General features: G+C 48.5%; 2 protein-coding genes across 2 annotated transcripts; both read left to right on the top strand.

The window, feature by feature from the left end:
• The first annotated feature begins 44768 nt into the window (after positions 1-44768).
• On the top strand, positions 44769-119455 carry LOC149364340 (uncharacterized). The gene is made up of 6 exons (XM_089574280.1): positions 44769-45171; positions 75992-76076; positions 86232-86282; positions 110899-111075; positions 112183-112374; positions 113641-119455. The coding sequence occupies exons 1-6, from the start codon at positions 45169-45171 to the stop codon at positions 118113-118115; spliced, it is 4983 nt and encodes a 1660-aa protein (XP_089430406.1). The 5' UTR covers positions 44769-45168; the 3' UTR covers positions 118116-119455.
• A 10633-nt stretch (positions 119456-130088) lies between these two features.
• LOC149364339 (acetylcholinesterase-like) lies at positions 130089-142433 on the top strand. The gene is made up of 4 exons (XM_089568670.1): positions 130089-130364; positions 133506-133675; positions 138591-140045; positions 142280-142433. The coding sequence occupies exons 1-4, from the start codon at positions 130089-130091 to the stop codon at positions 142431-142433; spliced, it is 2055 nt and encodes a 684-aa protein (XP_089424796.1).
• Positions 142434-144179: the final 1746 nt, after the last annotated feature.

Here is a 144179-nt window from a genome sequence, read left to right as displayed (position 1 = left end):
TTATTGCCGGAGACCTCCACTACAGCACCTATTTCTTCCTTTCTTCTTTCACTCCCTCTTTTATCCCTTCCCTTACGGCGTGGCTCAAGTGTACCGAGATATGTGAGACAGTTACTGCGTCATTTCTCGTCCTCAAAACCAATTTCAGTTTCATTTCTACGAGGGCCGTCGTAGTAAAGCCTCCGGAAATTTCGAATAGGCGGTCTAGGTTACTCCTCCTGTAGAAGCCGAGGTACATCGGCCAGCAGCACGTGCTGGTAAATTACTCGTGCCGGGATATGTACGCGACGCCGCAACATGCCTATAGTTCCGAGGCTCCAGCAGGATCAGCTCTAAACAAAGAAAATTGAAATAAGTGACCATTTTTTTTTTGCGAAAGCAATACTGCGCTCATGAACGGCCTTTCGCGTAGCGGCGGCCGGTAGCTACGTTTGACCTTTAGAATGACCTCTGACGTCATACCAGGGTGAGAGATGGGCTACCAAGTCGAGTCGTCGCGCAGCGGCGGCCGGTAGCCACGCGTGACCTGCAGACGCGGCGCAGCCTTTGCCTCGAGTGTAATCCGGAGAAGGAGGTTATCGCTGCCTAGAGAATCTCCCAGGCAGCCGCTCTAGCATTTTTAACGAGAGAAAGGTCTGACACGTGTCACTTGTGACGTTTTTCCCTAAAACAGGTAAGGCCGTGAATACGGACAACCTGAGGCCCATATCACTGACCTCATGTGTGGGCAAGCTTATGGAGACGATGGTACGGGATCGCCTCTCTCCATACCTGGAGAGTAAGGGCTTCGTTGCAGTCACCATGTTCGGGTTTCGCACTCACATGTCTGCACAGGATGTCCTTCTACAGCTGCACAGGGATGTAATACGACCCAAAACTATGCAACACAATGACAAAGCCATCCTCGCCCTTGATCTGAAAGGGGCTTTCGACAATGTGAAACACGGAAGCATCCTGGCCAACTTGAGTTCTACCGATTGTGGGGCTAGGACCTATGCGTATGTAAGAGATTTCTTGTCTAATCGCCAGGCCTTTCTTCGGATTGAGGGCGAGGAATACGGCCCTTACATGATGGGAACACGGGGTACCCCTCAGGGAGCAGTGTTATCACCGCTCCTGTTCAACATTGCTATGATGCGCCTCCCAAGCCAATTGGCCCGGGTGGAAGGCATTCAACACGCGTTATATGCAGATGATATTACAATTTGGACCACTCAGGGGAGCTTTGGGGACATGGAGGACCGCCTTCAGCAGGCTGCTTCCATAGTCGATGCGTATGCTAATGACTGTGGGCTCCAATGTGCTCCAGCGAAATCAGAGCTTCTGCATGTCAGAGCGAACCCAAAGGATAGGACAGCAATACACATCTCTCTGTCAGGAGGTCCTATTAGAGAGGTGGAGGAGCTCCGTATTCTGGGCCTTTTCATTCACCAGAGACTCAGACCGGACTCCACTATTGCGAAACTCAAGAGAGTAGGCGAACAGGTAGGGCGCATGATCCGCCGCGTTTCCAACAAGCGGGGTGGTCTGCGGGGCAGGGACGCGCTTCGGCTCGTCTATGCCTTCGTGACTAGCCGGATCCTCTACGCCGTGCCATATCTCCGCACTACTAAGCAAGACGAGGCGCGAATAGACGCCATCATCCGCAAGGCAACTAAGCGAGCCCTGGATCTCCCGGTGGCTACCTCTAATGCCAAACTCAAGGCATTTGGGGTGCTAAACTCCTACCAGGAGCTGCGGGAGGCCCACCTCGTGAACCAATACACGCGGCTCACGCAGACGGCTCCTGGGCGCCGCCTGCTAAACCGCTTACACATCCAACACGACTGCACTCCAGAGGAGACGGAGCGTATCCCAGTACTATGGCGCCATATGCTCTGGGTCTCCCCGCTCCCCCGTAACATGGACACCGACATGCATGAAAACAGACGACAAGCGCGGGCTCGGGCTCTTGAGAGACAACACGGCTCCCGACCCGGTGTATATTATGTAGACGTAGCAGGGCCATCGCCCACGGGATTTTACTCGGCCGCTGTCGTTCACCAGGAAATGCAAGTTGATGGACTCTGCTTTCGTGCCCCGAATTCAATGCGGGCCGAGGAAGTAGCGATAGCGCTTGCTGCCGCCCACGCCAATTCGAGAATAATCATCACGGACTCCCGAAACGCATGTGAACATTACTTGGCAGGGGAGATCTCCCCCTTAGCTGCTTGTATTCTACGACGGACTGCCACTGATCCAACACCCAAACGAATCATTTGGGCTCCTGGCTACCAGGGCTTACGAGGTAATGAGGCCGCTGACGCGGCTGCCCGAGCGCTTACTCACCGGGCTCCTCATCCCAGCTCTTCTGGCTCGGAGACTAACCAGCCGCTTCTGCGATTCAGGGAAATATTAACACATTATAGCGACAACCACCGCCTTTTCCCGGCCCCTGCAAAAGGGCTGAGTAAGACGGAGGAGCGAACTTTAAGGCGCCTGCAGACAGGTACTCTACTCTGTCCTGCAATCATAAAACATTACGATCCTAACACGGATGGGCGATGCCCGCACTGTGGGGAGACCTGTGATATATTCCACATGGTGTGGGCATGTACTCAAAATCCCCACCTCCCCCCTTCCCCTACCCCTTCCAGAGAGGCATGGGAGACTGCCGTCCTCAACTGCTCCTCGCTTGAGTCCCAAAGGGCTCTGGTGAGACGGGCGAGAGACGGGGCCTCGTCATGCGGTGTCCCGGACTAGGGACGCCGACCATGTAGCGGGGCCACTCTGTGGCTCCCAAACTCTTTTTCACAAAATAAAAGTTTTCACCACCACCACGCGGCGCACTGCGTTCCTTCTGCTGGAGGCGCTGCGCTCTTGCTCTCGCAACCTACCAGGCTTAACCAAAGCTAAGCCCCCGCCAAATTGTTTTCAAAAGCTCACATTAGTGCTGTTGCAAACGTGTCAACTGAAGGAGGATAGCACGAAATACTGTTTATTCTTGCATGTTTGCTGTCATTCTGAAAATTAGAATAAAACTATTGCAGAGCCAATGGAATGTGATCACATTGTTTTTTGATAACTGCACCTTCAATAAAATTACAGTACAGTTCGGCTAAACTTGCACACACAGCGCTAGTGCATCCACGTCTGTTTTGTATTACGGCACTGAGGTGTGCTGTACGGTTAGAGTGACGGTTCCCACAGCGGTTCACAGCTTTTCTTGCATTTGTTCGAGGGGGAGAGCACAAAGAAGGGTCGAGGACTGAAAAACGCGAAGCCTTTTTCTCCGCGATAGCCGACCATCAGGCCGGAGGGATGCTTGGACACGGTCGGGCAGCCCGCGTTAGGCTAGAAGAGCCGTTTCTATGTTAAATGTTCAATCCACAAGGGACGTCACGTATGAAGTGTGTTGTATATATCTGTCCGTCTGTCTGTTCAAATAATTTCATTGAATTTTAAAACATTTATTGCGTCGAGAGCAGGTTGCAGGAGACACTTACTAGATGGCCGCTGGCCCATGGCTGGCGGCGACATCATTGGCCCGCTCGATTGCCCGTACTTGAATCTTTGGGTTCGAGCTGAGAGAGAGAGAGAACTTTATTTCAACAGGAATTCGGGGCACGCCCCAGGGGGGTCCCCGCACGACCCCACTGCACACAAGTGTTTATGTTCCTGAGGTCCATAACACTGGCAGCACGGCCGGTGGCGATGGTCTGCACGGCCGGGTCCTCCGAGCGCAGCAGGGTCTCCCAGTCATCCCAGGTCTTGAGGTTCTCTAGGTCCCGCGGGGGAGGGTCCGCCGGGCAGAGGGAAAGGATGTGGAGGGAAGAAGCGAAGGGTTCTGGGCATAGGGCACATGCGGGAGTGGGAAAGGATGGATGATAGTGGGCTAGGTTAAGGGGTGAGGGGAGAGTGTGTGTCTGTAGTCTGCGCCAGAGTGTTGCGTGTTTGTTATCTAGGGGGGGGGGGGGGGGGGGCGGGGGTAGAGCTGGCGTGAGGCTCTATATGCCTGGGTCAGCTCACTGAATGTGTGCATGCGCTCCTTCGTGAATCCCCGATCCGAGGCCACCTCAGCCCGGTTTAAAGAACCTCGGGCTAAAAGGTTGGCAGCCTCGATTCCGGGGTTCCCGGAGTGCGCAGGCACCCATATCAGCTCCACATGGCGAGGCGGGGGTGCATCGGGCGAGTCCAGTATGCCAAAAGCAGGGACATGAACTCGGCCTCGAGCAAAATTTAAAATCGCAGTTTTAGAGTCACTTAAAATATACCGGGCTTCCGTGCGAGTGATAGCAAATGCAATGGCGGCTTCCTCTGCAGCCTCTGGGGACGTGTCTGGAGGGAGAGGTAGTGTGAGGTGGGTGGATGAAGAGTCCACCACAGCTGCTATCGCTTCATCACCCGTGCAGGCATCGTCCACCCATACGGCGTCCGGCTCGGGGCCGTACGCTCGATGGAGTGCCTTCGCACGGGCTCTGCGGCGCTGCTCATGGTGGGACGGGTGCATATTCCTAGCGAGCGGCCTAATGAGAAGCTCCCGGTGAAGGGGTCGTGGGATGGCGAGGAGGGTTGGGTCGTTGGCCGGTATTCTGATGCCGAGGGAGTCCAGGATATACCGACCTGTGGAAGTTTGTGTGAGCCTGATGTATTGGGGATGTATTGCGCGGGACACCAAGCCCCTTGGTTAAGAAGCCCTGCAAGAAGCACCTTCGCATCAGTTGGCAGCAGCGGTTGCGGCCGGGAGCACGCATTCTGAACTGTTTCTTTCCGCCTGTACAGGTTGGTGATTTCTATGCCCTCTTAAATAGTCGGATAAACACTCGGCCGTAGCTTCTGCTGCCATATTCCTGTTCATGCACATACATTGTTTTTGTGTGTTCCCGTGCGGACTGTTTCACTCGCGATCTTGTTTTCGCTTATCTCCGTGTTGCACCACGCTCTGGTGGTAGCAATGACAGGAAAGCAAGAGCTCTCTAAACTTTTCGAAGACCTTAAACGTGAGTTCAAGAATGAATTTAGAGAACTGCGCGAATGCCTGGAAAGAGACTTAAGGAAAGAAATCAGAGAAATGAAGGGATTTTTGGAATTTGCGAACAAGAGCTATGAGGAAATGAAAACATCTGTTAGTGAGCTGAAAAACGAAAACTCTGATCTAAGAAACGCATTGCAGGGTCTGGAAAAGGACCGAGATGCCCTGCTCGCAAAACTAAAGGATCAAGAAGTAAGGCTGATGCAAAATGAACAGCATGCCAGGTGTTTCGACATAGAAATCAAAGGTGTACCAACGGAGCCAGCAGAAAACACCCTGGATATAACCAGAAAACTTGCAGATGCACTTGATGTACCTTGCGAGGATTCTGATGTTGAAATTTGCCACCGGGTTAGGACAAGTGGAAACACTGATAGTCCTAATATTGTGGTGCAGTTCACACACAGAGCCAAGCGCGACTGTTTCCTAGAGAAAGCAAGAAAAAAACGGCTGACAACAGAAGATATACAGTTAGAGTTGCAGCCCAGTACTCCGATTTACATCAATGAACACTTATCTCCTCCCATGAAACGCTTGTTTGGAGCGGTCAACAGCAAAAAGAAAGAACTCGGCTGGAAGTATGCCTGGTATCGAAACGGCAAGATTTTCGGCCGGAAATCAGAAGGCAGTCTCATTGTCCCCATTTGCCATCTTGATGATTTGCAGAAAATGACTTAGGAACAACAAATGTGTTTATCTTTTCTGGTGGCTCCTTATTTAAAATATGGGTTATCTGCCGTCCGAGGTAAAATATTTTATATCAGATAAAAAACCAGCAATGACATTTTTTCATCAAAATGTTCGATCGCTTGCGCATAAGACAGATGAACTGACCATGTTAATACATAGCTTTGGGATACCGATTACAGTCATAATGTTAACCGAAACTTGGTTAACGCCTACATCACAATTGTTCCGGCTTTCTGGTTATCAGTCGTTCTTCTGTAGTCGACATGATAAGCGAGGGGGCGGTGTAGCGCTTTTGCTCAAAGATGATATTGTTGCTGAACCAGTCGACGATTTCGCTGCTATAACTTCTGATTATGAGGTATTAACACTACAAAACCGTACAAACTTGTTCTCTGTTGTTTACAGACCACCATCAGGTGATGTCACCCGTTTTCTTGCTTTCGTTGAAAAGCTTTTTAGTTATGCAACAGAAGAAAAAATGAATCTAGTTTTAGGAGGTGACGTCAATATAAACATGCTGTCATCTTCTCCGCTGCAAAAGGATTTCCAAACTCTAATTACAGCTTGCGGTTTTTCGAATACAATTTCTACAGCAACACGCGTGACTGTTGACAGTGCCTCCTTATTGGATGTATTCATATCAAATATAAATATTCATTCGTTAAAGGCCGACGTTCTGTACACTGATATCAGTGACCATCTAGGCATCATTCTACTAGTAAGTAAGATCAATCATTTGATTCAGAAAACTAAGGAACCAGTTTATGTTCAGTCAATCACGCCATCAAATCTGGAGGCTTTTCGCCACGCCATTGCTCAGCAAACTTGGGATAGCCTTTATTGCGCACAAGACAGTGACTCTGCATATTCCGCCTTTATTAATATTTTTAAACCATTATATGATACACACTTTCCACGCAAAAAAATTACAAGGCCATCGAAAGCGCGGAAACCTTGGCTGACCCCTGAGCTTCTTGACATGATCAAACAAAAACATTTTTTATATGCCACATTTGTAAAATCTAGGGATGAAGCCTTACTTAAGAAGTTTAAGAAATACAGAAACAGTTTAACAAAAAAACTTAGAGCTGCCAAAGATGCTTATTTTTTAGCAATATTTAGTGACCCTGCTAACCAGCGAAGTGATGTACTTTGGCGCAAATTGAATGCTTTGTTACAGCCTAGCTCCTACTCAGCTATTCCTGATATATTGAAATATGATGGGCTGCAAATTTCTGGAGATGCAGTACCAGACGCATTTAATGAAGTTTTTACTCAAGCACCGCAACAGGACATAGAAAACAGCCTCACTAGCTACGCTCAGTTTCTTCCAGTAAACAGGAATGGAGCATCGCTTTTCCTTGCTCCCACTACCTCTCTTGAAGTTTTTTATGTATCAGAGCTACAAGCAATAGCAAGTCACTAGATGCCGATGGTATCCAGATTCGCCCTGTAAAGTTTGTGCTCGATATTATAAGCCCTATTCTTGCCCATGTTTATAACATAATATTATCAACAGGTACCTTTCCTAAGAGGATGCAAATCACCCGCGTTGTTCCCGTCTTCAAGCGCGGTGATAAAACTGCACTGAATAATTATCGGCCTATATCAATACTTCCAGTATTTTCTAAGGGCATTGAGAAGATAATGCATGAGCGATTACTCTCATTCTTCAACCGCCACCATTTGATTGCAGACTTTCAACATGGTTTTAGAAAGCATCGCTCTACGGAAACAGCCCTTTTGAGCCAAAAAGATATAATTTTAGACGCGTTCAGGTGTAAGCATATGGCATTAGGCATATATATAGACTTCTCTAAGGCTTTTGATTTAATTAATCATTCCATCCTTCTTAATAAATTAGAAATGTATGGTGTGCGTGGAATTGCCCACTCGCTTTTGTCATCTTATCTGTCCCACAGGTCACAGTTTGTAGATGCCAATAACGCAATATCTTCACGGAAGGCAGTTACCACTGGTGTGCCGCAAGGAAGCATTTTGGGCCCACTTTTATTCTTAATTTACATAAATGACATTGCAAGCTGCACAGATAATGCTACATTCGTTTCGTATGCCGATGACACAACCATTTTTATTACAGGCAACGTGGAAACAGATTTAGAAAAAAAGGCTAATAAGACACTGTCTGACTTAGAACGCTGGTCCGCGATAAACTGCTTAAAAATCAACCCGATGAAAACAAAAGTAATCTTGTACACGCCTAGAGGTAAGATGTTGACAACTAATATGAATTTGTGTCTGGGCAGTGAGCAGTTAGAGATAGTGGACTCCGTTAACATCCTTGGGGTGCATTTTTCAAAGCACCTTACCTGGAATGAGCATGTTGATCACCTACAATCAAAATTGTCATCTGCCATTGGTGTCATTGCTCGTCTGCGTCGCATTCTCCCGACCAAGGTAAAATTAATGTTGTACAATGCACTGGTGGTATCTGTCATGAAGTATTGTATCATGGTGTGGGGCACAACTGGCGTGACAAACTTGCAGAAACTACATTTGCTACAAAAAAGAGCTGTACGTTACATAGCTGATGTCCATTATACATACTCCACAAAACCACTTTTTCCAAAATATGAAATTCTTCCTGTGTTTTGTCTTTATAATTACAGGTTGATGTTGTGCTATAAAGGTTTTGTAAAGTTTGGCATTGATTACATAATTAATCTGGCAAAACTCCAAAAAAACACAAATATTCGTCAGACCCGACATAAAGAAATGTGGTTTGTACACACCCCGAGAACCTCATATGATGAACAATCTCTGTCTTATACATTACCTTCGCTGTTAAACTTACTAGACCGACAAAATTTTGATCCCTCCAGAAACCGAAACTGTCGCATTAAACGTTTTTGTCAACTTATTCATTTGCAAGACTAAACCATGCCTTCCTATTCGCCAAATTTTGTTCACCACTGTTGCTTATGTGTGTTGATTTATCTGTATTACCTTTTGTTGCTTCTCCGATTGATTGCCGTCTTGTTTCATTCTGTATTACCCGTTGCTTTGTGATATTTTTTCATTTTTTTTGTGTGTAAGACTGGACGTCATCCTGCTGTCATGCCAACTAACAAGGGGTCGGGACCTCGTCAAGCTGTTCGAGCTTTTAGTCCCGTACTCCTCCTTTTTTAAGGAAATAAAATGAATGATTGATTGATTGATTGGACCTATCGGTGGGCCTCCACCAGTTCCCCGATCGTGTTGTGTAGGCTTAGGCCTAGTAATCTTTCTGTGGGTGTGTTGCGGGGAAGATGAAGTACTACTTTGAATGCCTTGCGAATCAAAGCATCCAAAGCGTTTATGTCATGTTTGGATAGTTGTAAGTATGGGGTAGTGTATAGCACACGGCTGAGGACAAAGGCATGAATGAGGCGACAGAGGTCGCCCTCCTTCATGCCTCTATGACGTCCCGAAACCCTGCAGATGAGGTGCGATATCGCGCCTACAACCTGCTTGAGTTTCTTGAGGGTAGTGGTGTTTTTGACATCGTTCTGGAGGTGCAGGCCCAATACACGGAGGGTGCCAACCTCAGGTACCGGGTCACCATTCAGTTCAATGGCAATGGGGGAGTGGGGACAGCGGTGGTTCTTAGGACGGATGAGGAGCTGACCAGCACGGCCTCCCACCGCTCGGGAGAAGGGAGGTGTATCAACTCCGCCGGAGGCTGATCATCTGGGCAGTTCCACAGAATGTGGTCTTATGTGGCCCTTTCACCACATTTATGGCTGTTTGGGTCGTACTGGCCAGGGTACATGAGCGCAAACACTGCCGGATTCAGAAGGGAGCGTGTCTGCAGTCGGCGCCAGGTAACTTCCTGCGCTTTTGTTAGCGATTTCTGGGGAGAGGAATATGCGTGCCTCTCCAGCCTAAAGTGAGGGGGAATGTCATGAAATAAGGTCAACCCGTCCCTCGTGAAATTTGGGTCGGAGGGCGCACTCACTGCCCGGTCGACGAAACCTCAGGCTTGCGCGTGAGCCGCCTCGTTCCCCGGATTAGACGAGTGGGCCGGGACCCAGATCAATTAAACTTCTCTAATCGAAAGGGCGGTGTTTTGAAGGATGCGGAGTGAGGTAGATGCGATACGGCCGCTCGCGAAATTACGAATGGCTGTTTTGGGGTCGCTGAATATAATATCAGCACATGCCTCTTTTTGTGCACTTCCGCCTTGCCACGTTCTCCCGAGTTTTCTACCGCAAGTGATTCTTTCATTGAGACGGGCAGGCAGGGAGCGTAGCAAGGGTTTTTGTTCGCTTGCAATTAAACGGGTGGTTTCAGTATTCCAGACCTCTAAGTTATGTGTCGTGTATTGGCCTTAAGGTTTGGTTTATGGTTTATGGGTGGGGGTGAAAAACATTTATCAGCCATTAAATATTTACAGAGAGGTGATTGAGGTAGGGCCCTATTGGCCCCTTGCCCCCAGAATACTAGGTGGAGCCCCTATTCCGGGGCCCCATAGGCAAGAAGCGCCACCCGCGTCCGTTAAACCAAGGCTTTTTGAGCCTTGAGGTATTGACAGCCGAGCAGGGCCGTCTCCCAGTCCTCTCTTTTGGGGTGGGGTTAGGGGGATAGATGGGTTTCATTGGCATGCCCAAACCATGTGGAACGTGTCAGCCACCTCCCCACAGAACTGGCACGCGCCATCAAAAGATGTGTTGAAATGCTTAAGCACAGCCGGGCACAGCACAGTGTTGGTGAGAATTTTGATGAGGAGGCACTCGTCTGCGCGAGCCAGTTCCTTAGGGGCCGGGTAGCGCCAGTGCTCCTCCTTATAGTAATTGGTGATGTCTTTGAATGTAAGGGCCGGATTGTCTGATTGGAAGTGCTTCCAAGGACAGGTAAATAGCTCGGGGAGAGAGTGTGCAGGTGGCCTGATCGGCCTGTTCGTTTCCCTAGAATCCCTGCTGGTTTAACATTTGTTGTGTCCCCTTATTGCTTTTGTGTGTGTGCGCCCCCTCCTAACGACCACTCGCATTCCCCTCCTAACGACAGTTCTCATCCTCCTCCTAACGACCACTCAATCCTCCTCCTAACGACCGCTTGCCCTTCGTCGCACGCTGTCGCCAGAGGCCCCCCCACGGTGCGCCCCCGCACCCTCCTCCTGTTCTGGGAAGCCACTCCCTCCCGTGGACGCTTCTCGGCTCCCTCCTTTCTTCGGGCGGCCAGTTCGGCCCCTGCCTCGGTCGACGCTGGTCGCACCCTCTTCAGCTTTAAATAAACGAAGTCTAAAAGTACCGTGTGCGTCTTTCGCTGCATTCAACACAGCGACCGGACACGACAGTGGCGACGAGGATGGGATTCGACCCGCGCTACGCAACGCTATTGACAAGCCATGGCTACGCGAGGGTTTCCCAATCAGATACCAGAATTCAACGGCTCATCGTGGTCATCGTGGGTTGGACGCCTTCAGTTCTACTTTGAAGCTAACAACATCACAGACCCAGCCTTGAAGAGGGCCAACCTGCTGACGCTGTGCGGGGAGCAGACGTACGATACTGTCTGCGCCCTTATTCAGCCAAGCACACCAGCGGCAGTGTCTTACGACGACATCGTAAAAGCGCTGCAAAAGCACTACGACCCAAGGCCATCCGAGGTCTACAGCCGGGCTCACTTCCAACGACGAGATCAACTGGGAGGAAAAACTGTGAGCGCCTACGTAGCCGCGCTCAAGAAGCTCGCTGCCGACTGCAATTTTGGAACGCTGTCGACAACAGCTACCGGGCAGGAGGGAGACGCAGCTTCTTCTGCTAATACCACCATGCTTCCCTTGGACGTGATGTTACGCGACAGATTTGTGTGCGGACTGAGTGACGAGTCACTGCAGCAGCGCCTGTTCGCTGAGAAGGACCTCACATTCAGCAAAGCTTACGACATCGCCGTTCGAGCGGAGAGCGCCGGTCACCAGCAGAGAGGGATTCGCCGGAACACCGAGCCGGTACACCAGACAAGCAACCAGGTGCGCAAGCCTTCTGTTGTTGTAAAATCGGTCAAAAAGGCACAACGCTGCTGGCGGTGTGACGACCAACACAACCCCCAGGGATGTCGATTCCAGTCAGCCACGTGTAATTTTTGCCACAAGCGAGGGCATATCGAAAGAGCATGCATTACGAAACGGAGACTTGCCAAGATAAAGTCACCTTCCCAGCCTAATCACAGCGTCAACGCCTCAGAGAATACGCCGCTATCTGATCTCCATGGAACAACATCAGCAACACCATCTGTGTTGTACGACCTGAACACCATGAATCTCGGCACGCGACCGAAGATTTTTACAGAAGTAAGCGTACATCACCAGCTGATTAAGTTCGAGGTGGACTCCGGCGCAGCCTGTACTCTGATCAGTGAGGACACGTTCCGAACTTCATGGCCATCTGACGCACCAGCCCTGCAACAAGACGACACGCACCTGCGAACGTGGTCAGGACAGAATCTGCCACTATTGGGCTCTGCCAACGTGCAGGTTAACTACAACGGCCAGACCCATACGCTACCTCTGCTTGTTGTGAAGGGCACAGGATCAAGCCTTCTAGGGAGAAACTGGTTTTCTCCACTAGGCGTGATGATATGCGGCATACACCAGACGCCGAGCCAGAACATGGTTGAGCAACTGCAAGAGAAATACGAAAGAGTATTCTCGGAAGAGATTCCAGGAAACGAAGGGCCCCCGGTCACACTGGAGTTGTTGGACAACGCGCAACCCAAATTTCTGAAGGCCAGGCCGGTGCCGTTTGCTCTCCGAGATTCAGTTGAAAAAGAGTTGGACAAACTGGAGCAGCAAGGTGTCATCGAGCCGACGCAGCATTCCATCAAACTCTCAGCGTACGACTACGCTCTGGTCTACCGCAATGGGAGTAAACATCAAAACGCCGATGCGCTAAGCCGTCTGCCACTAGACGCAACTGTTGACGAACCATTTCCACCAGGAGACGTTCTGATGTTCGAAGCACTGCCAGAACCTCCGCTTACAGCAGGCACAGTTGCAGCATCTACGCAGAAGTGCGCAGCTCTCCGGCTAGTTTACACAGCTGTTCAACAAGGCAACGTGCATAAACTCAAAGGGGACAACTTCGACGCTTACCGCAGGCGAGCTACAGAGTTGAGCACCCATCGCGGCTGCATCATATTTGGGTCCCGAGTTGTGATGCCGAGAGAACTACGCGCACAAGCTATGTCTCTCATCCACGCCGGACATCGGGGCATCGTTGCAATGAAAAAGTGTGCCAGAAGCTACATGTGGTGGCCTGGCATTGACAACGACATCGAAACAGTGGTGCGAGAATGCAAGCCTTGCCAGAGCAGCCGGAGCGCCCCGCCGAAAGCTCCTGTCCCAGAATGGGAAAAGCCAGACACACCATGGCACACACTGCACATTGATTTTGCAGGACCAATTGAGGGCTGCACTTTCCTTGTGGTCGTAGACGCCTACACAAAGTGGCTTGAGATAAGGCAAATGGGACAGACGACTTCGGCAGCAGTCATTGACAACCTCCGATCACTATTTGCAACGTTCGGCCTGCCGCGCAAGGTAGTGTCGGACAACGGAACACCGTTTGTGTCTGCGGAGATCCTCAAGTTTTATCGCGACAACGGGATCTCATCAGTTACATCTGCCCCCTACCACCCAGCGACAAACGGACAAGCCGAGCGCTACGTAGCCGAGCTAAAACGCGCCCTTGAAAGAGATCAGACAGGCTCGCTGCAGCGCCGCCTTGCGCGCTTTCTCTTCAAGCAGCACACGACGGTTCAGAGCACAACAGGCGAGACCCCCTCGAAAATGATGTTCGAGCGTGAAATGCGAACCCAGCTCACAGCCATCCTCCCCGAGCCAAAGGCAGAGACGTTCCGGGAAGAAAAAGCAATTCCGCGCTGCGGCACGCTTAATGAGGGGCAGCGCGTCCTCGCCCGACAGTTTCTGAAAAAGCCACGCTGGGAGGAAGCTACAATTGTCAGACGCATAGGCCTGCGCTCTTGGCTCGTCAACATACATGGCACAGTAGCACGCCGACATCTCAACCAGCTGCGTAGATTTACGACGCCGTCTGAGAGCTGTCCGCCAGCGGAGAGAACACGTGCACCATCTTCCCACATAGCCTGGCACCTCTTCCCGGAAGAAGAGACTTCGCCCAGGACAGACCTAGGAGACACAGCGAACAACAGCCAGCCTACAAGTGTTTCTCCCCCGAGCGCACAAAGCCAGCGCGCCTCCACGCGTGAGCGCCGACCCCCTGCACGATACCAGGCAACTTTCTAAGGGGGAAGGAAGTGTTGTGTCCCCTTATTGCTTTTGTGTGTGTGCGCCCCCTCCTAACGACCACTCGCATTCCCCTCCTAACGACAGTTATCCTCCTCCTAACGACCACTCAATCCTCCTCCTAACGACCGCTTGCCCTTCGTCGCACGCTGTCGCCAGAGGCCCCCCCACGGTGCGCCCCCGCACCCTCCTCCTGTTCTGGGAAGCCACTCCCTCCCGTGGACGCTTCTCGGCTCCCTCCTTTCTTCGGGCGGCCAGTTCGGCCCCTGCCTCGGTCGACGCTGGTCGCACCCTCTTCAGCTTTAAATAAACGAAGTCTAAAAGTACCGTGTGCGTCTTTCGCTGCATTCAACACAGCGACCGGACACGACAACATTCAAAAGCGACTCAGGCTATGAGAGACGCCGCAGTGGAGGGCTCCGGAAATTTCGACCACCTGCGGTTCTTTAACGTGCACTGACATCGCACAGCACTCGGGCCTTGGGAATTTCACTTCCTTAAGAGCCATGTGGGATCTCATCTCGTACACAATGTACCAAGGCAGAGAACTTACTCCATACATAGTGGGAACGTTGTACCGTTTCTTTGAAGGGCCCTGCGGCCGAGAAACCATCAGCGTTTTACACGTGTGTGGTGAGATCATTGTATTTCCTAGAGACCACTCTGCCTGAATGTGAACCAAGAGAATTATTCGCGAGTGAAACTTTTCAATATGTAGCATTTCGCACCCTAGATGAAGACCAGCACAGGAAAGCGAGCGAAAGAATGCGGAAACATAGAGTTGCTCCCTCCATCTCCGAAGATGTCTGCAACTTCCCTTGGCTTCGAGAATAGGAAGCGCTGCCCTCAGCCGAAAGTCTTGCGGCGTTGGGCGTGGCGCCCTCCGCCTCATGCCTGCAATGCGGTCGAACTGAAACATTAAATAATGCTGTTTATGAATTCCTGGCCACATGCCACTTTTGGCGTTTGGTAATGCACATGTTTCAAGTACGTATGCAATGGCAGAGTCGGTTTATAGTTTACGGGTGTTTAACGTCCCAAACCGACTGAGGCTATGCAGGACGCTGTAGTGAAGGGCTCCGGAAATTTCGACCACCTGGGGTTCTTTAACTCGCACTGACATCGCACAATACACGACCCTCCAGAATTTCGCCTCCGTCGAAATTCGACCACCGCGGCCGGGATCGAACCCGCGTCTTTTGGGTCAGCAGCCAAGCGCCATAACCACTGAGTCACTGCTTTGGCTCAGAACATTATTACTTAAACATTTTAACAAGAAACTGGCGGTACTATACAGGAAAGGAAGCCTTCCTCCTGCGCTGGCCGACGAGATTGATAGTCGAAAATATGAGTGACCGTGCCCATCCTTCCCTATTAAGAAGGTTTACGAGTGTTTGTACTTCTACCTGCATTGTATATAAGCACGTGATGCGGCTGCATAAAGCCAGCTCGTACAAATGTAAGCCATGGGATTGACAATATGTTAATGTTATTACATGTATAACTGGCCATAGTGGACACTGGTACGAATATTGTGAATGTTACACTGTGATACGCATTGAAACCTGTCCAATCTTGAGAACCAGATGAGCATGTCTTTCGCGCTGCAGACTTTTTTAGAGACAGTAAATTCTTTAAAAAGTACCGAGGTTCGATAGAGTCGAAGCGCTTAAGGCGCCCGTGTGCTGCAATAGTTTTGTAGAATCAATTGAAGGGTTACCACTCCAGCCATGTAGCGCGTAAAGGACGGGATACATGGAACGTTTTACGGCGGCAGGTGGGCGAATTTCGCCTTACTGCATGCTCGCACTCGACGCCAGGCGTCGAAAAAATTGGCACACATAAGACGTGTGATAATGTGAAATCATTAAAGTGCTGAGTCATGGTATACGTCGCATAATAACTACGAGTCGTGACCATGCATGCTTTGTACAAACTCTATGCACCGTACATTACGTTACTTAAAATGTCGAGCCATGCTAAGTTGCAGAATGACTGAGTCATGACTGTGACTACGCCTCTATACATCTTACACTACATTGCCTGTACGGTGCTGATTCATGACAGGTTTGCATAATGACTATGAGTCATGTCTATGACTACGAGTCATCACTTTCAGAGGTGATAGCACGTTACTCTTCTTCAATCATGACTAGATGATCGCTTATATGCGTTATGACATCGTACACCACGTACTGCATCATCCGAATTTCGTGCCATAGACTGCAGAGGACGGATTTTGTGCTAAAGGGACATGTAATAGGAAGTTTTAGTATAACGTACGCAGACATAGGCAAAGGAATAGCACACACTAAAAACAGCATGGTGCGCAGTGCGCATGCGCTAAACGCTAACCAATACCAAGCTTTCCTTTCCATGCACATGTGACCTGTGCAGCGCGGCTTTTATGCATGCTTTTGCTAACCAGCGCTCAACTATCTACACATGGGCCGACTTAAAGGGTAGAAGGCTGTTCCAGGACTACGGCTAGTACACCCAACACACATGGTCGTTAAAAATTACAAGTCTTGGATCTAAAGACGTGAGTCCATTGCTGACGGGAAGCTCCATAGTCAGTTGTAAATCATTAGGTGCAGTACGTCAAAAACCGCACTGATTACGCTCAGCAAACTGCTGCCAAGATTTTTGACGTTTCGTACTTTTTGATGCGTTCTGACGACTTTTGATGTGATATGTAGTTACTGCGTCTTTCATTTATTCATACCAATTTTCCCCACGCGCGGTTGGCGTGTCCACTGAGAAGTGAGAAAGTTATTGTGCCATTTACTTTCTTCAAAAACGAATTTTTTTTTTCGAAATCCAGCATTTGCGAATTCGGTACCCGGCTTACATGTCGGTACCAATTTTTGAACCAGTGAACTCGGTTTACGCTTTCTGTTCTGAAAGACTCGGTCACCACATCGCCGTTATTCTAAGGTGCACATCTCTCCAACATGAAAGGGATCTAAGTTTAGAGACCCATTTAATGAATACTGAATACCTGTGCGACAAGCAAACTTCTTCCGGTTTTCTAGCTAGTTTTCCTCTTGGCGTATAGCATCCCAAAGTCATGTTCACCTTCAGCAGAGAATAACAAAAAAATTGTCATTTTCGGCAAGGCTTCTTGCTTGATTCCATTTTGGAGGACCTTAAGTCGCACGTTGCAGAGAGATCCGCGGGCAAACCTAAAAATACGGTGCAAGTGCGAGCAATGCATAAAATTCTGTCTGGTTTTGGGATAAAACAAAGGCACCAACTGCCCAGGCACGAGGTCCTGCCAGTTTCGGAGAAACTCACCTTGCCATCATTGATTGCGTGCACCCAAGAAGATTACTAGCAGTGAAGCACTTTTTATGTGGTATACATAAGAGATCTGTGATGATTTTGCTTTTAAACCACCTTCATGCGGCTGCCATGTTTTCGACCTTTTAATCTAGTGTTTGTTTCTTGTGCGTCACAGGGGCGAAGATCTTTCAGATAGAGCATCATTGCGTAGTCCAGGTCGTAACCACAGGCTATCTTAACGAATCAGTGGGAATGTGGCCACTGGCGCTAATTATCGTCCATCTTCCTTCTTGTGCACCGCGCAGATACATCGCACCTGTCCATTCAGAGAATATTAACTAACTCCCCGACGTGATTAACTGCGAGACCCGAAGAGCTTACTCCGATTAACTTTGGCCAGAGTACACGGAAACCCCGTGCGAGTTTTTGCGAACTGATTTTTAATCTTGTGCGCATTAAAAGCGGTTGTTGCGTCGCTTTAACAACGATAAGCTGTATACGAAATTTCGATCACAAAATAGCATCGATGGTCGTTGAACTTGCGGCGAGCCGGCAGGCTGTTCTGTATGGGTATGAAATCCTCCACAAGAGTAATGTCAGCGGTATTTGTTCTGCCTCTGCAAACGGGCTCTGCAAGTACCATAAAGCGTAGTTAGACGAGACTTCATAATCGTGTGGTTTCAATAATGCGGAGTTTCACTCGCTTGCGCAAGAATGCCACCACGTTGTGTAGCAGTACATCCCTACTATACAACATGGCAAGCGAGTTCTTCACGTACGCTAAGTTCGGGCGTGGCTTTCTCACAGTCGTACGTGTGTGCATACACGTACGTAGGACAGGGCAAACGATGAAAAATGTAAGGAAAAGTACTGCCATTAACGTCTGGTACCTACACACGTTCGTATAGAAGTCCTTTCCGTGCTTCTAACGCTTGTACCTTTCTCTGTTGCGATATTTTCCTGAGTTCTGCACACGTATCACTCCAACAAAGGATGATGCATTACTTGTTGTAGTACATCAGCCCCTTCTTTTTGTTTGTTTGTTTTTTACTTAATCATACTATCAGGCCTACTGAAAGGTCAATTCCCGGAGCGGTAACAAAAAAAGAAAACAAGCAATGCAAACAAATGCGATAACATTAATCACGCAATGCACATAACTCCTTACAACGAATGCTAAAGAATCTATCCATTCCAAGCACTGCGTTGAAGAACAGGAAAAAAAAAGTGTCATAATCACGCGCATGAAGAAAAACTCTATGTACACGCTCACTATTTACGCGCCCCCAGAGCCTACATAGTATGTGAAAACGACATGGCTTTTGTTTCAGCAAAACATCAAGCACCCGGCACGCAGACAGTGTCTGAAACAAAAGATGAGCGCCTGAAAGCGTCAATAAACTAGAGCAACTGCCCCTAACCGTCTCGCTGTCGATTCCGCAGAAAAGCCAAAGCCCTGCCTGTCATTGCCCCTCACTCACAAACGGACCACTGACACTCACAGCAAGCGCAACCCTTCGACACAAAAACACCTTCTTGAGTGTGCACTCTCGATCCTGGAGTCCAGATACACACCTCTGCCACCTCCCTCAGCACATCCGGCGACGAACGACTACACAGGGTTAGTATAATGACAGCCTTTTCTTCCCGCAGGCAATAGCATCTGCACATAATTGTTCTTCCCGCCGGTCTCCGCAGAAAGTCCAGTCGAATGTCTCTGACCGAAAGCACCGCGCGCGAACTGCAGAGCGAAGCACCGATTCCCGGACAAACAACTCGCCGGAGGACAACAAACTGCATTAGCTGAGGAAGAGGACAACAAACTTCGCGCGGCCAAGGTCAAGGTTTGTTCCTAGTTCCCCCACAGCCGGCAAGCAGACCGGCAAGCCACTCGCTGGCGTCCTACTATTCACACAGGAGAGAAAGCCAACGACCACCTCAAACGGAACGTCAATAAACGCTCCACTCGGAAACATGGTTGTGGCCGCAGAAACGCAATTCCCCGGAACACTCCGGCGGTAGAATGCATAAAAGCTCCAGAAAGGGGCGGTGGGGGGGGGGGGGGGGGGGGGGGGGGGGGAAGCTAATTTTAGGTCGGGGATGCCCCCAGAAAACACTCTCGGTGGCGCCGTGACGTAGCCCCTCTGTCTATCCGTCCGTCTGCACGCACAGTGGGACGGGAAAACCCAATCTGGAGGAGGGACTGGTCGTGAAAGGGGTGCTCCTCACAAATGGCCGTTGCGCGTGAGAATGACCGCTGTCGTGGCGACGGCCGCATCTGGCTGCTCCGAGATGAGGGCGAGCGGAAGTTCCCCAGGACGTGATCTTATATATACCTCGTAATGCGTGGTACACGGTCCGCTGCTCAGCTTAACTTGCCAGCCGCCCTCCTCGGCTGGGCTCCTGGTGATGTGCAGTAAACTGGACGTACTTAACTAACCGACGTAACGCGGCTCGCGATATAATCGAGCTCCTCTGCCGAGGACATCCCGCAGGGGTTGGTTGAGGCATGGCGCTCTAGGCTTGTCCGTCCCTGGGAACCCACCGGGGGGGGGGGGGGGGGGGGGCTTTTTGATGAGTTAAGCAATAAACGAGTATTGTGGGTCGCTGACGCCATCCCAGCCCCATAGATGGGTCATGTACTCTGGGAGAAAGCAAAAACGCCGCGGAAAAGTTTTCGGCGGAGGTTGACCGAACTAGGTAGTAATTCAGACTGGCTTGTTTTGGTCTACGTTATACGTGAGCAAGTACTCCAGATGACGACTGTTCCGTCAGTCCAAACGCCTACGTGCCCTTAAGTACCGTGGGAGGAAAAAGTTTGCTTCTGAGTTTCCCGCGCTTTTCGGTTGCAAGACGTCTGGAATGTGATTGTTTGCAGGGGGAGGGGGGGGGGGGGGCAGTAAAGCGCTTTTATCGTGTGCCGTCCCTTCCTTGTAACTGTAAGGAGAGAAAGTTAGTGAATGGTTCCTGTGTAGGCTTTGCTGGAAAGTCTAGGTCATTGCCGCGTTGTCTTATTCGCCTTTTATTACAAAAAAAAAACAAAACAAAACGAATGCGCGTCTGATAAAATCAGAAACACAGTGACTGAAATATTTTTTTTTCAGTAACTGCATCGATGGAAAGCATAATTGGAATCCTATAAACATAACACATATTCTGTACAGCCAGGCCAGTTAAACAAATTTTACTTTTGGAATGAACACATTGCTTCTTATAAGCGCGGGGTCTGAAAAGTGGCCTCTATTAGACCATCGTCATAATTATCATAAGCATAATCATAATATCACAATGAAGGACAACGACCTCCCATACACGTCTCCAATTAACTCTGTCCTGTGCCTGCTGCAGCACCCCTATCTCAGAAAACTTCCTAATTTCTTCATTCCATCTGACTTTCCGTCGCCTCATGCTAAGTTTGGCTTCTCTTGGAACCCAGTCCGCAGACCAACAGATAGCGGAGAACAGAGCAGGGTATTTAACACTTTTACTAACTTTTTCGTATTCATCAAGCTAACTTCCAAGTAACCCACATATACACGAAAAAACTTACTAGGCCCCAACCAATCTAACCATAGCTATATAGATGGTGGCGAAAACAAGAGTGAACGCGACCTCATTACGTAAGCCTCTTTTTTTTTCTCTCTCGCAATTTACCGGCACAACACAAGCGTTAAAGAACCCCGAGCGGTCGAAATTAATTCTTAACCTTCCACTACAGCGCCTCTTTCTCTCTTTCTTCCTTCTCTGTCTCCTTCCTCCATTCCCTCACGGCACGGTTGAGATATCCGCCGAGAAGTGAGACAGTTGCTGCCTCTTTCGTTTCCTCATATGAGAAGCAGGACGCGGGAAAATCTAGCCCCATTTCATGGACAGACCACAACAAGCGTAAGTTCTCAGCCGGCGGAAGTTGGGTGCATTGGTTAGAAAATACAAACACGGCAGAGGCCAATGTGTACTCAAAGCGATTGACGGTGACGATGGTGGCGGCCCGGAGCCAATGTCTCAGCGTCTGCTGCGCTCATCAGGTTCGATGGAGTCTTGATGGGGCTGGTCAGTGATGACGACAGCAGCTGGTGTCGCGTCGCCATTGCTATTGTTGGTGCTGGATTTCCTCTTATACTGTCAAGTACAGAAAGAACGTTAAGTAAAGCTCGACAGTAAATGTCAACAAGCGGGTATCTAGAATGCATAAAACTGTGAAGAAAAGGCTTGCGAGGTGAAGTTATTCCTACTGAGCAGGATCGGTCAAATAAACAACGCTAGTAAAGAGAAGTCTGGCGATCTTCTAGCAAATGAAAGAGACCTTCTTCCTATCCTTTATTTTTTTATTTCGCGCACATGAAAATCAGAACACCGAGGACAACGGCATGCAAAGTACTTGTGCAAGTAGTATGACAGGCAGCATTTTATTACCATGATGGCAGCGTGGTTTGCGGTACCTGAGGTTGGCATTTATGTGAGGTTTAACGTCCGAAGCTGCACGTGACCTACGATTTGAGGTACGCCGTGGTGAAGGGCTTCGAATTTCGAACTCCAGGAGTTCGTAAGCGTGTACTGATATCGCACAGCACAAGGTGCCTTTAGCCTTTCACCCCCCTATTAAGACTGCCTCTGCTGCTTGAGTTCGATCCAGTGAATTCATCCTTAGTGCACCACTGCGACGGGTCAGCATGCGATCGACGGTTACTCCATATGTGCTCACTTGCCGTTTCAGTGGCGTGACGGATGCCGGGCCGCCTGGAACTGCAGCCTGGAACCAGACACTTGTCGCTAATATTTTGCACAGTCTCCTGAAGTGCGACCTTTCGAATACAGAGCTGTCTGAATACTCGATTACCATCCGCGAATGCAAAACATGTCCTTAACTACTGCGTCCGAAGCCTTTTAGACGAGGAGGTGATAGCTTCCGTGGAAAAAGTGATCGCCTGAATTGAACTGTCAACATGGAGACCTGCGTCATCGTAGGATGGAAAAACTTTACGGCTGGCTTCCGTCAATATTACTGCCTCCCTTGCAGCTGAAAGCTCAGCAAACCTCCCCCACCCAATCTCTTTATAGCTCCCAGGTAGTACTTCGACGGCCACCCAAGCCCAAGAAATCAAGGACACACTTGTACATAAGTGTGAAAGGAAGGCCGGATTTGTGCACTGTCACCTCTTCTCTGCTCGTCTCAAACTGGGTGGCGACAGCTGAAGCACCCCCCCCCCCCCTCCCCATTAACACCTAGAGAGCCGAGAAACAAATAATGACGCATGACGTTATTGATGACGTCGCCCATATGACGTTCCGCTTCCGCGGCAAAACCTTCGGCAGGCACAGAGTTGAGGGGCAGGAGCCGTATTGCCGCCATGGTTCGTTACGACTGTCACATTGTCGCTGGCAGAGATATGAGCGCTATTTAACATAATCTGTTGAGTGAGGTCCAAAGATTGCGCTCAAGTTGATGGAGGGGCTGCTCTCATGTCACGTGAACGAACGATGGTGTCCTTATAAGCGGCCACAGAGCCACTTCCTCGTTTTGCCTCTGTAGATGAAATTATAACCTAGAGGAATTCAGAGACTACACCAGAGGCGAAGACAACGTACAACTGACGAATAGCAGTCGCCTAATGAACACGACGCAAATTTCTGCTTAATAATGACCTCATCTTGACCAACACTTGGGCAGCTCACTGTACTACGACGCCCTCACCTCCCACCCTTACTGTCCCACCCTTCATATCTCCCTTAACCTCCCTCAGTGAGGAGTAGCGGATACAGCTACGACCATAAGTACACGGAGCAGTCCGTGGCCTTCTAACACGACTCACACATTTACTGATTAATAATTTGGAGATATGGAATACGCGGACTGGTACCGATCGTTAGTGCAGTCTCGTATGATCACAATATTTCATGGCTTCGGCTAAGACAGGCAGGACAGCAGCTCTCCGTTTATTCACGTGCGCACCTTTACGCTCCTCCAGCGCACCTCTCCACCATTACAGGCATTAAACCTTCATCTTTCTCTCCTCTTTTCACCTCGTTTGTCTGCCTAAATGTAGAAGCAAACGCACGCCGGGGCATGTTTACGGGCGAGTGGCCCCAGACACTATGTATCCAACACGACACGCATCCGAGGCTCCCAAGCGACGTCGTGGAAAGGCCGAGTTACACGCGCACACACGTGCTTCTGCTCCCCCCCGCATTACACACACACCCTCGCCGGTCCTGACCGCAGCGCGCCGCACATGCGGCCGTCCCCGTCTGGCGCACCGCGCTCGTCGATCTAGCGACACGTTAACCTCCAAGGCGCGGCCGGGCGCCGGCTCCCCTTCCCCGCCGCGACGTCCCGCGATGTCCTCCCGCGCAATTCGCGCCGTTCGCGAGACTAAACTTTTTTTTTCTTTCTTCTTTCCCGCGCGCAAACAGCCGCTTCTCTAGACCAGTCATGCAAATGATCGCGCTGGGCCTCCCACCGTAAAGGGCCTTCTACTGCTACCACTTCTTGGCGCTAAGCCGTCTTCGGTCGCGACGTTTAGGAGCCAAAAGAGAAACAAGGTGCCGTCCTCTCCGTTACTCCTGACCGTTCCGCCTGCTTTTATCATTCGTTCTCTCCTTTTTTTTCTTTTTGTCTTCTTTCCTTCCACTGCGTCGGCGCCTGGTGCTGCAGTAAAAGCTTTTCAAGAGCGGTAAGAAAGACGATAAAATAAGTGTCGGAGCGATAGAAGAAAGAAGGTCCGCGCCGGAGACGAACTTTCCTTCGCGGAACTGCTACCGGCGACGCCGGCCCAAGAAGAAAGAAAGAAATGCCGAAAAGCGGGGAAGAAAAAGAAGAAAAGAAGTGCGGAAAAGAAAACGAGGTGTGCTGCACAGACGTGCCTGGGACCGTTTCCGCTACACTCCGGTGGCGCGCTGCCGCTTCCAAGGCGTGATGATCGCGCCGCGCCTCGTCTCGCCCTATAACCGCGGTCATCAAATGGCCACCGCCGCTGCTGCCGATACGTCTCGATATTTCCGCCGACGCACAGCTCTTGTGGTGCAGCAAGCAGCAGCAATAACAAACAGTGCAAAAAGAAGAAAGCCGGTACACTTGTGTGCAGTCAGACCGTACAGCGATGGAAAGATACGAGATCGAAAATTATACTCGCATCGCTGCGCGCGTTAGTGTCCATTAAAATGTAAATTTCGCGCGTCCGGTAGTGGGTGTCGTGGCTTCGGGAGGTAGACATCGTAGGCTGGAGCTGTTTTTATTTTTACATATAAATTTGTCGATATTAAATAAGATGGTAGCGGGGATGACGCGAAGGCAGAGAAGAAAAAGAAATGGTACTTCTTGAATTGAAGCCACTCAAGTGTAACTCACCTATTTGCGCTTATTTTGTTTGTAGCTGCTGAAAATAAGGCGTAGCGTGTGCACACATTGCGACGAGTAAGGTACTTCGCTGCTGTTGGCGAACGTAGAAGGGTTGAAGACGCTTCGAAGCATGTTTCTCTAGTAAGCGTCCTCCCTTTCTACGTATTTATCTGTAATGGATATATGCGCCAATGTTATATAGTAAGAATAACATTGACACCTCTTTCATTCTCCAATGTAGAGCTGTACATAACGTGTTACAAGTAACTAATTGCTCGTAAGCAATTAAATTTTCTTTTTGTAATTAATCAATTCCCTTTTCAAACAGTAACGTTCTAGGTAAATCAGTTATTTTATTCTGCAATTTATTACTGATGCTTAGGTACTTTTTTTTCCAAAAACAAGTCATAACCATCGGTACAGCTTTGAGAACCTCAACCTGCCGGCCAATACTGGTGCTAGCTGGGATGGGGCCATCGTGACAGAGCTACAGCTGAGGAGAAGCATAGCGCGTGATCACGGCCGAACCGCAGCCGGGTCCCCGCCGTCTTCTATGGGGCAGCTCTTGTCCCGAGGAATATCACGTGACCATTCTGTGGGGTCTCCCCTCTTTTCAGATGGCGCCACAACATCCCGCCCACTAAAGCCCCTCCCACTACACCCAACTCGGAGGCTTCCTCAGAAAGCAGGGAACAAAAACGAAGCGCGTCGCCGGTTTGAAGATTTAGACACAAGCATCGAAGCACTGCGCAACTACAAGCTGGTGAGCTGGGTGTTCGTACGTTATAATACAACCCTATGCTCCGGAGCGTACATTGAAAGAATTTTTCGGTGTAGCTGCTGATCTGTTCAAGAGGAAACGAGGAAAAATGAGCGGTGACAACTTCCATAAACAACCCTTTTTGAAAAGTAACATCGTGTAATAAAATGGCTGTGGCTTAGCTTGGTTAAGCCCGGTAATTGCGAAAGCAATATCCGTACCTACGCCATGGTTCAGCTGGTAGTGTAGCTGGTGGTGGAGCTTGTGGTTAGACTTGTGGTGATGCATCGGTTATACAATCCAATCCAATGTAATCCAAAGTAATCCAATCCAATACAATGTAATACAATCCAATGTAATCCAATCCAATGCAATTCAATCCAATCCAATTCAATGCAGTTCAATCCAATCCAATTTAGTCCAGTCTAATCCAATCTAATGCAGTCTAATCTAAGGCCGCCGGTGGTGGCACCGCCACTACTCGCAGACGGCGCGAGATGGTCGCCCAGCTCTTCGGCGACGTCACACAGAGGTCATGCAAAAGGTCATTTCATGTGCACCGCCGTCGCACGCAAAGGCTTGAAAGTGCAAGTAGTAAATCTTTCGCTTTAAAAATATCAAGAAAGCCAAAGTAGTTTATTGTAGTCGTAGTAAATATATGTATTATGGCAAAATAAGCTGGAAGGAAAATAACTTAATAGTAATCGATTACTGTTTATAATCAATCAGTTACTCTTCTGGGGCTGTAATTGACCACTGTAATCAATTACATTTCAGATTGAGTGATTGTAATATTAATCGGTTACTTATTTTCTGCAACGTGTGCTCCAGTACGGGACGCACGTGAAAAATGACACGAAATTGGCGTTCACTTATCGATTTTTCATTACGTTGAAGTTTTCTCATATCTTCTAAGAATTCCGTTCTCCAGCAGCAGAATCAGTCCCATGCCCTAATATAAGCGAATTCAACTCTTAAATTTCATTTCAGTGTTCCCCTGCTTTTTGTGGATGACGGTGTTACGGTTAACCTAGCTGAGACTTAAATAATTGCCCTTTCTCTGTTCCATCTTTCCCTCTACAACAAATTATATAGATTTTTTGCTAGTAAAGGTACATGCAATAACCAATAACTGGGATAATCTTTGAAGCGTTCGTATCTATGAGCCTTTCTTATGGCATTTAAACTTATTCTCTTTCCAATCAAAAGTGGTGATAGTTGAACCCCAGGCAGAACAGTATATGTATACTTCTCTGGCCCAAGACCGTATATCCATATACTTGCTTCTTTAGCGCCTATATCACCACTGTCATCCCTACCCCCCGGCGTGGCTGAGGTGTCCACCCAGAACGCGAAATTTATCGCACCTTTGCTGTCTTCAGAACGACCGGGCATCGTTTGGTCGTCTGGAGTAGCAGTACTGATGTGAAGAGAGCACTGTGGAACGCCCATAACAGGTATAATACTCATTACTTCTAGCATTACCGCAGTTGCACAGCGAGTATGTTAATTTACGCCACGACGAATCGTTTGCGTTCTCCACTGATAAAAGTCCGTCTTTATGGAATGCCACGAACGGCATCGTAAATAGGGCACCGGCCTTGGACGACACTTTGACTTTGCGATATTTCTTTTCAACCTCAAAGCCTACCCCTGGACAGTCCTGAACTAAGGACCCAGAAATAAAATGTTCTTCCTCCTCCTCCAGCTGTAATGTCCTACTTGATTGTTAGTTATACTCGTTTTAGGAGCATCATCAAATATGTACGTGCGGCAGCCCTCCGCACTGATTGCAACACATATACCAGTTCGGATAACAGGAGTTGTTAGCCTGGTAATCTGCCTGAGTGATTACTTCAGACGACGGCGAAAAAGTGGCGCGAAAAACATGTACACCACACTCTCGTACATACACGTGCACACTCAAGTTTCTCATGGGGTGCGTTAAGACCCGTGTCGTTAAGAAAACATAACAGGACATTTGTTCCACGCAATGCCAAAGGTGCGTTACGCCAGGGTCCAAGTACATTCTCGAGGCAGAAGAGAAGCGAGGGCCGGACAATGTCTGGTACAGCGAACTCAACGGGCGGCAGCGGCCAGCGGAGCCCTGGACTGAGGGCAACCGACCGTTGATTAGAGGCGGACGACTTCGACAGAGAAGGCTCCTGGGGATAGAACCAAGACGTCTCTGAAGATGCCCCCAAACCGCAGGAAAAAGCATTAGGGAAAATAAAGTTTTCCCTTCCAGGCAAAAGGTGCAGACTTGTCGGAGAGCTAATGCAGCTTTCAGTGCGTTGCTGGATGCTGCGCGATTACTGCAACTGCAGATTAAACATTGAAGGTTCTCGAGCTCATCCCCGTTCGGGACGCTCAACGTGAGTGGCAACAAGAACACCGGATTAGCAACGAAGAGGATAACCGATGGTACTTAATCTGGAGGGCACTTTAGCCAAGAAGATTAGATTCAGCTTAGCGTGGAAGTGCGAATTATCTGGCTTCTTCCTGTGCGCCTTGCGCTGAAAAGAAAACTCAGCGAGTTCCTGATGCCGCCAGTAAAAGAAAGAAGAAAAAGGATGGGGAATGTGTAAAAAATACCAGAAAATCAATTAAATTCCTGTTTCCTCGTCTCGTCTAAAAAACTTTCTTCAGGAATTAATTCCCTCGACTCGCTTGTTGTCGACGGAGAAGCACTGCTGTGGCCCTTAATGTCGTTTCCTACCACCGCCCAGAGCAATTACTTAATCGCTACTTTTCTATCACATTTCCAGCCCAATCACGACTTAACCCACCACGGTAATAAAATAAAAAAAAGTGAATAAGAGGTGAGCAACTGGAAGCCGCTGCTCACGTTAAAGTGCTCTTCACGCGAGCAGAATATTCATCCGGGCAGGGAGCTATCCGCGATTTCCGGCCGTGCAGAACTTCTTCCCGAACGGTGACTCGTACGTGATCAGTAATACGACAAGAATGGCTATCGGAAACTAGAGCAACATTAAGTCGGCAGCTCGGCGCCATCCGTCTGAAAGGGGGCAATTTAGATCGCGTCTTGATACAATAGTGTGCTGAGAGTTCTTGCCGGAACGCTTAATGTATTATTCTGTCGGCAGACGACGGTCTATACTACTCAGAGCAGTCTTGCTCCGAGAATGGGCGAGGTATTAATCGAGTGCTTCTTGGCGCAGCTGTAAATGATGCATTCAATTGCGGATGCGGACGCGAATGGGTTGAAAGGAAAAGTATCAATTCCCCGGGGTACAGATCATGAAAACTGTGCAGTCCTTTGTTTTTTTTCGGCAATGAAATTTCACACTAAATAACACGCGAGCCTCATTAATGATGCCGCCTGAAACGGACACGGCGCTCACTGTTTCTTTTGTAATGCAGAGCGCGTATATTGCCGAAAAGGTTTGTCTTCTGATTCGACTTGCGTATTAACTGAAGAAATTCCTCTCTACTTCCTTGCGCAGAAACGAGCCTATATCACTGCACTTCGCATACTGATGTTCTTCGCCATCCTGCGCCCACTGAACTGCGGCCACGCTATGTCTACCGTCTGCGTCGCAAGAAATAAAGAAAAAGAAAGACATTAAAAAAAAAGAAGTGGTAAAAAAAACCGGTCCCGCAGAATGAAAGCTCACACGGGGACAACCACGGCTACTGTTAATACGTTATGTGTGCCCTTCGCGCTCAAAGTGTCTCTGAAAAAGTTACGTGCGGTCGGCAAACAGGAAAAAAAAAAATAGAAACGAAAGATATAAAGAGAAGAAGATCTGTTGGTAACGCCCAAAGGGAGGTCGTTTTAATTTTTCCCCGGATCGGTAGTCGAAGTGTGTACAGAAAGGAAATCGATGAAATTCTTGCGTTATCGCTCTTTCGCCTTTATTTTTTTTTCGTCCAATTTTTTTTTTTTCTGTTCCCACCTCTCTCGCTCTGCCAAGAGACTGACACGTGGTGCGATAGGAGGAGAAAAATCGAAATTCTCATTTTTCGCGCAAAACTTCATTCTTTCGTAGCGGCCTTTAGAACGGCCTTTTCTCGTGTGGTAACGGGTGCTGCTTCGATGCTGCGAGCAGAAAAGGGCATTAATATTCGCCTCTTTCAACAGAAACCTCCCCAAAACTACGTCAAAGAGAAACTTAAAAGTGGCACCATCTTTTTTTTATATCCTACGAGGTATTTATTTTACGGTCGCTGCCGAGATGTTAAGGCAGCGGTCTTTCGAGACGAAACCAAATTATGAAATCTTTGACTGCTTCTGGAAAAATTTAGAGACACAACCCTTCCAAGGACAAACGCAACGACGAAATGTCTTCTTCATGTTGTTGCAGAAACGCTGAGGCACTGAGCTTACGAGGACAAACGCGCTGATTTCATTATGTGACTTTTTAATTCATATCTTGTTCTCGTGGGGCCGACACAATATTAAACTCTGTTGGTGTTGTATAAGTTGACATCAGCGGCCTCACGCTATAAAAGCACTCAGACGTGATCGGCTGGTGCCTTGGACCAACTCCCCCAACACCGTCTACTTTAAGTGTAAAAATTTAATGAGTTGTGCACATTATGCTCAGTGACAAATATTGGTATCAGAGCAGTCTGACGGGTATCAGTTCGCAGTAGGTCTTGCAAATGCGAAGTTGCGAAATCAACACTGCGTTAGAACGGAAAGCGCATTTGTCGTTCTGGTGATGTACTGAAAACGCACGAATAAAACAAAAAAGTGGACACGAAACGACGCATATTTGTATACATGCAGCCTAACTGACGCGTAGGTCTTAAGTACTTTAACCTAACGTAGGTTTGTTACCGAGGCGGTTGCCGAAAAGGGTTATTCATTTGCTGGAAGAAAAAAGCATTGTAAGCTTACGAATACAGGAATCAATGCAATGCGATGTAGTTCGGGCTCGTTTAGATCCACTTTGTACGTGCACACACGTAGGCACTCGCGGAGTAATTACCGCCGAACTACGCGGAGGAAAGGATGGAGACGGTCCGTTCCCACCTGGAGCATTGTTCGCGCAGCTTCGCGCTCTGTGAGGCCCTGATTACGGCGTGAATGATGCGCGAATTTTTTCGGAGGGATTAGAAGGTGCGGACTGCGTCTGCATTCGCTCTGGAGACGCGGGCTGGATTAGGCCGCAACGTAGTTATAGAATATCAAGACTGCCAGCCACCGATACGTAGTAAAAAGGGCGGAATGAACGGGCAAAGAATGTTGAGCACTTAGAAGGATCTCCCTTCAAGAAGAGATCAACGTTCCTATAGACACGGAAAGCGTGAATTCGTATCACAGGCTCTGTCTTCTCCGAAATGGCCTCATATGCGACGTATATCCGTAAGTGGCTGCATTGTGAAGGAATAAAGCCAATTAGATAACGAGCGAGCTAGCTTGGGCAAATAATTAAATACTTTAACGCTTACACTTGCGACGCGTCCCCGAGTAGTCGCAATCTTCAGCGTCCACACGATCGCCGCTTCCAGCTCGGCAATCATTGTTTCGCGGTCTATCGGCTCAGCCTAATCCAACGCCCGTATCGCTTGACGCCTGCAGACGACTGAAATGAAAACACCCCGCAGGCACGTTCTCCGGTCTTCCTGCGTACAAAATATTCACCAACACCACCACGTTATGTCCCTCGAAGCACTGCAGTCTGTCCGCGATAAGTCCGCGGGCAATGAGCGCATCGTTGATTTAGCTGCGGGCTGATCTGCTACATATATATGTGCCCTACAACACCTCTCTAAATTGGTTCCGAATACTTTTTATTTTTTTTTCCAGTTTCCTGCATGCGACCAGTCTATCCTCTAAAAAACTTTAAACGCATTCTAATCCCGTAAAATTTTGACTAGGTAGAAAGCTGGGGTTAGCCCCGAGAGACGACATCCAACTTTTACTCCCGCAGTCTTGCTTCGATAAAAACCAAGCACACGCAGAGAGACGCAATACCTGCATAATATTCCGCCCAGCTTGCTCTTTATCTGTGAAATACTGTTCGCTATTCCGGCTTTGAACGTTTTTCGTCTCGAAGCGCCTCTTCTATTTCACTACTATCCCCGCTCTCGTTTTTTATTCCGGTTATCCGTGCGAAGAATTGCTCATCACTGCCCTCCTCTGTTCAAACTTCAAAGCGCGAGCCACGTGTATACTTCATTTCAAATCGTCCCCTCATCCTCGACTCCCATGTTACCTGCAGTGCACGCTCAGACACATAATCGCGACTCGCACCGCCGTTCGAAATGCTTTCTTTGTGAATGCGTCGCATTTCGCCCAGGACTGTGAACGCAGAGCAATAACGCATGGCCCGCCGTCTCTATTTTCTACTTATGCACTGAGCATTCATATTGTTCTCGAAGATTGGAGCAGACTTCCTGGCGGACGAACCGTTCATAAAGCTGAGCTCAAAGCGCTTGCTATACACAATGAGATTCACTGCTTTGTGACATGAAAGGGCATGAAAGAAAAGACGGTGCGAAATTCGAGAATTATGTTCAGTTGGAGTAGATTTCCGGGTGGAAGAGAATCACGCATACAGCTCTTCTACAGATAACGAGATTCATTTCTTTTTGACTCTGAGCATAAAAATGGAGGTGCTGAGATATTGCGTGCAGCCGGAAATCCCTGATTCGAAAGGAAAAATGAAATAAGGAAGAAAAGCAGAAGTGAGCAGAGAACTGACTCAGAGTGCGATCTTATAACGTATGCGGATCAAGCGTGCTGAGCACTCCGGGAGATGAGCTACTGAAGTTACACATCGGCGCTTACTTTTCCCTTTTTTTTTTTGCATCGCAAAGTAAAGCAAGCACGTATACAACTTCGAGCTCTGAAGAACCGGTGAGGCAAAAGCAAGGTATATTTATACAGCATATGTGCGCTTCAAAGTTGCCTTCAAAGGAGGACTAGAGGCTTCAAAGCGCCGATATCGTAGTGTTGTTTGCTTCGCTATGTCAAACAAGGTGAGCTCTATTTGATGGCCACCTTTGAGATTCGCACTTCGAATTTCAGCTCTCGAAAACTCACTTTATTTCCCGGCTATTTTTTTTTTCTTCCCTTAGGTTGAGATTCTGGAGAAGTGTTCCAATCGTGAGTCGATTTTTCGGTGCGTAGACAAATAGACTAGTCAAGAAAGCGATTTAAAATTAGTTGTGCCAGATTTATATACATTGGCATGTCTGCAGTAGAATTTTTCGTACTTTACAGCCTTCTGCTTGCGATTTAAAAGGCATTGCGCTGCAGTATGGCGTTCCCGCCCAAAAACAAACTTTCCTCTAATCCCTACTGAAACGTTTCATATGAGCCGCTTGTAAGGAACTATGGAAATATGGAGCCCAATAGATATGGAAAGACATATGAAAAACCATATATTTTCTGCATAGAGTCTATAAGCAATCTGCATAATTCATGTGGGATTATTATACAGTGTACATGACTTCGTATGGAGTCCGTAATTCCATACGTGCTCCCATAGAGTCCATACCGACTCCGTATGCGCCATACTGACTCCATAAAATTTCTTACGGAAACGTACGGAATTATGCAACTCGTCATATAGAAACTTTCAGTCCGCATGGACTGATTAAAATCACGGATGGTACAGCATCGCCTCCTCTGCTCAAATGACAACACCAGTTGACAAATGGTTTTCATTAGCAAACTTTTGTAGTGTCGACACATAGACCTTTAAGTCGGAATCCTTCAGGCTGTGTGCCTTATAAAATACAGTTGCATATATGCAAATGCAAAAATGCCCCTCTTGCAGATCGCTGTTAGAGTCAAGTGGTCGATACAAAATCGTGGACATGTTTTCTCTTGAGGCTGCTTCGGAATTCAATGTGTTCCAGTAGGTACCTCTTTGTCCGGCGACTCCGCATGTTTCTCTGGTGCATGAGTACTCCAGCGGAATCCGCAACCCATGCTATATAGTACGTTCATCCATACTATTCCACTAAGGACCCTTTTCTTGTCGGTCAATATTTTTTCTTACACTGCAGCTTCAATGCGTCCGAATCAATGCTGGCGTTCACGCCGGTTTTGTGTTTTTATTATTGCCCTGAATCCGATTACACAGGGGGTGTGATTCGGTAAACAATAAATGGTAGCTTACCACAAAAAGGAAAAAAATGCGCTTACGGCTAAATTTGTCAATCGTTGGTCCAAAACAAACTCGGGAGGCTGAAGCCTCGGTTTCCGGTTTGATTTGCCAATCATTAATATTTTCAGCATTATTACCTAAAGAGCGGTGACGAGCCGTTTTTGTATACGGCACAGCGGCAACCACTGAGCTTTCCTTGGCTTGAGGTGTGCTTGGATAGTATTATGGCCCACAACGACCACAACCACTTCTTGAGCAGCGCAAGGGTTAATGAGAAGATGAGCTCCTTTTCTTTCTTTTCGCCCCTGAATCACCAGGTCGCTCAAGCAGTTCTGTGAGTACACTAAGCAAGCCATGGCAGCGGGCAAGGCAGCCCTGAGTGTTTAATGCTGAAGAAAACAATATGCAATGAATTCTAGACTACGTCATATCCGTAGCTCAAGCGGCAGAATATCTGGGGAGCCAGAAGATTTCCCTGAGCCTGACACGCGCGCAACCGGCCTTTATGTTCGCCAGAAAGCTAACAAGAACGTGGTCTGTCATCGAGTAAAGGTTCTAAGAAGCCAACGGAAGCAGCAGCAATAGCTTCCCGCGAGCGAAGTAAGCAAACGCGTGTACAGATAGCGAGCACAGGGATGTAAAAGAAAGAAAACATTCGAATTGGACATTGGACAGAAACACTAGGCCAACGCGCCCGTAGCCGTAGGCTTCGTAGAAGGTGCACAAGGAAACGAATGAAGTTGATGTGCATAACAGACGCCGCAGCAACCACCTGGCTTTTGCGAAACAGACCGCAAACGCAGGTAATTGAATAAGCGCAGCAGGCTACTAGGTGGTCTCTATACGCTGACAGACTGCAGGGCACGAAGTCCGAAGCTCACATTTTTTGTTTATTTCCATTTTTACCATCTTTAAAAACCTGCTTTCTTAACACATCTTTTTTATGTTCTTTTATTTTCTCTCACGCCACTGCAGCCACGCACTTTCTCATACTTGCATTATACCACCGTCTAATGCCGCACATATAGATGCGCATTCCTCTTATCTAGGCCCCGGTTTCTCCTGCGTAAGGCTATTCGTCTTGCGTCTTCTATCTAGCTGAGCCACGACGCGATCAGATCCGAAGCTGTTGCCTCAGGTGCAATTCGCTTCTCCCGCAGGCAATTTTTTTTTCCATAGAGAACCGCACTGTGGCCGAAAGTGGTTCTAAAATCTAATCGAATTAAAACAACAGTAACATTCTTGCTCCGTTATCTCTCTAGCGACGAGCAAAGATATTTTACTTGCTATTATTTCTGAGTGCCTTGTTGTGTTCGAGGTATGAAATATGAGAAACGGTGCTGTTACAGGATTGAACTGACTCCCTCGTGGAAGAAGGCGGTGACTTTGTGTACGATATTCTATGTTCTGCGAAAAGTGTACTCTAAAAGTTCTTCCAAGTGAGAGTGTAAGAGGAAAAAAGCACGTCTCTTTTGGTGCGAAAGCACTACTCCACACGTACCAAAACCCGGACAAGAACCTCGTTGTCTTGTCTTGGGCTCCGAACTTACCCGAGCTTACCCGAGTGACTAACCCGAGCTCACCCGAGTTACTCGGATAAGCTCGGGCTAGTTCGGAGGAGCATCGCGCAAGCTGCAGCCAATGGGATGAAGCGTAATCACAGCCTCCCCTGGCAGGTGTGGCTGTGATTAATAAATGACTGGTCGCGAGAGGTTGCTCGGGAAGAGCAACATGGGTCGCACAGTCTCTACGGTTGACCGCGAGAGAAACAGCCACCTGCCAGTGAAGTGGCGCTTCGCTTAACCGCTACGCCACTGCGTTGGTAGTGGTATGAGCAGTAGCCACGATCTATGAATGTTAAGTAGAGAACGAGCAATTCTGCATATATGGGCACTGACCAACTAAAGCTGTCCAACTAAAGCTTAACCTCAGCTTAAGGCTGGGCTTAAGTGTCCCCCCCCCCCCCTTAATTGAAGAATGAACATATGCTTCCGCAAGTCGGCTCGGTTTAACAACGTTCTATCCCTAACCCTTTACCCTAGAAAAGCACGCATCTTTTCTTGAGCCGGAAGCACCTTATCCCCAGGAGCTGAAATGCCAAGCCAGCCGCAAGAAGATGTACATACTCTTCCACTCTGGGTTTTTTTTTTGCGCAAAAGACACGACACAAAAGAAACGAGGTAGACAGGACAAGCGCTTACTAACAAATCAGGTAAAAAAAAAACCAGAATGCTTAGGCACCAACTAGCCTGCAAAAGCATGCATACTCGCAAGTTATACTCTTCCACATCTTAGCCTGAGAGTGTGGTGTGGTATCGGTTCTCAGCCTTCTTAGTCAGGAAACCCTGCGCCCGAGCTTATATTACACCACGGTTAAGAACCACCTATACAAACACTTTTACCTGGTGGTGTTGTAATACATTAAAGTCGCAAAAACAAAACATAATGAGGAAGTAGGAACCTGGATTATTTTTTTTTTTTGCTTGAAGGTGGTGTGGTGATTTTTTCACAGCTTCTAGAACAAGCGATTTCTTTGGCATGATTATAAAAAATGCCCACATTACAACAGCCATATAGCAGATTTTAAAGGTGTAATAATCATTTCGTTTTAAAAATCGTTGGCACCAAAATGACAGCCTCAAGCTTTTCTCGAGATGATGAGACCTTGAACAGCAGATATGCATCATATGCATCGCAAGGTCTTGGCTGCAAATCCTTCTTTGTTAGTTTTCTGTAACTCCTCCCAATGTTTACTTCCGCGGGTTTCGACAGCGGTTGTCTCATCAAGGTCACAGTAAGGTTTCACAGGTTCTTTTCTTCTTCGCACGGAGGTGCCCCCGCCAGAGACGGTTGGTTTAACTCTCAAGACTGAAGCTTGATCTTTGCACCAGGGGTGCCCCGTCAGAGACGGTCTTGTGTTCAGTTGAGACGCAGGGGTAAGGCGAACACTTCAAATTTTATGTACAGTATTTACAATAGATACAAGTTAAGGCACTAGAGACAAATTAAAACAGCAAAGGACAAACAACAAAAAGGTGGAACTGGCTAACACAAGGGGAGGCCCCTACTCGGCGTGGCCGAAGATGCGTAGCATCTCACCTTAGCGCAGAACCCCGCTTCCAGCTCCGGGGCCCGGTTTTAAAGCCCTAAAGGCCCAGCCCACATTCGGTAACTTCTAATCATGTTGCACTATTAACATGATTGGCTCTTCAAGGGCATGGCCAGCCCTCCCGCTTTTACAAGGTAGACGACCCTCTCTACCACAAAATAAAATAAAAACGAACACAAATAGACATTCGTGCCAGCACGTGCGCGAGTCGGTACCGCGGGGCGGGGTGGACACCCGTACTTCCCGGCGCGTTCGCGAGCGGCCGCGTTCCAAATAGGAGACGCTTCGCTTTGAGCGCCCCCAGCCGCGTTCCGATGACCCCGCGTACACTACCGATCCCTTACAGTCACCATGCGCGAAATGAGCGGTGCATGTTTGCCGCGAAAATCTACCCAATTAAGTCATTGCGACACGAATTAAAAAAGTTTGCATTAAAGCCTTTTTAACATTTCACTAAAATTAGGGTCAGAGTGCTTAGAACGTCGCTAGGAGGGTTCGTTTGCTTCACGCTGTGTTTCACGGTGCTACCGTTGTTTCCTGTACGGGTACACACACAGTATGGGCATTTAATGATCGGTGGTATTCACTTTTACTCGACTGGCAATAAAAACTACCTACGGAAGCAATGTTGAAAGCTTTTTCTTAAGATCGCAGAGTAGAAATCAGATGCCCTAGTCGTTATAAAAATAACTTATTTGTTTTACGCGTTGGTAACAAGCAGTAGAAGCTAAACCTATGACTTCTTCAGAATAAGAATATTACACTCTAAACATAAAGGAGTAAAAAGAGAGTAAGCTGTCCATTAGCACACTCGCTTAGACGGCAGCTTAAACTCCTTTTACTGCCATATAGTCGCATTCGTGTTTCGAGTCTAGACAGACACAAATAAGCAAATTACTCATAAGTATTATGAGTAAATATGAGTAATTCTTACTCATAATACTTATGAGTAATTATTATAAGTTATTATTAATTATTGGTTTGGTTTGGTTTATGGGGTTTAACGTCCCAAAGCGACTAAGGCTATGAGAGACGCCGTAGTGGAGGGCTCCGGAAATTTCGACCACCTGGGGTTCTTTAACGTGCACTATTATTAAGTATTATGAAGCCGCCGCGGTGGCTCAATGGTTGTGGTGCTCGGCTGCTGACCCGAAGACGCGGGTTCGATCCCGGCCGCGGCGGTTGAATTTCTTTGGAGGAGAAATTCTAGAGGCCCGTCTACTGTGCGATGTCAGTGCACGTCAAAGAACCCCAGGTGGTCGAAATTTCCGGAGCCCTCCACTACGGCGTCTCTCATAGCCTTAGTCGCTTTGGGACGTTAAACCCCATAAACCAACCATAAACCAATCATAAGTATTATGTCCGGTTTTCATGTACACGTACTCAATGCCTTTATTCTGTTTTGCCGAAGGCTGAGTGCAAGTAGCAGCGCTGTGAAGAGCGGCGCACTGCATTGGCTCGATTAGTTTGCGTCGGACTCAAATTGTTCGCAAATTCGACTGCGATGGTATTATGAACCTGACATTCACCGCTGCCCTCACCGCCTCTTTACTGAACCGACTCAGTACGGCGTGGCTAATACTGGAAAAACAGTGGTAATCCCGGCAATTGATAACAACGTTTTAAAGTGGCATGGCCAATATTTGAACTACGTTGGCAAATATGGGGCTTGATATCTGGTCAGTGCTCGTGAACATGCTTCCAATATTGGCCGGATGCCATGTTTTGCATGGCCTCAAGTGAATCAGTCGGAGATATCTCTTCGCTCTAGTTGGAGCGGCATTCTCTCCTTTCCAATTGAACAGAAACAAGAGAAAATTTGTTTCCGGCAAACGCGGAGCTAAGCGTCTACATACCACAACACCCGTCTCCTAAACGATGTGCCTGCGAGAACTCGGCGACCCATGCATAAGCACAACCAGATCCGTTCTCAAATTTCCTACTTGCGTGAGTATAGCTACATACGATCGACCGCCGTTCTCTCTACACGCGGAACATTCAAGACAGTTTCGTCGGACTTGTTTTCTTTCCCCGAAGTTGTCTCTATCTAGATGTCGGTCCTAATTCGGGTGTACGGCCGTTATCCGAAACGGCGGGAACAAATCGAATATTTAGATACTAAACCAGAGCTCTTGTCCTGTCTCCGCCGCCGTTCCGAGAGCGGCAGCGACCTTTGTCCGACTTAGAGCGTCTCATTCACCCTTGCCGCCTGTCTCGAACCGTCGACCTGCTGGCACTGATCTCTTAATCCTCCTGGAAGTCCCGACTCGCCGGCGGGTTCTCAAGGAGACTTCCTTAATTGCGACGGGCTCCCGGTTCTTCCAGTGTGACTACACACAGACAATCCGGAATCGCTGTCTTTCGTGGTACAGACATCTCACCTTTCAACAGCCCAAAGCAGAGCATCCACGATTTCCCTTCTGACTAGCTCCGTATCTATCAGCACCCATTGTGTCTTTCGTGCTTAGAATTGAAAAATATACGATGTGTTGAACCTTTTCTGATGAGCGCACGTTCCGCCAGTCCTCCCCGTTTCATCTTGCCTTGCTATCCACACCGTAATTTATGCGACGCACTGCGGACACTGAAGGCCGTGCTTTCTCGCTAATTGGGTTCGCGCCAGTCCGGACTCGCCCTGTGAGTGACTCAGACTGGGCGAGGAAAACCACAACGCCGGCGTTTTTTCCCAGATTTTCTTTTTTCTGCGGAGGAAATTTAAATGATACGGCTGTCAAAGAGAGCTCGCCGCCCGTACCTCGGTGCAGCCAAAACAAGCTCGTCGACCCCTGGAAAGATCATATTGTGTTATGGCTGGTAGCGGTGTGATAGATGTTACATAATGACGCGACAATTGTCGTTGATGCCACTGGCTTGAAATGCTAAGCCGTTAGAAATACCACAGCGCCTGAAATAGTTCTTCGGCGGATCGAATGCCCTACACTGCCGTGCAGTTGCGCGCCGAAGTGTGTAGTCCACTAAAATTTTTACAGGCTTTTCCGTGCTACGCCTAGATTACTTCAGTGCATGACATGCATTGCGGCAATCTTTTATGTCGTGAGTACCTTGTCGTTTCGTTTCACCCATAGAGGTCCATGCATTCCTCTAGGCTATCAATTCATCTGCTATTCCTTACTCTTTTTTCATTATCTTCTCCCAAGCTGACCTGGTAACGTGCATACCGTATCCTACATACGCAGCCAGGTAAGCAGTGTACGCTTTATATGACTATGCATACAACGCTACAAGAGATGGCGCTGTAGTCATAACAGCGTCATATAGTTGTACTATGCACACCCCAGTCGACAAACACAACAGAATGTTTCTGTCCTCATGCTGAATTTTTATAGCGTTTGTGGCCATGAACTTATAGTAACAACAAAAACTTTTGTAGTAACAGCAGAATGTTCTGTAGTATCGTGCTGTCGTTTGTTGCAGCGACAGAGCAACTGAAAAATGCTGCAATACTGCAGAAAAATTTTGTTGTTACTTTCGGTCGTAATTTGGGCACAATTATTCGTAAATCCAGTTTTCTTGGGTAACACTTTTAAATGTGAAGCAGCAGAGAAATGTTGTGAGACACTGTTGTGAACGTACTGATGGGAATACCCTAATCTTCCGATGTATAGCGAAATCTTCCTTTTAAAGTTTATCATACGCTTGCATCGAGTAGCTAAGTCTGTCATAGAAAACCAATGAGGTGCGTTTTTGACAATAAATAGCGGAAAACTAGAAGCGTTCCGAGCAGGGTTCTGCGCATTTATTGTTTGCCATAGTACAGCCTTAAGATATGTAAAAAAAATATGTAATCATGAACTATTTACTACTGAATAATGCCCTTGTCCTGAACTTCTTGGTACGGTTTTTTTTTTTTTCGAATGGAAATGTTGTAATACCAAAGCAATAAGAGCCCCCTGGGCGTCGCCCTTCTGTTCGTTGTACTGTCGTGAGCACTTCGCACTAGCACGGTGGAAGCGGCATCGAAAGCGGTTTGTGACAGTCTGCAGTGGAGGCGTCTCGACATCTCCCTCGCCCGATACAAAGGTCTACACGAGCTGACATTGTAAATAAAAATACTCAGACTGTTCCCTCTTTCGAGGAGGAAAGTGTGACCACAGCTGCATCCCATCCCCGTGTCCTGGAAAGGATCCTTCCTAAGGCTCACCAGTACCAAGCACACCAAGGTCACATCACTACAAGGACCTATCATCAAGAGTGCCTGCTTCTCAACCTATTCAATGCCTGTGCGGTGACCACAGGAGATCACGGCTGCGGCAGATTACGACGCAGCTTACAGATATTGTTGAGGTTGGAAATCCCAAACTATTCGCTGTACCCAAAGGAATGATGTACAGTCTGTCAAAAGTGCACAGCCCAAAGGGTTTACTTCGAAGCTGTGTATCGGTGCTCTTTAACACATTTGACAGCCCTAAGCTTAGGAGGGTTGAGGGTTCCTCCCGCTTTCGTGAGGTTAGGGGTCCCTATGTATGCAAGAGAAGCCGAGCTGCAGGGCTCAGAAGCAGACGCCTTGGGCTGTATACTTTTGACAAAGACTGTACTCAAAATTCCTGCGATGTTACCTATAGATATAAAGATGGGCCCGCTGAAGAAGAAATATGATTAAGTAGAACGTGTTGTCGGGCTAGTTCAATACTTCAGACATGGCAGTTGCGCGAAACACACACACACAAGACAGGATACGGGACTTGCGCTCGTCCCGTAACCTGTCTTGTGTGGGTGTGTTTCGCGCAACTGCCGTGTCTGAAGTATTGAACCAACTAGCCCGACAACACGTTCTACTTAATCATATTTCTTCTTCAGCGGGCCCATCTTTATATGTTACCTATAGAGTTGGGGAAAGTTAGTGCAAGGTAATCTGAGAATTAGGAAAGTGGCCACTCCTATGAACTGGCAGCGCCAAAGTGCCCTATTAACCATGACGCTTCTGTCCACGCCACGGACCCGTGGCGCGCTAATCTAGATTTACGGAGTCTCTGCCGATACACTGCCCCGGCAGCACAGCTAGTCGGCCCAATATTGTAAATGTGTTGGGAAAGGCCGGCCTTACACAGGACGATAGTGGCGCCACTCATTCCCAATAGTGGGCTGATTGCTGCTTGGGTGGCCATCATGCACTGATTACGAAACAGAATCCCTTCGAGATACTCGAATATCGATCTCAATGTGCGTCCGCCACATGTCTTCATAAGCTGCTTTGCTAGCCGTATCCTCCGCGACATACGGCCCTCTTGCGTAACACGTAGCGTGCGGTTGCTGAACGAACGCACAGATAAAAATTGTCGAAACTTCTTTAATGCCTCGCGACGTACCGGACACAGTGTCAGACAAATAAAATATTCTTCGCATTCTTCCCTCCCCCTTTCTTTCTTCCCGTCTTTTTATTTCTTCTCGCTGTTTCGATTTGCACGCTGACAGCGAACCGGCTGTACACGGCCACTTCGTTGAAGTTACTGTCAGGACGCAACCATCGGCGCCAAGTTCGCATTAGAGCCAGGAGAGACGCGTTCTTCTGCGTCTATTTTTTTTAATACTTCTTTCTAAATGCTCTTTTCCTTTTCACATACATCTTCCACTTGACTTCCGCAACGTCTTTTTTCTTTTCTTCTCTCATCTCGCGGGAGCCGGCCCGAGAGAATAACCAGCGTGCGGACGTTACAAGACGGTTACGGTAACACGGGGGAGCTCATTAATAAACATGTCTCTCGCCGCCAGGAATTCCTCGCCCTGCCAGAGCAGGAAGACAGCGCGCGCGAGAAGGGCGCTGTGGGAGCCCCCCCCCCCCCCCCTTCCCCCTCTCCTGAAAGCGCCCCGAACCATGAACGAGATTACACCGCAGGTAAATAGAGAAAACAGAAGAAGAACACCCAGCCACACAAACAAGGAGGCAGCCAGCAAGGCGCAAAGAAGGAAAAATTGAGTTGTAAGGTACAAGAAGGAGCAAGACGACACGCGACGCTTGGAAAGAGAAAGAGGGAGAATGAGGGGAAGGGCACTACCCAGGAATGCGCAGAGTTTTTTCTCAAAGCTGCAGAGTTGAGGCGAGGTGGAAGACGACGCGACGACGACGCTTGATTCGAATTCTGATTTAAGAATTCCACGCTTCTGAATCTGCCTTTCTTTCCGACTCCCGCCTCCTCGCCTTCCAACCCCAGTACCAGCCTTTTCTCATTTGACGCAGCCTCAAATGAAATCTGGCACAAATGTGCTCGACGAAGTGCAGGTAAAGAAGTAAAGAAACAAACAAAAAAGTAAGACTGGTGTCTGAGGTGCAGACCTCAGATTCGCGTAACTTTGCCACTGCTGGCTTTCCCTTGAGGATGCCGGATGGAACACTACAGACGGCCAGAGAGTATGGCGACGGTTTCATTACGTTCTCTCTCCCCTTTGCCTCCTCATTTTGATTCCTTTTTGGTCCATTGGAACTTGCTCTCTTGTTTGTTTGTTGGCTTGTTTGCTTTCTTGCTTGCTGTTCATTTTTTCGTGTTTTGCTTTTCACCGACGAAATAGCCTTGTATACAATGATCGCCGGGGCACAACGCACAATAGAGCACGTACGCAGCGCACTTCCCGACACTGCGCGCTTCTCTTCCATTTTCCGTCTTTCCAGATGAATTCTTCTTCATTGTTACTACCCTTTCTTTTTTCTTCTTTCCACGCGTCTACCTCAGATTTCAATTCCGTCTCAGGCTCCGATCTTTCGCTGCCGTACCTTTATCCCCGAACCGCCAGTTTTTCCCCTTCTCTCTTATTCTTTGCCTCCCGTTTCGCTGTTTTGTTGTTGTTTTCCTTTTTTCTATGTTTAACCTTTCAGAGGCTGAAAACGTTTCGCTCTTCGGGACGATAACTCAAGCCCTCGGAAACGGTGCCATTACTGCGGGCAGAGCGCATCGCCTCAAACTGCTCCCAGCGTCAAACCCTAAACAATACAAGAACAGCCCACGAGAGAGTGCCCGTCCCAAAACAATACAACCACTCTACATCGCCGCTTCTTTCTTTCGCCCTTCTCGGTTTATTTATTTGCTGTTTCGCTTTTAAAGCCACCCCAGCTCGCTTCATTCTTTCACGCACAACACGGCCAGCCAGCAAACCGCCACCACCGCCGTCTCGGCGCGGCACATCGACTCTTCGCTGTTGTGCGCCGTCGTTGCTGCTGTTGCTGCCACTGCTGTACGCTTTGGCCGTCGTTGCTTCTTCGGCCCGGAGACGATAAGTCAACCAGTCTCTACAATGTTCGCCGTGAATCGAACTGGGCCGGCGAAAAAGCGAAGCGAGCGCCTGAGAAGACAACACGGCGCCCCTCCAAGTGCGCGCTCGTCTGGGTGAGGGGAGCGGCTGCGAGGGTGAGAGAGCGAACGCGTGGAAGTGCGCGTTCAGAAGGCCGAAGATACCTGAGCGCGGTGCGATGAAAAGAAAACAGAAGGAAGGACAGAAAAAAGGAGTGAACGATGAAGAAAAAAGAAGAAAGCTCATCGGGGAGGGGAAGGGCATCAGACAACAAAACGCAACAGTGATCCGATCGCGGCAGGCGCGTGCGAAACGCGTAGAGTTTTGCTCTGCTTTCTCTGGCCAGCCGCAATTGCTGCCTTTGGTCCCCTCTCCTGCTTCTGCTGCCGCTGCTACAGTGCGTACGCGCCGTTTTCCGTAAGCTGTGTTTCTTTGTTTCAGGGTTCATTTCGTGCTGTGGAGGATGTGCGTGCGTGTGTGCGTCAAGGCGAGATGAGGGGGACACGGGAAGAGAAGGGGGAGGGGCGTTCGAAGGTAATATCGGACTTTTTCATCGCACTTTTTTCTTCCTTCGAGATCGCTAGTGGTGGTGGCGGGGGGAAGCATTTTCTGCGCCCCTCCGTTGCGGGATGAAACGAGACAGGCCAGGGTGCGCTTCCTCGGCAAGAAGTGTCGGCGTCTCCGTCGCTGTCTTCTGCCCCCATACGGGCTCAGCTTCGATTGGGCCGTGCAGCGGCGGCCGCCTGAGAAAGGGAAAGCGAGATCGCCGCGTGAAGAGAGGGTAAAAGAGCGAGGGGCAGGAGGCGAGGAAGGCGAAGGGGTGAGGTGGGGAGCGAGTGAAAGAGCGAAACCGGAGGAGGTAGAGAGAGAGGGGGGCGCAAAAGAGGAGGAGGAGAAAGAGTCTGCGCAGGCGCAGTGGGCGGCGTGCCGGCGCGGAAGCGGGCAGAGGACACCTCTTAAAAACAGGTGGACCCCAGCGGATGCTGGTCAATCGACGCTCGCCCAGAGCGCAGCGTAGTACGTCGCGTGCCAGCCGCCCATCGGCCTGTCTTGCTCTTCTTCCTCGGAGGACTTGGGATAACCGGCGGATCGCCGAGATCGCGCCACAGCCGAGAAGAAGAGAGAGAGGCGCGCGCGCGCGGGGGTGGAAAAAAGGACAGTTTATCCTAACCTCTATGGCTGAGCCGGTGGCCGACGAAGCGCACTGTTGACGTCGCTGAGAGTTCATCGTTTTCTTTTTTGTTTTTGTTTTGTTTTGCCGTTCTGTCTCCGGCCGCTCCGACGTTCTCTGCAACCTCGGCGTGCTTGACTGAAAACGACGCTCGCCCTCCGCTGACGACAACAACGCCTCGTGCTCTTGCCAGTATCGCAAGAAAAGCATGGTAAGTGGTCGTTCATTCTTGCTAAACGCTGACAACAATTTTCGCTTATGCACGGCAACGTTACACAGGATGAGAACGCGCGCTGCCGTCCGCGTGTTCAGCTTTTGAATAGTATCAGTCCTTGTTAGCACGAACTGGCAGCCAATAGACTAAAATATTCGCAATGAAGCACGGACACTTTCAAAAGCACGTGTAAAGGCTTTGAAGGGTGGAGTTAAAGTGATGACGTCACATTTGCACCTATAAAGATGGCAATACTCGAGGGACTGTTTTTTGTATCACGAGCTGGCTGATCATAAATCCTGCATTAGGTGACAATGGACGGGCCGATAGCGCATATCTAGGTCGATGCCGCTCTCTCCCACGTGACATCAGGTATGCGTAGTGCTGAACTCTCCTGTCAAAAAATACATTTCACGTTCATTCCATAAACTTTTATCGCAAAATTCTAGCGCCTCTCACTGTTTTCGTGTATACCATTATATTTACACTGCCTCGCTAAAACAAATTTTTGTGGCTTATCTAAATATCCACATCATGGTTGCTAACAATGAATGGAATAAGGATGATCTGAAGCGTACGCTCCCACAGCTTTCGTGAGTGTTGGGCGAGGGTACCAGAACATGAAGTGCGATTTCCGGTCAAACAAAAACACGGAAGAAATAACTCGCAGCGAGTAGCAAGCTCGAACAATAAATATCTACCAGCTAATTTAGGCGGTGGAGGAAGGATAAAGAAGATTAAAGATTTAGTTAGAAAGCTAAAGGTCTAAGATTCGATGGCGCCCCATAGTCCCCGACACCACGCGGCGTTCAGTGTAGGCGAAGCGGCTACTTTTAGGAGAAAACTGAAGCCTAGAAACAAAGTAGAAAAAGTGAACAGCAACCCGCGAGTGTGACGTGGCAAAGTTTGATCGATGACGGTAATAAACGCGCATACACTGTACTCCGACTTTGTGACGCGTTGTTTGATGTGCCTCGAAATAAAACACATAAAAGGAAGCTAATACAAGCACACGACACTGAGCCCGAATTCGAGACGCTCGCCCGCTCACTAAGCACTCGAGAGACTAACTGGTAAAGAAAAAGAAAAAAAAATCGACGCGTTTTTAATCCTTCATCTTGTTCGGGCGCAAACTAAACAAAACAATTTTCTTTCGAAGAGTAAACGTTGTAGCTGCAGTGAGGTGCGCGGATCGGCAGCGCGTTCGGGATTGGGAAATGACTTTTTCCACGGGGCATGCTCGACGGCGGGTGACAATTCGGCGAGCATCCTCACCAAACACAAAAAGAGCTTTCACGCGTCCCGTTCCAAGCATTGTTTCTTTTTTATTTTCACTTCAAACGCGCCAAGCACAAAAAAACGGACAGCTGCTTGAGCACGCCGTCAAGCGCTCTGCATGGCCCGACGCACTTTCTTGAGGTTATTACGCTTCCTTTATAAAGCTTATAAAGCTTTCTAAAGCTTGCGTGGCTGCACGCCTGGCACTTTTTCCCACGGGTTCAGCACCGGAAATTGCGGGTCGCAGAGTGTTTTCTTTAAAAAAAAAAATAAATATCCCCTTTTTCCTAGTAAACCCGGGCTTCCTGGGCACAAACCTCCTTGTTACTTTTAGAATATATAAAGGAAGCAAGGTTGATTGCTTTACATCGCGTTGATTTTAAAGCAAGAATAAATTCCGGGAAAGAGATCTCCAGTGTTCCTAAATGAGCCCGCATGTTGTTGCCGAGGGATGCGCAAACGCCCGCATAATGGTCTTCAGCCAAGACTCGCTGGTGGATTAATCGCGTTATTTGCTTGTAGAACGTTCTTAAAGAGAGTTAAAATGAACTGCGTGCATGCTTGAGATGCGAACAACGGCAGAAAGAGTCTTCTCTTCACTCCTTGTCTCATTTGTTTTACACGTGCGATAATTTCGCTTCGGTGCGGAGTAATCTTACAGTTGCTTGAAGAATATACGCTGTTAAACTTGTGCTCTTACCTTAACCTAACATGAGCCTTAACTTGGTATATTTGCTAAGTTAGTTGTCTTCGTTCGGCTTCGTATCGTAAAGCTTGCTTCACCCCGTAGAAGCTTTGTTGCGTTGTGCCGCAAACGTCAAAGATGATAAAGCAATGTGACCATGTTCGGCTTACTCCAACACTTACCAACAGCCCGAATCCTTTGATCCCTGTCTGGCAGGTCCGTACTTCTACAGAAAGTTCCAGAACCGTCGGGACCGTCAGTACGGCTTGGGCTATGTTTCATAAAAACCCCGCAACATTTCGAGCAGCCCGCTCACTAATGAAGGCAGAGTGTTTGAAATATACGAACTTTGGGGGCTGCGCAGAAGTATGGTTCTAGCTCGAACAATGAATATTTTAACAGGTTCCCCGTAATGTCACCTTAGCTGTTCCTTTTTTTTCCCCCTTTTGGGAAAATGCTGCCTCGGCTTGGAGCAGCTGGCCATTGAACGGTAGACACAAAAGACGCACTGCTTGCTTCACCACGTAACTGCCCTGTAAGCGGCAAAGCCCACTTTCGCGTTTCATACCAAGCTTTCAATGCAACTGCTCGATGGTCTCGAAAGAATGACTTAGTTGCAGTAGTTTTCGAAATGTGCTCTGGTCCGTTGTAAAATTTCGAAGAACTGTAAAGCGTATAATGGTTCTCGCCTGGCTTGTACTCTAAGAAATCGCGCCGGGTTCCAACCCTCGACGCTTTTCAGTCTATATTTGATCGTATGTATTGTGTGCTCCTTTGAGATTGTCCTGCCGTGGGCTGTACGCCACATTGTCGTATCGTTATTCACCGTTTTGCGCAAGTAACTGAAGTCATTTCAAGATGTTTACCTCTTGGAAGCAAATTTCACTGAATAGCAGAAACACAGGAGCTAAAAAAAAAGTCCCTCAAACATTATCATGATAAATAAATGGGTTCACATTTGAAGAAGTCATTCGCTGACATTTATTCGTAAATGCTTCGTGTGCAGAGTACGAACATGGCAACAACATACAAGACTAATCGGTCAGAAAATATAAGGATGCTATAAACATTAAATGTGCCTCATGATTCCCTTAGCATAATTAGCAGGGGCCATGTTTAGAATACCAACAAATATGAATGGGCTAGGCTGAAGATGATGTGAAGCGTGCATTTACGAAGTGCAACATTCAAAATCATCAAAATTCTTGCGGTAAGAAAAGCAAAATTTATGTATAATTATTGCAGTGCAAAATAGTTGACGGAGTATCAAAGCTTTAAAAGTTATCAAGAGAGGTTTGTCATGCTGGCTATAGCCTGTGTCATCGGCTCACACTGGCCACGCTAGACATGTCACGGAAGTTATAAAATTACGCTTTTGTTTAATCAGTTGCAAACGTTGTGCGGATAATTTCGGTCGCTTTCTAATAAAGCGCAATTAGGCTAGCAGGTGGAGATGCCGGTGCGGCGGCGAATCGCCCAGATAGGTGCAGCACTAGGGTAATCAAGATAAGCTACCTAAACGATTTCACTTGCTTGGTTTTCAAGAAAACTATATATGTCATCTCACTACTTCTTGCAGTACCGAGAAAGCTAAGAGCGCAAAGCGAATGCTTCCAGAGATTGGCTCATAAACTCGACGCAATGTACAGTCAGGCCGGAATGAAACGCGAACACGCATATGTCATACATTTCTGCTTTACAGCGAGATATTCCTTTACAACCTATTTTCGATTATGCATTTCAGTAGGCCCTTTACCCAGACACATGAATCAGGCTAGTTGTACACTTCAGCTGAAAGTAGGCTGGTAAAATATTTTGTTTTCTTGACATGCTCTGTTCGCGTTTCATTCCGGCCTGACTGTACATTAATAGAATGCGTCACTTTCAGCTCGTAGCTTCCAATCTACGGCAAGTAATATAGTGAGATAAAATAGAGTTTACGAGCTCCCCACTGAAGACTATTTTTCGTCTCCGCGCCAAATTCTGAAAAATCTAACCTAACCACCTTATTCTAATACTCAAAAGCCGCGGATGATTCTGCACCGCCTTGCACGAGGGTTCCATGTCTCTGAAATCCAAGCCAGGGCCGTAACGAAAGAAGCAGGCAACTGGCAAACCCATCGACCTGTCAGCACAGGTCGATGTGTTCGGCGGCGGAGTGCTCGTATCAGACTGCGAATACCCTTCGGGGCGGTTCCCATGGAATGCGTCTTCCGCTACAATATAAGCACCGCAGCTCAAGCCAATGCTCCCACGCTTGCCTGCGGCGAATACTGCTTTCTTGGCCTCTCTCTCTCTTTATTTTTTTTTTCGGGGACGTGTGTGTCAGTCAGCATGTGCTCATAATGTCTCACGCAATCCTCCGTAGTCTACATCTGCTACCGTAGGTCTTATGGACGTATTTTTCAGGATCAGGACCGACAAGAGCGTGTGTTTGTGGGAAGGAGGGGGATAGGGGAGGAAGGAGCAGAGCAAAGCATTTCAAGCTATAAACGGGAGGTCTTAGAAAGCTTACGCAACCTCGGAACGTAGGCGGCGTCGCGCTTTGTCGCGATAGTTTTCGGCGAGTTCTTGTCGTCGTTTTTCGTTGCGGGCGTTTATTAAACAAACTCGCACGCAGCCGGTATCGTACGCGGTCCAGACGGCTGCTGCCTGAATTCGGGACAGAAAAGGAAATAAGGAAATGGCAAGCGAGTATAGTAAGAGCGCTTTTCTCCTATTGCACGGTTTATATGTGTCGCCATAAAGCACCACGAAGTGCACAATACATGCCATTCCGCCCTGAGTGCCTTTGTCGCGCAGGAAAAACGACACGGCTTTGCACAATCGAATGGCACTTTTTGTTGCCGCTCTTACGCCATAAAGAGAAAAGCATTAGACGGTGCCGGAGGGGCGTTTTGCCGAGGTCGGCGCTTTGAGAGCATTGCGAGTGGATATGCGTTATTACTTCTTTGCCTCTTGGAATTTTGTTTTATGCGACTAGAAAGCAAGGTCTAGACCTAGGCCTGGACCATGCCCTAGGTCTAGACGAGGCAAGGTTTAGACTTACGTATAGGAGAGTCGGCACATTACGTTCGCCATTCTAAGAGTAGCGAATACACTGGAAGACCCGATGGTTGTTCGCATCCAGCTTAAATGCGCTGTGAATGGTAGTCTCTTGTAGTTAGGGACTACTCTAATTATTGCCTCGCAATAATGCATTGGCGATCCGCTTTGATGACGTTTAAACAGCTGAAAGTTGTGAATAAATATTTCTAGGAGCCAATGTACCAAGTGAAACACCTTTCTATACACTTTCACGTAAATATAGTGCTGTAGAAGCGCAATCGATAGCAAGAAGGTTTGCACTTGTTTGGTTATATATGCCGCACGAAGTTTTTATTTTATGATATTTTTACCTTTTGACGAGACCTTTCTAAATTAGCTCGTAGCAAAACATTCTTTTTTGCGGTCACCAATGCCGAAAAAGAAGGAAAAAGAACACGAGAAATATGCACACCTAAAAAAAAAGCAGTCTTTCACTTCCATAAGCGACATCCGAAGCTGCTTACGGGAACTTCGTTTCGCGCTCTACGCATTAATTTGGTCAAGGCCTCTAACTAGATACGTTTAGCTCGCTTCAGAGCAGAGAACTGGAAGCCGACTCTGAAAGGCATCCAGAAAGCGACAAAAAAACTTTGTTGCTTTTTAATGTCACGTCCGTCTGGTGCACCTAAAGAACATGACTTGTGCATTAAGTATACATGAACACGGAGCCCCTAAAGAACAAGCAGGACAGGCACTAGGCGTGTAAGGTGGTCAGTCCTGTGCTTCCAGAAGCGACCCTGCGAGTTCAGTTCCGCTTTGGTGCGTCCGGTGCTCTTCTGCAGCTGTTCAAACACAAGCCTATAGTACGTGGCCGGCCCGCCCTGTTCAAATGCACCCCCGTGCTTGATGCCTTTCTAACGCTATAGCACTTACTTCGTGAGGTCGAAGGTTAGGCGGAAGCGGACGTTCAAAAGCAGCAGTAAGCCTACGTACAACGTCGGTTCGCTCTTACGCTCTTTAGGATCCCATACATTCCCTTAAGTGCAGACGCGCCAGACACCGTGCTTAAAAACATTCCCTCCCCTCTGCGCTCGCCAGTGTATCGCCCTCGCCTGAAGCTAAGCAAACTGAGCACGACCCCGAGCGAAAGTTATTTCGAAGAAACCTAACGGGAGCCTAGAGGCGCTGTCTTCCTCAGTCGTGACGGTGGGTAGAAAAATACTGTGACGTAAAGCTTGAAAGCCTGTGCGGAGCACCAGTAATGTGCCTGGTCGGAATGGCTGCTGATTTTATGAAGACATCTGTAACGACAAATTTTGTGGTTTTCGAGGACTCTAGAAGAAAGGTTGACATTACGATGATCCTGGGAGCATGTGAGGCTGAACTCTCTTGATAAGGATCGGTTCCTGTTGGCTTCATGGCCTGTACTGACATCACCCACCAGTCTTAGAGGTATTTCCATCAGGACGAGGAGGTGCGGCCTCAGCTTTAAGATGTACTTTTGGAAGCGCGAAAATTTTGCCATTGATTTTTCGTATCACGTAGCTAGCGTCTAAAAAAGATCATATTTAGTACTAAAATTTCCACTATACCGCGGCGCCTATGCTTTTTAATGATTTACCGGCTTCCAACTCAGAGCCTTTCATATCTGCCCTCGACTTCCCTCGTGCCATGGTAATCTGAAAATTCTCCTAATGGGCGGACTAGTTAAGGAATACATTAGCTAAAGAATGCGGGGTGTTGACTGAAAAAAAAAAAGGAACGAGTGCCGAAAGGCTTTCATTGAGAACGCAAACAGAATCCGGTCTCGAATCACCAACGTCGTACCCAGCGTCGGCGACGACGATATCGCGGATCACGAGAGATAAATAGCTCCCCCACCTGGCACTAGATGATGAAGGGAAGAGAAAAGAAAGAAAGAAAAAACAAACTCTATTACGCGAGCCGGCGAAGCGTGCACACATCGCCTTACATTCCGTATCGGTAAATCCCTGCAACGCTGTCAAAGCAGCGGCCGTGTGTATCTGGTCCAATCAGAAGAGCGAGAGACGGCTCTCAAGAACCAGTCAGTCGTTGCGCCGCTTATCCGGACATTTATTTCAGCTGTCTGCATGTTTGTCTTTTTTCTATTCATCTCTCTATTTATTTCTCGCGCAGAGTCAGTTCGCGTTACCAGTTCTCAAATTCCAGGTACCCCGATTTGTTCGCAAAGCGGGCGAGGAGCTCCATTTGTATCGCTGCGCGCATTTGGGACTACTTTCTTACGCCGATCCGACCACGTGGCAGAGTCCGCGCTCTCCCAGATTTCAAGGTGGTGCACCGAATTCGTGGCTCGACGTGTATATCTCGACAGACAGTTATGTCATGCGTTAACGAGAGCCGTTTTGACAGTCACATCGACGTCAGAAAGTCTTTTTTTTTATTTTCCGCCGTATATTTCTTCTTTATTTCTCTCTCTCTCTCCTTCCATTTAGCTTAGATGTATAAGAACGTGCGCTGTGTACGAGAACGATGAAGCCTGCGGACACGTATGCGGCCGACTCGAACGATTTTCTTTGGATCCGCCGGCACGGAATAGACGGCGCTCCGTGCGCGCGCCGAGGCGGTGTGCTCGTCTCACAGGGCAGTCCGCATAAAGAACGTGGAAAAAGAAAAACAAAAGGAAATGTGAAAAGAAGGCTGGGTATAAGGCCGACGGAATCAAACATATAAATTAGGGAGAAACCAGTTTCGTGACCGCGCCGTGCTCCGGTGTCTTATAACCTTGACGCGACTGATGAATCTAACAGGAGTCGGAAAGAAGGAATTAAAAATAAAAAAAGACGAACGTGCTCCGATGATAATAAAAAGACCCGGATGACGAAACAAAGCAGCAAAAAAAAAAAGTCGTAAGATCCGATCTCCGCCAGGCTCTTCTCAATCCGCAACCTACATTCGAGACTGAGCGGATTGTACATTCATTCTCGAAGTTCTTTTTTGTTTTAGTTTTGTTTTGACTTAGCTTGTACGCCCCGATACTGGCGGTTCTCTCTTCTCGCGTAAAGCCCGATGAGACAGTGTCAAGAAATCAAAGCACGCACCGCGGAGCGCTCTTGTGCCGCCTCCTCAGCTCGCCTAGGCGACGTCTTTTCGGCCGAATTCCGCTGTTTTTTCCAGAACCATAGAACGTAAGCGCTTTTTCTTTTCATTTTCCCTTTTTTTTTCTCATTTTTCTGCCCAGCGGGTGAGGCAGCGACGAAATGATGTTATGTATTCAGGGCACTGTACGTGACCCCAGCAGCGCCACCTTGAAGATTTTCTTCTTTCTTTTTTCTGTGACGCAGACAGAGCTCAAGTTATGCAGAGAGCTGTCATTGTATAGCGGCTTCGATATTACAGTTAAACGAAAAGCGAGGAGCGATCACTATCTTGCTGGCAGAAATTAGTAAGTCGAGTGCTGTGAGTAATGATCGGTTCGTGCTTGACCGCATGCAAGCGTCTGGCCGAGGACTTGTCCGGTAGCCCGTTTCATAATTCCGCGTTCGTATGTGGTCGCGACGGCGCCTTACTCAGCTCGGCTCTCGCTAAGAAAAATACGCACTTACCGCTCATAATTTACTGATACAGTAAGAAAGTTAAAATGTCTAAATTCTTGGAGAGCTGGCACAAGCTTTGCTAAAGTTCGAATAGAAAGCAACTTTTTTCTCGTTTAGTCGGCGCCCCTAGCGGCCAGCTGAAAACTACCGCTAAGGTTCTCACACGAATCTGCAAAGTACAGGATGATTAATAATTTACGTTAATAATGAATACGGTATAATTGTGGACGACGACCCTGTGTATTTCAGAACTCAAACCATGGAGCATCGTAGCAAAGCGCAACAGCATCTGTGCGTTTTATTTAAACGCCGAAATTTACGCAGAAACTGTAGATCAGAGAGGTAATTTGCACCACTTTGGCACATTTCTTCATTTGTTAGATACTGTCCCCTCCCAGATCTCCTGCCGTCCTCAGCATTACGCACTCCGCACACTTCCTTTTTTACTTCCACATAGGCATATTTGTGTTTATAGTGCATGGCACACTATCTTATTATAAAGTCGCATCCTTTCACTCTATCCGCTCCTAAAACGTATGTCTTCTTTTTCCTACCTTCCTGCTTATCTCTCCTATGTCTGTTTATTTTTTCGGCTACCTTTCCTTGCTTACTTTCTTTTCATCGAAGAGTTCTGGCGTGATTTACGTACGCGGCTAATGAACCGGCCCTTAACTAAGTTCCGCGGCATAAAAGCACGGCTTCGAACACACTCAGGGCTAGAAAGATAAAAAAAAAAAGAGAGAGGAAAAACCCGAAGCAAACGGGACGCTCCAAACTACTCAAGAGCGCAGAGCCAATCCTAATGAGGAACATAAATACCAAAACCGAAACTATAGTAGGACGAAGAATCGATGCTCTTTGGTTCCAGGCTCTTGTCCAACGGGGTCCTTTAGTCTGGCTGATACACCCTTGCCACCGCCGCTACCTACCGAGACTAATAGTATAAAAACAAACATAAAAGAAGGCAGGAAAGGACACAGGCCATACCGCACTGAAGAGAACAAAAACAAAAATAGTGAAGAAGTGGCGAGAAGAGGTACGGGGAGGGGGGGGGGGGGGGGCGTTGTTGGACGATCAATTGCCTAGGCAGGAGCAGCCGCCCATACACCGTGTACACACACATCCCAAACCGGCACGCACTCCAAGCTCGCTCACCGTATCACACGTGAATCGAATTCGGGCCCCTCGCCGACCAGAAAGAGGAAAAGAAAGAAAGAGAGTGAGGGAAGAAAAGAGGACGTAAAGTCTCTCCAAATTAACCCCGGCCTTCGCTGATGTGAGCGGCGAACGGGCAGCATCTCCCGGAGGCGCACAGCTCCTGCTTCAAAGTGGAGGAGGAAAAAAGAAAGAAAACCAATACGGGTACCTAGAAAAAAAAAAGAGAAAGAACGAAGAAAGAAAGAAAGAAGAGCGGATAAAATTAGACAAGCCACTCGAACTGTCCTGCATTCACGGTCCGCCTGAGCGAAGCGTTAAAGGAGGTCGACAGTTTGACCCGCACTGCCGCCGCCATAGACGAAGCAGCGTTGGAACTTCTCTGGCGCGGTTAACATCGGAGTTTGGGTGCTTGGGAGAGAAAGAAAGAACGAGAGAGAGGGCAAAAGAGGAGGAGAGGAAGAGTAGGGGGCGAGCTCAAACCACTGCCCTTGCAGCGCTCCCTGCATCGCGTGTGGTTTGACGAGATCCCGTTTATTATACTGCTTTGTGCACGGCCGCTTAGCTGCACGCACCATCGTGCCCGCGATCCAGCCGGTGGCACTGGTTTTATGTCATCGTAAAGACGGCGCGAAAGAAAAATACTCTTAGGGAAGGTACGAAGCGTTAAAGGAATTTGATCAGGTTAGTGTATTATCATGCGAAACCTGACTCGCTTAATAGCAGAACAGGAATTCGATGCCTAAGCGATGAAAACATTATACACTATCGTGTGGCATTACATGACGGCTAGTCGCAATTTTATTCTCGTGGTTAGAGCTGCGCTGATTAGCGAACGCGGAAATGAGGTATTGATAGGCCTGTTGCCTTTACAGAAAACAGGCCTGCTTGGTTAATTGGAAACATTGCTTCCCGGATTCAGATTGGTGTGCTTAATTATTCGGAAACACTTACTCAAAAGTTTACGGAACGTGATGTTAGCGACAATACTTAATTTAACCGCAGTTTTTCAACACAGCCTGAAACAAACACAAAGCCTGATCCTTTGTGGGCAATTACAGAGAGCAGCATTATAAAGTACAAGCATACGCGTCTTCTTCACCGATTTCGCTTCCAATAAACTACATTGATGGGCGTACATAAACAAAGCATTCATTCAAATAACCTTAGTGGTTGAAATTAAATCGCAACGACATGGAGCATTAGTACGAATGAATATTACTACCGTATCATCTGCACATATCCTTAGAGTATTGACGAACGACGAATCTTTCGAAGTTTCCACATACAGTTGCAGAGAACTGCGTTGCCATTAAGGTAACGCACCGGTCATCAAACGGAAACGAACACGTGGCCAGAGCCGCCGTTAGCTGAACGATCGTGCAGCAAAATAAAGACACAGCCGCCAATTTGGATATCCGCGCTGTTACTTTGCAATAGGATTGAAAAGAACGGAACGGACACAGCGGGAACAGTGAAACACAGAACCCGCGCTCAGAATTATTAAAGGGATCGTTAAATCCCCGAAAAAGAAAAAAAAAGTAGAAAGGAAAGAGAGTCGGAGAGAGGGAGTCAGAAAGATGGAGCGAACCAAAACTGAAACAAAGCAGTCAAGAAGAAAAGGTTCAATCACGGCGGGCCTTGTATGTCGCAACGGACCTGTTCAATCCCTATCGCCAGTTTGCTGGCCTCCACGTACAACTACTACAGCCTGCCAATCATAGACTACCTTCATTCGCCTTCTTGTTCCTTCTTGTCCGACTTATAATGAAACTTTTCTGGCCTATGCTTCCTTTTTAGGTAACACAGAGGGAACATAGACCACTTCTCTTTCCTTCTTACTTTTTCTCTCTTGTCTCGACGTCCGGCGTCGACAGTAGAACATTTTTCATTGCGTTCCGTCGCGAGGTACGCAGGAACAGTTGTCTTGAACAGGAACCTGGAGAGAAAAACAGAAAAGACAAAAGGACGGGCCGTCAAGATTAAACAGCGCAGAAGCCGTGTATTCCATCCCTTTATATACGGGACTGATTAGGCGCTCATCGCATTCACTGGGACTTGGCTAAGAGCGCCGGCGATTACCGCGTGGGTGGCAGATATGAAATGAGTCTTGTTATCTGCTTTGCAGCATCAGCCGTATAAAGCTAGTTTCCCGCAGACAAACTCCGTCAACGTGCCACTGTGTCGGAATAGAATCCGTCATAGGTCAACTGTTTAGGCGAATCGTTCAAGGTGGAGTAGATTTGTATTAAGGGAGCAATTACTCATTCTCATCTACCCAAACGCAGCCATACGGCTACAAAGGAAAACTATATAGCTTCTACAAAAAATTCGCAGTTAAAGAAAAATTCCTACTGGTCCGGGGTTCGAAACCGGGACCACCGCTTCACCGGAGCAGTCTCTCTGTGAATTGAGCTAACCGGGATGGCCAGCATACGATAGTGCGATACGGTCAGCATATGGTAGGACGAGTCTCTCGCCCTATCATATGCTGGCCGTATCGCCCTATTATACGAGGTCTGTTAGAAAAGTATCCGACCTTTGGCCAAAGAAAAAAAAACTGGCATAACTGGAGCGTTGGAAACCTAATCACCTTCAAAGTAGTTTCCTTGGGACTCCACACACTTCTCTCAGCGGTGCTGCCATTGTTGGAAGTATTCCGAAAAGGCCTCTTTCGGAATGGAGTTTAGCTCAGCTGTCGTTGCAGCCATAATGTCCTGTCTTGTCTGAAATCGCGCTCCTTTCAAAGTCCTCTTGACTTTGGGAAACAGCCAGAAGTCGCAGGGGGCCATATCAGGAGAGTAAGGAGTCTGTTCAACTACAGGAGTCTGGTTTTTCGCCAAAAAAAGTCTCAATCAAGTGCGAGGAATGTGCAGGAGATTGTCGTGATGGATGCGCCAATTTCCTGCTGACCTCAACTCCGGTCTCTTGCGCCGCACAGCACCACGTAGGCGACGGAGGACGTCCCTGTATTACTCTTTGGTCATTGTTTGACCCTGAAGGGTGCGTACTCGTGGTGTGCCACACAGAGGGAGTCAAAGAAAGCTGCCAGCATCACTTTGGCATTGCTGCTCACTTGGCGGGCCTTCTTTGGTCTCGGTGACATGAAATGCTCCCACTGTGACGACTGGGATTTGGTTTCCGGGTCGTACCCGTACACCCAAGACTCGTCACCCGTGATTATAGTGTTTATGAAGTCGGGGTCACAGTTTGTAAAATCTAGCATGTCCTGCGAGACTTCAACACGAAGCTGCTTTTGCTCCGCCGTGAGCAGCTTCGGCACGAATTTCGCCGCAACTCTCTCCATGGCCAAATCTTCGGGGATAATAGAATGTGCAGAAAAATTGCTGATGTCCACCTCTCCCACAATTTCTCGGATAGTCACACGATGGTCCCGCATCACCACAGCGTTCACTTCGGCAATGACCTGGTCATTTCGGCATGTTGATGGCCGACCGGAGTGTGGCTCGCTCTCCGCCGATGTGCGGCCATCTTTAAACTAATTGTACCACTGCTTAATTTGTGTGCTGCTCATAGCCTATTCACCGAAAGCCGCACTAAATATTTCGAACAGTTTCCACCTGGTTGTCATCCCGTTTCTGGCAAAAGTTGATGCAGTAGCGCTGCTCCTGTCGCTCCACCGTTTTCCTTGTAATAAAAAACCGACGAGAGCACTGCGCACTGCCTCACTCAAACGCTGCGTCCCAGCGACTGACGCTATCGGCAGGCCGGAAAATATTCGTACATGCGCACGAAGGTTCAAGGTCGGCTGGTGCAAGCGCCCCTGTTTCATATCCATCAGGTGTTCACAAAAAAAAAAAAAATAAAGTCGGATACTTTTCTAACAGACCCCGTATGCTAGCCGTCCCGGTTAGCTCAGTTGGCAGAGCGACTGCTCTGGTGAAGTGGTGGTCCCGGGTTCGAACCATGGACCAGGATTAATTTTTCTTTAGTTACAAAGTTTCTGTTCAAGCTGTATAGCTTTTCTTTGTAGCCGTGTGGCTGCATTTGGATAGATGCAAATTAGTAATTGCTCCTTTATTTCGAATCCGTCATAAGTGAGGCACCTTTTTATAACTCCAGCTTCTCTGGCGCATCGGCTTAGAGCTGAGCGCATCGCCAATGCTGCTGCACCTCAGATAATTATTTTTGGCTCACTTCGTCGGTTTCGGAAAAGAATAAGTGCCTCTGGTCGGCAGTCAAACTGCTTAAATCAAAAATAAACATCCGCTGTTTTGACGCTGGAAGTAATTATTCAAAACTTCTTTTTTGGCTGCTCATTCTGCACGCTATCCATGCATCTGATTGCCCTCCATCTTCGTGTTACTTCAGCAATGGCCCATTGTTTGAGCACCCACTTGGTACAGGGGAGGTTCGGGGCTCGAACCTCATTTCTTCTGGGTGGGTACAGCAGGAACAACAAGACGCGGACGCAGAAAGAAACACACAGAACGAGGACGAAGCTGCACCCACCCAGAAGTATGAACCAACTAGCTCAGTTTTCTACTCTTTTAACGTTCGAACCCCAGTACCACCGGTTTTGCACCGGCACTCCAACGGGACTAAGCTTTCTCCGGTGCTGATCCTCGGCTTTCATTGGGTCGAAATGCTAGGCAAAACGTGTCTTTGGTCACGTCAACAACAACACTATTTGACCATGCTTCATTGAAATCAAATGATCATCATGGGCTTCGTAGGCAATGATGCCTTGTTTTTGTGACATTAAATACAAATACAGTAACGATAATCTTGCTGCTCACAGAGATATTTATTAGCACTGAACGCTGCTCCTACCCCAGCAAACGTGCTCGCAGCTGTAGGCTCTTCGATCATCGCGCGAACCAGATCTTCTTGTGACGTCCACGTGAATACCCAGAGCCGTACGAAGGCCCGGACGCGGAAGAGACGTCCTCGGACGAGGGATGATTTGTCTCCGCATCCGACGTACATCCACATACGCGCCAATCTGTCCGCACGTGGGCTTGGGCACGCCCGAGAGGCGTCCCTTTCGCTGCCGCTGGTATTTCGGCGTCGGACAACAATAGCAACAGCCAAACAGCGAGTAGCCTCACGCCTGCCTTACATCGACCGGACAGGAAGGAATTCGATGCACCGCAATTTCCCGCCGTTCCGCGCTATCCCTCAAACCGGCCCACACACCTTCTATTTGGCCACGTCTGGCCGGAGCACCTCCTTTTTATCCTTTTTTTTTATTTTCTATCTTCCCCTATCATGGAGCTCTCTCGGTGTACGTTCTCTCCTGTCATTGCGCCGTGGCCAAGGTGCTGGCTGTGTGTTTTGTCTTATCATCATTGATCTTTCGCTTTTTTTTCCTGTTTCTTTTATTTCTGCCTGACTCTCTCCCACGACCACCCGCTCTGCGCTAGGATCGGATTCTGGCACTGAGATTCTCTTCGCCTGCTGTGGTTCGATAAACAGTGGACGAATGTCCAGTCCTGTCGGGCGGTCGGGATAAAAAGAGGAAAAGTATATATCGGGCTGCTCCTCGTACCGCTGCCGCCGCTCAAAGTTTGTCTCATCGAACGATGCGCGGTGTTTAGCCTGAATGCGTTTCCTTTGCACAAGCCGAATAACTGCACTCTGTTCTCCGTGAAACCCACAAATATCAGTGCGAGGCACACACTAACAAAAAAAAGAGACATAACCCCTTCCTCAATAGTAAGTATACACCAGCTCGTTTCGAAGGATTCAGCATGGGATTCAAGCTCGGACCTTTCCTATCCTTTTTTCCCCTTCTTCTGTACACGCAACGTCGCTGACTCAAAGCAAAGCCGCGTGCCCACACGAGTTGAAAACGGCGGTGGATTCTCTATCGAATTACGGGGCTCCGGCTCCTTTGTCCGCTCCTTTGTTTTCCCCTCCTTTCCCTCGTCTTCTGCTTCTTCCTCCTATTTTCCCCTTTCCCCGCCTCTTCTCAGCCCCCTCTTTACTATGGGGCTTCTCTGGCAAGGCTTTTCCCCCTTTTCGACGCAAATGAACAGTTTGGGGGCTTTCGCGACTGTTTCCTGCCCGGCCTGTTTCGAACGGGAGGAGATTTGCCAAGCTCCCGAATAGGGAGAGCCTCGCTCAGGAGCTATACGCAGTTGGTTCTCCTCCCCCAAAGAAACCGCTGCTCTTCTTTCCATCCTTTACGCCACCCCATTTGGTTTCGAAGAAGCTTTGCGCGGCAGCCGAAAGTGCACTTTCTTGCCTCGGTATAGGGATAGCTCGCCATTTTGTTTTATTCCTGTGCATCTATTTCCCGTCTTCCCTTTATTTGTAGGCTGTGTTGATCTGCTTATATTCGCCGGGCAGCATTTCCCGCAGCCATAGCGGCCCTCTAAGGTTGCCTATACTTTCAACCCGATCGCATTTCCTTCTTTGCTTGGGGGATCGGAGAAAAGGGTGCAATAACGCGAGCCTGCAGAATAGCGGTCGATACGCGTGCCCTTTAAGTAAATTACCGTGTGAGATCACCATCAGCGACGGTTTGGTCGAAGGGGAGTTGCGTGTTCTAGAGGAGCTGGAGTATAGGTTGATCCCTAAGTGCTCGGTGTCCTGAGCAGCCGCTTGGCAGCCTAATACTACGCATATATTGAAAGATTGCTTTAGTGCGGTGTATGTGTGTGCCTTGGCGTTTTATACTCAGAAGTATAGACAGTGATCATGTGATTCTTAATCTTCTTCCCTAAGCGACCGTCCATGTTTTTCTACTGCATCTGTTCTACAGCACAAGCAGTGTTAAAACCCGCTTGCCTTGGCTTCACTGTGAGCGAGCTATTACATCATAAATTTGTAGGGATGCCAACTATGCGTGTTCATTTGTATTCGAGGGTCGAACCACAGTACGAAGCGACATAATAAGCAGCGACAATGAGAACAATGAGACGAATTTTGTTTAGACATGTAGACCTAAAGTATATTATTACATTAATACTTTCGACTCTGACTGAAGCTTTGTTAGAGACCATAAAGGCGCCGTCCTGTGCAAAATTGATATAACGGAGACTTAGGTCTAAAGAAAGCGAGACGGTGAGCCGGTAGCTCCGTAATTAGTGGAGATTTGCCCAAAGCCAGTCATATTTAATCCCGCTGGCAATTTACGAACGGCGAAAGAGCGTGCCAGAAGAAAAAAAGATCGCAACCGGGATACCTTGTGGCCACAGGACGATGTATTACTGACGCCGAAATCAAGCGCGCAAGAAACTATAAAAAAAAAAGTTAGAGAAATTTGGTAGGCTTGTGCAAGGCGGGAAGCAAGACAATATAAGGAAAGGAATATTCTGAACCTAAACGAGGACTACTAAAAAAAAGGGAAGACAAATCTTGAGTGCACTCCGCCAGAGCGGCGAGCAAAAATTTTGCGCGCCTGCAGAACTTGCAGAACTTGGCCTTTGTTTGTTTTTTTTTTTGCCCATTCGTCTTGTATTTACAGCTCGGTGCACAGCAACAAGAACAACAACCACACAGCAGTAGCAGGGGCAAACTGGCGTGGAGAGCTAAATTTAAGAACCCATCAATGGGGCTCAATATATACGGGCACTCCTTACAGCGCTGGATGGAAGCACAGGGAATAAGATAGAGAGAGGCGACAGAAAAGTAGGGGGAAAAAAAATTGGCGCGTAGTCGTCGGTGAAAGCTAAACTTTGCTTCAACATTTGTTCAGCTTGCCTATCGAAAGTTTCTTCCTTTTCATCCCTTTCTTCCGTATTTTGTCGTGCCTCTCGCACAGCTCACTCTATAGGTGTACACTTTCTTCGCTCAGTCGATTCCACGGCGACTACGGCGCTGCGACAACCGAATGGCGGATAAACGAAAAAAGAAATATGTATGGATTTACAAATATAAGAAGCTAGCGAAGGTGAAATGAAAAAAAAAGAAAGAAACCTATTGAAAGGGCGCTCAAAAGAAAAAAAAAACGGGAGAAACACGAGGAAGCAACGAAGCGTCAAACAGTGCCCCGTGAATCCTCGACGTCTCTCCGCGCGAGAGATGGAGGGTGGAAGATGGAAAGGAGGTAGGGAAAGAAAGGAACGGATCCCTTTTCCATCTTCGAACTTCGCCTGGCCGCGCGCTTGCGCGCGAAACTTTTCTCTCTTTTTTTTTACTGTTATCGGGAAACGCGAGCAGCAGCGGAATCGGACGCGGGATAAAAGCAAGAAGAAAATAAAAAAAAAGTAAACAAAGAAGGAAAGAAAGCGAGCGAAGAGCGAGGCTGTACGCGTCGAAACGAAATTAGAAGGCAGAAAGATTAGCAGACGAGAAAGAAGAGTGAAAAGTTCGGGAGCGAGGTGATGGCAGCAGCAACAGCGGGAGCACCAGTGCCGAGGCATCGTCGCAGGATCAGAATAATCTCCGCCGCCCGGTCGCACGTTAGCAAGGGAGATAGAGAGAAGTAGGGAGGTAGGAGGAAGAAAGAAGGTACACTGAAGCGATCGAGGGATGGAAACGGAGGAGGGAGGGAAGAGGATCTCGGAGGTATACGGGGTATGCGCTTGCATGCGGAGCACATAATACCGCTGACGTTCGCAAGCATCGGCGACGCCATATGGGCGCCGGCGTGGAAGAGGAGCCTTCCTTCGCCATCGCCACTGGCCGGAAGGCTTCGTTTCGCGCTTAATTAATCCGCCCCCGAAGAGCAGAGAGAGTGAAAGGTGGTTCAGAAGCCGGCGGTGGTCGCTTCCTTCTCCATTGTCCCGACGCTGCTGCTATCGGCGTTAAAGCGCGATCTCACAACGCTTCTCACGCGCCTCTTCAACCTCCTCTTCCTTCGTGAGTCCAAATCACTTTCCAACCTCTTCCCTCCCTCCCTCCCTCCCTCCCTCCCTCCCTCCCTCCCTCCCTCCCTCCCTCCCTCCCTCCCTCCCCTCTCTTCTATCTCGGCCTCGCTTTCTCCCGTTCAGAATTGCTTGTCACACGACGAGGCCCAGCGGCCACTCTCCGCTTCAAGGCACGGCTCTCGTTTTCTTTTTTTTTTTTGACGTTAAATTTCAATTTCCGCTTTGCACCTCCTCCTCTTTTTTTCCACTTACTCTCCATCCTCGCTGCTCTTCAAGAGCGAGCCGGAAGTTTTCGCTCTGTAAGCGTTCAATTACTTCCATAGTACGTTCCTTGACAGTGGTGCCGGTGTGACCGAGACTGGCGATTAAGTTCGGTAGCTCTTGTTCCTTCTCTCGTTTCACGCGCGTTCCAGATAATTGCTTTCTTGCTTCCTATGGAAATGGCGGAAGATATTCGTTGTCGTTTTTTCATTCATATATGCTGGCGGGAATGGTTGTTTGCTGTTCATTAACTGACAATCTGCGCACTGAGTGCAGCGGATTACGAAAGATTTTACAAAAGTAACCCAGAATTCGATCATTCAGCAGACCTTCAATTCACCACTGTCGCCACTGGAGTTGCTTTTATTATTACGAAAGCGAATTTCGTTTACATCCAGCGCCACTTGCACGCTTTGGAAAAGCACACGCCGGTCAAAAATTTCTTGGCCCTTCACATCAAACGTGTGTATAGTATGAGGTTACATGACTGGAAGCCCATTGGGTGCGATTCAGTACCATCATAATCAGCCTGGCTACGCCCACTGCAGGGCAAAGGCCTTTCCCATGTCTCTCCAATTAACCCTGTCATTTGCCAGCTGCGGCCACCGTATCCCCAAAGCACATAACGTACGCATTCAATACCAACGCATGTTAGCCGCGTCCGGCTGTCAGTACTCTTACAGGGTGTGACCCGGTCGCAGCCAATGACAGCCACTTCTGAAGTCCTGTCGCCAATCACCCAACTGCCCGGTCGGTTCCCACAGATGCGTGAAAGCTGCGGGTGAAAGCTTTTTTTCTACGATTCCTCCATCTGTAGTGCTAGATGGGAAATAAACTTTGATTTGATTTGATATCTGAGCATCCAATTACACAGGAAGAGACGGACAGAAACTCGAGAGCTGATAGAATATTTCTAAAGGAATATACCAACCTTACATCCAAGTCGACCTCGGATAAGACAAGAAATATGCTTATTGAACAAAATGTTCATGGCGGTTTTCCGCGCTCGAGATACAAAGACCGGCAACTCCGAAGAATTGAACCATCGCATTAACAAAGTCCTGCAAATTGGAGCCTTCCCTCGCAAACATCCACCAATACTGGGTGTCATCGCAGGTCGTGCACAAGTGTCGCTTCTCGCACGGCAGCCTGCGGGTGAGCTCGTACTCCGTCTGTTTGTCGACGCTACAAGGTACAAGTTTCCGCACCGCAGAGGTTGCATATGCTAATGCTCGCGCCAGTTTCGCCGCCCTGGGCGCTCTCCCCTACTCCTCCATCCAGCGCCAGTCTCACCCGCGATTTGCATGTTCCCTCTCTTTTTCCCCTTCTTTTCCCTGAACGCATCGTTACACGGCGATTTCGCTGTTTACACAGAGCTGCCTTTATTGCCATCTATCTCTCTTTCTCTCCGGCTCGTGAGCAATTTCGCCGCTAAACACCTCGAAAGAAACACACCAAAACAAACAAATTCTATTTTTCGGCAGTTTCCTCAACCACACTGTAACACTAACCTAACTCCGGCACCTTTAAACTCTTTCCAAACTCTCGTGACGGGTGGTTTTTTCGCAACGACACCCAGATCCCTTCATTCTTCTCTTCTCTGCCTCGCGGGAAAGTTGAGGCGAAAAACCAATATGCCCACGTTCCCTAACAAGCCTACACCGAGTAGTGCGCGGGCGCCGAGTTTACCTTTTCGTAAAACTGCGACTCCAAGCTCTAAGGCTTCCACGTTGCATGCGTTCGCTCAATCCAGAAAATTTTGCGTTTAGCGCTTTCTTCTTTCCTTCCTGTCTTCATTCTTTTCTGCGCCTTTCATCCGCTCTCTTTTCATCTAGACAAAAGTATACACGGGAAACTTGGATACAATATCGAGAGGCTGGCACCACGGTCTTTTGACTCTGTCGGTTGCGTTCTTAAGCAACAACAACCACCCGGGCGATCAATTTCGTCTGCGCCTTGCTTGTCAGTGGAAGCCTAGCGGTCACTGCGCTCTCGTACTACTGGTTTATATATGTGTGCTTTTTGTGCGCGCGCCTTTCGTGTGCGGACAAAACGGCGGGCGATTGACCGGAACTTGCCATTTTTCACTGCGACTCCATCAATCGCCTCGCCTCTCATGCTGTTTTGCCTTTGATCGAGTTAATAAAGGAAGAACAATAACAAAAACCGATGGAATGTATCGCACCGTTCAGCTTTCTCTTCATATAACGTTGCTCGCTATATAGCGCCTCCTTGCAAAATTTTTTCCGGACAACCAGCAGGTGATCACACTGACGCAGACGCGAAAAAGAAGAAAAAGGAGAAATACTTTTCTTCGGTCCTGCCTTAGCGGCGGTTGCTTTGTAAAAAGCCTTGTTTCAGTGAGTTAAGCAGGACAAAGGAGTCCATCGAGTGCAGTCTTGTGATGTCGTGGAACGCCACCGCAGCGCTATTGTCGCCTCTCCGCGTATCTCGCGCCATATCTCGACGACATGGGCAACCGATTGCCAGCAAGTACGTCATTCACGCAGTCCTGCCCATTATATGCCTCTATAACGCGTGTTTATTATTTGCTTATGCGGATACACGTCTTTGCTTTCAGCGACCAATGAAAGCGCTTAGGGTGAGCATTAATAAAGATGTCGGCAGGTTCCTTCAGTATACGCTGAAGAATATGGTTCATAAATGTTCTCTCCGGCTTTTGTTCTTATATTTAATTCGTTGCATTATTCAAATAATTAGTTTGCGTGTGCACTGGTTCTCTTGTATTTAAAACACCTTGTTTCTGGTTGATGTGCACATGACGATATCTGAAGGCGTCTGCAGGTAAGAGAGATCTGGGAGTGAGCGTGGCTCAAAACTCTAACATGTGTTTTATGCACTACGCTTACGCACTATAAAGTAAAATACTAACCCATAGCTGGGACTAGCCTTCACACAGTGAAGAAATTGATAAATCCACCGTAATTATCGCCATCGAAAGGTGTCGCTGGTTTTTAATCTCCGGATGAAATCGCAGAGTGATTTGTAAGCATCTTGCACTTTGGGCAGGTGAGGTTAGTTAAGTTGACCGTGTACAAGGCGTGGGCTGCTCACGGGCAAATTTTATGCGCAAAAAGCTTGCGTTACATCTGATCCCTACGGGGGCTGAACTCAATCGTAAGTAAATAAAGAGAAAACATGCGCTAAATCACAACAACCTGAATGCCATCTGCGACTGTACTTCAAGATAATTCTTCACGCCAGTCCAACACTGGTGTTTGTAAAAAGTGGCCCCGCAAGGGTGCTCTTATGCCTGAAACAAACACAGCCGATCACCATCAACGAAACGCCACTGATACGCTGCAATTACTGACCACTGCAGCGAGCGAGAGTTCTGTACATCCGACTGATAAGCAGATGGCCGCTTTATAATATGCCTAAATGTATAGAGCAGGGGTGGAGAGGCAGTATATGCAAAGGGACATAAAAAAGTAACCTTTTTAGTGAACAGCCGCAATTTAAAGTGAGGCGTGGGAATTTTTTTACTTCTTGTAATAAAGCTGGTTGTAACAGAGAATCCCACTCATGCAGCGATTGCTCACAGTTCCTCTGCATTGCGATGCCGCATTCGTGAGGCAAGCACATTTCTAGAACATAAAGGAAGCTCTCATATGGCAGAAATTGGAGGAGGGGTACAGATGCATTAAAGTCGCGAGCCGCACTTGGTCCTGCGAGGGTCCGCAGTTGGGCCACCCCTAGTATAGAGGATACAAAGTGTATAGGGCTTGTGGGGTTTTTAGGTGGCATGGGGTACATACACAGGGAGTTTCACCGAAGATGTTCTGCAATTTTTAGGAGTAGGCTTTTTTGACTTGGAACAGCGCTTTTTTTCAGCATAACATTGTCGGCGGTGTAGCGCATCAGAATGCAGCTAAGACGTGCTAGTTAGTAGGCTGGTTGACTAACAATGTACAGCTAACTTTTTAATCTCTTACTCCTTGTTTATTGAGAATTGTGTAGGTCACCCTAAGTAAATTTCATATCACCTTTTAAGATTTTCGAAAACTTAGTTCTCGGCTCTGTCGCCGAACAATTTTTGCCTATATCGAGCGAAAATACATACGCTTTCGAAAAGCTTGGAGACAACGCAAACCCCTCCGGGGCATGTGACTCGTTGAAATGGCCAAAAAAATTTGTTGGGCCACGGAACGGAGGGTAACTGCTTTTTCGAAATTCTAAAAACTGGCATGTATATGACTTACGGTGGGCTACACTTCTCTCAATAAATAAGGAAACTACGGCAATAGCTAAAAAGTTAACTGCTCGCTATTAGTCTACCAGCATACTGGTTAGCACGTTTTTGTTGTTTCCTGTTGGCTTAAGAGCTGACAATGCTATGCCGAAAAAAAGCACACTTTTAACTTGAAAGCCTAATTTTAAAATTGCTGAAAATGTTAAGTGAAATACTCTGTACTGCATCAAGTATACGAAGTAAGACGAGCATGTGGAACACACAAAGCAAAACTAGTATGCGGATTATGCAGACTGCGTAACTAGCGTGTGCTATATCAGATTCATAGAGAGAACACAGTATTAGAAGCCGGGCTTGTTCTGCAGCGCAAAGCCGTAGCAGAGACTCGAGTCGCGTTTTAGATTGACTGTACACACCAGACGACATTTCAAATTTTATTGTGTCGGCATTCATATTACTCCGCTCTCACCCTTGTTTTGTTATTTTTTTTGTTTTTATATTTATCGTCAAAGTTTCCTGACGTTAAAAAAGCAGAAACAGAAATCGAATAGAAGGCAGGACAAAAACACCTACACCGAACTTTCAGTTTAGTTTTGAGTGGCACGTTGCTTTACTCTGTTTCGTTTCCGAGTGTAAAACGGTCACAAAGGCAGAACAAAAAAAGTAAAGGAATACAGTGAAGGATCAGCAACCGCTTTCCCACCCACAGACGTCCGCTTCGCTTCCTTCCCCGCGGCGCGGCAGTCTGGCTATTTATCATCCCGAAAACGGTCCGTCGGGGGCGAACCCGCGCGCGACACCCCCGTGGCGCCTCAACAAGTAAAAACTAATTTATTTTTCCGGCCGCCGCCGCCACCGTTATAGGAGGAGGTCTTCTACGGCATGAGGCGGCGGAACACTACGCCTGGCACGTGAGGGCGCGTTTCTCCGGAACTAAAGGGGAAGGTCATTTTATGTTTACGGCTTCCTCTTTACGTTCTCTCAATGTTACTTTCGTTTTCCTTCTATATTTCTTTTATTTCTCGTTCGGTTTTTCTTTGTCCTTGTTTTTAGTGTCAGCGAAGCGGAATTTACAGTTTAAACGACGAAAGACCAAGGAAGCGTGTAGTAGGAAGGAAGGAAGCCATTCCGGCGTGTTTTGATTTGTAATGCGTTCGTTGCTTCCTGCTTTGTTTACCATTTTCAAGGTCTCCTTATTTTCTTTTTTGCGACGGGTGCCGTTCGTTCTTCCATTCGCCCAAGGGTCCGTGCTTCCTGCTTGTGCTTACGGGAAGCGCAAGGATTTGCTCTCCAGCGTCCAAACGTTTGTTTGTTTGTTTTTTTCTTCCGCGTCAAGGAACAGCCAGCGCATTGTTGTCGGCGCCGGGCGACTGGCTCTCGGAACGAGCGTGTTCTCCTACATAGACGCTCGCCCGCGTCTACAGTTCCTGAGCGTCGCGCTTGTCGTTGGCCGAAAAGCCCCCACGGGAGCAGCTGGCCAGTCGGCATGCGCGGAGAGTTCGCCGGACTCAATTTCTTCGCCCCCCCCCCCCCCCCCCTTCCCCCCTTTAGAGCGCGCAAAAGCTGAGTCGGTGGATAAGCGTCGCAGACGGGAGGCTCTTTCCACTCTCTCAAGAGTGTGCGGCGCAGCGTCATCAAAAGCTTTACGGTGCGGGCGGCATGGTAGTCATGGCGCACGATTTGCCCGCGCCAATGCGGTTATACGTCCGGAAACAGGCGGAGTGATTGAATGGGGGCGTAAAACTCCGCGGGAGTGTCGAGGATGGTGATGTTTGCAGCTTCAACTAGAATGGGTGTCTACGTGCAGTGAGAATTATTTCCTCTAATCTATGCAGTGTTCGTTACGCAAGATTCTAGCGAACAGAATGAAAACTGAAAACAACAACAAAGCAAAAAGAGGAGTGGTGCGTGAGATATGTGCGGCTGATCTTCAATCAATTTACAGAATACTTTTCTTCCTAACCCTGCAAAAAATGTGCACTGAACGTGGGTTACACATGGAGACGAATGTGTGAGTGTCAGAGACTGAAAGGGTGCCACTTGTTCATATAGAGCATAGGAAAATACATTTACGCGTGTGAAACGCTCATTTATTGTTTGAAGTTGAATGTTTTTCATCGGTGATCATCTTGGGCAAGGTGGTTAATTGCTTTGTCATAATTTAATATTTTCGGCGCCGGAATTGAATCCGGATGTTGGTGAAATGTGCCTGAGTATCTGCACTTTCCTGATGACCTTGAATCGTACTGTGATGCTAGCATAAGACACTCCGATTTTATCCTGCTCCTGAAACACATGCCTCCTCTAAAAGTAGACGACTGGGTACGTTGCTGTCCACATTCTCTATATACACTAGATGCGATGGCTTCCCGTTTCAGTACGGACACCTTGGGGATCTGGTGTGCATGCGGGAACCTATACGTAGTGTCTAGAACTGTGTTCGGCACCGTCATGAGTGCTGGCTGATTCATCTGGTACGAGCCGTTATCTGTTAATTCTTCACCTCTTCGTCACCTTTTCATGGCTAAAGCGGATTGGAGTATACGCTGGCTGGCCTGAATCTCCAATTTATAACTCCCGCTGTACAACATGAACAAAGTCCCCTGTTCGCTTCCAGCGTTCTCAATGGCTACCACCTGCTGAGACATGCAGCCCGAAACTTACGCGCCAAAATTCGGTTGAGCAAAAATCAAGACGAATAGCAACCAAGCTTAACATAACTGTGCTTCGACGTCAGGTAAAGCTAGGCGCAACAAATCAACACGGCCCAGGTGCTTCGAGTTAGTACGTATTCATCCTTACATCCTTAAGTATCTGACTTCCTGTTGAGAGCTCAAGTAATTTGACGCAAATAGTTCAGGAGCTGTGTGCTCTCCTTGTTAACCTGTCTCTCTGCGCGCTTAAACCACGAATCAGTACCAACCTTCCCAATTCGCAGCCTCAATCGCAACAATTTTATCCCTTACACCTCGCTACGACTCGACAAATTAAATCACGAAGACTCCCTCGTGCCACTGTTTCCAGTCTTGCACGTAGGAGTAGCAGTCCCGAGCGAGTCGCCGCTCTCTTCGTGGACGAAGCCCGAGACCGGCCGAACAGAGAGAAAGACTTCATCCTTCCGGTTCCTCGTCACGGAGCGGTGTCCCCTCGACACGCGCACTCCGGGCACAATGATAGACGCCCCCCTCGTTCCGATCCCGCATCAAAAACACACTCGCGCGATCTCTATCGCTCGCATCGCTCAGACAGACATACAAACACGCACCGGGGCTCCGCTCTCTCCGATTGTCTGCGGATGGCACGCGCCCGCTTCTTCGTTCCGCGAAGTGGACCGGCAATGGGCGATCCCGAAGGCAGGGGACGGGAAGCTACGCCATTCAGTCTCACGAAGGAGAAGACGATGACGACGACGCGAAGAGGCCATTGTAGTCCCCGGAGGATACGGACTAGGTGGAGCTAGGGAGAGAGAGAGAGAAAGGGGGCGAGAGGGAAAAAAGGGCCGGACAAGAGGAGCATAGCAAAGAGGACGTATATATGGCGTACAAGAAACCTCGGCTACCGTACTCGGTGAGATGGTGTCAGTCGATACAGAATAGCAGGAGGGAAAGGAGCAGCTGAAGGGAAGGTTCGCTTCCGATGTGGCGACGGGTAACGATGCAGGGTGTACCCGGTTGTTTTTCTCCCGGTTAGGCCTCGTTCGTGTATGTATAGTCCAGGTAGGCACCCGAACATGCATGCATACTGTATATGCTGCATCAACGCGCTCAGGTACTCAGGCTTTGACCAAGCGGGTTATTCTGTTGAAATCACCGGATTACCGTCACTATAAGCGTTGAATGACTGATAGGGAATTAAGCAAACAAGAGAAGGGGAATGAGGGGCTCGTTATAAATATGAGAGAAGCCAACAGCCACAGAAACCAAGGGACACAGGGGATTTCTTTAAATTTATTTATTTATTTATTTATTTTGTGCTGTTGTTCAATTTAGAATATTACTGAATATGCTATCGCTTAAAGCTAATTGATTAGAGAAGCAGAAGAAGAAACAACCACATGCCGCCGGTGGGATCCGAACCCACGGCCTCCGAATTACGCGTCCGGTGCTCTACCGCTGAGCTACGGCGACGGCTGTCAAATCTTCTGCTTTCGGGGGTATTTATGTTTACAAGTAACCTAACTTTGAGAGTGTTCATCAGCGCCACCCACGTTCTTAAGCGGCGGACGTAGCACGTCCTGAGTTACGTACCGCTGATGTGACGTAGAACGTCATCAAACGGCGAGGGTGGAAGCTGTGTGAGAACCCTCTTCCGCTTCCTATGGCGTCAAGGCTGCCAGAACCGACGCCCTCGCTAAGCAATTAAGCAAACAAGAGAAGGGGAATGAGGGGCTCGTTATAAATATGAGAGAAGCCAACAGCCACAGAAACCAAGGGACACAGGCGATTTCTTTAAATTTATTTATTTATTTATTTTGTGCTGTTGTTCGATTTAGAATATTACTGAATATGCTATCGCTTAAAGCTAATTGATTAGAAAAGCAGAAGAAAAAACAACCACATGCCGCCGGTGGGATCCGAACCCACGGCCTCCGAATTACGCGTCCGGTGCTCTACCGCTGAGCTGCGGCGACGGCTGTCAAATCTTCTGCTTTCGGGGGTATTTATGTTTACAAATAACCTAACTTTGAGAGTGTTTTGTGTTTTAGGCAATTGTTATTGTTCGTTGCTTGCTGCTCGTGCGCCACTCATATTTCCGAAGTCTTCTTGCAGTGTCTAACTGAGGGGTACGGTCATGCAGAAAGTATTGCCGGCCTGCCTTCTAACGTGATCGTCTATGGTTTGGGTCACATAAAGGACACCGCTCAGCAGTGGGACTGATGCTTGTGAGGTTTAGATGATGAATTATGGTGCTGAGCGGACCGGAAGATAGAGGAAAGTTCTCAGTGTGGGTCACCAAAACGGATGAAACAAATACATAAGTCAGCAAATGAGGCTGCAGTTTTAGGATGTTGCTAGCTAGCGGCAAAGCTGCGTGATTAAATAAACCTTGCCAATGATAAAAGTTCGACGCTTCTTTTTTGTGGTTCCTAGTTCTCTCTTAAAAGGTTGTGCTTTCCAATAGCGAACGCTAAATTGAAAGAAAAGTGGCATTGTTTCCTCGTGATCGCAAGTATACATGAAGTGAAGGGAAATAGTAAGCTTCGATTCGTTCTGTTGAACGTCAGTAGCGCACAAAATATACACCGCAACGCAAACAGGTCACAAAATGTACAATATCCAGACCTGTTATTCTCTCTGTTATTACCTTTCCAGGTTCTGCAACTTTAATTATGGTTAACCATATACCATATTAACCATATATTAACCATATACACGGAAGGAGCCCAAGAGCTCCAATCATGTATATAAGTGGGGAAATGAATTAATTGAATTGAGCTGAATTGAATTGCTCCCGGTTTTCAGTTAACGGCACACAAGCGCTCCACGTGCTAGTTTTACGTTGGATAGCTTGCGTAACGCGAGAGACCCCATGCTTCATTCTTATCCTTCTGAAGTCTCTTTAGATTCTCTGAACACATAGCACAGTTTTTTGATGCATGATTTTTTTTTTTAGGCAAGATTTACTTATAACCTTTTAAGGCACTTTCTTGCAGTCACGGCCAGTAGTGCATGGTCCGACCGAGTTTCATGCCGGGCACAAACTTTACTTTAAACGAACGAAGGAACGAATGAAAATAACTTCCTCAGTTTGAAGACAAGTAATTGCGAGCTACTCGGGAAGGCGAAATTCAATAGAGCAACAAGCGGGACAATCAAAATGTAGCAGCAGTCGAGCACACGCTTCCAATAAGAATTAACATTTCTTACGCAGGCAGTACGCGAACAAAAACTAAATGCCCATTTTTAATGACCTCTTCCGTTCGACGGCGCAGGCGTGCTCAAAACAAAAGGAAAGAAAACTGTTCTTTCGCAACTCCCACGCGCTGATTTGCAATTCCTCCCTTTTGAATAGCAAACGATCCGAACTTCGTGCTCAAGGAGAACAATTTGTCGACGTTAAAGCTTGCAAGATAAGGTCCACACGTGTTCCACGTGTCCTAGATAAATTAGCGACATTTCTGACTACGTTCTAATTTCAGAATGTACGAGCTGCTTTGTTTTGAATCGATTTAGCGCCTACAACGAGGACCAGAAAAAAAAAACGAAAAAGTGCGCTGCTATCTTTCTAAGATAGCGCTCGCAGTTGGTGTTCCAGTGTGCAATGAGCGCTTGCGCACTGGGGCTCGTATCACGAGGTCCACTTACAAGACTTGCTGTTGCATAAGTAGAGGTTCGGCTTCAACAACGCGAACACAGTTTTTCTTGGGACGGCTCACAAAGGCTTATCTATGCCACTCAAATTTACATATTACCTCTCTATCGTGTTTCAAATTCAAATTCCTCTCCACAATCTTTAATTCCCGCAGTGAACAACTGAAAGACATAATAAGATAAAAAAAGAATGAGCTGCTCCATCTTCATCCTTGAAATAACACCCAACTGAGTGGCGCCCCTATCGAATCGTGAAAATAAGCCGCAATTCCTTTTTTTTTATTTCTCACGCTCTCGTAATGTTATCTTTGCGTCCTCTTCGATAAAAGTTCCTCGAGTAATTCAAATTTCTTTTCCGCGTCGCTTCCCCGCCGTCGAACTGCTGGAACATAAATTGGAAGGAGCAGCACGAGGCGTGAACGGAAAACGATAAAGAATGCACGGAATGAGGCGTACGCGTTCGTTCGAGCGAAGAGTTTGTTTTACCGGAGGAGAGTTTGCAGTCTGCTTCCGCTCCCCCCTCCCCCTCTCACCCATTATGCAGCGGGCAATTTCTTCGGCTTCAGTTATAAGGTGCCTGTTGGCGCCGCACCTAGCGGCGGCGGCGGGAACTATAAAGCGCAAAACGAAGTAAACGCGGCATTCGCCAGAAGGCGAGGAAAATAGCGAGAACAAAATAAAAAAGAAAATGCGCCCGGGACAAATCCTCGCCTACCGTACAATTGATTCATTTGCTCCGACGAGCGGAAAGTTAAATATGAGACCGAAGAATAGAATAATGAAAGAAAAACGTCACGCCGGCAGCAGTATTGCGTATACTTCGCGCAAACGCGATATATAGTGAAACACGCGATTCACCGAGTAAGACACATGCGCCGTGGCGCCTTAAAATTGTTTCGCCGAACCACGTGAAATTCCGAGTTAAAACGAGTGGAGAAAAGTCGGCAGCACAAGAACGGGAAATGCCTGCTTACTGGGAGAGGGAGCGCGTAGAAAGGAGGAGGTGGTGGGTGGTAACTCTATCGCAAGGAAGCGAGGTTTGTGCTTAAGTTTTGTTTTATTTTTCTTCCTTGAAACCACACACTGACGGTCTCAACGAAAACACGCACGCATACACACATAGTCGGGCTTGCCGAGTTAAAAAAGAAGAAAAAAATGCGAGCACGCATTTGCCTGAAGGCGGCAGCAGCGGGCTAACAGTTTCACCCGCTGTCCCCTTTCTCAGGTTGCTTCGCCGCTCCCGCCGAAATGGGAGCGTCATTTGTACGACATTGCGTCGCCCCCTCTTCTTCTCTCTCTCTCTCTTTATTGCACCTCTGCCCTTCGCTTTCTTTCTTCCCTTTCACAAAGTACGCCGCTCCAATTTCCACGTTCATTTGTGCGTTGTCATTCTTCATTTGCTTTTCTCTTCGCTGCCTGCGCGCCGTATTGAAAACGTGTTCGCAAATTGAAGCTTTATTCGGGACGCTCGCACGAGCCTTGCTGACAATCGTTCCGCCCGTCGCGTTCTTTTTTCTTCTTTCCCTTCGCAGGCGATCCCCCGGAGAGTGGCGTGCACCGTCGCGCTCGCTTTGGCGGCGGCGGTGGTAGCATGCCTGATCCCCACGGCCGAGAGCAGTGAGTGTTTTCTCCTTTCTTTCTCTCGTTTTCTTTTTGTCCTCTGATTCTTTTTTTTTTTTTTTGCCTTGGCGTTTTGTTGAATGTTTGTTATCCAACGTACTCGGGTTCCAGACAACCGAAGAGTGCAGTGGTATAGGGAAAAGGATGCGTGTGAGCAAAATCTTGAGCCAGCAGATGGGTAAAGCGAGCGAATCCCTGCTACCTTTCAGCGTACGACGTAATGTGGAGTCTCTGGGGCAATCACAGCGTTAGCGTGAGCGTAATGCTCCTGCTACTCAGAGGGAATATGAGTGAAAATTGGCTGTGAAGGTGTATGAATGCTCTACCCTATGGGCACTTAAACTTTCATGGACATCATGTGGACCTTTAGGACGTCCTTGGGACGTCCATGGGACGTCCAAGAGAGTTTTAGTGCCTATTCGGTAGTGAGTGAACGAGACTGTATTGAGAGGAAGATAAAGAGGAAGAGGGAAGGCAGGGATGCTAACCAGAAGGGTGTTCTGGCTGGATACCATGCACTGGGGAAGAGGAATGATGTGGTTGAGAAGGAAAAGAGAGAAAGGGCGAGGTGCACAGCCACAATTGGTTCAAGCCAGTCGCTCTCAGGAAGCAAAACAGTGCTTGTAAGCCTTGAGGGCAGTCGGTTGCTGTGGCCACAGGCTCAGGATCTTATCCTGAGTCAATGATTGAATTAGGAAATGAATGAGGAGGTTTTGTACATTAGATCAGTGATCAGCAGTCCTACTGCATAAGCGCATGAGTGCCTAAGGTTGGTGAGGCGTGCTTGGTACAACGATGGAGTGAGTGAAATGCATGGTTTGTGAGTGAGCAAATGCATGGTTGGTGAGTGAGCAAATGCGTGGTTGGTGAGTGAGCGAATGCACAGTTGATGAGTGAGCGAATGCAGGGTTGATGGGCGAGTGAATGCAAGGTTGATGAGAGAGCGAATGCATGTTTGAGTCGGTGAGCGAGCGAATGCATGGTTCAATTGGTGAGCGAATGCATGGTTGAATTCATGTTTAAGTGAGAGAGTTAGTGACAGATCGGGAAAGGGGGAGTACGTGAAGGAACGTGCATGTGTGACCGTGTGAGCGACTTGATGAACGAGGGGTCCATCTTTGTTCATAATCTCCAGGATGCACAGGCATAAGAGAGCTTCATGTATACTTGCTTTTTTTTCCCCTTAAGTATATGCGTCGAAGCACTACCTTAACTTATGTAGTGCCAGTTATACCTATCAAAAGAATAAATATACGCCAGAAGTCATTGACTTCTAATGAGCCTATGTGTCGCTAAGTAACAGATTTAGCAAGCAGGTTTTTCGTGTTTAGGCTAACACATAACCATAGACTCGTAGCTACCAGGTGAACGATTTTTCGAGCTTAATGAAACATAATGTTAGAGATATCATTGAAGCAAAAGCGTTCCCCGTATACATTAGGGAAGAAGAACATTTCAGGCAGGGAAATCAAGTCCGTACGTTTAATAACAACTTGCAGCAAAATTACAGGAACTGGAGTACTTTTATCAAGGCGTAGGACCACAGCGGCGCTTGAATGATACATTGACGTGTACTCTTCGAAGCCGGTGCACCAAGCTTTAACCAGAATTCTCATCCTCAAGCGAACCAGCAAAGGCACTGCATTCCCCTGCATGACATGCACACTCGGGCACTTTCGCCTCACAGCATCAAAACGAGATTTAGCGCATAGAATTATCCTCCTTGAGAAACGGCGCATTATTCATTCGAGTTTTCTTGAAGCAGGAAAAACCGTCCCTGGTTTTAAATATAAAGGAAAAGGCAGGCAACCATTGGAATCCGAGCTACAAACATGACTATTATTTTTTTTTTATGCTGCTCTGCTGCATTCCGGCTCCCCAGGCTGCGTTGTATTTCTAAAGACAGAAAATTTATGCACGCCTCTGCACCATATAATCTCGCTCAGGCATCTAAATTTCTCGTTCTGGAAAAAATAAAAAGAAATGCAGTGCTTGCAGCAAGTCCAGTATAAGACACCGGAGCACGTTAACGCAACGATTTAAATTGGGCTCTCTGAGAAACCCGGCTGGTCCATTTAATTACTCCCTTTCCTGTTTTTCTTGCACCTTGTCTGGACGCCGCTGTCATTACTATGCGCAATGCATCGCCCCCTCTCGCGTGGAAATTAAAGGTTTATGAAGCACTTTCAAAATGGCGAGACAAGAGCAATAACCTCTTGGTAACGATGCTTCAATTCACGTCCATTAATCATCTACAGCGGTGGATTTGCCCAGTTGTTGCGCGAACTACTAGCCTTTTCTTTTTTCATCGTTCCCGCTCACTTGTGGCGTGCAGCTGGTAAGGCCAAGGATGACGCGATATTAATGAAAACATTGACCCGTCATTCCTCTGGCTTATACGAGAACCAAGGTGGTACGAGAAGTTCTTGCTTAAAAACAAGATGGAGTGTTGGGATTAATTAAAGCACGCTGTTAAGAATATCGATCACTCCTACTTTGTCACTCGCGACGCAATCATCGGAATTTCACCTGTCATGCCCCGTAGTGTTCTCAGCAGCGACTTAAAATCCTGCCAACACGTTTCGTGATTGAGTGCTTTGAAACTCGAAATGCCGCTCTAAAACTCTGGCTTTTGCGACCGTACATTGCAATTGAAATGGCGGGCTATATGCTTAGACCTTTGCTAGAACTGGAAAGTGATGACGATGCTAATTGGCAGGCCGCTTCGTTAATTGTCCCTATAAGAGGCGAAAATAGCAGCTCTATGGCATTATCTAAGGCTATACTTGCACAAACCTGATGCTGGTACCGCTAACGGAGCAACGTTTTGTCTCATAGCGTTCAGTACCTCGGAAACGTCGAGGATTTTTTGCATTTTCAATAGCAAATGCCAGACACTTCTGCTTCGAACAAAAAGGGGCCGTGCTATAAATATAGGCTTCAGATGAAGCAGCAAGCAGCAACCGGCGATGCAATTTGCTCGAAGCATGTGCGTTGAAAACACGCCTCACTAATCGTAACATCCGGGGTCCTGTTACAAAATCTGAACCTAGGACCTAAACAGATACGGGACAACAACAAAAGCGCGCAAAGTTTCTCCAATCTGGCGGATCTCGAAGTACTTTCGATCCAGGGGGTATATAGCAGTGATCACAGGAAGAGCATTAGCAATGCTCTCAGCGAAACAGTTCCCCGAGAAAGAGTTCCGGAGTTTACTTTTTCCCCCGTTGGGCCCAGCTAGCCTGTCGTAGTTCTTAAGCCAGTCCGTATGAAAGGAAAGATTTACTGCCCAGCGCCATCACGCACTCTCGAAGCCCGTGTAATAACAACCAGTGGGGCAGCCCTTGATGACAGTCAAGAATGGCTTTCCCAGCTCGCGACTCCAGTTTCCTTTTTGCGAGGCGGGCCTCTCCAGTAAATGGCAATCCACACAACGGTGGCTGCCTGCACCGCGAGATGGGAAAAGACAACGCAGCCACCAACAGCGAACTGGATGCCGGGAAAAGGAAAGCTTTGGCGTTGAAGGACAGACGCATTTCGCGTCACACACTTTCTCCCTGCTTTTTTTTTTTTCCTTTTTCGGTAGCACGGCCTCTTTTCTCTAGCCTTTCTCCGTGAAACGAATGGTCCCCCATGCCAGCAGCGGTAGCATAAGACGATGATGGAACGAGCGGTCAGAATTCAAACTTCCAGGCAGTTTTCAACTGCCTGGCACTCCGGAAACGCCAGCGAGCGAATATATCGGACTCAAAGGCAGCTTTCAACTGTCTCGCGTTCTCCTGGAATGCTAGCATCCGACTTTATCAGAAAGCTCGAACAGTCCACGCAAATGACTCCATGCTGGCCGATGCAACAATAGGGGGGGGGGGGGGGGGGGGGGGGGGGGGTGAAGCCACTGGAATAAGGCTCTAGTCGGACTCCATTCCTTTCAATCTTTTTGAAGAGACTCCTATATCGAGGGGATAGAGCGAGCGACAATGTTTTGAGGTGGAACTGAAAGTGAAGATGGAAGAAATGGAAAAGCGAAGGGGCGAAAGGAGAGGAAAGAAGGTGCACCTTCGATCAATTCCGAAGTCGCATATGGTGTCTCGACCCCCCCCCCCCCCCTCCCCCTCTTGCACGCACACACACTTCACGCTCACGCGCCCAAAAAGGACGCGCGACATTCTTCGGCGAAAGTTGAACAGCCTATGTATCACAGAGCATTCGCATATGTACTGTACACGCCTCCGCGCGCACCGCAAGACGACATACACGTCCCGCGAAGGCGCCAGACACATGCGCAGTTCCATAGGCGACGCGATGTCGCGGTCGCGCTGTGGGGAGAAAAAAAAAAGGAACAAAAACGGAATCAAAGCGGCTGAACAAGTTACAAGACCAGTAAGAATATCGAACGAAAGCAACCAAGAAGAAGATTTGAAAAGTCCCCTGCCGCGATCGAAGTACCAAGGAGCGACCGAAAATTCTTGTCTACTTCGCTTTCTTCCCTTCGCTATTATGATCTAGCCGACATCGGCATTCCCTGCGCATCGACATCCCCCCCCCCCCCCCCCCCCCCCTCTTTTCTTCTTTCTCCAAGCAATGCGAGGAGCACAGGCGATGCGGCGCGACCTTGAAGCCGGCTTCAAGGAAGTCGGCCTCAAAATCCGGCATTATCGGGCCCTCCTCCGCGGCGAATAGCATAAGTGAGGGAAATAAAAAAAAATGGAGCGAAAAAACAAGAGCGAGAAAATAAAAAGAACACCGATGAAAGAGGAGAGAGGCTTCGCCCGCGCTTCGCTTCCTAGTGGCGCCAATCGCGCGATCTCGTTCAAGGCCTGCGCGGCCAGTTTTAAACGAAAACGGATCGTGCTCCGCAGTTTCGAACGGTGCCAGCGTGTATGTACTCGCCACGCGCGTAACGCAAGCCATGCCCGCCAGTTTTTCCCAGCTTGCCTGTCTACTGGTGGCGTGCCTGGACTCTTGCGAAGAATCCTGGGCGCCTGCCCCTCACCCCGTCGCTTTCTCTTTTTTTCTACGCTTTGAGCCCGGTTTTCTGAGCTTTTGCCTGCGTGACGAGACTGGCGTGCAGACTGCACGGGCGAGGCGCCGTTGCTTCTTTAGCTGCTGTTCCTGAAGCTCGCGCAGGTCACCGACGATGGCTTCCAGATTGCCCCCGCTACTGCTCGATTTGCGCTCCGCATGGCGAGAAGATAGGCGACTGTTTCTAATTATAGAACGGTGCTATGCAGACCACCGCTACGCTATACGTGCCGCCCAGTAGAGCTTCAAGCTTTCTCCTACTGGCCTCACTCTCTCGCGGCGTCGCTGTGTAGGCTGTTCGCCTGAGCCTGCAAAGCACGCACACACGCGTATCTTAGTTTCTCACTGCGAGGTAGCACGCTAGTCGCCTGGCCAGGCGTACAGCGATCTATCTCGCTTGTGACAAATCTTTTCCACCGGTTCCCACTGGCACGGCCTGGCTACAGGAGGAACTGTGTAAGAACAGTTTAGTTTACTGGCCCAGTTTCCACGCAGCAGCTTAAGTGTGCGTTAAATGGAGGTGCAGGTTGATGGCTGATAACAAGGACGCTGTTAAACTGTCAGCGGTTAGCCCCTGCGTGTAGGTCGCTAGGGCGTATACCGCAGATAGTTCACAACCACCCAGCAGTATGTACGGAACGTGTATGTTTCTGTACAAAGACAATAGAGGAAATTATGAAGGATATAATTTGTTTGTCACACTGTCTACTCTGAAAGCAACAGGTTACATTTCACTCTATACGCGTGCATGACAGTATGCGCATGGAGCCATAGGAAACGGTAAACCTCTCAAGTAGCTTTCACTGCAGACCACTCTGTAGCCTGTTTTGGTTGAAGCATTGGAATTCGAGACATTAAAGTCGTTGCTTTACTAGTTCATCGCATTATCAGGGACTTAGGTGGGGTGTTCGAGGTGTAATGATTCCCCAACGTCTGTCCTTAACGACATCCTCTTGTCCTTAATCACGTTATAAAATTAAGCAAAGCAACATTTTCTTCAGTTTAGCTGCATCAGCCTTGTTGTAAAGATGCACCGCAAAAAAAAAAGAAAGAATGCCCCTTATCGTTCATGCCGTCGCCTTTCAGCGCACCTGCGAAGGCATGATAATGCGCGTCGTTCGTCTCCTACGGGTAATTAAACAGGCCAATGAACCGTCCTAATCAGTACCCTTAACTCGCGCCCACTAACAGGCTTTTTCACGTGACCATCGGCTCCCATCAAGTCGAGAAAAAAAAAAAAGTGCTAAGGAGGCCGTAAGGAGAAGACTGCACGCGTAATCACGGTGGGCGGCATCGCAGTCTTAGTATCCGAGGCTAACCAGACGACTAGCCGACCACGGGAGGTGGATGGGTGGGAGGTGGTCGGACCTTCCCTGTCTTCATCGCGATAAGTGTCAGAGCCGAGGATCCGCTCAGTTCCGGCCCATATCCCTAACTGCCGGCGACAGAAGGCAGAGAGGCCGGACCATCGTGAGCGAGCTGCGGCGTCCGAGTGCCGTCCTCCGCATCTCGCGATGACGACGACGACGCTCGTCCCCCCTAATTGCGCACGGCACGTGATTACTCCGCCAGCTCGCTCTCGAAGCGAGCGTGCTAGGCAAGTTCCGAGCCAGAAGAGGGCACGGAACGCGCGAGAGCTGCTCTTTGCCCATCATGGCGCTCCCCTAGATCTCATTAGCGGTCGCGCGCGGCGGTTCCGGTAATGAGCCTCCGTCTCTCGACTTGGAGAGGAGGAGGAAAAAGGCCGACTTGTTATATAGCAATGCTGAGAAGACGACGCTCAGTCGCTTCTGCTGGTGGTGCGCCGCTTCGCAGTTTGCGCACGTTTGTGTGCAGTGCAGTGTAGTGCCCGATATAGCACAACCAGAGCCAACCGAGGCGTGGCACAGACCGAAGCACATTTTCTCTTGCGCGATGCCATGTAGTTCCAAAGTTGTCTCCGCCTTCCCAACGCCCGCCGCGCACGTTCTGCGCTGATTCAGGCCAACGGATGACCTCTACATTAGCGGTTATTGATTTCTGGCGTTCCCACTTTGCTCATGCTGATCAATATACCCTAATTAAAGCTGGGACAAGCAGGACGACGGTCGAGTAGTGGTGCTATTTTGAGGTAGTTGCAGGTAGCTTGTACGCGACGTCTCGGCGAGAATAATCGGGGACCACGGATAGCTTCCGCAACGCGTATCAAAGTAAACAGATGATCATAAATGGATTAGATAAGAGCGCGGACTTTCACGGCGGTACTCGTCCACCAACATGGCGGCCGCTATGACGTCGCTTCGAGCCATCCATATAGCCAGGATTTCTTTTCTCGCCCTGCTGTGGACCAGCCGTGACAGCGACTCGGTACTATCTGCACGCAACCTGGGATCCTCATTCATCTCGGGGATCCTCGCGAAGGCTCAATTTTTGATGACGCGCACTCGTCGGTCGGCTGGCCTCGTTCGAGGAGCGATGGAGGCGAGAGCAGCGCACTCCATCTTCTCTCCACCATCTGGAAGACGGATTTGGCGAGTATGGAGGGAAGGAAATGAGAAGGAAAGAGAAAAACAGCGAGTACCTGCCAGCAATTGAATTATCCCTTGCGGGCCGCATCGGCGGTCGGTAAAACGATTGATAAGTTAAATATGTAAGCCAAGAGGGTGGGGGGGGGGGGGGGGGGGGAAGCTTGGCTTCTGCATCAGTGGATTCTACCTCTTCACGTCCGACTCTCAGATGAGGCTAAGAAGGATGGCAAATGAAAATTTTGTCTCGTGTCGGCTAAGATAAGGGTGCTTGAGAAACCGGGCGCCGTTGACGTAGCTGACGGACTTAAAGCAATATCGTATTACTCAGCGTACACTTCTAAGTGCATATATTCCATGAAACTTTCAGCCTCCACTATAGAGTGGAAACACCGTACGCAAGAAAACTTGGGAATTAAGTAAATTAGCTGAGGCTGCTTTCAGCGAATAATTCATTCATTTCGAGACGTCTATAATTCACTTGAATTCGTCGATTTGAGTGCTTCTGCCACTCTGCAGGACACGGGTGTGGAGATAAGTCTGATTATTTTCATCTGTTTTCTACCTACCTACAGGGAACGTGCGTCTAAGGGCTGTGTAGATTCTATGTGCACTTACTCAAGCAGGCATGCGTTGCCCGCATGTTTTCCTTGCATATGGCCCTATAATGATTTCTTAACGAAGCATGGTAGAGACTTGCGTTCACTTGAGCAGGGAATGAAACTAGTCGGACACTATGTTCAACGTCAAAGAAATGCTTATTAGCGTTAAAAATTGTCGTGTTTGACACACAATAACTAGTTAAAATAGTTTCATATCGACCTATTATGACAATTTATTGCTTAAAAAACTTTTTCCCAGCTCATTGTTTCACTTTTGCAAACTGGTGATTGCGAGGTTGTTAACGGCACTTTGCCAACTGTACGGAGCCGTTGCCGACCACACGGTTGCAGTGGCCAATCGAGCAAGGCTGTTTTCAATGCCAGTGCTATCGTAGACACCATTAGAAATTTAATTCGCCAGTCGAAGCCTGAAAGCAAGAATAGCTTATCTGACCCTTCGTGACGACGTTGGTAGCGTCAACCGCATGGGAAGAGCGTTGGAATTCTTCTTTTTTAATGTTGGTTTGCTTTATCTTTCTACTTGCCTGTGTGTGCGTGTGTGTGTGTGGCTGTTGTGATGAAATACTTCGGAGATTGCACGGATAACGGTGCTTGCCGCGACGAGGTACGGACGTTTTCTCAGCAGTTGTTGAGCAGCTTTGAATAAATATTCCGCATTCTCGAAATTGTTCGTTCCCTGTGCGTACACGGAGGCGGAAACCGTTGCAGAACCACCTTTTTCTTCTCCCTGCCTGTCTCGACTTTGTCGATGCTTTTGAGTCAATGTGTTCTTTATTTTTCCTCTCTTAAGAAACGCTTCAGGTCTCTTGTGACTCATTAGACGCGTATCGCATTTTGGTTCGTGTGCTTTCACGTCGTTTAGTTTTAGTTTTTGTTTTTTTTACGCTGTAAATTGGCCGTGTTTTTCATGTTAAACCCTTGAGTTTTGAGCAAAGGACAGAACACTCGCATCACCTATGTGATTTCAAAAATACATGGTCTGATTTAGCTCTTTTACAAACTGAAAGGGCAAGAATTTTTTTAACTTGTCTGAAAGATTCCTAGAAAGGTCTATAAAGTTTCAACATCCAATTATTATTAAAAATGACAATTTTTGCTCCAAGAAGCCTGAGTCACTTTGGGACGTTAAAGCCCCTTAAACCAAACCGAACCAAACCAAACCGTTTTTTATTTTTGTTGTCGTTCCTGCTTCGGTTATTGCGGGCATTTTTTATTGCTCCCAATACCACTCTATTATATCAAATAACAAGCAACAGCGCAAAGGCCAGGCGTGTCCAGGTTCAGACAAGCAATGCTGCAAACGTCTAACGAGCACATGGCGGAAATATCGTGCGCAGAAGACGCGAAAGCTCTACAACTGTAGTTGAGTTCCTCCGTTCTTTATGACGCTGCTAGCCGTAGCGCTGCAGCGTCTTCATCCCACCGGAGTGTCCCCGGAGAAAACGTCACTCCTCCTGAAAACAGTACAAAAATAAAAAAAGGAAAGCAAGCTGTCCAGTCAAGTCATGACCTTTCTCAGTCACTAACACATCGACCACTCTAAAGGATAACATGTTTTTTTTTTTACTTTTTTTACTTTATTTCCTGTAGTTTACTGGTTTGGTTTATCAGGCTTTAACGTCTCACAGCAACTCAGGCTATGAGGGACGCCGTAGTGAAGGGCTCCGGAAATTTAGACCACCTGGGGTTCTTTAACGCCAGGTGGTCGAAATTTCCGGAGCCCTTCACTACGGCGTCCCTCATAGCCTGAGTTGCTTTGGGACGTTAAAGCCTGATAAATTAAACCAATAAACTACAGGAAATAAAGTAAAAAAAAAACATGTTATCCTTCAGAGCGGTCGATGTGTTGAAATCATCTCTACTGTAATAAAGCCAAGAACAAGCTCTGCGTTTGACGATGCCCTTCACATCGTTAGTAGTAGCAGCACTGCTAAGTACTAAAGCAATGAAAAACTCTCAGCTTTTTTTCCGCCTCCTAACATGTGCTGTCTTGTCTCCCGCAGGGTCTCTGACAATCAGGAAACGAGCTGCTTTTTACATCGCCAACGACACCGGTAAGTGGTTATATTCTCCCCTTCTTGTTTTTTCTTGCTCATGTATATATGCGACATCGCATGATAGAGATGAGAAAGCCAGACTGAAAGTTATAAAACGAAAAAAAAAAGAGTAGGATCTCTGCGCTCGCGTTGGTCAACAAAATAACGCTATCTGGGAAACCAGGAAAGAATAAAAAAGCGCCCAGAGATGCACTTAGGACTTTATCAGGGGGGAAAAAAAAAGTCCGCGTAGCCCGCCGACGTATAAGTTGCCAGCCCGTAAACTCTCCTGACATTGATGTAACGCCACCGTCTCTGAAGTGGTGTCGACCGTGCCTTAGCATTACCTTAGATGCAGCCACGAGTTTGGAACTTAAAGTAACGTTTTAAGCAGTTTTTTTCGTTTTGAGATACGACTACAGTGTGAAGTAAGCTCGGTGTTTTTCATTTAAATATTTGAGTTTGCTTCGAGTTTGGCTCTCCACTTGACATTATATAGTGGAAACTGCAGTATTTGTAACTCTTGCGTTCCTCCTTCTGTCGCATGTAAGGTGCTCTCTTTAGTCGAGAAACGGGGCGTCGTAATTCTTGGCATATAAGTGACACATTTATGTATTTTTTTTTCATAAACTTCATGTTCATGCGTTTTTGCACTCTCTGTGTTCTATAAGGCACAGATTTCAAACTATGCTCGAACAGCATTCAGTGTACAAATGCACTGTAGGCATTCAGAAGAGCAGGTTCTTAGTGATGCCAGGAAGCAACATGGTATGTTCGCACACAAAAAACAGGCCTCTTCACTCCCGCGCGTCTCATATATACTTGTTTCGCCATCCACAGTACACAGAAGTTACTCTGAACTCTGCTCGTATATATTTATGTAACGCGTTAGTTCTTCAGAAACAACACAGGTCGCCAACCGCTGACTCGCAGTAAAAAATAATCATTGATTCGAACCCGGAGAAGTGGCGTTTCTTAGTTTTATACCTATCGTACTATCAGCAGGGAAGACCAAGGAAACTTAGGGGCTCGTTCGGGAATGTTTGCGAAATATGCTGACAGTTTTTGATACCAAGGAATACATGGGGTATTGTTACAATTTTTACTGTGGGCTTGTTGATAGAAGAAAAAAAATCTTAGATATTCCTCCACATTGAAGGTAGTTTTGAAGAGTATGAAATAAACAGAACCTCCTGCTTTCTTCAAACTTGTCTGCTGTCTAAAATAGTACGATTTCCTTCGCTAACTGACAAAGCCACCATTAAAAAAATGCAACACTCCTCTACTCTTTTCTTGATACCAGAGTGTATGCTTTCTGCGGAAAAATGTGTTATAGATTCGGACGACGTATACAGAGCTCGCTAATATGAAGCTCAAGCCGAGCAGAAGCAGAAGAAATGCCATCAAAATGGCTTCATAAAGCTGATGTTCTGGAGCGTGTGGTGGAAGACATAAAAAAATAGACGCGTCGCTGAGGACAAAAAAAAAAAAAAAAACGCCGTGGAGCAGTTATACGCCGGTCCCTCCTTCGCTCGTTAAGGGCGTGACCATAAGGAAATGGGGCTGCGCACGACCTTATTACCAGACGGCAAGTGTGGGACACTTCTAGATGGATTTCTTATCCCCTTTTTGTCTGCTTTCATACATCTATGAGTGTCTATAGCAGTATGGCTTCTAGCGACGTGTGCGTGACCGAAAGGAGCGCGAGCGAAGAGGGAAAGAAAAGCGAACTAAGGAAAAAAAAAGAAAAAAAAAGCGAAGATCGGAGATGTGGGAGGTGAAAGAGAGGATAGCCTCTGGGGACTGCAGCGGCTTCTCTCGCGAGCGCTGACGAGTGCGAGTCACGGATACATACGATCAAAACGATGCTGTTTATTATTTGTTTTATTCTTTTTGGCCCTGTTGTACTTGTACTTACCACTGAAGTGCGCAGAATAGAGAGATGCATCACGTGATTAAGTCACGTGGCTGGTGCTAAAGAGGAAAAAAAGCCGTCACAGCGACACCTGGCTGCAACAAAAGGCTGATACAGATGTTTCGTTTCCCAATACAACATATATTTCACTATAACCGTATTTAGCAGCTGGAGACATATTAAGTGGATATTCAATTATTATATCACATCATGGTTTCCTAGGCAGATGTATAGCTGCAATTTTTTTTTCTTAGAGGATATAATATTTGCCCGGTCGCCAAGCACTGTCGAAATTTGGCGAAGGTGACGCAAAAACTCTCCGACTCTCGTTTGGCCTGTACACATTAATGGAAAGTGTTCAGCATTTAATGTTAAGCTCTTCTTTTTATCGAGCGCGAAGGTCACCTGTGTGCGTCCGAAACAGGCGGTGACGTGAGATTGCAGACTGTCTACAGGTCCTTGTCTTCCTATACGTCTAATGCATATTTTTTGAAACTTTCGCTTCGCGTAATCATCGAGAAAGTAATCACCGAGACTCGTAGGCTCTTTGCTGCAGATGTGGGCGTATACGGAGGTCAGCGTTCATTACTGATACATCAGATACGAATCTGACATTGGCAAGTTTATGCGTGCCTCGAACTCTCAGCTAGTCGGGAGAAATGCCAAAGCATGGCTCTCGCAGTGTTCGGCTCAGAACCGACGCCCGTGTAAAACCACTCCGAAAAAAAAGAAGAGAGAGAAAGAGGAAGAAAAACATTAACACTGATTTCTCGCGTTACCGTTTTCACCAAGCTTCAGCCATGCTTCTGGTTCTCCACCTAAAATCAAAGGCACGAATGAGGAGAGACCGCGAGAGAGAGAGAGATAGAGAGAGACGCATAATAAGCATCTTGGCGCCGTGCGTCTTTATCGCGACCCACAACGTGGGAAACACGGAATTCCAAAGCTTAACGTGCGCGCACAGTTTAATGTTTTAATTCGTTGAGACCAACGGCGACTGAAAAGAAAAAGGAGAAGACGGCAGAGAAAGGGACGGGGAAAAGAAAGTGGACCTCCTGGACAGATGAAAGAGCGCCAGCAGCCGAGGATGCACATTTTCAAGGCTTTCCTTCCTTATTTTTTTTCATGAATTCTTTAAAGTTTGAAGCGCTGGCACACGTGAGCAGACATAGCTGAGTTAGTACACCCCTCACTCCTTTACGCAGGCGGTGGACAGCGAAAACGCGACGTGCTCAACAAAATCCTTCCCCCTCGAGAGTATTTTCTTGAAGAATGCACTTAATTTCCCTGGTACAGTAAGAAAGAAAATGAGATGAGAAATACTCTTAGAGGTGGGCGGTGTTAGGAACGCGAGGCACGTGTGCTGCAGACATCCTCGCCTATTGACGTCCCGCGCATACTTGTATGCGCAAGTCACTTTGGGAAACTTTTGATGTAGTCATGCGGTATGGCTCACTGCATATCGAGTTATTCCTGAGTCCGCAAACAGACGTGAACTGACGCCAGATACGAAAGCCTGCAAGAAACTTGCACGTTCAGAGAGTACGGTTATCATTGTGACGAAAATGTGCTCAGCAGTGTATGAGATCTTTCAACGACATTCTTCAACAAATGACGTAGCCTGACACCACCGAAATGGCTTGTGCAACGCTGCTTACCACTCTGCCGCTTCCTTTAATCTGTACGTTGATGGTAATAACAAGGCCCCAAGCATTCAAAGAAAATCTCCACAAGCTTTTCTATCTACGCCCCCCCCCTAAACACCTCCCAGAACGGAGATAAGAAAAGGAGGCAGAAATAAAGAGTCGCGAACACTGCACAAGCTTTCCCGGTCACGTCTGAAAAATTCGTTTTGCCGTGTACGCGTTATCGTACGAGGCCATTATGAGCAAACATTGGCTCCTTCGCATCCCCATTCGTTCGAACGTCATTTCCAGTGCTGTAAACACCTCGCTGTCAGTTTTCTCCCTAGAGAACTGACGCATAACGCACCCGCGGTCTCGAGCTCGAATCAAATCGTTTGCTCATGAATTGCATATAAGCACATCTGCTTTCTCAGAGAACACGGATCGATTTTGCTAGAGTTTCGCTGGCGGAATTTTCTATTGATCAAAAAAAACAAACTCCTCGCGTGCACACCGCAAGTTCTGAGGTAGCTGTTGGAGAGCAGTGGAAGGACAGCTGGCCGAGCCGCGCCGAGCCGAGCCGAGCCGAGCCGAGCCGAAACGTTCTGAGACGGGCCGTGTTAAAAAATAAATAAATAAAAGTCATACCGCGAAACTTCTCTCTCGCGCTCCATCCTTACTTCTAAATCTTCGAAGCGCGCACGTCCCCTGAGCTTACCACTCAAAGGCGGAGGCGTGAAGCACTTAAAAATAATCTCGGGAAAAAACGGGTGGGACCACATCCCATGCTTCGAGAATAGAGAAAGGAAAGAGAAAAACTATGGTCTCCGAGCCTCAGTCTGAGCGAAGACAGCAGCCTTCAACTTCCAAGTCCTTCCTACCAAGGCCTTTATTTCTCTTCTGTTCTCCTTTGCTAGCAGTCAAGAATAAATTTCGCTTCATTTTTTTTTCTGGTGCGCCACCAACGAGCAACTCGTCCAGCGCTGCGGAGTTGTACAGCAAGGCGCACTGAAACGTGCCACGCGAGCTAATGAAGGGTTTTCTTCGCGCTTTATTTCTCGGTTCTGGCAAGAAAATGTGAAATCGAAAAGTCGCGAGATATCGTGCCGCGGCGCGCTGATCGGAAATTGCCTTGCTTCCGACGTCCTCTCTTTTATTTCTTTCGCGAGCGTCTCGAGCAAAAAGTGATATCCATAGTGAGCACCCTGTGATTGCGCCAGGATTGCGTTATTTGAGTCGTTTCCGGCTTTTGTAGCGCACGTGTGTGCCGAATTGCAAGAATAAAGACTGCGGGTAGAGTTTGCAGCGCATGTCGTCTGCAGTGCGAAGACCACGAAACGTTTGATCGTAGCGGAGTACGCTGTTATGACTCAGTTAGGTAATACTTTTCGCCGTCTCTCAGCAGCAACCTGCAAAACTTTGATCAAATTACATACTTTAATGTACAGCTGGGTGTTTCTAAAATAAATGGTGCTTTCCGAAGCGAGCCTTCTTAAAAATGGTGGCTTTATTCTGCGGTACTACATACCGTGCATGTCTGAAACAAATGAACTCCGACAGTGCCCCAGAATCACTGATGTCGCCCGAGTGCTTTACGTAATCAAAGAATTCCGCTGCTTGGTTGCTAACTTGAAATGACTCGAGGTTCACAGCAAATTACAGTGCGCTGCGGTCCCATAGTACTACCTGCTATTGGACTGCATTGCAATCGGAGCCGTGTGCAATGACGCTGGAAAAGACCTATAATGCAGGATTGAATGTGCATCGTGTAATGAGATCACTGCACGAGAGGCGCTACCGGTAGTCTTTTTTCTTCTTGCTAAAATTTGTCTGACCGAAACCGTCGTCTCACTCAACGGTCCGACACCTGAATGAACTATTGAACTAGGCGCTGATTAGTGCTTTCGTGAAATATATAGGCGCAGAAAGAAGCGCAAGTGCAGACAGGAAATGTACTGGCGCAGACAGGAGGCGTATAAGCACAGATAGGACGCGTACAGGCTCGGACAGGAGGTCTGAGGCGCGAACAGAAGTTGTACGGGGGCACATAGGAGGTGTTCAGGCACAGACAGGGGATGTTCAGCGCAGACAGACAGGGGGCCTTCAGCGCGAACAGACAGGGGGCCTTCAGCGCGAACAGACAGGGGGCTTCAGCGCGAACAGACAGGGGGCTTCAGCGCGAACAGACAGGGGGTGTTCAGCGCAGACAGACAGGGGGTGTTCAGCGCAGACAGACAGGGGGTGTTCAGCGCAGACAGACGGGGGTGTTCAGCGCAGACAGACAGGAGGTGCTGAGGCGCAGGTAGGGGGTGTGAGGCGCAGGTAGGAGGTGCTGAGGCGCAGGTAGGAGGTGCTCAGGCGCAGGTAGGAGGTGTTCAGGCAAAGAGAGCAAGTGTTCAGGCCCAGACAGCAGGTGTACATGCGTAGAAAGCCTGAGAGAACACGAACTGCTGTAACTGAATTTATTAACTCGGCATAAATTGATAGTAATGCTCCGTTCTTGAACAACGTCGTACGCTGCATTGTCACGCGTACGCACAACAGAAAGCAGTCCAGACCAGGCAGCGCATTAGGGAAGTCTGGCTTCGTTCACTGCTACCTACGTCTATGCGCCACCGGATGCGCCGTAGTCGTTCATCAATTATTTATTATCCTCCGCATACTGAGGCAATCAATGCTGCTGGCGAACTGCTCTCTTGCTTCCAAATCGACGTAAACTAGTTTGGGCAGATAAAAAGAAATAAAAATTATATTGCCCTGCCCGCACCGCCTAGTTCCAAATCCACAAACGGAATGTGAGCGATCTGGCTGCTAAATACGGATCATTCCGTGCCAGGCACTGGTATGTAAGTTACGCAACAATCGCTGGCACCAACATCCGCATGCATTAGTCTTAAAATTTGCGGAAACCGTTTTTAAGTTCAATAATATAAAAAACAAGAGCTTCTAGCAGTGGGTTTTAAGGCGTGGGGCAATTATTTTAATGCTTTCGTATCTCGTCCACAGCAATTAACCGGGTGACTGTGGAGCTGCTATTAGTTTAAATTTTGCCATTTGCAACGCTTCTATAGCCATGCACTTGTTGCTGTGCGGTTTTTGACGGGTGCATTATGAACCGCGCACTAATTAGCTGCTGAAGCGATTTTCTCCAATTATCTCTGCCATTACGCAAGGGTGATGGGATGGGCCGGACGACTTAATGTCTTATTACCCACGCAGCTCATAAGCTTTTGCCATTGCTTCGGTAAATTTTAATCTGACATCCCACACTAGCGAACTTCGAAATGTACATACGTAGAGGCGCTCGTTCTGAAAGTATTAAGTTCAACAACTAATTGATTCTGGCCTCGTTTGCAGCTTTTGTAATTCTTAGTGCCATAAAGCGTATCCTTGGTGTGTGGGTAGTAGGCACTTTCATTTCGTCGCACATGAATTCCATAGTTACTGCATTAACGGCGCACTCACACGCGGTCGAAAACCAGCCTTCATCTACCTTCAACCCTTCTGCTGCGACATCTGACCAAGTTGCGTCTATCCAAAATTCGTTACATAACCGTTGTTATGTGCTAGGGTTACTGGAGGAAAGCAGGCAGAACCGGTTATAACTTGAGCGTGTCGGGGGAAGCACAACCCAACCTAGTGAAGTAGTTGCACATACACATATCTTGATAATGGCAGCTCTGGTGCGTTTCATAATTAGGCACGACTTCACGAGATGTCGCGACGGGCGCTGTGTCTCCAGCAGGATTCGTACCGGCGTGACGAAAATGGGCACTGGTAATTCGCGTGTGCAGCGAGGCTGCTCTAAGCCGATCTGAACGACTGTGTATACACAATTAGGAAACGTCAACGAAGATAATAACGTACGAAAGAGTTGCCGAGATCCCCTTGGCGACGGTACGGGCACACACACACGTCGTCTAAACGAGGTTATGAAATAGATACAAGGAGTTATGCAACGTAGCGAAGCGATGCTTAGCGACTTACAAAACAGTGGAACGGGTGCGTAAAAGGACGTAGATGTAAGTGGATTCATCGAGCAGCAAGTGCCTAATAGGGATGTTCAAGTCTGCCACTGAGTGTTGTCGCACGTACAAACGCTGCAGGCCGCCTCGTGAGTCGCAGAGATCTATTCGAAGAGACGTATATATATATATATATATATATATATATATATATATATATATATATATATATATATATATACAAGGGAAGGAGGATGAGGGGCTCGTTGTAAATATGAGAGAAGCCAACAGCCACAGAAGCCAAGGAGCACAGAGGATTTTTTTTTAATTAATTTATTTTTTTGTGGAGTTGATCAAGTAAGAATATTACAGGTCGTGGGTTCGGATCCCACCGGCGGCAGGTGGTTGTTTTTTCTTCTGCTTTTCTAATCAGTTACCTTTGAACGATAACATATTCAGTAATATTCTAAATAGATCAACACCACAAAATAAATAACTTAAAAAAAAATCCCCTGTGCCCCTTGGTTTCTGTGGCTGTTGGCTTCTGTTATATATATATATATATATATATATATATATGCCTCAGCAAGATCCCAGCAAATTCCATAACGCGAGGCGGATCCCGCTCCTTTAGATAATTTCATCGACGAACAGAGGGGGTCCCCGGAGGCGCCTGTGGTGCCGCTTAATGTCTATAATTTTCCGCTCTAATACCCTTTCTTCCGCGTTGTCAACGCCACGCTTGGAGTGATCAGCGGGTAAAATATTGAGATTCTAGCTCTCTTTCCGTCTTTTGTTTCATCCCCCTCTCTCACACTATCAGATTGAAACTAAAGGAACAACACCAAATCACAAACGAAGTTCGCGCATCAGTGGAGCGCAGATAGGATTGAAAATATCGACCTCTAACTCCAAGTTCATTCGGTGGCTCTCGTGTCATTCGATCACTGCATGCGCGAGCATGCACTGGGCGGAAAGACGAATGCGCTCAAGCCAGTAAGCGCGGCGGAATCGCGCAGTTTGTGAAAATAATAGACTACATCCAGAGGCGGGTGGCTGAAAAGCGTGTCAGGAGGGGCTAAAGTGACGAGCAAATTGCGCAATTACGTAAATGGGAAAACTGGATGGAAAAGTGGAGAAGTGGTGGCTTGAGCAGATAATGACGAGTTTGCGCACGCATGGACGTAGACTCGGCAGATACCAGCATATTCTGACTTCGCGGATTCGCGGAGGAGCTCAAACAACTGGGACTCGTTATGATTTTATAGCACGTCTCCCCGAACTGCGAGAAGTGTCTTTTTTTTTTAATAATGTGTGGTCGTCGATTCAGAAAGAGGGCTGCTTAATAAACGCGCTCGGCAGAGCATCGTGTGTTTCTTTTTTTCTGTAAAAGCCCGCGCACTATATAAAACTTTTTTTCTTTCTTCTTGTCTTTATGTGCATATAATTCAGAATTTTCTTGGAGGCGTTTGCTCTTTGAACTAATGGAGATGAGATCATCAAATGTTTTCAAATTACGTAACATCGAGGGAGCGAGCGCCGCCATCGTCAACCATTTTGTTAATATGTCTAAAAAACGTGATATGCAGCATAAGCACCGATGCTCATCCAGGAAATGAGGCGCGGCTACGCTAAGATATGCAATTTTCAGCCCTATTCTCAGGTACTACTACCCACTGAGACGGATCTTTAACTACGTCAGCTTTCAGGAAGCATGAAGTGCGGCCCAGTTAAATAAGGTAATGACGTAAAACGGATCTGGTCGTATGATATGCAAATGAAATATACTCGCTTTTTTTTTTGCGTCACCAGGTCGATTTCATCATTTTATTCCCGTTCGCATGCTATAAGGGAGACAACGTGTAACAATCTCGGATGCATACAACTGCACTCGATTATTAAATTCTCGCAAAACTTGTTACAATTATCCATGCAGAATAAATTGCTCACAACAAAATTTATCATAAATGTATAAAGTTCAGAGTGTGCGCTGCTTCTTTCGAAACGCGATTCTTCTTTTGATTGCTTCCGGCTCCTGCTGCTGCTTCTCAATGCGCTAAAAAAAAAAAACAAATTCTTAATTGAGTCCACAGCTAGGGTCTACGGGCACTAACCTACAAGTGTAGACATGTTGAGATTTCATTATCTTCAAATATTCAGCTTGCTTTCGTGCTCAGTAATGGTGGCGAACAACTTTTCACGAACATAAGTACTTCGCACACGCTCTCGGCTATATCGAACTACTGTGTATATCGAACAAGTCTTTCTGCTTACGGCAAGTACACACTGTGCACAAGCTTTTCCGGTAGTCGGTCCACTTGGGCTTGCAGTTCGTACTAGGCCTACATCGACTGCCAAACGCGACGGGGCCGGAATATGTCAGCAGTTGTTTTATAGAGCCAAGCGCCTCGCATCCAACATCCCCCCCCCCCCCCCCCCCTCATCTCGGTGTCCTTTCCGCTCGGTATCTCATTTCTCAATCTCCTATTTCATCGCGAGTCTCGACACTTCGACTGCATTACTTATACAACGACAGCGCTGCGGAAGTGCCAAATTTAGTCCCCCCCCCCTCCTCTTTTTTTTCTCGCACTTCGATTATTTCATTTATTTATTCGAGACAACTTCGACCACTTCTTTCCTCATTTCTTTATTCGTTCTTTTCTCCCGGCCTGCCGAGAGAACAGTAGTGACAGAGAGTGTGTTCCACGTGTCCATTCGATGCTGTTCCCTTCTGATATGTACATCCGGAAGAGCCTAAATTGAAGCCTCGGTAAAATCGCTGGTGTCGGCAGATCCGTTCCCTCCGTTCGTGGCTGCGTAAGACGCGTGCCTCGAATACGGAACGCGCAGCCGAGGCAGCGAGAATTAAAAAGGAATCGAGCGAAGGGTGTGTCGATTGCAAGGACGTGCTCGCTTTCTTTTTTCTTTTTTTCCATTTCTTTTCTCATTTGCTTGTTTGGTTAAGCGACAAGGGAATGCAGCTTCGGACTGCGTTGTGGTTTCTTTCTCCTTTTTTTTTTCAATTTCTTTCTCGGTGGTTTGGGGTTTTCAGAGCGGATCTGTGTACGACCTGGTTAAAGATTTAGCATGACAAAATTAGAGAGCGAGCGGTTTAGGATCACAGGAGCTGCTCCGGAATGTACGCCGCGAGCGCTTCCGTTAATGCGTCGCGCGGTATATCTGCCTGGCGCCTGAATTTGTGTCCTGTTTGCGAAGCGGCCCAGCTGCTGAAAAATACATTATTCCGCGCGCGCGCTTTTAAGCATACTCGGTAATCTCCAGCGTTTTCTTTGAGCGAAAACGAAAGAGAGAGAGAGAGACAAAAAAATGCGGAGTTCGTGTTTTAAATATGAAGCCCGGCACGCAAGAAAATCCGCACTAATCATGAACACTTTCTTTTCCTAGGCACAAGAGCGTTATTTTCAACCCAACGGTCATGCTTAACCTGAAACCGATGCTGCACTCACGGCTGCTAACCTAATTGGTGCGTTGGTCGAGAATATTGTTCGTTTTGTAGTATTCGACTAAACCATTGACTTGTTTCAGACTCGATGAGTTTCCTTACTTCGAATGCGAGACGCCAACTCTGATGGCTCACCTAGTGAGTGAAGGATTTCAATGTTGGTTTGAAAAATTGGTACGCTAAATGTTTTATCTTCATGGAAAATTCAGGCGTTGGGAAAGAGATCTCAGGATTTCGGGCACGTTTTTAGTATTAAATTCACTCGTACGTAGATTTACTTTAAGGAGAGAAAAGTATTGTACCAAAGGGAACCATATGATTGAAATGGATACGTGAGTTTATAAGCTGAACGCGAATGACTGGGCACTGGTTTGTACAATGTGTCTCCGTGTGGCCGCTGCTTCACGACTGCAGGAGGAAGTTACGTAAATGTGTAGGCGATGATGAAGTCTTTCATCGTCCTAATAACCCGAAATCCTTTGTCCATGCGTGGTTTGCAACTTACCAGGCATGACTTTCTTTTTCCTTTACTTTTTTTCTTGGGGGCGGGGCTCGTTTAAGCATAAACTCGAAGAATGACCACCTGCTGTCATGGCATCGAAAGCACAGTCATGTCGTGCCGACTCACTCAACGCTAATGAGGAAGTGACCAGCGGCCGCAACCGACACGAGGCGTGGCGAGGCATGGCGCTAATGTCAGTATTGGTTCCCCATTTAACGCTGTTATAGAAGAAGCATCGCTCTTTAGCGTCGGCATTTCTTAACACTTACACATGCGCAACTAAATAAGCAGGAATTTATTACGCTGTTATTGAGCGAACCAGCCTGCGTTCAAGCTCGTCTGAGCGGAACATTTTAATCATATATGAGAACAATCACTCAGTGTTAAGCTGTCCGCATTTGCTATAAAACCGACTTTTATGTTCCCATACGCCTAAATGACTCCTGTCTTCAGAGTATTCGATATGCATATAAATAAGTAAACAATTGAAAAATAAATCTTTCTAAAAAAATCTTTTTGTTTTGTTTTGTAGAACGACTCGGTGACAGAGTGCCGAAATTCTTTTTGCGTTTGCGAATGCATTCATATTTTGCGCTGAAATCACCGGCATAACTAATAACATTAACGAGAGCCTGTTTCGCCTTTGCTTGCAGTCTAAGCTTTCTTCTTAAACCGTGAGGGACCCTCGAACTAAAGCGTCTCTAGTGCTGCCTGTCGCCCACCAGCGGCGCTTTCATTAGGAGTCCCTTTTAGGAGCTTCTAGCCTCTCGCTTTCGCCAAGTAAACCTCTTCAATGCGCTTGCTTCTAATACGGGATCGTGCTCTCTAGAAACGCAGTGTATATAAATTTCTTGTTTCCTTGTATTTTAATACGAGCTGAATGCTTCGCCTGCAGTTGATCCGCGGTGTATGTTCTGTCGAGATGGGATCCACTTTACTCTTCGATGTATGAGTGGCTACATTTATAATGTGCTTCGGTATGAAAACACGGTGAGGGATATTTTAGCCCCGGGGCATCAGTTTATTCTTGAATATAACGTATATTCTGCACCAATAATAAACTGCCTAAAAACAGAGAGTAGCGCGTACAGAGAACCGCTTTGTAACGCGGGCTACCAAAACAAATAAAGCGACGATCTACGCGGAGAGAATGTTCGCGCGTGTTCTGCGATGCATAGACAGCTAGTTCAAGATTTTTCACTCTTGCTATTGTTTCGCACTGCGGGGTACGCGACCAACCTAATTACCTGCTCAGAGAGTAACACCGCAAGCAGGGAATAAGACGAAACGTGTTCTCTTGCGTTTATTCGTTTCACCTCTCCTTAGTATCTAATCATTACGAGCAGCATCGCCAAGACGGTAGTTACAAACTGAAGAGCGAGGGAATGGTAGTACAAGTTCAGACGCAGACATCAAAAGAGAACAAAGAAAACGCCCGCTTTATCTCAGGAAAATACAATTTAACCGGTAATTTCGCAATGTTTTGAGCGCGACTACCAGCAGGAGTTCTGCGTTAGTCTTTGCTCCGATGGTTTAGAAGAAACGATATCTTCATCTCAAAAAACAGATAGAGAGAGAGAGAGAGAAAGAAAGAATGAACGTTATTGAGCCAAGCATTCTCGAAAGAAGGGCTCTTTCTACAAGTCTACAGACTGTTCCTATTTAGTTCGTATCATCCAGACCGCAAGGCAAACAGCACACCCTGAGGCTGTTCAGCGTGCAATCTAATTCAGTTCTCTTTCCTCCATCGAAAAGTAAAGATAGGTAGGATGTTTGCTGCCTGTACACGCCTAGGGTACACTCCGAGAATATCTTTGCCTAAACATACGAACGTTTTTTTGTTTCTTTGTTTGTTCTGCAAGCACTGGGTCTCGGTTGAGAAAGTAGCAGTTCCTGCGGTTGCACTTGCCGTTGCTATTCAGTGAACGCGGTTCTGCGCCTGACAACGAAACTGCGGCTGAAATATCGCCACCAAACTAACACCAACCACACACATCTCCGATATTTACCTCGCCTCACCCCGTTCTCTCTTCAAAACTCTTCAGCGAGTCTTAAAACAAAATGGAGGCAAAGAAACAGTGCGGGGTGAAAATAAAATCTCTCTTTGGAACTCTGTTATCGGGCAGGCATATTACGGGCGAATGCAATCTTGGAACCGAAAGAAAACTTCAATGAGGTGCAACTTGAAGTAAGTGAGTGAGTGCAGGCCTGCCGGCGGTAGAGAGGGTAAAAAAACTACGAAAAGATAACAGGGCGGACGCGCCACATGGTCTGGAGCACCGTTATTCGAGAGATTTTTTTTCTTCTTACTCCTCTTCATCCGGAACCGCCTCTCTAGGTAGCGATATAGAATTTATCTTCAAGCCTAGTCGCTCTGTCTAGGTTACCTGGAAAAGTTTGACGGGTATTTCTTTTCTCTCTTTAATTTACGTTTCGCGATGTTGCCCTCCGTTTTCTGTACGTACCGTGCAGCGGCGCACGCATGATAACACGGGGTTCAGGATTCCTCATAAGAAAAAATCACTTCTTTGAAAAACTGAAACGAGAATCGGCAGAACAGGGTTGGGAGTAGGAGATGTATAATGCTGCAGCGCATACGCATGCAAATGTATGCGAGCTGGCAGTTTTTTGTTTTGTTTTCTTCTCCGCGTTTAATGTGCCTTGCGCCACCGAATTACTTGGAGTGTTCTCAAGATTTCGCACCTGGAGCACTTCGGTCGAAAATGCCAGTTACTATAGAGCGAGAATAATATCCTCGGATCTTCAAATTTCGGATCTCCAACTTCGCTCGAGCTATCTCGAATCTCTCGCCGAAATAAATTTTCTTCTCCTGCCCATGCTTTGTTCTGGTATATGCCGTGCTTCGTAGTGAACGAATAAGCTTTGAAACAGTATCTGTCAGGGTAATTTTATTTTTCTCCCCTTGAACGAGGACTGCGTCTTTTCTTTTTTGAGAAATTCGAGCTCTTAGCTTTCGAAGTCGGCAGTTAGATTGCACCATAGATGCCTGCAATAATGCTTGTGGCACAGTCGGCTTGCCCACTAGGCATCAGTGCATGCAAAGAAGCAAACCTCACTGAACTAGGTCAAATGCACCTTCTTTTATAACAGGTGTACTAATTCGGGAAAAATAGAGGAGCACAATTTTTGGCGCTCATAGCACTATCTTGTTATCTTTTTTGTTTTTATAACAAATGGTAAAATGAGGTGCACCCGGATGAGCTGACTGGTATAATTTATCAGAAATCAGTAAGATCAGAAGCTAGGAAAACGCTTTCGCCGTGTCTACACCGGTGGACGAGTCGGTGTAGACACAGATGGCCTTTCAAGTGGTATGGTACGCAACGATTCCAAACCACAAAGCAAACGTCATCACCTTTTACTAGAATCTCAAGTAGCGTATAGAGCACAAGAGAAAGTCGCGGCAAAGCAGGACAAGCCCCACAGAGGTTGTAAGGAACTATGACGAAGTGCCCTATAAACCCTACATCCACCTTAGTGGTGACTCACGCCTCATGGAAGGTTGATCAGCAGTGAGTCGGGAGGGGAGCGTTCAGCCACTTCGCCGACGGGGTTCCGTACGAGCACGTACTATCGCCACAGCGTCTGGCCCCCATAAGCACCCCACCACCTTTCCTTCTTCTAGACATCAGTATCTCGAGGGGAAAGCACACTCGAGTACATTGGCATTCAAGAACCGGAGCACCACAACGGGTTCTCTACGGCGTCTCCCTTTCCGCGCTTCCTATAAGCCACACTTCGCTCCGAGCTGCTCGGTAACTGCTCGGAAGAAGAGAGATACATATCAGATGAAAAGGGCGGTTTTGTATCGGGATCAAGGTTTTCCCCTTTAAGTCTGCGCTGATCGTGGCCTGCTTAGCGAGTGCTCCCGAGGCCACACCGCGCATTATTCTATGCAAAGCGCGCGAAAAGGGAAGGGGTGCGAGCGCAAGAAAGATGGCGCGCGCGCTAACAGAAAAGTGTGCCGCGAACGACTGAGCGCCACGCGACAGCTTTGTGCTGTGGGTTTATGCAAAAAACGATTCGTTCGACGTCCGCCCGGGAGCAGCTCGGTGCGTGCGTCGATGTCGCGGGTTCCGGCAGTCCCGGCTGACATTGCGCGATAACCCGGACGCATTAATGAGAGCGTTCAGCGATTACCGAGCGCGATAGCTCTTCTGTCAGGCGCCGTACGCTGGCGGTTACCTCGCCGAGACTCAAAGGGATGAAGAATAGGGCGACGCAGAGGACGTGAATTTCAATTTGGAGTTGCGCAGTGCAATGCAAACCGGGCGCGAACGGCTCGGCAAGTTCACAATTGTGATCTGCAAGTTAATGTGCGCGCCTCGATGTTCGTTTTTTTTTTTTGTGCTCATTCATGCGTGAGCTTGTTTTTCAATGTAATCCGACGTGAGCGGCACTGAAGGGTATTAGGTCGACATCACCTACCGATTTAGAGCAACTTAAGGGTAGGCTCGATCAGAAGAATACGATTTGGCGGTGGTTTTGCACAAAACTTGTGCAACTTAGAAATCTCTTAAAAGTGCGCAGTCATTAACTGCACGAAATTAGAATAATTAGGCATCACAGAGTTACATGTCAACTTCGTGGCTCACTGTGTCAGTCCTCGCTACATTGTTGTGCACGTTATGTTTTGGAATGTGTGACTTTACTGCCTTCGTTTGCTTTTCTGGGTACACGCTATCTTTCCTACACGTGGCAGGCTTTCCCTGCAGACTGTCTAACCCTTCGATATCGGCCCTTTCCTTCTTTCTTTTTCCTGTGGTTTCACGGCTAACTCTTCGTGCATTGTCAATCGCAGCGTTCTCTTGTGTAGCCATCATCGGCGAGCTCTGTGTTGCTCCTCCACGCTTGGCCCGCGCACAAACACGCTAGGCTGGTGTACTAATCCCGCTCTTCGAGCAACGCTTGTGGTCGCCAGACGCACCGAAGCAGCTTTGCGCCGTTGGGCGGAGTGCGGATGCTGGTTCGCTTGTCCGCGTGCTGCTGGACGGGGCGGCGGTCTGGCTCTACTGTGACGTCCTCATTCGCACAAGGCTTCGCCGGGACGCTTTACGCATCGCATCATCCGGGCAGCAGCGCTGTCATCACGTGACCGCTCTTGTCGTCCTGATGTCTGTGTGATTACAGGCGGCGACGACGACTCCGCCGGTGATAGCAGTACTACTACGGCAGCGGGTGAATCGGCCTCCACCACGCCGAAGAATGATAACCTGGAAGCCACAACGAGTGCCCCTTCTCTGGATGTTGGCGCCTCTTCTGACGCCGGCAGTGCTTCCTCTGACACCGGCGGTGCTTCCTCTGACACCGGCGGTGCTTCCTCTGACACCGGCGGTGCTTCCTCTGACGCTGGCGGTGCTTCCTCTGACGCTGGCGGTGCATCTTCGGACGCCGCATCTTCTGACGCTGGCGGCGCATCTTCTGACGCTGGTGGTGCATCTTCTGACGCCGCACCTGCTGACGCCGGTAGTTCATCTGCTGACGCCGGTGGTTCATCGTCTGACGCCGGTGGCGCATCTTCTGACGCTGGCGGTGCATCTTCTGACGCCGCATCTGCCGACGCCGGTGGTTCATCTGCTGACGCCGGCGGTGCATCTGCTGACGCCGGCGGTGCATCTGCTGACGCCGGCGGTGCATCTGCTGACGCCGGTAATGCATCTGCTGACGCCGGTAATGCATCTGCTGACGCCGGTAATGCATCTGCTGACGCCGGTAGTGCATCTGCTGACGCGGGTCCATCTCCGGATGCTAGCGCAGCAACGACCGCTGCCCCAGCTTCGACGACGACCGCCGCCCCAGCTTCGACAACAACCGCCGGCAACGCCGATGAAGCTGGCGGTGACAAGGATAAGTACTTCTTCCATGCCGAGCCCCCTGTGCTTGTCACAGGCGTAGGAATTAATGTTGAAGAGAACGAGGCCATTCCGAGGAAACCGGACGAAGCCAAAAACGATGACCCCTTTGGTGCTGCGACGACAACTCCCAAGCCCACTGACGAGGGCGACCACGGAGCCGCCACGGAAGCCCCCGCTACGACGACGACGACGACAGAAGCAAGTCACAGCGACGGAGCTGACGAAATCCCTCAAGCTGACGCCCCCAGTTTCGGCGACCACGAGACAACCACGCCGGCTCCTTCTACGACCACGGCAGGCCACGGAGACGCTGACGCTGATGCCTCGGGAGGCAACGGACTCTACAGTGGCTTCGGCGGCAGCACTGACACTCCGGACGCCAAGACGGGCAACATCGAACGGGAGGAGATGACCACCACCACCGCGGAGCCACCGGCACACGGCGACGGGGACGAGGGAGACCACCCGACAGACACAACGACGCCTCCATCCGAGGGTCACGACGACGGCGACCACGAAGAAGCTACGACAACGCCATCACCTCACGACGACACAACACCAGAAGATCACGGCGACGGTGCTGGCAGCGGCGGTGAAGATCACGGTGGAGACAGCCCGACGACTGAGTCGTCCGTTGGTGGAGGTCACGATGACGGTGGATTCGGCGGTGATTCTGGAGGCGATGGTGGCCACGATGACGGTGGCCACGACGACGGTGGCCATGGCGATGGTGGATTAGGTGGTGACGGAGGCCATGGTGACGGAGATCACGGTGATGGAGATCACGGTGATGGAGACCACGGTGATGGAGACCACGGTGATGGAGGCCACGGTGATGGTGGTCACGGCGATGGAGGTCACCACCACCCCGACTTCGGCGGCCGAGTGCCCCCATCTCTTGAGGAGCTCCTCTCTCAACTGAGTCCGGACACGAGAAGGCAATACGAAATGGACCACGGGAACTCTCCCGGCAAGAAATGAGCGCGATGAAGAATTACTGGTGCTGGTAGGCGTAAGCCTTGAGCCTACTGCGCTTGGGCATGGCTTCAAGAAGCCAACGTGCGCTCACAGTCAAAGCCCTATTTCCTGCCCGTTTCTTCACTTTATGAGACGCGGCACATAAGGCAGCTATAAGTTTAGGATGTAAGTATGCGTTATGGAATGTTCTAACTGCCTCGTTTGACGCACGCTCGTACAACGCCATGTATTCTTCTTAAAAAAAAATACAACGCAACAAGTTTCCAATAAAATATCGTCAACCTTCACGCTTAGTCAGCTATAGGGCGTTTATGCCACCCAACAGCATGAAGGGTATAGCGAAACATTCAGATTATAGAGTTCTTCGTGAACGTTGTCGGCAGAATGTGTAAGTGAGCTTCAACAGGAACCATCGAAATCGCACTGAATTGAAATATGACGTATACATTATGTTGTATGCAGATGTCTGCAATGTTGAGTTTTTGTTTCAAGATACGCTTGTAACTCTTTAAGCAATAAAAGAGTTTACGGTGACAAAAAAAAATCGCGTTCCTGCCTCTGCTTTTTGTGAAAGTTTAGAGAAGTTCTTACCTGACACTTCTTGCAGACTCGATAGAGGTACTTCATGCTGTCAAATGGAAAGTTGCGGTAAATGTTGAGTGATCAGACATTATGAGGAAAAGAGAGGTATCGCATTCAATCACTGAACTGTTAATGGCAGTGTATGTCGAACTGCACTTTATGGGGGGGGGGGGGGGGGGTGGCCATGTTAAGCCTAAGTTAAGGACAACGCAGCGAGCTATGGAAAGAAAAATGATAGGCGTAACGTTAAGAGATCGGAAGAGGGCGGAGTGGGTGAGGGAACAAACGCGGGTTAATGACATCCTAGTCGAAATCAAGAGGAAGAAACGGGCTTGGGCAGGGCATGTAATGCGAAGGCAAGATAACCGCTGGTCCTTAAGGGTAACGGAGTGGATTCCAAGAGAAGGCAAGCGTAGCAGGGGATGGCCGAAAATTAGATGGGCGGATGAGATTAAGAAGTTTGCGGGGATACAGTGGCCGCAACTGGCAAAGGACAGGGTTAATTGGAGAGACATGGGAGAGGACTTTGCCCTGCAGTGGGTGTAGTCTGGCTGATGATGATGATGGCCATGTAAAGTACCATTTGAAGTGCCATGTAAAGTGCAGTTCGTATCAAACTAAAACGTTGCCCTGACGTGCATTAAAAATGTACAGGACATGTTTTTGAACCGCCAGAATTGAGAAAAGAAGATCACTTGCTGCGTGCAGTCTTTCCTTTCCTCATGTTGTTGTTGTTGTTCTCTTTCACTGTTCCTGTGAACGAGTAACGCTTCCTCCCTTGAGCCGCCTACCTTCCTTTTCCGAGTGCTCTCTCTTGGCGAGAGTGCGAACACCCCAACTTCCCTCCTGCTTTTCCAAACCCTGTCTCCAAAGCTCGAAGGTAAGCACCCCGAGCCTCCACTCATCCGTCTCTACTAACCCAGTAACCCCACGCGTGATGGATTACGTTAAATACAGTGAACCGTAGGCACCGAGCGCTTCGGAGCCAGTGATTGCGAAACAAACACATAAGAGATGGGTGTTCGACTTGCAGCGAAACCCCGCATAATGATGGCGTTGCGCAGTCCGGCCTAAGGGTGACCGGTCGTTAAGCGTAAACCCGATTGCTGCATTGAGATAATTTAAACGTGGGCGAGTTTTCAAGTAACGTTGCTTCTTGAATGCCTTGCAAGTAAGCTGCACCGTGAGCGAATAGCGCAAGTTATTTCATTGCCCTCGCAGAATCTGTAAGGTGCTCGTCCCATTTGTTATCTTTAGCATTAACTTGCAGCGAATTACAACAGGATAGTCCGTGTGCTTTGGTCACGAAGATTCTGAGCGCTGCGTCAGCGTAACTGAACAAGAGTTGAGAACGCAATGCTAAGTAAATCCCGAACGAACTGTCAAGCAAGCACGCGGCCTGGAATGTGTCGTTCGACCACGTCTGAAATTTCTGCTGCTTATTTGTAAGGTTTCGTGCTGCAGTAAAGAAAAAAAAAAGAAATTTCTAATTTTTGCTTTTTAACGTGACTGTTATATTTGACTGCAAATATAGTGTGTCGAGCTCACGAACAACTGAATACAAAAAAAAATTGTCCATGCTTAAACTCCATGTGACGCAAAAGAGAAGCTGAGAGTGGCAAGGGTAGGACTATGAACTTTCTGCGTTGATAGAATATGCGGCGAGGTTGCCTTATTTCTTTGCAGACTTGAATGTCGGAAAGGCTGAGACCTTATTAAGCCCTGAAATAGTTCTTTCGAGATTCGCTTTATGAAAGATGGTGCAAATGAGCCAGAGATAGTGTATACGACGTTGGAATGGCGGGTATGATTCGCTTGTTGTATGCATGCGCGATTCTCAGCGGCGCGTCGCGACTCAATCATCCCCAGAACTGCACGAAACTGCAAGAACAGAGGAAAGTCTCTAGCTGACAAAAGTAACGACATGAGCGTCGCCCCTCTCTAAGGTATTTCAGCCAGTAGGAGAAAAAAGAAGAAAGTCTCTCGTTCTTATTTTGTATCTTAAAAATCTCAAGTCGCAACCACAGTTTTCAACCAAGTCGCCTGGTATTCTCATAGCCGTTTCCATTTCGTTCCACTGTTTCCCATCCGCTCAAAAAACTTGCTCTCCGCCAGGCAAAACGAATCTCCTGGGCCGGTGCCACGACCACATAACTCGAGAGCTTGTTTACTCTCCCGCGTTTCGAAATATGGACGCCAGAGCATAAGCGACACCTTTCTTGCTGCCGTTTTACGCTGTCGCGAAGCCACACACTACCTCCGTAAAAAAAGTTAAAAAAAAAAAAATGAGAGTCAGACGCGCGCTGACATCCCGCTTATTCTCCCACAGCCAGTGCTTGAGTACCTTATATATGCTCAATCCTCCTCCAGAAAATGCGCAAACCGCCTGCTGTTTGTTGTTGTTCCCAAGCTGCTTTCTCTACAGAATATGAGTGTTGCTCTCGTACTGAAAAAAAAAAAATGAATATAAGAATGAGAGGGCATTTCGCTCGTCTCACGCACGTAGACACACGAGCGGAGTTGCTCCTGGCACTGTGGGCTTATCCGCATACCACCGCGGCTTGCGGGTGAAACTCAGGCAATCTTTGCATCGCAGATGAGGCGGGTCGAGAAATGCAAGTCCTGCCGGAGATAAACGTGCGGAGAATACCCTCCTTTCTGCTTCTACTTCGACGCGAGCCTTTTTTTTTTTTTGTTTCGAAACGAGATTGACCTTTCTCCGGCGCTTTATTTTGCTTTCTTTCTTTCTTTTTCTTTCATGACTTCCTTTGTTATCTGCCGCGAAACAGACAAAAGAAAAGACAATTGAATTCTGCCCTCTCCAAGGCTTTGCACGACAATGGCGTCAGTGGCGCGCAATGCCATCGTCAGGGGAAGACGGCCGGGGTTAAGTTAAGCGTGCCACGCGAGGTGACAAACAAGGCAAAACTAAAGTAGTTGAGGGAAAGAAGGTGGCGGGGAGGTTATTCTGACAGTCTGAGCGACGTAAAAGTAAAAAAAAAACGAACTGAACGATAGCAGTCAGGGCCCTTTCGTACGAGAAGCTATCTATTATGTATGCAGCGTTACAAAAACAATCAGTTAAATCCTTTGCCAAGTAACATTTTCTTTTTTCTGCCTTATCATCTTTCAGGATCGACGTCTTAGCTGCTCTTCCTGCTCTTCTTATGAATTATTTGCTGCATTTTTGGGTGATTAGTGCGGCGATACAATAGGATTTCTTTTTTTTTTTTCAATCTGAAAGTCGTCATGAAGAGAATATGCCTAGCTGATAGCACACTGAGATAACGAGACGCATCTCACCGCTGGGGCCTGATGTTCTCCGAAAGAGGGAAGTTTTATAAAACGGCAGAAATTAAACCGGATGCGCTCATTTCCCTGCAGTATTCTCCAAAGTTGTAAGAATAGAAAGAACGACAACACGAAATTTCGTAAGCAACCTCGAGGCCGTTAAAGACTCAGTCTTCCATTATAAATTAGTGTTGGAGCGTTCCAAGCATTCGCGCAGTGTCAAAAACACGTTAAGTAACTCAAGTAAGCCCATGTATATCAGCGGATGTCCGCAAATATCTTTTTTCCCCTATATAGTCGATATCCCGTACATGAGATAGATGTAGTTCTGGAATGGACATAGAGCTTTTCCGTATGTAATCTCGTATCAGGATGCCATCTTCCTAACTTAGAGTTTGCCGGTAGGATAGAATGACTGCGTGAGAAATTTGAATAGCTCGTGCGCTCAAACCTTGCTTTTCTTTCTTTTTTTTAAAGCTTAGTGAGGTGCCGTTAAGCGATGAATGGATCACGCGATGGCCGTCACCGCATCGGGTTTCGCCCGTGCCTCACTTCGTCTTAATTTGCGCCACCGTTATTCTTTGTTAGGGAGAAGCCATTAATTCGCAACGCTGCCTGGCTGGTGCGCGCCTCCAAACAAGCCTGATTATTTTCGAAGCGCTCGTCGTCCTAGCCCTTCCTTCTTTCGCTCTCCCTCTGGAGAGGCGCCTGAATAAGATAAAGCTACGGCTAACGAAGATGCATTTGCCTCACGCGATCGCTTAGTTACCCCTTTCTCTCAGTGAACTTCAGCCAGCGCTGCATTCCCTGCGTGCAATGTTGCCGGTGTTCACCCATTGAAGAGATCCGCGCCAGTCGTTTGTGAACCTTTAGTTTATGCTCAGTTTAGCCTTTTTCTAAGTTGCTAAGCAGAGTGAAAGCTCGTTCTGGCAGCGTTAATGTTCCAGCCCAGTGGCTCAGCTCCACTCAGGCTTCTTCAGCTTTTTGCTTAATGGTTCAAGTCTTACACTTTCTCGTGTACAAAAAGTTGACAGGCAGCACCGTAGGCTCTTACAAGATAGTGAGCGTGCTGCTTCCAGAGTACAAGTTGTCAGGTCTGGAGGTTCCTTCCCGACAGCTGCCGCGGCAAATGAGTAGCGGCAAATAGTTGGGCGGGTGTTGAACGCATACCGCGCCTACTGCGGTTCGCGCTTTCCCAGTTCCGCTTGAAATGATGACGTCAGCGTTGGCTGTAACGAAATGTTCGCTGAGATTTGGCGGTTTTGGTAGAGCACATGTGCGGGAATCAAGCTGTATCATTTGCCTGGTAGGCGACTAAACTTCAATACAACCATACTAAGTAGGCATCAAGCATTTGTACGAGTTAAATATTAAGAACCTCCTTAGCCGCTATTCAAGCACTTGTAAAGCCGTACCAAGCGAAGTTCTAGAGGCTTTGTACGTGATTAATGAATGAATAGATTTGTTTTAACAACGGGGCCTAAAGCCCATGAGTATTAGCGGCTAAATGAAGTGGACAGCAAAGAATGGAGTCAGTTGCGGACCGGAGTCTTCCGGTCTGAAGCCATATGAAGACTAGAGAAATCAGTTAAGCCGAACAGAAAAAAAGCAGTACAAAAGCCACTGTCAGAGAACCGTGATAAATTATCCGCTCAGGGAGCTGCTGATAATAGTAAGACCAGCGTTTACGACTAGTCTTGCACTGCTTCCCATTTCAGGAGTGAGTTCGCGTTGCGTCTCTTAATGGTGCGGAACAAATCTTCATGCGGCAACTTTTTGCGTAAATCTAGCGTGAGAATTCCATTACTCGAAGGAGCACGCTCTCAAAATACCGGCCCTCTGTGTAGCGTAAACAACAAAATATCCGTTTAGCTTAGAAAGATTTTCTTGGCCAATTTAACCCAACTTAATATACTCAGCATTTGTAGGACCAACCCTGAGGTCCTATCCGACGAAGTGCCAAGTGAAAGAAAGTGCTTCGGAAAGGGCAATCTGACCACAGTGTTTCCGACAGGTAACCGAACGTTTCACCATCGTACTGGAGATGTGAAAAAAAGATGAAATAATGTGTGCGCATTTTTCGCAGCCATTGCGGCACTTGCTTTCACATTTTCACATCCTCTTGTCCAGTGCCCGCTCGAAGTCAGAGCAGGAGCGAAAGAGTTCTTGTATCGCTCAACGCCCATCCAACAGTTTACCAATCTTGTCAGCACAGCTTCCGGGAGACTCGTGTATGCTAAGCATTTTGAACGCTCTATGTCGGTCGATACCAAAGAGACAGCCAGCTATTTTATCCCGCGTTGGTGACGAGGAATCGATCACTACGATTTTCTTGTCGAACCACTCTAATTTCAACGTTTCCTTCCGTCTTTGCTTCCACCTTCTTTCCATTCTCTCGTCCCTTCCCTCCATCATCCTGCTTGATCGACCACACCAGTGTGTAACGTCGATGGCGTGCTGTACCGGAGCGGCGACCCCATCCCGACCGAGGACCCGTGCGAAACCTGCAAGTGCCGTCCACCTGGCTTCGCCTGCACGCTGCGAGAGTGTGAGGTGAAGCCCCACTGCAAGGCCGTCCGCCGAGAGGGCCAATGCTGTCCGGAGTACCACTGCGGTGAGTTTTCTTTTCCGTCGCCCTCTTCCATTCGCGAACAGGCAGTGTTGTTCTTAGAGCACGACAGGCATCGAACGGCTTTTTTTTTTTTTACTCGTCGTTTCTGGTTATTTCTCATGTTTTGATTAAACTTTCTCAAAAAAAAAAAAAAATCAAGGAGAGAAAGGAAGAAAATTCTCGCGTTCAGCTATTACCTTTTTTTTTTTTTAACAATACTGCAGACTGGGCGAGTTGGTTAACATACATCTTGAAAAATTTAGCGCGACACACAAGGACCGAAAGAGTAGACGACACGAGCGCTGTTTGTTTGTTTTGTTTCGTTCGTTTCATAGTGCTGTAAAAGAAGACGACTGTTTGGTGTCAAATAAATGGTGCGTGTCTAGGAAGCACCCTTTGTTTTTTTTCGCGGGATAAGCGATCAATACAGTTTCGCGTTTTTTTTATTTGTTTGCTTTGTCTCTTGCGGTGGCGCGGTGTATGCAGCCCCATTTCTCTCCGTCGTTTCTGCGCCGTTAACGCATTCTCCGAAAAAGGCGCCCGCTCGATCACGCTATAATGCTTTCTGCTTACTGCAGAAAATTTATGATGCACGCAGTTTAGTTTTTCTTTTTTTTTTTTATCTCGCTTTGGCGTGTTCCGATCGTTGAAATGTCCGAAACCGCTGCCAGAACAGAAGTGTTTAGTGATGGGTTTTGCCGCCACCGGCGTCTCTCAGTTTACCCGTGACCTGAACTTAAAAAACGAAATTGGCGACACCCTTACCAAGTGCTGGGTGGAACTGCCGCAGACATGCTTCCTTACCAATTCCCCATAGAGGTCCCTGAATTCTTCTGAAAGCCTAACTTCCTGTCTTTCGTTTTCTAGATTTGCATCTAATTTTTCATCTACTTCCGAGCTCCCTTCCTGGATAACCTCGTTAACCTATCCTGCTACCTTCCTACAACCTTTAATCTCGAGGGAGACGTTCTTTCTTTGTACTATCAGGCCTTTATTCTTTCAAGTCTGTGAATCCTGTGCAAGCCTAGGTGGTCCTTAGCTGCAGCAGGGCTGTATGTCGCTCTGTTCGGAGCTCTCAGTAATCGGGCACATTTCGTGCATGTCATGCAGGCTGCGAGCAGGAGGGCAAGCTGTACAAGGACGGTGAGGTGGTTCCAAGCCCGCAGAGCCCATGCTACGTGTGCTACTGCCAGGGCAGCTCCATCAGCTGCTCCTTGGTCGCCTGCCAGTTCCGAGGAGACTGCGAGCCGCGATACGTGGACGGCGAGTGCTGCCCGCGGTACGACCACTGCCCACCTATCGGTACGTGAGTCATTTACCGGCAGTACTTCTCATGTCTTCCCTGCCATATCACCAATACCAAGAGACAAAAAAAAAATCGGCTGTGGGAAGGAATGAGTAATGATAAGAAAGAAATAAATTTGCAGTGAACCTTGCAAACGCCGCAAAAGTTAGCCTCTTGAACAAGTACCGCGGACTTCCATATAACCTCGTGCTCCCTTACATCCGCAAATATACGTGGCAGCCCTCATCAAGTCCCCTGTAAGTACGGTTTTGGCGCTATAGATTCGCAGTAGTGGCCTGGTGCCGACGGAGTAGCTTTATAGAAGACAATCAACCTACGTTGTTCAACCTAATTTTTTTTTTATTTAACTCGCCGCCATTGTGAGCTTTTTCCTGCTTGTCTTCACTGTGCTTGAAAAGAAATTGAAGCTGAAACTGAAAAGAGCTTCATTGTCTCTATTTTTGTTTGTGTGGGGATGTACATGTGAAGAACTCTGCCTTTATGCCGACATGTCAGACTACTGTATTGATGCCAAAGTGGGCACCCGTGGCCTTGTCAAGCTGTCCAACGGCAGCTTTTACTTCGATCATCCCCCCGCCGTCATTTACATCATGATTAGAAATAAATTAAATTGAATTGAATTACCGGTTCGTAATCCGTATGTAAGGGAACGACACCCATAACCTTTCTTAGCAGTGTGCGCAGTTCAGTCTTTCATTCGTGCGCTTTTCAGGAGGCAAACTGCAATTACTGCGTAGCTTTTCTCAGTTGCTTCCAAAAAGACCTGTAGCTTTTCTTATGCCTTATCTCCAACCAACATGCCAAATTTTTTCTTGTTTCCTTATATTTTTTTTGCGTATTTTTTCAAACATCAGTACAGCACGCTCCATAGCTTTTCTTTGTTTTATCCTGCACCCTTAGAAAGCAATTTTTAATCTATTATGCGCATTGCCGAAAAACACCATCAAATAATTAACAGCGTTCTGCCCCTCTTTCCACTAGTTAAGCTGTTTATATCAGCAGGAGCTATGTCGGAAATTTCCAGCTGAAGTCGTACACTTCGAGCTAATTAGGCTCCACCGTACACCCAGCTGCAACCTTCATCATGATCTAAGCAGAACAAAAAAAAATTAATCTGCAATTTCTGTCACAGTTATCATGACTATGTATCGGCGTCTGTCGTCAGGGCTTCACACTGCTGCTCTATTTCATTTTTAAACAGAGGTCGCGTGGTTTCATCCCGACCTTCACTGTGTTAACTACTTTTTTATGAACATTTGCAGAGGACCCGTCGACCACCACGACCGTCCAGTTCCCACTGTCCCCCTTCACAAGCCCACGCACGACGGGCAAATTCTTCGCCACCCGGTTCCCACCAACCTCTATCCCTGGCGCTGGGTTCTCCACCCGCATCCCGGGTGAGGGCACGGACGACGGGGTACTGATTACGAAATCGGCTTTCCCAACCGCCACAGAGCCGACCGGAACCACCGAGCGGTTCTCACCAGAGCAGACCGCGTTCCCCAGCTCGCTGTACGACGACCTGTCCTCGCCGCAGCCCGTCCCGGACGTCACCAACCCCGTGAAGAGGTACACCGCTAACGTGCCACCAGCGGAGGACACGGAAGCCGCCGCCGGCGCTGCGACTGGAACGCAGAGCACCGACACGGCCAAGCCACTTGACGTTGCTGTGCAGAGTCAGGACGTCGAAGACAAGCTCAAGTCGACGGCGGGCAAGGACACTGCCACAACCACCGAAGAAGGGGCCCACACTGTCACTCGCCATATCCTCCCTGCAACCGTGATACCAGGAGCTGTCGTCCCTGTCGTTCCAGCTCTCGCCGTTCCAGCGGCAGGACCGGTGGTGATCGCCAATGTGCCCATCCACCCAGAGCTCCCAACTGTCGGGCTCGGAACCGAGCACCCTGCCGTCGTTCCTACCCTGCACATTACCGGAAGTGCCGAGACAGTGCCGCCCACGCCAACTCTTGGAGCAGGTGGAGTCACTACGGTGGGAACCGTGCCTGCGGGAGCTGAACATTCCGCAACTGTACCAAGTGCACAAGCTGATCAGGGCGCTGCTGCAGCCACGGGCATATCACTGGGAGACGCCACGCACGTTGTGACAGGCAGCAGCTCGGGAGTGGTTACGACAGGATTGGATACTGCGTCCACTCCAGCGGCCACTGGAGCGTCTGAACATTCAACCGGTGTTACCACGGACGTCAAAGATACTTCAGTGACGGCATCAACCGAAAACGGCGGCGCAACCACGAGCACTCAAGCTGGCACAACAGAAGCGGCCGGGGCCCACGCTGAAGGTGATAGCGCGGACCACACGGGTGCCACCCTAGATCCTCGCTCTGGTACAGCAGATCACACAGGTGCTACATCTGACGTTCACACTGACGGTGCAGCTGCAACCACTGTGGCAGCTGGCGGCCAGACTGACGGCGTCGATGTGACAACTGCGGGAGTTGCAAGTGCCGCTCAAACACTCGGCACAGAGGCATCCACTCATGCTGCGGAAAGCGGTTCTGGTGATGCTGCCTCCGAACAGCCAAGTGGCGCTACTGCTGGAGATGCTTCCTCTGTGACGACGGCTGGAGATTCTACCCCTGCAACGGTTTCCAGCGATTCTGCCTCCTCGACCTCAGGCGATTCTGCTTCTTCGACATCCAGTGATGCTTCCCCTGAGACCAGCGCTGGTGATTCACTCCCCACAACTGCGGCTGGTGACTCTGCACCTGCGACAACAACCGGTGATTCTGCCCCAGCTGCTGCAACCGGAGAATCATCCCCGGTGTCCACAACGGGCGATTCTGCCTCCGCAACTGCAGCCGTTGATTCTGCATCCACGACCACCTCTAGTGATGCTTCCTCTGGTGACGCTGCCGCCGCTACTACCTCAGGTGATGCTGCCCCCTCGACCGCCTCTGGTGATGCTGCCCCTGCGACCGCCTCTGGTGACGCTGCCCCTGCGACCGCCTCTGGCGACGCTGCCCCTGCGACCGCCTCTGGCGACGCTGCCCCTGCGACCGCCTCTGGCGACGCTGCCCCTGCGACCGCCTCTGGCGACGCTGCCCCTGCGACCGCCTCTGGTGACGCTACCCTTGCGACCGCCTCTGGTGACGCTACCCCTGCGACCGCCTCTGGTGACGCTACCCCTGTGACCGCCTCTGGTGACGCTACCCCTGCGACCGCCTCTGGTGACGCTGCCCGTGCGACCGCTTCTGGGGACGCTGTCTCCGCCGCCCCTGAAGCCCCCGCCGCTGAAGCCCCCGCTTCTGATGCCCCCGCTTCTGATGCCCCCGCAGCTGATGCCCCCGCCGCTGACGCTCCCGCCGCTGACGCTCCCGCCGCTGACGCTCCCGCCGCTGACGCTCCCGCAGCTGACGCTCCCGCAGCTGACGCTCCCGCAGCTGATGCCCCCGCCTCCGGAGAAGCCGCCTCTGCAACCGCCTCCGGCGAAGCTGCCCCTGCCACCGCCTCCGGTGAAGCTACCCCAGCAACCACCTCTGGTGAAGCTACCCCTGCAACTGTGTCTGGTGAAGCCACCCCTGCACCTGCCTCTGGTGAAGCCACCCCTGCACCTGCCTCTGGTGAAGCTGCTCCTTCAACCACATCTGGTGATGCTGCCCCGGCAACAACAGCCGGCGAGTCCGTCCCTGCCGCCGACGCAGTCAGCTCGGCTGCCGACCAGACTAGTGTGTCTGACGTAACTACTGGAAGTCTGTCTGCTATTGGGCATGAAGTATCTGCTGTCGAAACCACGTCGGCGCCTAGTGCGGGTCAAGGAGGTGAAACCACTACCTCGGCACCCGCAGGGTCGACTGTCGCAAGTGAAGGAATTCCATCTTCTACAGACAGTACAAGCGCTGACGCAACCAAAGATGACACGGCGGCAAGTGCTGCCGTCGACAGTTCTGGCACAGAAGGCGGTCCATCGCCCTTCGAAGCTCGAAGCTCCGTTCAAGATTCGGAAGTTCCTTCTGGCCCGGGCGTAACAACAGCATCCAGTGCTTCGTCGGACAATACCACCCCAGCCCCTGGCCTTCCTGCTGCCGTAACTGAAACAGCTACTTCAGCAGAAAAGACTCCCGAACAAGATAGCGCCGGTGAACCAAGCGGTGAGAAGCCAGCAGAAGAGTCCAGCGAGAAGACTGACACGGCCGGGCTGATAGTGCCCGATGTCGCTGTGACAGCCACGGCTGCTGAAGCCTCTACACCTGCGCCAGCAGAAACACCTGCTTCTGGGGTCAACGAGCCAAGTACCCCAGCTCCAGCAACGGAAGAACACCCACTCGGTGACGAGCCTCACCACGATGAAGCTGCAGGCGAGAGTACCGAAGCTCCAAAGAAAGAAGAGGAACCAGCTCAAGACGCTGCCGCTGCTGCGCCCGCCGCCGAACAGCCACAGGCTGACGTCCCGGCAGCACCTGAAGGCAAGACTGAAGAGAACGAAGCTGTACCAGCGAAAGATAGCAACGAATTCGACACTTCGAAGCCAGATGAGAAACCAAGCGACAGCGCCGTCGCGGCTGACTCAGGCACCCCATCAGAGCAAGGTCCAGCACCTGACGCTGTCGGAGCTGGTAGTGGAGCCGACGGAGCAGCAGCTGCGGCGCCGAAGAGTGAGGAAACTCAATCTGAAAACGTTGAACGCGAAGAACATCCAGAAGGAGAACCGGAAGCTACAACTCCTCCTCCACACGAGACGACAACAACTGAAGCTCCGCATCACGACGAGGAAGATGACACGGGCAGAACGCCCGTTAGTGAGACACCTATTGTTCCAGAAGAGGCACACACTGTTTCTCCCGACAACGAAGGAGAAAAGCCTGAAGCTTCTACTGAGCCCCCGCAGAACGATGCCCCGCATGACGATGCAGCTCCTGGTGACGGCGATGCTCCACACGATGACGGAGGGGCCGCGGGGGCAGCTCCAGGCGGCGGCAACGGAGGCGGCGCTCACGACCACGGCCACGAGCACAAACCACACGTCCACCACGATTACGGAGGAAGGGTTCCCCCTACTCTCGAACAGCTGCTGGCACAACTGAGTCCCGACACCAGGCGGCAGTACGAACTGGACCATGGGATTGTTTCCTCACCACCCTCGAACGGCGGTGCTGACGGCGGGTATGGCGGTGGAGATGGCGCTGGTGCAGGCGGTGCCGCACCTGGAGACTCGGGACACGAGCAGCCGCCGCCCTCAGAAGGCCCTGCAGTTGATGCTGACGCTTCCGGTTCCGATAGTGATGTCCTAGGCTCCCGGCCACCGAAGACCGACACTGATGTCGACTCTGAGCCTGGTGAGGGTGACCACGCAACTCCTGCTACGCCTTCTGAAGGTGGTCAGCCAGAGACTACCACGCCGGCTGCCGACAGCGCAGGAGCAGACCACGACGGTGATGGCACTTCAGGCGGTGGCGACGAGGACTCCAAGACAAACGAGGTGACAGAAGCCCCGAAGGCCACAGAGTTTCCGACGCGCTATACAACTCCAGCTCCTGCTCCCGACGCTGATGACCACCACGGCGAAGAGCCTTCGGCAACTCCAGGAGGTGACTCCGCGTCCGATGGCCACAAAGATGAGCCTTGCGGGTCAGACTCTGATGCCAAGTCGGAAGACTCTACCGCACCCAAGACGCATGATCCCATTGTGGAGCTGGTGAAGAGTGGCATTCCCGATTTGCACCTCGACGGGAAGGAGCCCCATAGGGATAGGAGGCGCTCCGGACGGGCTCACCACTAAGACGACTTTGGTGGTAATGCCCCGAGTTCTTCGATACTCCCGGTTGTGAAACTTCCCGTGCGGTTGATTTGTGCAACTGCGCCTAATGTTTGCGCTACTGCCACGGGCTAAAGATAAGGTTATTTATAATACATCGACATATGAGTGAAATTCTCGCCGTTGGCTCCATTGAAGAAGTGATTTCGGACCAGGAACTTAGCAATAACTGTATCGCGATTCCGCTTTTGCGAGTGAAGCGTGATACATTTACGAGAGACGGCGATTTTTACAATGTGGTAATCTGAGTGACCAGTTTTACAGCATTTAAGAGTGCGGCCAACTCTGCAGTTGTACTGGTAGCTAACATGTTAGCACTTCGCTTAATGATACGGCCTGCTGCAGAAGTCTGAGTTCGGTAAGGGAGTTTCACAGCTGGGAAGATCCGACAACTCCGGCTAACGCCACACGGCTGCAGGGACTCTGATGCACGCATCATCGGCGCCCTGAGTGTCGTCCATCCATGTACATATACGCTGGGGGGTGAGGGTCATAAGCTGGGGAAAGCCCGGGCGCGGAAAAGCGCCTTGGCCGTGGTGGCAGCTACAATTCTGCATCGCAGAAAGATGACACGCCAGCGGTAACAGAGCATTCTGGGAGACGGGGGGACATAGTTTTTCTACCGACAAGAGACAAGTGAAGCGTAGTTCACTGAGCAAAAAAAAAAGGATGGGTGAAAAAGAGCCATCCACGCGATGACATTGTCAACATAAATCCATAACAGGCAGTGACTATCGTGCACCACAAATTTACAGTGTCATCTCCAAAGGGTGCGTCTCCTCTATTACGCCTGCATGGCCGACGCTCTGGCTTCGATAGTTTACACATCGAGGATAAATGGACGCGATACAATCCGGCCCTGCTAAACTTCGACCCAATGTACAGTGAACAAGGCAATATGGGACGCAGCCCTGCTGGAATCAGCCACGGTTACCGCATTGAACATGATTACTGGGAACGGGGAGAGTAAAGTGCGTCCGCGTATCCTACTTAAAAGCTGGATGCCACTGTACCAGCATGCAAAGGAGCCGAGTGAACATGCCTTAACGCCAAGTGCAATTGACGAAATATATCAGCGCGGAAGAAGCAGGGGGCTCAGCTCAATGCGACAAAGCCGGCTCGGCGTCTTTCTGCGGTGGTTCGCTTCGGGGCACAGTCGGGGGGTCTGGAGGCATCCTGTGTCTACACTCTTCATCTGTTATTATTTTTTCTTTATTATTATTATTGTTTACACGCTTCATTCATCCACTGTTCATCGAGGCTGGTTATGTATTATTGGTGCGCTGTTGCCAATAAACACCTTTCCGAACAGTTTTGTTAAAAAAAAAGACGGCTGTTTTGTGTGTTCATTTTCTCCTAAATTATTTTCGAGCTACAACACCAAGAGCGTTGAAACTGAAATGTTACAAATGGTGTCCACGTATACCGTCCGGGTCGGGCGCTTCCACTTGGAAGGAAATTAAACACTGCTGCTTTCATCGTTCACAGCCCATATAAAACAGTAGTGTGAACGAGTAGAAATAAAGCAATAGAAGGCAACGCTTTTTCAACTTAGCAAAGGCATTACTTGGACATGTGTCGTAAATGCTGACACGTTCGTTATGTGCATGCAGCAAGGACTGCAGAGAGCTTTTTGAGCGGGGAAACCATTTATGAACTCATTTTTTATATATAATGTAAGATTTCACTATTAAAAAAAATCAATATACTCACAGATCACCCGACGGCAGTCTTGCATCTTTTTTTCTAATAACGTTTTTGCTATCGTCAAAAAGCGTTCCATATTGCTTTTCTATGGCAGACTTAACTCTGCGATGCGATCGACAGAAACATTTTAAAAGAAAGATTTTGCAACATATCAGAAGAATGGACCGTTATATACAATATTTTCATAACATTACCTTAAAATTTTTCGATTTTCAGTATTTTCTTCCGAGAATGTTTGGACATGAGCGCATCATTGTATTGCACAAATATATAAAGTTGCGTTCTCCAGCTAGTTTAAGGTTGCGGTCTAGTTGATGATCCATGACAGAAGTACTAGACTGCAATGCTAAAGAACACGCCTAAGATAGAAGACACGCAATCGCGTGTGTGTGACGTCTCTGTGTCTTTATTTAGGCCACTTAAGAGTGTACTTCCGTGCTTCAGATCTCCAGCATTAATATGAGGCTCCGGAGGTTTCTCGACCTGCAACACCGCAGGTGAAAGGCAAAAACAAAACACACATTAGTAGAGTAGAAGCCCGAGAAATCACTTGCTTTCAGTGGCATCGTAACAAAATATCAGACACACTTGAAACTTCACCACGTCTACAAGCTGACCTGCTGACGCCGGTTTCTGCCCCGGGACTCAGGTAAGCGTATTCAAACGGAAATGGTCATTTATTTCACTGTAGCGGAACACAGTCAAGAGAAAACGTCGACACAATACACTATTTCACACTCTTCTTCACTTCCAACAGTAGCTAAGGTTCGGCTACTACTCTGTGATTCAGCGTACAGGATTGCGGCTCTGCGTTCCAGCAAAGACAGAGTAGGAAACGTAACATCCACAGTGAATAAAACAAAAGAGATTTGCAAGGTTTGCTTGGGTTTATGGGCTTTAATGTCCCAAAGCGACTCAAGCCTTGGGGGACGCCGTAGTGGAGGGCTCCGGAAATTTCGACCACCTGAGGTTCTTTAACTTGCATTGACATCGCACAGTACACGGGCCTCTAGCATTTCGCCTCCATCGAAATGCGATCGACACGGCCAGCATCGAACCACCGTATTTCAAGTCATTAGCAGAGAACCATAACCACCGAGCCACCGCGGAGGCCCAATAAAAGCTACACATTACTAACGATAACGGCCTCTGTGGGCGTAGTATGAAGACAGCAATGTGGGCTCATTTTACGATGTTGCTTATCGCGCAAGTTAGGTTCCCTGCTACTGGCCGCTAGTGATAGCCGAGGAGATGAGAGACGCGTTAGCCGGCCACGAAAGAGCCGCTTTTTTGTCGAGCGCGTTGCTAGTCCGTGAATCCGGTCACTGAATTTCACTGTAGTAAGAAGGCGGTATATGGTTTGCCATGCTTTCGACACCTGCCACAGTGAAGCTCTTGTAACGGCACTTTTTGTTCAAAATGTTATTAACTTGCGACAGCATGGTGTCAGATATAGAGTTTAAGGCACAACAAGTAAAACGCACTGGACGCTAGCGGCCAGATGCAGTATTACTCGCGCTGCTCCAAACTATGACTGTGATCACAGCGTCCTCTATCGGCCGAGCAGCCCAAATGCGACCTCAGCAACAAAAATATGCATGAACTATAATGGTGCTATAGAAACCGGGTGCTAGCGTGTGGCACTTTATTTTTAGTTTGGTGGAAGTTTACAGTTCAGTCGAGTTTAGTCGAAACACCTGCTTTCTTCTTGGCGCTATTTGCGCCATGTGAAGAACGGGTGGCGTTTGTCAGATCGCCGCGATATATTCCCCTCTCACGTACGCGAAAATTTCGGTATAGTACAATGCAGGTGCATATTGCCACGTATATTGTCAACGTGACAATATTATAGAAACATACTTGCAGCATAAAAGACAGCTGCCACCGGAAAATATATTTCCAGCTGAACATTGTTATAACGAAGTTAAAGGGGCAAGCGATTACTTCGTTGCAGCCATGTCTTCGTTATAGCCCGTGTTGACCGAACTTCCAAGGGGAATCGTCAGTGCTTCGTTATATCCATTATTTTGTTATAAACCTTTTCGTCATAACGAGGTTCGACTGTATTTACTCTAGGTACTCTTAAATTCTTTCTGATGAGGACGCTGCACAATGGTGACGAGTTTGGCGGGAAGGGAGGGGGAGGGGTGGGGGGGGGGGGGGGGTGTAGGCAGTAGTCTAAGTCAGCAGGAACAAAAGTACAAAGCAGTCAGCAATACACAGCACACAGGAAACGTGTGTTATGGCGTGAATTAAGAAAATAACGCTGGAAAAACGCCAGGCACCAAATTTAGAAGATATATAGCATAAGGCAATGTGAGGCGGAAACTGCGAAGTTAGGCACCAAACCAGATAATTCTGCAGTTGCCACACAGCAGAGAGGTTGACATTGCCAACAGAAGGCGAAATGAGAAGGCAGTACAGCAGATTACATTGCATACTAGATTCGTGCAAGTACGCACTCTTCAGATTTTGCCTAGCCTGCTTTAGAAAACCAATTAGTTGCACTAAACCATCGCCAGGAATTTTCACTCGGAGAGCACTGTATATCTCATCGTACCATTTCAACGGGTGCGAATGCTAAGGGATTCTTCTAACAACCATCAGGCACATGAATGTTTAGCTCAAAGAGGCAATAAAGACAAACGTTAGGTGAGGCTTCACTCGTGGAGTGAAGCCCTTCGGAGGCGTTCTGAGTAGAGAGATCACGCTGCGGCGGAGAACAGAAATGATGGCAGAACTTCTATTCCTCAAATTACAGACGCTCTCAAATTCATAGCCTCAGCGGAGTTTTAAGGAACCCTGAACAACTTTCTTCACATCCAAACGCGCACACAATCACAATCATTTTCAATGGGTAGACCTGCCCGCCGTAGACATCTCAGCCAAGTAGCATGGTCGTAAGCTGCGCATAGCGCTCATAAACGGGGCGTAAAAGTGAGGTCGCTTTCCTTCCTTACAGCTAACATACCACGTCTCCATGAGGTAATATTGCAGCCAGTGTAGAGAGAGTGTGTATTAGGGGTGTGCGTCAGCGCCTACACAAAGTAGAGCCGTCGCCGCTGCTTCAGATCAAGATAGTAGTAGGAGCAATATTGCCAAGGCAACGGCCCCAGCAGCGGCCGGTGTAAGCACGGAGACGCTTCCAGAGGCATAAGTCGGGGGAAAACTGAACTGAAGAAAACATGTACAATTTAAAACTGCATATTTATTGTCTCCATTCAGGCTGCGTGTTAAGGCAACAAAAAATTTCGGGAGGACGTCCCTCGTATATATGTCGTCCTGCAGCCTGCATTGTGCTTCTCGAGATCGACAGTTGGCTGGTTCAAGGCCACGTTAAGCTCACAGTTTATGACGGCAAGGGTCTGGAAAACAGTACCGGCACAGTGGAAAAATAAAAAAATAATGATGGTTTGGCTGGTTCGGTTTATGGGGTTTAACGTCCCAAAGCGACTCAGGCTATGAGAGACGCCGTAGTGAAGGGCTCCGGAAATTTCGACCGCCTCGGGTTCTTTAACGTGCACTGACATCGCACAGCACACGGGCCTCTAGAATTTCTCCTCCAAAGAAATTCTGCCACCGCGGCCGGGAAAAAAAAATTACCGACGATTACGTTACTTCCTAATGCGAAATTTGAGCGCAGCAAATAAGCTGTTTCACCTTTTCGATAGATTGAGGCAAAGAAATCGAGCAACACATGTATGCGCTATCACAGAATTTTTTTTTTATTTTTCGCAGGAAGAGGGGGGAGGGGGGCGGCGTGTACACCCAGCGGCAAACGATGGGGGCAGAAGCGCGCGCAGCAAGCGGACAACACGATAAAGGGAGGAGGGAAGAGATAGCAGCGACTGACTGATGCCGCTGACGCCGATAGTGAGTCAACCCCAGCTGCGGAGTTGGTTTCAGGGACAACGCCGCCGATGACGACACAAACAATATGATACCCTCGCTTCCGCAGCGCTAAGAACCAGGTCTAGCCGTGGGAAGGTGGTCACGTATTCGTCGACGTGCCGGGGCCTACGTGAAATAACCGGCGCGTCGGCAACTGAAGAGCACCCTATCCGCCACACAAGAACAGGGGGGGGGGGGGGGACCCTTTCCTCCTCTTTCTGCATGGCGGCGACGGTGTTCTATGCAGTCACGTTATCTTGACTCTCTAGCGGCGTCAGCGGCATCCAGCGGTATCAGTCGGTCGCTGCTAGCGCTGGGGGGATGAAAGGGGGGCGGAGCTGGTTACGAGGCCGACGACAACGCCGACGACGACGCGAAACCCAGGAACGGACGCCAAAGAGCTGCGCTCTAAAACGAGTGTTACTAACTGTGCTATGCTTTTCGTGAAGCTGCACTTATTGTAACCGGCGCTGCTGCAAACCCCAGTGGTGTGCGAGGAGAGCCCGAAATGTCGTGCTGCAGCTGGCTGCTGCTTACGAAGTAACTGCACCGGTTAAGAAGCCAGAATGCGAAGTCACAATCTTTCCCCTCACTTTTTTTTTTATTCGAGGTGTTCGCATTAGGCTTGGGAAAGAAAGTTATAAGAAGGAGTGTAAACAAGCCTGGCTTAAAAAGTGGCAAAAGTTCATGATAAAGCGATTATCATGAGTCCACTTGGGATAGTCGCCTGCAACGTCCCATCGCAGGCCTACCTTCTTTAGGAAGCGTCGTCTCACGGAAGCTGTAGCAGGGCAAGTCCGCAGCAAGTGTTTTTCGTCACACTGGTCTGGCGCAGTACCACAATGACGACACTTGTCAGTCACTTGGAAACGTTTGTCACGCCACAGACGACGCACAGAAGGACTCAAAGCCGCTCCTGCCCGAATCCGGCGCACAGATACTTCCTCCTCCCGAGTGAGACTCCGGGGGAGAGGGTACGAACACGGAGGAATTAGAGCGCGAGCCTGTTTCTCGGAAACATGTGACAGGAACGGATCAGGGGAAGAGGGGAAGGTGGCGGGATGTCTGATGTGTCAAGGTGTGTCATTTCATCCACATGAATATTATGGGGATCCTGGGCACGGCCGCGAAGCCAGTGCATTTGCACAGGACAGGGGTATTTTGTGCAAAGTTGGTGAATGCATTGTGTAACTTGGAATGTGCGCCAGACAGCCTTAAGCTGCTTAAGGGTGGCAAGGGAGTCGGTGTAAATGTGAACAATATCGAAAGTGGGTACGAGTGGAAGGGAAGCAATGACATTATGTATCGCTTGAAGCTCCAAGGCAAGGGGGGAGCTAGTATCCGCGCTATATGTAGCGCGGGAGCCAAGATGAGGATGGGAGGGACTGTAAACTGCGGTAACTCTCTGCAGTGCTGTGTGTGATGCATCGGTGTATATTACGCACCCTGAAGGAGGATGCGCGGCTGATATCGGCGTCGAAGCAGAGGACTGATTGTCTGTGAGTTGACAGTATGACCATAGAGGAAGGCTCTGCAAACGATGAAGCTGAAGCGACATCTTGCGTGCTCTGTTTGTCTCACGCTGGTCGATGATTTAACTTAATGTATTAAGTTGAGCGTACTCTTGCAGAATGGGTATGGGAGTCACACGAGGAAGATACGTTATAGCACGCATAGCCTCTCGATTGATTGATTCAAGGGAGTCCCACTGTCGACGGGTCAGGCGATGAAATTGGGCCCGGTACACTATCCGTGGCTGGAGGATGGAGCGCACGAGCTGACGGGCAGTATCAAAACGCGCTCCGCCAGAGCGCATAGCTATGCGTCGAATCAGACCAAGAGTAGCGTGAGCCGATTTACGGGTCGCGTGTAGCCACGCAGTCCCAGTCCCAGATGTATGAAGTAGAAGACCTAGTACACGCACACTTTCTTCTCTCCTATCTCTGCACGTGGCAGCGATTGTGGCTCAGCTCGAGACAGTGGGCAGGCCTGTGCACTTTCCATTTCATCTTTTCGACTTCAGTCGCGACAACAGCAACGAAACTTCATGACCTGCGCGCTGCAATGAGGGACGTTAAACAGTGTTGCGCATTTCTAACTCCTTGCATCAAAAGAAACGCTGTAGATACTTGGACCTGTACACAATTGTAGAGTTTAGGAATCAAAACTAAGTCTTGTTGCTCGTGATTTCAAATTAAGAGCAGCAATTACCGCGCCTCAGTGGATCTGGCAGAGCTATAGTCCCTCTTGAAGGGTACTTCATGAAACGGTGCTGCGAGGAAGTTTTAGCCTGCGAGGAACCCCAGCTGAACTGGCTGTACAAAGTAACGGGCTCGCATTCCATGCACATGAAACAAACTCACTCAGGGCCGGGCAAACCTGTACCGCACTTTCAACTCCTGGAATGACTCCAACCTGGATGACATTGCCATATGCGGTGCATTATCTAGACCATCCATACCCATACCCTTGTGGCCACTCCAAGTATACTCCAAATCGACTATGGCGCACTGCAGACTTTCGGAAGAGCATCCGTATGGTAAAGAAGGCGACTCACTTGGACAACTAACGCGACGGCGAAGACAGCGTAGAAAACATTGTCAGTGTATAGTTGATGGCATATTCCCAGTCTGCTCGTCGGCCAGACATTCGGCGACGGGAGTAAAGTAGACTGAGAGATAAAGGCGCGGTCTCTACCCGTACAGCTAACTTAGCACAGGATACGTCGGGGTCATACAGACTGTTTAAGGGCGTATGGTGAACTTGTTTGGCATTTAACACAACTATAAATTTCTGGTCACAGCACAGACCGCAGCTTGTCTGTCCCGGATTAAAGGCTGACATGAATGACTTCAAGCAGAGCAGGAGCTGGAAGAGGCCCCCCTTTAACAGCGGCTTCAGAAGATCGATCGCTCTAGGCCTGGCAGGCTGCTCTCAAGAGGACCCTACTGTTTCCCTCAGGAAAATCATCGCCCCTTCGTCGCCGAAAACCTAGAGAGACTGCTCTCTTTAATGTAAAGACTATTGCCCACGTTGACGCAAAAGTCATCACATAGTCCAAGTGCAGTATTCCGCGTCCGACGTTATACCGTAAAGCGACTGCATATGCAGATTTCACGTGCTGAAGCTCTGCATAGCATACCAGGCAGCACTTAAGCTCTGCAGCATCGAATTTTATACAAGGTACAGTTCACGTAAACGACAATCAAGCATCAAGGCGCAGGAATGACGGTTCGGTCGATGTTTTCTACATGGGAAGTAAAGAAAACAAAAAAAGACGATAAAAAGTAGGTGCAAACTTCTCCCTAGGCCCAATAGATGTGCTCTCGAAGACCAAATTGACGGTTATGTTCTTCGATTATACAAGGCTTTCTGGCTTTGTAGAATTTCACGGGACGGCTAGACAGACACTTTCGCCCCGAAACCAGCTTTTAAGTCAGCCCAACGGCTCGCCCACAACCTGCAGCTTTTGCGCAGGCTCTCACTGCATTAGGCTCATTGCTGCAAAATGCAATACAGTTAAATATCCTTTCTCTCCGCTAGCCATTGAAACATGGAATTCGCTTCCGCATGACATTGTGGATATCACATCTGTAGATGTATTCATGGACAAAACAGAACTGTTATTTGGGAAGTGAAACGTTGCTGTTATGTTTCCTGTTATCCTGTTGCTTATTGGTTATTGTCATTCGGATTGTTACTGGGACTGGTGTACCGCATTGGCTGCTCTCTATGAACCGAAAATGAATTATTTGTGCGCACACTTTGACGAACTCTGTTATCTATCGTACATGGTGTTGGCCTGCCAACACAGTCCCCACTTCCTTCCCCACCCCATCCCAACTAAAGAGGCTTGGGAGACCTTTCTCCTCGAGTTCTCGAGTGCGACGGCGCAAGCTGCCCTCGCTCGCCGGGCTCGCGAGGCGGCGCCATCTTGCAGCACCCCGGACTACGGACGTGGACCAAGAAGATGCCGGCATTCACTATCTGCGCCGGCTCATCCTCTATATTTGTTTTATTAAAGGTTTGCTCTTTTTCTCTCTGTGGGTGAATGAATTGTTTTTGAATTCCCTTGAAGTTTTGAATTTTTAATTTTTGACTTTCTGTGCTGGCATCTCCGTCAACCCACTCCTGTATGGGCCTGTACTGGCCTACAGTAGGACTGAATAAATCATAAATAAATAGAAATACCATACGGTCTCGGAATGCGCGAGCACCACCAAACTACCCATCCACCATCAAACTACAGCGCTTTGGGACCATCGGCTGTTCCTCCCCTTACTTAAGCATGGCACCTCACCGCGAAGGCTTAGTGTCTGCAGCATTCTGCAGACCGGAATAAAATCTCGGCCACGGCGACCGCCTTTTGACAGAGGCGAAATGACAAAAATGGTCAAGTGCTCTGCGGTGTCACTTGCTTGTTACAGAATCCTGTACCCAGATACAACTCAAGAAAGAAGTGGCTGATGCTCCTAAAAGGATGTTCTCCGGTCAATGGCGTAGGCTGATTCTCATAACGTCGTGGCCTTGGAACTGTTCGCGTGACTACGTGGGGGGTGGAAGATGAAAGTAGATTAACGCGGCTTAACCGGGTTAATTGTGACGTCCCAAAAATCGGTCGACGCAGTTGGCTGGAAGGCCACTTTTTTGGTATCTGCTACTTCGGTGTTGATTTGTATCCGACTGTGTATCCGACTATCGTGTCTTGTTCGGCCACTTGCGCCCGCTGGTCCACCGTTCTCGGGATATCGCACTCAGCTCTGAGCTTGTGAATTGAGAGGATCACCCTCCGAAGCAGAAAATCTAATAAAGTTCCCTCTCTCTCTGCAATTTCAAGTTTTTTTTTCCTTCTTACCGCGGACGATTTCTCACGAGACAGCCCGCGCTGCACGAGGGTGCACGCTCCACGTAGAAGAAGAAGACGCTGAGTCAGCTCGGAAGCACGGCACCTTCGAAGTCGCGATCATACCAACGGTGGCGAAACCCTATCAAGGCAGCGTTCCATGGAGCCCGAACAACGACCAGGTTCGCTTTTTTGCGCTTTCCTTTATGCTTATGGTATAACGAGGGCCCACATCTTCTCAGGCAGACACGTCCATGGCTGCAGCCGCAAGGCAGAGCAGCTAGTGCTCAGGATAGCACTGCTGCTGGTGTCGAGTGGGCTCAAGGATAAGGTAAACGTGATCAGGGGAGGCTGGAAATGATGTAGTGATGAAAGCAAATCGGCAGGGACTGCCGTGCTATAGGGGATTTAGCTATCTTAGCTATCGGAGCATGGGAATTACTATGACGCACTAAAGTTTTGCGGACATACGATTAGCAGCCCGAATTAGAACAACGAGCGGAAAAAGAGCTCACCGACGGTTCAACGAGTGGGCTTGACCTCGTTTAGGCTCAGAAGACTTTGTACTCCGGTCGAAACGTTACTCAGTGAAATGAGGCTTGCTGCATCTTACTCTTAAAGTCCATGCTATCGCATCTTCTCTAACATCCAGAGTGGTACATCAATTAGGTATCATCAAGTTAATTTTTGCAGTGTATATCAAAAACTTTAGTGCTTTTGCACCCAAAGTATTCCCTCGGACTGGGACCTAATCTTTTGTTTTTGTTAATACCTTAGGCAGCTTCCAGCGCCTGAAAACCAAAACAAAATGAATAAGGATTGAGAGGGGAGCCCTCCCTCGGCTCTTGCTCTTTTTTGTTTTGTTCGAGTAACACACGCAGGGAAGTCTGAGTCCCGTGAACTCTACTAGCGTTCGCTTCCAGATTCCCGAAAATATGACGCCATTTCAAACGAAAGTGCAGGGAACGAACTAGATTGCACCTCAACCGAATGTGCAGGGCAGGATGTAGATTGCGCCTGTGATTTCATTCGTGACATTTAAGGACCGCGTTGCCGGCCCTCCTGAGCCCTTCTAGAGGCTAAATATTTCACAAAAGCCAGGGTTTGGTGAGCTTTTTTTTTTGTTTTATAGCGACAGCTGTATGTGGCACGTTCAGAGAAAACATTGTCGTCGGTATCGTCCACACTCGTGGCTCTGCCTCCTTCCTTCACTCCCCCGTTTCCCAATCGCTCTAGTTTACCGTCGTTCTCTCGCTGCTCACTTCAAACCAGACGCCCGCCTTATACGGTCTGATGAGTGACATTGCGTGACGCATGCCTACCCAGAACCTCAACACCCCTACCTACTGTCACAAAATACTTCGACTTGCATCAGCATTTCGCCCCAGTCAAGGTCTCGCTAAAATTCCAATTACCACAAGGGTAAACATCAACTGAATTTCTTTCTCCTTGATTCCGCAGGTGGACCTGATACCAAACCGTTGAGGTCCACGGCGATGCCGGTCTCAAAACTGCCGTCTACCAGAAAATCTCACGTCACAAAACAGAAGAAAGCAAACGCGTCTCAGTCTACACGACACAAACGCAAGCCCGGAGCGCTGTCTCAGCTTGAGTCCCCTAGCTCGGCCGACAAGAAGCCATCGCCGATATCGAAGGTGAACAGCGGATCGGAGTCGCCGAACATAGGGCTGACCAGCCCCTGCCTTTCCCCAACAGACAAGTTGCCCCCGGAGACCTCGACCAACAAATTAACTTCCCCGCTACAGTCAGGGGTAAGCAAACCATCTGGCTGGCCACAAGCTGCCTTTTCACAGTTTTACCTACGCTTTCTATAGGTAGTTTTGAAACGGGTACTAGAATTATTGCGGCTGATTCAAGCTATGAGGTTGAATGAAAATGTCATGATATCAAAGCATTTTTTTAAGACTCGGAAAACGAAGCAGCGAGGCACATTTGTTCACTGAGCCCATGCAACTTACCGCAGTGTACCATCAGCGTCACCACGGGGTAAGCAGGAGCGCCGACTGCACTGATAACAGGGGATCAGTTTAGCTACATCAGAAAAAGCTTGGTAGCGCATCTCATAGGCGGCATTCGAATTTGGCATTGAAGGTTATAGAACTCTCCCACAGCGTCGCTGCTCCGGCGGTTCTTGGGGCCTTTGTGCCTGACGCTTTCTCCTTCTTATCCTCCAAGCGCGCGCATGCGCCGCAGGACGCGTAGCACTGGCACATCGCCTTCTGTCTGCTGTACACGTGCCGCTGGTGGCCACAGCCTTTCGTTTTGCGGCAGTGTCGGCAGGTGGCGCATACATGCAGCTATTAACGCGATATCGTTAAAGGCCCCATTACCCCAATTACCCAGCGTGGTTAGGCAAAATGCCAATTAGGTGCGCTAGCACTTCCGTTTTCACTTCGGATCCGTTACAAGGCTCGGTTTTTGAGGTCAAGCAAGCTTCAGCACAGATCGACGAAATCGGACTGAAGCTCCGCCTTAAAGGCATGACGCCATAGGGTTAGAGCCGATATATACGGAATAGGTCATTCTCACATTTTACATTCATAGAACACTGGTAGTCCTCATACCATTCCTGGCACAGTGGTGCAGTGTGTAAGTAATGCTTCACTGCTCTGCGACGATGGCGGGTGCTGCCACCGGTGGGGCTGTAAGACCCAGGTTACTCTTGCCGAGCAACCTCTCGCGGCCAGTCATTAATTCAACTGCCACCTGCCAAGGTGGGCAGGTTGGGATTACATCACAATGTCACGTGGTCTAAGAGGCCCACTTGCCACCAATAGGGGCCACCTGAGAAGAGGCTTCCACAAGCAAACATGTGCGAAATCTGAGCTTGGGGGCTATAATCCTAACGCAGTAAAAAAAAAATGATTATATAAGGTAGGTCGCTCAGACAGCGTCCAGGAAAGAAACCTCCCTATCAATTAGCTACGACATATGCTGGCTGATACGTGTCTGTTCATGGTAATGTGAAAGGCTACCGTCACTTACCTGTGATCTGATGGCGGCGCTTAAAGAATAGAGAAAAAGGTTTATTGGTTTTTTGGGGTTTAACGTCCCAAAGCGACTCAGGCTATAAGGGACGCCGTAGTGAAGGGCTCTGGAAATTTCGACCACCTGGCGTTCTTTAACGTGCACTGACATCGCACAGTACACGGGCCTCTATAATTTCGCTTTCATCGAAATTAAGCCGCTGCGGCCGGGATCGAACCCGCGTCTTCCGGGTCAGCAGCCGAGCGCCGTAACCACTGAGCCACCGCGGCGGGGCAGAATAGAGAAAAAGCTGTGGTTACGTCACAGCTGCTATTTAGACACAGCTGTTAGACTGCACGAGAAAAAGAGGGAAACATTCAATGTCACCATGAAAATGATATACACGCGCTTAAGATACCCTGCTAACGGGTCCCCCTCCGGACAACACCCACAGCATTCCTAAGCAAATCAAGGAAAAGCTAATAGTCCGCCCACTACCCAAGAACGTACACCCAACCCACAACCGGGAAAGACGCGAAGCACGCGCCAAAGCCCTGTATAAAAAACGAAGACGCAGCCTATGTAGACGCGGCAGAATATCCATGCCACCCAGCGTACGCCCTAAGCGTGGTGTCACACGACCTCAAACACAAGGCTTCGGCCTCGATAAGGGCAACCACCTCTCTTGAAGCGGAAGAGGCGGCCATAGCACTGGCCATAGCATCTTCTACTGCCACACTCATAATGAGCGACTCCAAAAGCGCAATCAGGAATTTTGCAAAGGGACAGATCCATTCTGCCACCTACAAAATTCTCCAATCAAACCCCTACGACCCCAGACCAATTCAATTAGTTTGGGTGTCAGCCCACGCAGGCTACCCCGGAAACGAGGAGGCGCACTCTATTGCTCGAGCGTACGTCAACCGAGCAGGCCGAACAGTGGAGAGGGATTGCGCGCGGGGCAGACTAATCACCTACAATGAAATCACGCTACACTACAGAGAGGAAAGGCTCACATATCCACCACCCACGGTGGAAGAATAAGCTTATTCTTCCACCGTGCCACCACCACACCACACCCTCACGAAGGAACAACAGACTATATGGAGGCAACTCCAGTCCAGAACGTTTCCTTCACCGGCCTATCTGGCACTAATACACCCGGATCAATAAGCCCGACTGCTCTCTTTGTGGGGCTTCGAGAGCAAACTTTGAACACATACTCTTCATATGCCGAGAACTCCAACCACCATCTCGCTGGATAGTTTGGTTTGGTTTATGGGGTTTAACGTCCCAAAGCGACTAAGGCTATGAGAGACGCCGTAGTGTAGGGCTCCGGAAATTTCGACCACCTGGGGTTCTTTAACTTGCACTGACATCGCACAGTACACGGGCCTCGAATTTCTCCTCCAAAGAAATTCAACCGCCGCGGCCGGGATCGAACCCGCGTCTTTCGGGACAGCAGCCGAGCACCATAGCCACTGAGCCACCGCGGCGGCACCCATCTCGCTGGAACCTCACAGACCTAGAAGGTTGGGAGATCGCGGTCTCTAGCTCCGAGCCGGCCTCACAGAAGGGGCTGGTGGAATGGGCGGAGAAGGTCGCCAGAAGTCAAGGACTGATGGCCGCCAACCGGGATTAAGAACCAAGCCAACCAAACCTCCCCTACTTCCTTCCCTTACTTGGTTCATCAATGAAGTTTTTACCTACCTACCTTGGCTCTAACCAACACTATCTGTGTGACGTCTTTTCTAACTTTTTTTTCTTTCTGCCGCCAATTCCACCTTGCCCGCGTCAAATAATTTCGGTAAAAGTAAGCACTGGCCCTGTATAGTTCTTCGTCTTAGTCCCTCGTCACCTGCGCAGTTTAAAAGAAAAGTGTAAGAAACGAACTCGTTTCACGGAACGTCGTTTATCTACCGCAGTTACCGGCCGACACCAACGACGTCGACGAGAGGCACACCGAGACAGTCCCTCCGCCCGTACCGAACCGGGCGGACGTGCCCGCGGCTAAGTGGTCGGCAGCTGTTGCTACTCGGCGCGTCTTGTCTGCCGCCTTGTCCACAGCCACACTCGCGAGAGGCACCCTAGCGGCGTAAGTACCAGGGGCGCACGTGGAACAACGATGCTGTTCGCAATGTATACGCGTTTCGATGGTATCCAAAGTACTCACTGGCGAGACTGAGCAGTTTCTACAGCCCATCCCTGGTTTTAATTTTCATATTTACTCCGGCATGAGAAATTTCTCTGCAACGCGTGGCCCGCCGAAACGCTAAGTTATAATTTCAGGAGCGCTAGTCCAAGAAATGCTTAAGTCGTAGTCAAGTCCTCTGGCTGACTGCCACTCAGGGAATTACTCGTTAGCATCCGCCGAAAGTCAGCCATAAGGTTTCTTGCAAGCTAAAATCTACTGCGCCTTGAGGGATCGGCCTAAACACATTAGACTGTTTATTACGTCACTATCAGTCAGCGATTTCTCTTGGTTTTGCAAGCAAATTTTGGCACTTGATAGCCTCCCACAAAGCGGATCGCATTAAAAGTCACTGCGGAAATCAGTGGCGAGAAGTACCAAATTTTTAGTACGAAAGCACTATACTTCACTAGCAATCCTGTAAAAGTCGATGGGTCTCTGATGCCTCTACATTTGACCCTCGACCTCTGAGATGAAATGACCAGGATACGGTGCGTCTGGGGGAAGATCACGTGATGCGAGCGTTTAGAAGAAATTGCCTTGAAGGGCAATGTAAGGCAATGTTTAGGCAATAGTCAAGCTAATTCGAAACCAAGTGCTTTCGCATGTCATACTCGGTTTAACGGCGTTAAAACTCTGTCATTTTTTTATTTGCTTTACTCACGGAATGGCTCCCGTTTTCTTTACGATTCGTCTGAACAGTTCATTGGCTAGTTTTTAAGCCAGAAACGTAATTTCGCTCTAGCGTGCTGACCAGGTCATTCTGACATCCGAAGTGTGACGCGGACGAAGCTCACGTAGCACCTCAATCGGCGGTGCCACGCCGCCGATCAAGCAGATAAAAAGGAAGTTCATGATCCATACTTGCGTAGTGCGTTCCCTTTGCCAGGTGGTCCGACGAGATGCGAGTCTAGCTCTTGGGTCATCATATGACAAACAACGCTGAAAACTGCACTGGAAATTCACAAATGGTTACGCTAATGCCTCAACACGGCCTATTACAACGAAAAGCTTGTCGCGGTAGAAACGTCAACATGTTGTACACAGGGCAAAACGCTCGCCTAGAACGCCCAAAGTGAGCGCACTGAACCGCTCTGCGCTACGCGCGCGACATCTAGCGATGGCGCCTCGTTCGAGACAGGTCGGGTGTGAGCATGGCCGGCCGAACGAATAGCGTTGTCCGTCTTTTCGCGGCTGGATGGCTGCCGCGGCTTTGCCACCTGCTTCAGTCGTCAGAAGCGCTTTCTGCTCATCCCGTGCTGCCTTGAACAATGACATGCACATTTCGTTACTCACCGAAGGCCGCAAAGCACTGCACGCAATCTTGAGGAGTGGGCTCGCGATAATAATGCAGTGGAGGGGCGGAACCATGACGCGATAAAATGTTGCGCGCCACGCCTGCTGAACACGAAAAAAGAAAGAAAAGAGAAGCTAAGCATCATACGCGTATTAGTTTTCCTTTCGCAGCCGGCACCGCAGACAGCACTTGCGGTTTCGAAAAGAAGTGGCGAAGAAAACTCCAGCTAGATTCCTTCTGTTTGAAGTACTTCAGCTCACCCTGGTGACTGAAGGAGAGCTGAGGGCTAAAAATGAATAATTCCTTTGCAAACAAGCAGCGCCTGAGACAGTAGAGGTAACCGACTTGTCTGAGGCACAGGAAAGCGAAGTTGCTCTGGTTTCGCAGGCAGTCGTTCGTATCCTACTCTTGCATGTTTGTTCTTTTTTTTTTTTTTTGTTCTGGCGTCTATGGAAGTTTCTTACCCCCGGCGAAACCACATAGACCACCAAGCCGCGAAATGAAGGCAAATGTTATCAGGTTGGCCGCGTATGCTCACACGCAGCTAGATGTCGCGCCAGTCGGACGCGTCGCCTATGGCATAACCTAGAGTGGCCCGGAGCTCGCAGTTCGTGCGTTCTAGACAAGCGTTTTGCTCTCTGTACACTTCACCATGTTCACAGTTTTTTGTGGCAATCCTGGGCACAAGTAACGAAGAAGTAGTATGAATTCTCTAGAGCGTTTTATTGGACTGTAGCTAATATACAGTTTTTTTCTGTGCTCATGGAAACGGTCACTTTTGTAGAGAGCCCCTGCTGACGTCATTTGTCATGCCGCTAAGGAACGGACGGTGCGCTCCTCACACCTAGTTTCCACAAACGTTAACGCGCTCGCTGACGAACCCTGCTGTCACGCTTGGCATCCGACGCTTCTTATCGACACGTTGCAATAATCGCCGGTCCGCGCACGCCACATTGAACGCCACTATGAACCAAACCACCATGAACTTGCGCAGCTGCATAAATCTCTGGAGACAATCAATGGCTCGGTTAGAAAGTGCCGGCGCAGCCATTCTTCGTGATGCGGCTGCAGCGATTCAGCTCTCTCTATTAACGCGTTAACGTTTGCGGAAGGCCGTCAGCGTTGTCGGCGTTGTGAGCGAAAAATCGCGAGCGTGGCTGTGGCAGGTGGTGCCCAGAGAGCAACCTAGGAGGTAGGTGGGCCTCCTAGGGGACGTTACCTTGCGGCGTCGTCATAACCTGCCCACCGGAGAGTGAGTGAAATGCCCACCTTGGCAGGTGGCAGTTAACGGGAAGAGCCACCTGGGTGCGCAAGGCCCACCGGTGGGAGCACCTGCCATCGCAGAGCAGTGGCGCGTCGCTTAACCGCTCCACCACTGGACCAGGAGGGGAATGAGGACTCTCAGAGATCTATGAATGTATAGAATGACCTTCTGCATATATGGAAATTACGCTATCCCGTCATACCCTTAAGGCTGAGCGTTAGTGTGTCTTCCAATTTTTTTTAAATATTGTAAATAGTGTATAGAGCCTCCCGTTGTCCTATCTATCTATTGCTCCCCTCTGTACTTCTCCATGCTATCAGCTCCCTCTCCCTTTATTTCTGCCAGCCGCAGCTGGGGTGCTTCAGATATTAGATAGCAATTGCCGCGGCTGGCAACATGCTTTCCTTGATTTTTGTATTTTTATTAATAAATCACTACTACTACTACTGCGTCCGCGACAATTTCCGTTAAAACACTGTATATTGCAAACGGCGCCGCCGCCGTAACATCTATGTTGCTGCGGCGTCCGGCTGTTTTCCGTGAACCGTGCGGACTCCGCCCTGAAAAGCAAATAAGGTGAAGGGCCCGCGGACGCATGGGATTGCGCTAGTCACGTGATTTTACCGCAACACCGTCGCCTGCACCGACGCTCAACAAGCTAACGACCCATTAAGAGCCTACTCCCGCGCGACCTTTTCTCTGGTCCACAAAGAATACGAAGTGGCCGTGGGATAGGGCTTTGGCATGGGAGCGTGAGGAGCGCTCCTGATAAAAACACCAGAATGAATTGAAAGTAACACCATCCTTCGAAGAACTGCCCCGGGTTAGGGGCTTTGTCAACGCATGTTTTTCACAACCACTACCGAAGAAGGCCGCCCGCCTATTTTCCTGCGCATTCCCTCGACGTTCGACTCTCCCAATGACCGAACGCCGTCACATGTTTCGCGCGCTTTTGCTTGCTTTGTTCCTTCCTCCTCCGCATCGGGGCCACACAACGCGGGCGGCGTATGTAAGCTCCAATGCAATACGACGAGAAACGTGGTGTGATCGCTCTGTAGAGCGTCTACTATGGTCGGATGCAAGTCAAGATAAACGCGGCTTTTCTCCTTCAAAGGACGCCCTTTCAGCCAATGGCTTCGGCTGATTCTCATGACCCTGCCCGCGTAACAATGCAAGGAGTGGCAGATGAAAGGGGATAGTCCCCTCCCTGCATTGTCTTGGACAGTCCCCTCTACATTGCCACGCCACTCCCTGAATACTCATGCTACCCACGCGAGCAAGTTCATGAAAATCGGCTGACGCCATTGGCTGGAAGTGGGTCCTTTGACAGTGAAACGCCGCTTCTGTCTTCACTTTTATCCGACTAAGTTTCACACCGTGGGGGGCGGTGGCTGCTCTAAAGGGGGAAGAGTGAACGGCGGCGCAGAGAGAGGAGAGAGAAAATTGGCTTGCTTTTAGATTAATGACGGCCTTTACTACTGATTCCTCCTGTGGACCACTGTAAGAGATCGGGGTCAAACTTAACGCTCTAGCCAACACTATGGCTGCGGGGATTATACCCGATCCGATACATTTCCTGTAGACTTCATAGGCGCACATGGTTATAACAATTGATTTCTTAATGAACCAACGAACTTTTTTTATTCAGCTGGGATGATCGCGAGCAAAGCACGCTGCATGTTTCTTACACCCCGATCAACTAAACGAACTTATTTATCAAAGAGTAGCATGGCCACGAGCTGATTACAGTTACATTCTAATCTCAATTTAAAATTATTCTTATCATCCTTTGCTATTAGATCCTACGCGTCCTCGCCCTGCTACCGTCCCTATTAGCAATCAGTGATGCGGATAATAAAGATGCAAGGCAAACAAAAAATGTTTACTATACCAGCCCTGAGACTGTATTTTGTGATGTTTCTTTTACCTGCTGATTTCCTGCCACTTTACCAGAGATCACAGCCGCGGGATCATGCTGATTGCATTGCTGGTTATCTCTAATCTCTTACGTCACCCGCGGAAGCGACCAATCGCAGGGCGCAGTTCAGTGTTGGTGTTGGACGCTTGCTGGTATATTTCTGTTGCTGGTTGGTTTATGGGGTTTAACGTCCCAAAGCGACTAAGGCTATGAGAGACGCCGTAATGAAGGGCTCTGGAAATTTCGACCACCTGGGGTTCTTTAACGTGTATTTCTGTTACGACGACACCAGTGTGCGACGAAATGGTAGCTTCCTCACGGTCTCTCCCTTTTCTTCCAGGAATCGCGTGACAGCCATCGGAGTGTCCATTGTCACAATCCTCGCAATAACCACCGTTGGTCTCATTTACTTATGGCCACTCCACCGTCGTGACAGAAGATTTGCCACACTAAATTCCTGGGACAGCACTGAAGGTGATGATGTGACCAGCACGGTGGCATGCGTCGATCCATCCAGTCAGCTTGCCTTGCCACTCAGTGGTGGCAAAGTGTTCGGAAACAAGAGTGCTAGAATCTACCCCACCGGCGTTCCCGTTCGGCAGTTCTTCGGCATCCGCTATGGGGCTTCCACTGCAGGCAAAAGCCGCTTCGGTCCAGCCGTCGCAGCAGCGCCTTTGAGTGCCAACAGCACACTCTACGCCTACGCACACGGCCCTCCCTGCGCCCAATTGGCGCCTGGCGCATCTGAGCCCGAAGGGTCCGAGGACTGCCTCACGCTTTCCATCTGGGCACCGATCACTTGCCGACCGACTGACCCGCTGAAGAAGGTTGTCGTCACTTTGGCCTCGGTCTGGTTCCAGACGGGACGCATGACAGACCATGAGGACCTCTGGAGCACGATGGCCGCCGACGGAGACGTTGTTGTCGTCGCTCTCAACGTCAGGCTAGGAGTACTGGGCTATTTAAGCTCCACTTCCGAGCAAGCTCCAGGAAACGCAGCCTTCACCGACGTCTCTGTCGCCCTGTCGTGGATCCGTGCCAACATCGCTGCCTTCCATGGGAACCCTATGGAGATAGTCGCTGTAGGTTTGAGTGCAGGCAGCCTGATCCTCTCCACAATCCTCCTCTCCACGCCCGATTCGGACACCTACTTTCAGCGTCTCATAGTGCACGGCCTGTCGCCAATGTCTTTGTTGCCACGGAATGGTGTCGAGAACGCAATCTCTCTAGGCAAACGACTCGGGTGCAGCGACGCCAACGATAATATCGACAACATTTTGCGCTGCCTGAGGACACGCGACTGGAAGGACGTTGTGGTGAAGAGCCAGTCATTCATGCCATTGCAGTTCGTGCCTTCCAGGGACGTAAATCCGCTGGCGTTCGGCTCTTCTCTTAATAACACCATCGGCAGGTCCCTGGATGGAGTGAGTATCCTGTGTGGTTACGACCGAAAAGAGGGTCTAGGGGTCGTCGACACCATGATGAATTTCAGCACGGCTCTGGAAAGCTCCATGCCTGGCGCGATTCTCGATCGCATGGCTCAATTCTTTACACGTACGAATGAAAGCGACGCTTTCAAGAACCTCTCCGCCAGCGCCAGAACACATCTGGAAGGTCTGGATAAGTCCGGAATCCGCCAGCTTCTCGCCGACGCCATCTACCACTGCCCTTTACAAGAACTGGCCGCTGTGGCTACGCAGAAGACGGCCCTTGTATTCTTCTACGTCCTCATCGACTCTTCCAAATCTACAATTATCCATTACTTACCTCAAATCCTAATGTTTGTCAAAACAGGGTAAGTCTACATGTTCCCTAGTTGCACCACGTTACTTGTGACGCGACGAGTGGGTTTGGCTTATAGCGCAAAGACAGTTACTAGTGGAGAAAGGTACCGTTCTTGAAAAGCTTGGAAGAGCATCGGTGACAGGTACGCCAGTGGCAGGCATAGTGAAAGATGTTGGCGATTCCTTCATTGTTTTTATAGGTTACATGTTACGCAGGCAAAATCCGCAGCGATCTCTCTTCTTAAAAGATTCGCACGACGGCCCAGACAGCTGTTTTCGTCTGTGAAAGAATTTTCGAGCAGCTTATGAAGCAACCGCTAGCGAACCATTCGCATAGCTTTTTGATGCCGGTCGAAACGACCAAAGCCGTAGTCATAGCCGTTCTGCCAATTCGCTTGAACCGTCTTTAAATTTAGAAGCTAACAGTAGCACACACACGCGTTTCTTAGTAGCATCACTGAGATTAAGTGGGAGTGTTGAGGCTAAAAATGAAGTGTCATGTTGGAAATATTCTAGAGACGATACCACACCGCATGTGACGTGTTTCCTTTCTCTGTGACTTTGCTTTGGTACAGCAGATATGTTGTAATAAGGAAGTAATAACTCAGAAGCATCCACCCACGCGCAGCCATGCGTCTGCAAGAGAAATCTAAACTGCTTTCACAGAAACTGCGCAGTTGAAAAAAAATTCGCCCTCCGGGGATCGAACCCGAGACCACCACGTACTTGGGCAGTCGCTCTACGAATTAAACTAATAAGGACGGCCAGGAGATGGCACGGCAAGAGCGAATTGATCAACTCTAATTGAGAATAGTTCTCGGACCGGGACGAATTTTTCTTCCTTTGCGAAGTTTCTGTGAAAGCTGTATAGCTTTCTTTTGTGGCCGTATGGCTGCACTAGGGCGGAGAGCATTTAGTAATTACTCCCTTATTACAAAATGACTCTACCTTGGGCTCCCCTAAAATATTCTGTTTTGAGAAGTGTGGAAACCGAGTTTTTCTGGGTGTGCTTTTGCTCTGGAATGATGTGAACGATATTAGTAAACATGAATCACTAAACCGAAGTCATCAGTTCTCAATAAACATTGTTCAACTAAAATTTCTTACCTCTATAGATTGTTTCGGATTCAGTTGCCAGACCATTATTACGACGTGACTAGGGAGAATGAGATCGCGAGAGACATTCAAAAACTTTAATATAACCGCTGCTTTGATGTATTCAGTTCATTCAAACTCTTACATTAATCTGCTCCAGAAGCAGAAATAGCAGCAAGGAAACAAAAAGCTATTGTTGTTTCTGTATGCCTCACGTGACCTGGCGCTCATTTGTGACGTCGCAACCGTCTTTCAACTGCCGTAGTCGAATCTGCGGGACAGCATAAATGCAATCATAAGTCAGATACTGAGGGTAGGCAAATTTCACGTGGTGATTAATGTTTACTAATGTCTCGCGCACCATTCGAAAGCCTAGCTAAGCTGTCCGCACTGTTTTCATTTTACCTACTATGTCAACGGATTCGAGTTCTGACGACAAGCCGACAGCTGCAAAACTTTTAAAGCCTTCGACAGACCCGGCAAAAAAGAGCTCGGGTAGAGCTAGAGGTCATAGATCGTTAAGCGAGCCTGGCCAACTGTTGCGAGAAGTTTCCGGACGCTAGCACTCATACAGGCAAGGCCTATTCACTTTAGCGTTGACAATCGCAGATTCCAGCTTACTTTCGAGCTCTATTCTAGTTTTCATTTTTCTTCCACAGGTGTCCTAACAATCTGATAGACTCTACCAAGAAAAAAATTAGTGCGCTCTCTTTGGAACATGGTGTCTGTTGGAATTTCGAATTGGTTCGGTCTGAGTGTTTTGGTTCGAAGTTTGCAACGAACCGGTTTGTCCCACCTTTCGAGGATCGTTGTTTGTTCAAGAGGCCCGAGCGCAAACGTTAAATGTGCTAGAATTTCTAGCCTTAACACGGGATGCGCGATTAGCAGTTTTATAATGGCGACACGTCAGGCTTGCGAAGACAGCCCCGATGTGACCGTTATTGGCCAGGCAAATAAAGTGGTAGCTCATTTCTTATTACACATATGAAAGTGCGGCCGAGAGATCCGAGCAAAAAGTGCACTGACACTGCGTACGAACAATGACATACGCTGAGCAAAACGCTTCATTTTACCTGGGCTTATATGTTATGTCCAATTTTGTGGAAAGCAGTTGCAACTGACAAACTGGTTTTTCTGTTTTGTTTTTTAGAGTCATCGATTGGTTGCCCTTCAGTGTCAGCGAGGACATCCTGCTCGTCAACAGCAGCGCTACGAACTACCCAGTCTCAAAATGGCGAACAGAGCTGTGTCCCACCATACGCGAGATCACCAACTCGTTGACTGCGCAAGGCGGACATTCTTAGTCGTGAGGAGGCGTGCATATGGCCACTGAAGCAGCGCCACGCCCTTTGTATTCGCTTATTTTGCAATACGTAGTTTTTGAAACGTGTTAGTTTTCGTTGTTGGACAGTTAGACCCCATGCTTTAGGGTTTGTTTTCGTTTTTTGTTTCTTTTTCATGCACGCTGCTGTGCAAGCATTGGAACGCTATTTATTACAGTGTTAGAATGAAAAAAAGAAAAACATGTCCCTCTGCAGAAAGAAACGAAGGAAATGTGAACTTTGAAATGATACCAAAGGACAAGGTTCGTACGAGGAGCGAACAAAATAACCCGCGGTCTCGAAAGCGCGAAGATAGCTTTGTAGAAACGCATTACATAAAAGTGCCGGCTTTGGTTCTGAAGTCTGCCCGAAATATTTAGCCGTGTCAGTAACAAGAAGAAAACTGGGGAAGAAACTCCGACCTTGTGTCTTCATTTCTTGTGAGATGTGTAAAGCTTTTCAAAAGAACCGAAATGCCTTTGGATGCAGTCAGTCCCCAAGAACAGACTCCAGCTAAACACACTTGCCATGATAAAGTTTTTCTCTGTCTCTCCAGCATGCCTCTGTTTCGAAGGAGTTAGCGAATGATGACGGACAGATGGTCACGGGCACGGCCTGAGGAGAACGGCAAGGTTGATGGTATTGGAAATGTGGTAGGATTAGTAAGAGTAGTTTAATACTTTATTGTGCTCGCAGAGATAGAGGACAATTTGCCTGGCAAGAAACTGGTCTGGAACTGGTAGGAATTCATGAAGATACAATAACTACGTGATTTTTTCTAGCTACCACTCACTAACTGTGGTTGATTTCGGTTGTGAGACGAAATAACTCACTCTTAAAGGCCTGAGACTTCAACTAAAGGACTTTTTGTTTTGATGCTTAACTTAACTATTTCGGTTTCATTCTGTGCATTCCCGCAACGTTCCGCGAGTTTTTAGCGCAGCGTTATTTCTCCTTCAGAATACTGTATAATTCTTCATATCAGTGCTTGAAAATAAATACTTGTAGCACACGTGGCAGATACACTAATACTGCCACAATGCACATTATAGCACGGCTGCATTATAGTTCAAAGTAAGTATGAATTAAATTTCATTTGAATTTTTCAAGTCGCATCCTCTATTCACGTGCAAGCGTTCCCAAATATGCTGTCTTGTGATGCAAATAGCAATCTGGATTGAACGAAATCAGTCAAACATGCATAGAAGTGTCGTGCCCCTCAGCTTTTTTTTAAAGTACCATCGGGAACAAACCAGACCAGAATAAGAAAACAGAATGACAAGGTTGGAGTTTATGGAGATGTAATACTGACGTGAATTGTTGTTTAGTTAGCACAAAACAGCACAGACACAAGAAACGAATATGGGACAAGAGAGAGAGAAAGATGAAGCTAAAATCTGCTACGTGGTTACAACTTCTAAAAAGCAGAGGCAGCTTTTCCAAAGCGACGACTTAACGAAAGTCGTTAATGAACGCAGCATGCCTCGTAGCAAAAAGAATGGAACTAAGAACTAAACAAGGGGACGCCGGATTCTAGAAATGAATGAATTAATGAAAAATGAAAAGCATGTACTGCTGAATAGAGGTCTTAGCGAGCTTGGTGGGTAAAGCCTCTAGTCGAGGGCCCCCTGCCGATTCTACGGGGGTACAGGCAAGGTCGATCAGTCTACTTTCATCTTCCAAATGATCGCTAGCAGCGCTGCCTCCCACTGCTTCGTTGTGGCGCTT

The sequence above is a fragment of the Amblyomma mixtum genome, chromosome 2, assembly GCF_055824585.1.
Source record: "Amblyomma mixtum isolate Tamu chromosome 2, ASM5582458v1, whole genome shotgun sequence".
Lineage (NCBI taxonomy): Eukaryota > Metazoa > Arthropoda > Arachnida > Ixodida > Ixodidae > Amblyomma > Amblyomma mixtum.
The sequence above is the reverse complement of the archived record's forward strand: the minus strand, read 5'-3'. Positions and strand labels throughout refer to the sequence as shown.

Coding starts and splice junctions, on each gene's coding strand:
- LOC149364340 (XM_089574280.1), top strand. Junction 111,076..112,182: donor CTGTCCGGAGTACCACTGCG/GTGAGTTTTCTT, acceptor CATGTCATGCAG/GCTGCGAGCAGGAGGGCAAG. Junction 112,375..113,640: donor CGACCACTGCCCACCTATCG/GTACGTGAGTCA, acceptor GAACATTTGCAG/AGGACCCGTCGACCACCACG.
- LOC149364339 (XM_089568670.1), top strand. CDS start 130,089: ATGCCGGTCTCAAAACTGCCGTCTACCAGAAAATCTCACGTCACAAAA. Junction 133,676..138,590: donor GCGAGAGGCACCCTAGCGGC/GTAAGTACCAGG, acceptor CTTTTCTTCCAG/GAATCGCGTGACAGCCATCG. Junction 140,046..142,279: donor CTAATGTTTGTCAAAACAGG/GTAAGTCTACAT, acceptor TTTGTTTTTTAG/AGTCATCGATTGGTTGCCCT.